Genomic DNA, 128114 nt, shown 5'->3' on the forward strand with positions numbered 1-128114 from the left:
TCAGCACCAAAAACTCCAGTCTGTGTGAAACACATGGATACAGACTCAACTCTGTGTCTTGGTCGAGTAATCCATCAGGTCCTTGGTTAGGTTTGAGACTTGCCCACTTTTTCCTTCCCTCTTCATGGCTCTCTAGACCCAAGGCTCTCAAGGCTTTAAGATTCATGGCCCATGGCCCTACTACCCAACAGCCATTTGGAAAGAATTCAAAATAATTTGAATTGCGATGAATGAAATGATAGGACCTGTATTAAAGATGGGTATTCTCCATTCCAAGTAAATTATTTAATGCGTTCCTCGACTGTCTGGTGTTGGGTGCCATGATCATATTGGGTTAATTATTTTTAGTCTGAGACATTGTGGCTTTGTGAGATGCCTTAAAGAAAAAGTGATCAATATTCTGAAAACATTTCCGGACAGGTTAGGAAACAAATGGCAGCTGAGAACCTGTAAAATGCAGACTAATGGAACCAAACACAGAAGCCACCAAAAATGATGAGAGCTCAACAAAGGCTGAGTTTTAAACCTGCAGAGAGCCACCACAGACGGTACCTGAGGATCTGGAATTTTTGATGAAAAAGAGCTTGAAGTTAGGACTACTCACCTGTATCAAAGAGGAAAAAAAAATTCAGTTAGACAACAGTACATCCAACTCTAAAAATGCAGTATGTAAAATTTTCTTCATTTTTCTCATCCCTGAAAACACTGGCAATACTTTACCTACTGTATTTTACCTAGAAAGGCTTTTGGGATCACCCTCTTTAATATATTTAAGAATAAAGATACAACTGAGATAAAATTATCTCATAGAATGAGAGTACTCAGGGCATCTCAATGCCTAAGGCCAACTCAGGTAACAACTAAGGGTAAGATTTATCTAATGAATCCTAGACTATTAAACCTAATCATTAATAAAGATCTAAAAAGCAGTCACATCAATTCTCTGTGAACTTTCACTAGCCAAAGCAAAATTTAAAAAAAAAAAAAAATCTTTAAGCAATGGCATCTAAGAACATCAGCAACATGAAAAAACTTAAGAACACCTACTTCTTAGTCATCAAGTGACAATTGCCTGAGGATGTCAAATTTTCTTTAAACTCTTGGCAACTTACCCTTCTATGCATAATAACATGGTGACACAAGGAGATCGGTGAGCACAAGCAGCTGGTCATCAGTGAATTGCTGTTTGTGTTCTTGCCAATTGTCATGGTGTGTCCTTCGAAAATTGGATAATGTCTTTTTTACAGTCATCTGTAGAATAGGTAATCCATAAACATTTTAACTTCTCTGAACAACCAGGGTTATATATCAGACAGCTTTAGCTAAGTAACAATCCATCTAATTTCAGATCTCACACATCATCAAGTGCTACAAAAGCAAAAGTTAACCTTATTTTGCAAAGCCACCAAACTCACTTCTTAGAATTAATTAGCTGTACTTTAGAACAAACTAATGTAACTTATACCACATTTGAAACCAGTTCAACAAATACTTAGACTTATGAATGTAAAAAAGGACAAAGTCAGTGATTTTATAAGTTGTTTCTTAGAAACACAGGCGTTCACTACTAAATAATACTATCACAATTTCATTTTTAATATTAGTTTTCAGTTAGGTACTTCCTAGTGTCTAATGTTACAGTTCTGATAAATTCTGACTACCATCTAAATTCTTTTACTACCATCTAAAATGGTAGTAAAAGAAAATTATAAAATTTATCCTGAAAACACTGGCAATACTTTACCTACAATGGACTGGGAGGTGCAGAAGCTATATTGATTTCTTTGCTACCAAAAGATATTAAATATACATGGAGCAAGATTTTTTTTTAACATTTTAAAAGGACAGATTTATTAGGAAAAGGAAAGAAGAGGATGCTCGCACAGACCTAAGGAGCAGGAAAATAAAAGCTGCGTCTGCAAGATTTTAATTATTGATAAGTAAATGGAGCCTTGGCCGAGGTAAATAATAGTAGTGTTTTTATCAAAACAGAAGGTTCAGGGAGTACTACCAGTACAAATGGTTTCCTACATAGTGTCACTGATTATATGCATGTAAAAGCTGATAAGGCAGAATTTTACCTCAATAGGCTGAGGATCATTCAGATGTGCACTGAGATTCATAAGGAGTTGGGGCATCCAGGTGGGAACATCATAAGGACTAGAAAGAACACACGCACCAAGTCCCAGCACCCCAGCATGGCGTTTGACCAACTCTGCAAAGAAAATATACACAAATATTTACAGGACTCTATACATTAATTATGGTGAAATAAAATTAGTTTTTGATTATGCTAATTATTTCCAGTGAGTGCATCTCTGTATTTTAAATGCAATTGCATGCACATGTATCAAAAACATGACTTTGAGGCATCCTATAGTTGTCCATTAATGAAGTGTAACTGTCAGAAATGTCATGTATTTTCTAAAACTAATAAAACAATGGCTTTTTAAATGAATGTATATCAAACACAAAAGTGTAATCCCTGATTCTAAAACAATCTCTGATTAAAATTATACCCACTATTCTGTGGTCTTCCCTGACCCCCACAGAAAGGTATCAATTCATTAAACACATCATCTATGAATAATGTTCAAAAATCTCAAAACAGAAAACTACAATGTGTTTTTATTCTAAAGGGTGTGCATTCTTTAGTGATAGAGTTTACCTTAAATTGTTTTCAAATTCTCATTGTTTTTCTAATAAAAGATACGTGTTTGTAAGTGTATTATATACGTATATGTGAAGTAGTGAATAGGGTGCTGGAATTAAAAAGGGAATTTGCAGCAGTCATAATATAAACAATGTCATTTGGAATAATGAAAATCTGAAAATACTTTGGCATTTGTAAATGCAGTTCTCAAGCAAAGAAACTAGAATATACAATGGTATTTTGTTGGATATTGTTATTAGGTAATTATATGACATAATTAAGGACTTATTATATATAATCATATTTCAGTTTCATATTCTAAACGCAACCTGCAAATGAAATAAACTTCCTGCTTGCTAATAATCCTATACATTTTCCATTTATCTTGTGACTGTTTATAGTTAGTGTTAGATCAGAGCTTCCTTATAAACAAGACATAATAATAAATCTTATTCACCTGTTTATTGTTAAACTCAGAGTGGAAGCTCATATAGAATAACTTCTCACCCTGTCACCAAATGCTTAATGAAACACCAAATATTCCCAATAAGCAAGGTTTTTTTACTTAGCCTTTCTTCTCTTAGTTCTACACAAAAGTTATAAGTTCTTTAAAAAATATCATTTAGAACTTCCAAAATAACTAATTTTGCATGTTTCTCTCTATAAGGTTATTTAAGGCAAATAGTCACACACTTCATTTATTTTATAATAGGTGGTATGCGGCAATATACAGGTTCTTTTATACATACTTAATTTTAGCTTCTTCATTCCTGATCTTGCCCTCTCTCTATAAAAACAAAGCTCTACAAAAGCAGGGGCAACTATTCCTAGTACACACATATGGGTAATCCTCGTTAATCCCGATAGGGATATTTGTGCTCTCTAGCAGCAAAGTTACCTGCGGAAGGAATGGTATCTCCTACAGAACCAGGATCTCTCTTTCTTTTTTTCGGTAGTTTTGTTTTGCAAAGTTGCTCAAAATGAATCTGCATAGGACTGTCCATGGTAAGGAAGTTACACTGTAACAGACCGCTTAAGGTGGTAGCAGCCATTTCTCGAACCTGTGGAGATAATCACTTCTATTAAAGCTGAGATCTTAAGTCAGGTGGAATAATGGTGGTAAGTGGGGTAGGAATAATGCTGGTAAGTGGGGTAAGTGTGCATCTGGGGTGGAAACTTTCCCTGATACCTATATTTTCATTGTATGAGTGCTCCTTTGTAGTTTCTTAATAGAGATTTCTTCAAATTCTCAAAGAATCTGTGATTTCAAAATGAATGACGGTCACTCTACTAATAATAGAGGTGAATGTTTTAACTTTTTTTTTTTTTTTAAAGATTTATTTATTTATTTATTTATGCAAGCACTGGGTACAGTCAGAAGCGCGGGAGGGTGAGAGAATTCACCAGAGCCAGAGCAGGGAGCAGCGCAGGCAGAAGGACCTAAGTACACTGCTGAGGGGAGCAGCGGGCGGCAGGACAGGTCTGTGCGCCCTGTGGGACCCTCCTCCGGTGGCCGGGGAGCAGGCAGGGCTCGAACAGGCGCTGCAGAGGCTGTGGGCAGCTTCGGAACCCAGCGCTCAACCACTGCGCCACCGGGGAGGCCCGAATGTTTTAACTTTTAATGCAAAATTAAATTTCCCTATAAATTAATTATTTTCCTACTGCGTGATAGTTCTCTTTATGGGCTCCACCTTTAAACACAGATCCAGCATCTGCCATTAGGGCCTTCCTGGTGGTGCAAGGGGTTAAGATGCAACCTATGAAGCAGTCTACAGCCTCTGCAGCAGGAGTTCGATCCCCAGCTGGCAAGGGAGCAACCCACATGGCGCAGCAGACCTCTCCTGACTTGCCCACTGCTCCCCTCAACAGTGTACTTCCATCAGTCTGCCTGTTCAGTTCCCCACTCTGCCTCTGGTGAATCCTCTCAGCCCCCATGCCTCTGGCCTATACCCCAAAGCTCTTGTATGCATAAATAAATCTTAAAAAAAAAAAAAAAAGCCTGCTGTTAAAACAATTTTTACCTAGACTCTACATGACCTAAAACCATTGCTGCTGTTGTTGACAGCAATAAGAACACAAGAGAACTCAGCTTTCATAATTGGCTTATATGGTAGAGGGTTTATATCCAATTTACTTCTAATGAATTTCAGAGGCTGTTGTCAGACTATAAACACAGATTACAGAAATAACTGTTTAACAATCTCTATCATAAATTACAAGAGAAGCAATCATAAATTACAAACATTTCTGCTAAATTTTCATATAAGCAGGCAATAGTAATTTGAAAAAACACCTGAATGATTTTTTTTTATGCTCCAATGTCTCTCTAGTTTGAAGCCTGCACTGTTTAAACTCATGAACTTCAAATGTTCTTAGTCACTTTTGTCCATTTTGGATTTGTAACATTATCAGCTTATAAGACAAATAGTTATCTTTGAATTTCACAGAAATATCCAAACTCACTCTCCCAGTTTCTCTAATATTAAAAAGTGTCATACATTTCTTGATTATATCTGTAATATATTTTAGTGTAAGATGATCTGATTGATTTTTATTTTTCTCCAACTTCTAACATATTACCCAAACACTTCCAAATTAATTATTCTCTTTCCCAGTAGCAGGGTCTACTTCTGCGATATTTTTGTTCTAAGGGTCAGTCTGTATATACTATAGTTAATTTATAAGAAAAAGTATTTGCTTTCTTATTAATAAACATACAATCTTGCATCACTTCTGAAAAATTTTCAGCCTAATAGTTTTCTTAAACATTTCGCATTTAGATCATGAAGTTTTCCCTAACTGCAAAGCCAGAAAAAAAAATATTCGATGCTTGTTTCCATATGTATTATAGCAAATCATGATTAGGGTATCAAAACCACTCAGGGCAATGTTAAAATTAGGGTTTTTTTTTTAATAATTTACATTTTTAATAAATCACATCAGTGTGTAATTACTTCAGGGAGGTGGGGTGGGCATGTGGTGCTTTCTTCAAATTTATTGAACTTTGATTTGTTCTAACTTCAATTTTACCTCTAGCTGTTCATCTTCCAAAAGACTTATGATCAGCCACCTGATGTCTCTGACTGCATCTTCATTGTTTAGGAAAATAAAGAGGTTGTAAAATACCATGGTTTGGAGGTAGGTCAGTACTGTATATCTGGCATGCCAAGAACTGCTTCTTGCTGTCTGTGAGAAGTGAAAACAGTATTGATAAGAACATGAGATGACAGCAAAGTTACACACATTTAATAGTCCAATGTATTTCTACTTCATATGCATGTAAGCTAATCTTCTATTTCTTTCTAAATAAAAGAGCTTCAGAGGTAGGTAAAGTTCATTTTTCAATGAGTGAGTGGCTGAGAGTAAAGGGGAGGGACATAGATAAAAATCAATTTTATAAATAAGAGCTATGCATAATTAATGTCTATAGCTCTACAAAGGGTTGCACATTATTTTACTTTCAATAATAGCAGGTAGGGCACTGAAAGAAAACAAGATTAGGAACTACTAAATTCCACTACTAAGAAAATAACCATTTTGGGCAGTTAAGAAACATTTTTTTTGCGTTAATCAGACTCAAAATTTGAAACTTATGAGACAATTCTTTTCCACTTTATGTAACATGTGTATGAGCTAGGTAAAGTGTACTAAAAATGCAGTCAAAATATACAAGTAAAAAGTAAAGGGACGGGCCTCCCCTGGTGGCGCAGCGGTTGAGCGCTGGGTTGAGAGGCTGCCCGCAGCCTCTGCAGCGCCAGTTCGATCCCCGGCCACCGGCGAGGGTCCCACAAAAAAAAAAAAAAAAAAAAAAAAGTAAAGGGAAAATGGTAAAAGGTAAAAGGGAAGGACCATCTTTTCTCTCATAAACACTTTATATCCAAGGTGCTTCATTAGTTAGCTCTTTCTGCATATATAACAAAGTTTGGGAATTGAGTGACTTGATCAAGATCACAGAAGTTGGTGGCAGAGTCATGTAGAGAACTGAAAATGTGTCTTTAGTATGACTTCTCTTAGAATGAAAGAAAAGTCAGATTGAAAGTAAGTATCAGGTGTTGTATATATTAGTCGATATTGTGAAATTCTTATAAAGGTAAACTAAAATTCTAACCAAAAAATGTAAATATTTTAGCTATACACGCTTACCTGTTTTAGCACCTGAAGTACCAAAGGCACTTGATGAGGGTAAAGCAACCCCTGAGACATTAATGATAAACATAACTTTGCATCTCTTTTCAGTTCATCATAGCTATTGTCATTTTCCACGGGGGCAATCTAGATAAAAAAATAAACCAAAGTCATGAAATGAAAAATAACTGCCTATAAGTATGCAAAAGCATCATTAGTTGAAGGCTACCACATATTTACTTGACTCCCCCGTCCTCAGCTAAATTATCTGCAGCAAATCCCAGACATATTTAACATATACATTTTGTGATGATGAACATTTTGATCTTTAGTTTATTATATATTGAATAAGAAACTCAGAAATAGTAATATTTGAAATTTTAAGTTTTTTTTTTTTCCTATTAGCTATGAGTATTTTCCTAAACTGTCACTGGCTATTAGTGATACAATGTTGTTGGCAAACTTCTCATCTATCTATCAAGATCTTATCTAGGGCCTCCCTGGTGGTGCAGCAGTTGAGCTTGAGCGCTGGATTGCAAAGCTGCCCACAGCCTCTGCAGCGCCGGTTCAATCCCTGGCTGCTCCCCGGCCACCGGAGGAGGGTCCCGGAGGGTCCCACATGGTGTGCAGACCTCTCCTGCCGCCCGCTGCTCCCCTCAGCAGTGTACTTTAGTCCTTCTGCCTGTTCTGCTCCCCACTCTAGCTCTGGTGAATTCTCTCACCCTCCCAGGCTTCTGACTGTACCCAGTGCTTGTATAAACAAACAAACAAAAAACAAACAAATAAATGAATGAATGAATAAATAAATAAACAAATCTTAAAAAAATCTTATCTAATAGTAAAAAGATTATTTCAATGAATATTAAGTCACTATCTACTCAATAATTTCCTATGGCTAATCTATACCATTTTTTAAAAAGATTTAATTATTTATGCATACAAGAACTTGTGTAAAGACCAGAGGTATAGGGGGGTGAGAGGATTCACCAGAGACAGAGTGGGGAACAGAACAGGCAGACTGACTGAAATACACTACTGAGAGGAGCAGAGGGTGAGACAGGAGAGGTCTGCTGCACCATGTGGGTCAGCTCCCTGGCTGGGGATCGAACTCCTGCTGCAAAGGCTGGTGATAGCTTGATAGCACTGAGACTTTAACCCCTCTGCCACCAGGGAGGCTCAGAAGGGGTGCATTTTTAATTTCAGTCATAACCTTACCTTAAAAAACAAAGGTAGAAGCTGAAGTTGTTCTGTGACTGCTGTAGAGAAGGACCTTCCTGCACTTGCCATCAACCACTTCAATACTATTTGGGAACAAACATGAAGAAAATCAGACTTTTGCCATCCAGTTAGACCACACAGTAGAATAATACTGTAATGCTAATGTCAGTGAGCCACTTTGATAGTTACTTAATGTTAAAAAAAGAGATCATCTATTTAACTTCACGTATTAGGCACCAACTGATCAGCAGTATGATAGGAACTATTGAAAAGAGTATGTATCAATCTAGGGTACTGAAGTCACTCTCAAGAAAGAATGAATTAACACATTATTAAGTCTACCAAATATCTACACCAAATACCAATTAAAACCAGCCTTCAATAATCATAATGAAGAAAAAAAAGATGACAAAGTTGGTCAAATCTAGAAAATTATCTAGATATTAAAAACAATAGAATATCCCCAATAACCAACAATTTTGAAAACACACACACACACACACACACAGAGTTGGAGGAACCATACTTCCACATTTAAAAACTTACTACAAAGTATAATAATCAAAATGGTGTGGTACTGACAGAAGCACAGATATATAAGCCTTCACACAGACGGGCAATAATTTTCAACATGCCAGTGCCAAAGCTATTCATTGAATAATGTCAGTCTTTTCAACAAATGATGCTGGGAAATTGGATATGCAGAAGCAAAGAATAAAGCTGGAACCTTATTTGTTTATACTACATACAGAAAAACTTTTGTGCCTAAAAGGACACTATCAAGAAAGTGAAAATGCAGAATGGGAAAAAGTATTTGCAAATCATAAATCAGATAAGGTACTGAGCTAGAAAATATAAGGAACTACAACTCAACAACAAATCAACCTAGCTCAAGAAAGTTCTTCACACCCATTAGAATAGCTACAGCCATAAAAACACAGAAAAAGTGTTGTCAAGAATGGGAAAAATTTGAACACTTCAGCTCTGCTAGTTGGATGGAAAATAGTATAGCTATTATGGAAGTAGTTGTTCAAAAGTTAAACATATAATTACCATATACTTTAGCAAATCCACCTTTACCATCCAAAAATAATAGAAAGCAAGGACTCAAACAGATTCTTCTATATTAATGATCATTGCAATATCATTCACAATAATCAAAAGGTATAAGCAACTTAAAAGTTCAACAGATGCATGGGCAAATATTGAAACCACTATGTAAATTAAAAAGAGCTAGATATAGACAAATATTTTATGAGTCAACTTATATGAGGTACCTAGGACTGGTAAATTCATAAGACAGAAAAGAGAATGGTGGTTTCCAGGGGCTGGGAGAAGGGAGTTATTATTTAATGCATACAGTTTCAGTTTTGCAAAATGAAAAGATCGGCAATGGTGATGGTTGCACAACAATGTAAATGTATTTAATGCCACTGAAATGTAAATGTTATGTAATGCACATTTTGCCACCAAAAAAGTAATAGGATAATATAAATGTTTTTAAGCAAGTTTCTACTAATTTTAGCGACTCACTAGTTTTTAAGAGTTTAATGCCCTGAGTTCGTTCATCTTCTTCACCAATTCCATTTTCTTCCATAACATGGTTTTGAATTTCTTCATCCACATCCATGAGGGGTTTTAATTTTTCCAGAATTCGAGCAGTAAACTCAGGGACACGAGGGGATGTTGTTGGTGCAGTGTTTGGCAAAGAAACATCTATCATGAATATGTAGGTCAGCACACTGTAATGTAAAAATATATGTAGTATGAGGAGATTTTCTTATTATTCAAAAAACCTGTGGTTTAAAAGTTAAGTCCCAGCCAAATAAAAATTTCCTGTGATATTTTCTTTTTTAAAGATTTATTTATTTATGCATATAAGAGCTGGGGTATAGGTCAGAGGTATGGGAGGGTGAGAAGATTCAGAGACAGAGTAGGGAGCAGAACAGGTGGATCCACTGAAATACACTGCTGAGGGGAACAGCAGGCAAGACAGGGGTGGTCTGCTGCACCATGTGGGTTAGCTCCCAGGCTGGGCATGGAACTCATGCTGCAGTGGCTGTGGATTGCTTCATAGTGCCAAGACTTAACACCTTTGCCACCAGGGAGGTCCTCCCATGATACATTTTGTAGAAAGTGTCTTATGTCTGACCTAAAAATCTTAGGTATTACAAAGTGGGATATGGCAACTGTTCAGTTCTGGCCTGTGAACAAACTGCTATGCTATTTTACATTCAGTGCCTCTTATCTAATAGGAAACATAATTTAAGGAAGAAGACACCTTGAAACTTAATGGCAACATAACTGATGTGTATTATTAGATATTAAAATTTAATACAACTTAAGAGGTATATACTATAACATAGAGGAAATAATACTTACCTCCCTATTCTTTCCCTGACATTTTTGTAAACCTGGGTGAGTTTGGGCTCCAGGTACTTCAGCAGTCTGTGCAATAGCTCAGGCACTCTCCATTCTTGCTGGGCAAGGCCACCTTGCAATACATAGAGTCGGCTAAAATTAAAGCACAGATACAACGTTAGAGCCTCTCTTTGCTTTTACACACTGACAACAGAGATTAATGATGTCTATGTATTTCACTTAAGTTTTTTTCTCACCTAATAATGTAATTGACAACTCAAAATAGTAATTTTATGAAATTTTATTATTTCTCCTACATCATTTCCCCTGTACTCTCATTTCATCTCCACAATTACACAATCAAAAAGAAATACTGACTTTAAAATACTCATTGCATTACTCTCTAAGCTCCAGAAGTTTCCTTACAAACAATAATAATGGTGTTCTTGTTAATAGGATTATACAGCTTATCTTTCCGTATCTACCAATTTTCCCCAGTTTCCCTTAAAATGATTACTCTCTTCTTTCCTTATAGGAAAGATGGAAAAAGTGAAGTCAGTATTGTTGTAGTACAAAAAGCAGCCCTGCGAAATATCTGACAGCAAAGAAGAATGAATCTAACTTATGTTTGGACTGTCCAGGTTGCCTCTATTCTTCCTACTTGTTCCCAAATCCTCAATTTGTTCAAGTATAAATAATTCTACTTAGTATCACATATGATCTAGCTTTGGATGTCATCATCTCCTAGAAGAAAGTAGTTATATTATCTAGTCTTCAGGAGTATAGCCAGTTCACTTTCATTTATGTATCAGTTAACAGAAAACTTTTTGTTAACCTTGTAAGTTTTCTTTTTATTTACCATGCATCTACAAAGGATCCTCCTTCACCACTCAGTGGTGATTCCAATAGCAGTTCAAAAAGCCAATGAAGTTTTCGGGGATCTCTGCTTTCCTGTGTTGAAAATACAAATTAACAATTGGAACAGTGTTTTGAATAAGATAGGCTGTATTGCTTTAGAAATATTTTAAATAAAGCCAAACTGAAACTCATAGAAAAAACAAATTCAAATATATTATCACAGTTCATGTTAGAAACTAACAATAAGAAAATGGTTGTTACGTCAATGGATTGTCTTTAAAGTATATAAGATAGGGACATATTAGTAGCAAAAATGATAACTATAACTTATCATCTGGCTTTTACTACACATAAGTTACATTTCCAGAAATATGATTTGACATGATATTCAATCTAAAGATACATTACCATGGCATGTAAGATGTAACTGCTCAATTACCACACAAAGCTTATTTGAAAGACTAAACAAAACCATCTCCAATCATCGAAGATGAGTAAATTATAAATAAATTTCAAGATATAAGAGGTATAATAAGATCCCACACATGAGGCAGGGTATAAAAAGTATGAACAGGTCAGAGACAAAAAAGATAGAACTTACACAGGATGTTGCTATACACGTTCCCCAGTCATTATATGTTTCTACTGTAATGTTGGACAATGCTGTTCTAAGCAGAGGGCACAGAAGCTCCCAAAGCTTCTCCACCTACTCAAAACAAAATATATGGGAAAAGAATGACACTCAGAACATTTTTCTTCAGCCATCTTTTCTTGGTAACATATACATACAAACAGATACTTCATTTAAATTATTTCTTAGAACACTCAAATAATTCAAGAAAGTAACTTCACTATGTTAGCATCATACATACCCAGGTATATAGTGAATATATTTTCCCAAATAAGTTATATTTTAAAAAGAGGCAACACCTTATATGTTCCTTATAAAATCTCATATACTGAAAAGTTCTCTTTAAAATATTTTTAATAACATAGTAGACTACTAACTGAAATAAACCCCAATCAATTTTAAGCTTTGCATGCTCACTGAGGTCACTTGATTGAATCCTAAAATATGAGGCAATGACATTTTCATACAATTTAGTAATAACCCTGAGTTATAATCTTCAAATTCCAAGCCGTAGCTTACTATAAATAGCCTTTAAAAAGTGTTGTTATACAGAAACTGCCAACATATGTGTATAGATGCTTCTCACATTTTAATGAGAATACAAATCACCTTGCGATCTTGATAAAATGCAGATTCTGATTCATTAGATCAGGGTGGGAACTGAGATCCTACTTTTCTAACAAGCTCCCAAGTGATGCCCATGCTGCAGGTCCTTGGACTGCACTTTAGTGAAAAAGACCTAAATAGGACAAATGAGGAGGGAGGGCTTGGGATAAAATTTCCAGTGGTAGATTAAAAATAAGAACCAAACAAAAAAACTATTATCTTAAACAACTTATAAGGAAAGGAGATATGCACTGGAAGTGGTAACTCAAAATGACAGAAATAGGATGACAAGGATTATATATGACATGTTTAAATGAAATTGTATAGTATGTGAGCGAGAAAAAGGGCAATATTATAAATTAACAAATATTTTTATACAGAAAGATGTGAATATTAATAAATTATGTTAAAATGTGTCCATGTTCCTCTAAAAGTATATGTAATTAAGTCGGCTAAAAACAGTGTTTGTGTCTTTTCTCTGAGGAAATGGCAGCCTACCTTATAGTTAGGTATTTTACCAGGTTATTTTCAGTCTGGTGCATTTTGCAAAGAAACTAACTTTACGGGAGGTAAGCAAAAAAAAAAATAAATCTTACAATTAAAAAGAGGGACACTTAAGAAAAAAAAAAAGTTGTCAAAGCCAACTGTCTATAAGACCAAGTATTTTTCAAGAGAAACTGAAATCTTCCTTTACATGACATATCCTGATTTTTTTCCCTATTGCTGACAAATATTTCAAAATTTAAAAAACAATGAATGTTCCCTTTAGGCCACTAAGTTTGTGGCCTATACTCAAAAGTTATACAGAATTAACATTTCACAACTTAAATATCAATCATCTACAGTGCTAAGAATTGCTACATAAAATGGATAATTTAACTTTAACAGGGTATGTGCTTATAAGTACCTCACCTTTTCAAATGTCCAATGCTTAGAACCTCTGATTAAACCAGCTATAATTTCTGCAACACATCGCTGGGTACTTTCATGTGAATCAGCAACCAAACGTTCTAAATGGGGCCGCAGAACTGGCAGAAAGGCATCATCAAAATTTCTGAAAATACCCTATATAAAAAAACCAAAGTTTTACAGTACTCAGAATTGAACTACTATTATAATATGTTTATATTTGTTTATTACATTATTACTATGTTTAAAAAATTCTCAAATGTTCTTCCCTTTAGAACTTAACCATTTTAACAATATATGAGCTAAGATGGCAGGAATACTGACATGTATTACATTAAAAATATAATCAATATATAATCAAAATCAAAATATAATCAAAATATTCTCTGACCTTAAAGATATCGCACCTCAAAAACAATCAAATGAGAATCAAAATGCCTAGAGTTTTGTGGTTGATTTTTTTAAGAGCCTGGATGCTAAGTCATGATCAATATGATTGGTGTAACTTCTGGAGCCATCTGAGGTGAAGATAACAGATGGCTAATATCAATCTCTGATACTTTAAAATTTGTGAACATAGGGCTTCCCTGGTGGCTCAGCAGGTTGAGCGCAGCGCTGTGACACTGTCTGCAGCCTTTGCAGCGCTGGTTCGATTCCCAGCCAGCCAGAGTCCCACATGGTGGGGCAGACCTCTCCAGTCTTGCCTGCTCATCCCCTCATCAGTGCTTTTGGTTCATCTGCCTGTTCTGCTCCCCGCTCTGTCTCTGGTGAATCCTCTCACCCTCACGTGCTTCTGGCCTGTACCTCAGCTCTTGTATAAAAATAAATAAATCTTTAAAAAAAAAAATTGTGAACATAAACCTACAAAACAACAGTCACTAAGTTTTATGAAGAAGAAATATAAATAGCATAGTTACCTTAAAGAGGCAAAAACGACGAGGGTTAAATTTATCTTTTCCTTTTCTGTCTTCTAAAGATAGAAAAGTAATTAACTGTTCAACAAACTTAGGATCAGAAAAATGATCAAATATAATCTGTTCTGCCTATAAAGTTAAAAAAAAAAAGAAAAACATTAAGGGTTTTAAAAACTGTTCAAAAACATAATGCTGAAAAGTTGATTCAACTGTACTATTTGGACACTCAAGAGCATGCTGTGATTTTTTCCTAATGAGTTTCTAGTTCTCATAGAAGATTTTCTAGAAGCAAAATATACCCTAAGTTAAAATGTAAGAAATAACTAAAGGTTTCTCTTCAGATCTTCAAATTTGGATTTCATTTCTTAAACTGCAAATCAAGACTAACAAATGTTCTGCTTGAGAAATGAAGACAATGTTATTGTGCCATCTTGTGTGGAATTCCGGAAAATCTCATGAATTGTAAGCCAATTCCAGTAAATCATTTCCTTATTTATAAAACACCAGAAATTAAAAGGTTAAACTTTATTCAGAATTAGGAAAATAAAAGCTATAATACCATTAACTTAATTGGGAAAACAAAAACTTGAAAGGTCTTCACTTTCAAAATGATAAAAGAATTAAGTTCTATGAAGACTTAGGAGTTTGAACTTAAAATTATAAATGTTTACTTAGTGAGTACCCATCATTTATATGCAATAAAAAACTAGAAGTCGTTATTTTTGCCTTCAGGGATTATTAGCAGACAGAACTGATAATATAAAAAACAAGATAACTACATAAAGCAGTATCCAAATGAGTACTAAGTGGCGTAGCATTAGATACAAAAGACTCATGCCAACTGGCCCTCTAGAATGGTGTGTGTGTGTGTGTGTGTGTGTGTACAATTACCAATATTTAACCCAGCACTACAATGAAATAAATGAACTGGTATGGGAGGAAGTCAAACCCAAACTGAGTTTGAACTAAATTAGTGCCCCAAAATGAATATGAACCAGGGTGTTTAGACACAGTGAAAATAGAATTCTTTCTTACCTCTGTCAAATCTTCCCTGCTTCTGCCAAGCTTAGGCTGCTCTTCTACACCAGCATAAACAACCATATTCCTACAATAAAAGTTTGTATTTGTAATATGTGTAATATACATATGAAAAAATATTAGAGCTTTCTGAATAGAAAGCACTTTTAATGAACTCTACTTAGAAGCCAAGTTTGGGATATGAGTACATCACTAACAGATTCAGTCTTAAAAATCTATCAGATCACTGTCTCTTAATGATAAATTATTGGAATCAATGAGAGATAAATAATTCTCTGGGCTGGATATGTCCTTAGACATATTATGATGGGACTAAGGAAGTCTAAGGGTTTCATGGAAAAACAAAGAAAGAGGCAAGACTGAGGCACAGCATTGACAGAACAAAAAAAGAGGAAAAGCATCGTATGTCTTTGGTGGTAAAGTATCTCTAGCCACTTCAAAATGCCTCTGAACCTCCCCAGAAATACAAAAATGATATCCCAAATCTTATCAAAGACAGACTGTTTAACACTAAGGTGCATGGCAAGTTGCAACTTACTGTGGCCAGATATAGTATCCCCAATGAGTTTTTTCCACAAAGCAACTTGATTCCCATTCTTTTTTAGTTCTTGGTATACTTTTACTATCATAATGCAACCAATGATTATCAGGTCTATCACCAGCAAGAATTTGGGTGGGTTTAGGATGTCCACCTAAGGAAAAGACAATTACATATGATAAATTTTTAAAAAACCCATGCAATAATTATTTTCGATTTTAAGATTCTTAAATTTCATTTAAGGTGCATACAGATCTATTTATATTTATGTATATATATATATGTAGATATATATCAGCATTTCAAATCACAGGAAGGGATTATCCATGAACTGTTTGTGTTGGTATAGTTATTTGGGGAGAGAAAGTCAAGTATGATCTATATTTCATTTCTCTCACCAAAATTAAAAAGACTTTGTTAAAATGTTTAGGGTTTGAATTACAAACTTACAGAACTCAAAGTTTCCATGTCTTCACCTAAGTGGTCCAAATTCTTGCATTCTACCACGTGTATTTTGACATTCTCTTCACACACTAACACATCCACACTTGGCTGAGTGTGAATTACAGACATAAAACTCTTTCATCCCCACACATTTCAGTGTACACTTCTTCCAAACAAAAACATTCTTACAAAACCAAAATATAATTCTCAAAATAAAAAAATTAACAGATACTATATTACCATCTCACAAACAGATCATATTCAAATTCTGTCAAATGTTCCACTAACATCGTTTATAGCAAAAAACTTTTAAAAGAAAATAAAAAAAAATTAGTTTAAATGAAAGCAAAAACATTTTTTCATGGTCTGTGATCCAATCCAGAAACAAATATTGCATTTAGTTGTATGTCTATTTAGTCTCCTTAAATCTGGAACAGCTCTTTAGTCTTTGTCTTTCATAACTTGGAAAAGTATAAAAGTATAGGTTATCACTGAATAAAAGTATAGGCCAGTTATTGTCCCTCAAGCTGGCTTTGTCTGCTTTCTTCTTCATTATTAGATTCAGATTATGAACTTTCAGCAGAAATACCAAGAAGTGATACTGTATCTGTCACCCATTAAGAGGCACACCATGTTAAATTGTCCCATTTCTAATTATTATTATAATAGGTCTCAAGTGGTAACTTTATTATTTTGTCGTTCCCTCTACACTGTTACTCTACTGTAAAAACAAAGCAAGCAAACAAAAACCATTTTCCCTTCTTTCTCATGTTTTTATTCATTATTCATTTATATCAACACAAGAGTAATTTGTGATTTCTTTTTTCATTGTAAGGGTTTTTTTACTAAGGAGTCCTAGATTTCCTTAGAACAGAAACTAGTGTTTAGAAAAAAATGATTAGGTACTCAGTTATCCAGGATAAAGGTTTTGAATATAAAAATCATACAGATATGATGAAAACTACTAGTAAAATTGTCTTATAATATCAGGGAGGGAGACATGTTTTTAAATAAGAAACTGAGAAGGGCCAAATTAAAAAAAAAATTATTCTTGCTACATAATTTACTTTTTTTTTTTTGATAAACACACACACAGCCCATATTAAGACAAACAGGGGAAAAAATAAAGAAAAAAGAGCTACACATATGATTACTGAAAAGCATATGTAAACACATTAAAAGTCTTTACAACTCAATAACAAAAAGACTAAAAACCTCTAAGAAATTAAAAATGTGGCACATTTGTGAAAAAAAGTTTAATTCTCACACTTATAATTAGAAAAATAAATTATCATTTTTTACTTGTAACCTAAGCAAATAATATCTATGTAAAAAATTTACTGTAAAAAAGCCAGTACAGCCCACAAAATCTGGACGATAAAGAGGAAAACGAAGGGATTCCTCTGCATTGCTACAAATAACCCGTAATACTGACTAGTTTAGGCATCAGTTATACTTTCCATATCAAGATACAGCATATTAGTTTGATGCACACTAATGTTTTAAAAATATGCACACTTGGCACCTTTATTTCCAAGTTACTAAATATTAAAAATTAATATTAATTTAACGTTGGAACAACTAGCATGTATTTCAAGTGAGGATAATACAAAATTAGGGAATATAATGAAATACCCCACATTTAATTGACACTATTTGATAGTGCTCCAAAATAAAGAGAGTGGTACACAGTTATACTCCCCTTCCAAAGGTTAGGTGTGGGACTAGAGACAGCTGTTTGAGCATCATGGGAATCAAAGACAAAAAATTTGGCAGCCAACAGAATAAGAATTTTTTCTACAAAGTCATGACTTTTATTTTTTCTGATTAAAAGTTATATGCAAATACAGTGACATCATTATAGAGAAAGAAGAAAATCTCTGAAGAAAATTAACCTTTACGCTAAACCTATAGGCCATAGAGAAACACAATATTGTTGTATTACTGGTAATGGTATTTTGAATCTTTGAAATATCAATAGTTAACTAGTATATGACTTCTTTGGTGAGATAAGATGACATGCTTGCTTAGAGTGTACAAAAAATACATAAATTATACAGATATAAGTCAATCTATTTTTAGATTATACTAAGTCTGTTTTCCCTTTATAAAATTATTTCATACTTTCTATTAAAATCCATAGACCAGTATTTGGCATCAAGTACTGTAATTAATATATTTCAAAGAAACTTTTTTAAAGTTAGCTGGGAGACACTGTTAAGTGCATTTGGTAGTACTTACTGATATCATAGGGGTTGATAGTCAGCTTTTTGTGGGTTCTTTTTAGTTGCTTAAGAATACCAGCAACAGCTGAGATTGCCATCTAGAAAAGAAGTAGGGATGGTATATGTATAAAAAACTTAAAATCCTTTAAATGGTGGTTTGCCTTGATTAAGCAAGGAAATACCTACCCCTGACATCTGGTGACAATTCCTGAGATAGATAGCTGATATTTGACTTAGATAAGTGATTCACAGTTCACATTTTCTTTACCTTCATCCTTCCTAGTCTGTGCAAAGGAAACTTTGATCCTTTCTTTATTAAACCGATATAGATATATTTGTTTAATTTTCAAATCTCAACCTAACTATATTTTCTTAAGTTTCTTTTTCTAATGCACCAGGATAGGTCAGCCCATCCTGCACCCCACCTCTAATACTCTACATTTTCAAAAATAGTCTTTCCCATTGCCCTATAAGCTTTGTTATCTGCTATATCCTGCTTTACATTTAAAAGCACAGTGCCTAAACATGCTCCCACCATGTATTTGCTGGATGAATTATTATCATCCTTTAACCAACGAAGGTAGATTTCAAGCCAACACATGTCAAGGTATTCATTGTGTCTTATTTGTGAGGAATCTTTTTAAAAATAATTATTCCTTTATTGAAAATTTTTATTTTATTTATTTTTGCATAGAGGAATTGGGGTATAGGCAAGAGGTGCAGGATTGAGAGGATTCATCAGTGACAGAGTAGGGAACAGAACAGGCAGATCCACTGAAAAACACTGCTAATGGGAGGAGTGGGCAAAACAGCAGAGGTCTGCTGCGCCATATGTGGGTTAGCTTCCTGGCCGGGAAGCGAACTCAGGCTGCTTTGCTATGGGAGGGCTGTCACGGTGGCAGCGCCGATACTTAACCCGTAGGCCACCAGGGAGGCCATATTTGTGAGGAATTGTAAGGCTTTAGATGATGTAAAAAAGTTCTCAAACCTGAAGTCATAGCAAAACTATAAGTATTTACCTTACGAACTACAATTGCATCATGGTTGAGATTCTCGACAAAAAATCGTATGGCACGATGAGGCAACACCCGGTCATCTCTCAAGAGTAGAGACAAAAGCCCAATGCCTATATGTTCAAATTTCCAGGGCCTTAAAAAGGAGGTGGGGGAAAGAATCACAAAACACGCCATTATAAAAATCACTTAAATGTCTTTGAAACATAATCTTAGGTTTCCCAAGAATTAAAATAGCTATACTGAAGAACATTGGTTATTAATTATAATCCTAAACTTCCCTTTTAGTCCTCTAAAATTGTGACTTAGACTACAGTTTTTTGTGAAAAATTTTATTCATGGTTTTTAGGTTAGGAAATTACTATAATATTTTAAGATTGAAGCTTTGAGAACTAAAAAAGAATTTTTGTACTTACAGATTTCTCTGTTCCACACCATCTAGCAAAGTATTCACCAAATTTTCATAGTTCCTTAAAAAAAATATAATTCAGATTATTCAGCAATCAAAAAAGATAAACTCATGCCATTCGCAGCAACGTGGATGGAGCTAGAAGGAATTCTGCTCAGTGAAATAAGTCAGAAGGAAAAAGAAAAATATCGGATGGTTTCACTTATAACAGGAATATAGAGGAACCAAATAAGACATCAGTGTAAAAAAAAATAATAACAACAGTACAAAACACAACAAAGCAAAAACAGACAAAATTATAAACCAGAGACATACTGCAGCACATGAGGAGGGAGAGGGGTGAGAGGGAGGGAGGGAGGAGCACAGGGGACTGAGGTGATGGTGCACGGGTGCTGTAGGGAAGGAAATTCTATGGGGACTCAATCTGAGGGGGGGTGGGAGGAAGCAAATATTGTCTAAAAAATGTAAAAACTGATAAATATTAAAATAAAAAAAGAAAAAATAATTCAGGAGAGGTACTTTTTTGATGTAATATTAAGGCAAGCATTAAATAATATAAATCCACATTTACCCTCCTGTTACTTTATATCAACAGACTATAAAGGTGTGTTGAGAAGCAAGTCAGAGTGCATACAGGTATGTGAACAGGGACATTGGAAAAAGAACATTCATGAAGTGCTAGGTATACTGATCAACTCCACTGCTCATGAGTGGATATTCACAAGTAGATTTGTTAGTAGTAACCAATTAGCTGAGTAGTCTAACTACATGGCACTCCAGGTATACCTGAGGCAGTGAGAATTTACTGTTTATATAAATATGCCTTATATATTTGTAAGGCATATTATAAGCATATTTATAAAGCATATTTATAAGGCAAAACCAGAATGAAGTTAGGAAGGTTCCTGCTTGAGTGCTTTAGTTTCAAAAATCCAAAATAGATTAGTCATATCCTCATGCAAAATTTGTATAAATTTGATAAAAAAATAATTACTACAAGAACTATTAAGAAGTACATGAGTTGAATTTGAATTCATATTGCAAGAAATGTGGTATTAAGATTACTAACTTTAAGATGGTGTTTTCCACCTCCACAGCTAAAAATGACAATCAGAAATCTTCACAATAATTATCTACTGACATTTTTATATTTTTCAGAATCAATGTGTACATTTCATTAGCAGTTATAATTCATGTACATTTTAGTGATTTTTAAAGCATACCATTTATAATGCCATCTATGCTGATAGGTAGTCCATTTATAATTACCTCAGGGCATCAGCATTCTTTTCTTGTTGCCGTTTGAGTCCTTCTTTAATTTCTTCTGAGCTAAGCATTATCTGGTTGGTAGAAGGGTATTTTGATTGTTGAAGTAATTCTGCTATTCCAGTACATGACTTTGGAATCTTATTAAAAAGAAAAGCCAGGGGAAAAAAATGAAGTACACAACACACACACATACTACAACCTAGATAAATCTTGACATTATACTAAATGAAAAGAAGCCAAATACAAAAGGCCACATAGCATGAGATTCCATCCATGTATATTAAGTGTTCAGGAAAGGCAAATTCAGAGACCAAAAAAGTAAGCTAGTAGTTTCAGGACCTATGGGAATAGGGGAATGGGATATGACCAATACTGGTTATAACATTTCTGTGGATACAGTGTTTAACATTTCTGGAATCAGAAATATCTAGTTGTACAATTCTGCAAATATGCTTTTGTGAATAGATAAGCATTTGAAAATTCTGATATAATCTGCTACAACTTTCCATTTCAGCACCAGTGAAACTGATATTCTTTACTTTCATTTGAAAATCATACTTTTAATTTTCTTCACCATAAAGTATGAAACCTATGGTCAATCTTTTGTAAGTTTAGCTGGTAGGTGACTTCCTAAAATATAATCCACTCTTGGAAAAATGAGGGCATGGACATATAGGGAATAATGGTAAAAGCAATAATGTAATAACCCTCTGTGCCTCTTTTCAGAAAACCACCTCTCTCTCTCTCCTGACCATGCTTCAACTTCCTACTCCACTTTGTTAGCTGTAGCAATCATCGTTAAGTACAAAAAAACTGGAAAAAAAACAGCTTAAAAATGGTAGAATCAGATGTGAAGAATATATTGTTTAAAAAAGAAGAAAAATAAAAGGAACTTTATAAGGCAGTATTTCCTTGGGCATGTTGGGGGGGGGCGGTGAGGGGCAGTGAGGGTGGTATTGCTTACTGTGAAATCCAAACCAATTGTTTCATACTGCCGATGAATCTTTTCTGCAAGATCATCAAACAGTCTCACTATTGATGGTTTTTCCAAGGACATTGCTTTGCTAAGTCCTGAAGAAACAATTGCTGGCCATGTCTGTACAATACAGTCCCAGTCATGAAGGTTTGCCAAGCATACACCACTGTGATTTCCAAGGAGACAATATAAGGCGCCCTAAAGAAAAGAAAGATTAATATAGGAAATAAGATGCATTGTTTAACTGTAGTCAATTCACCTGCATACTGCTTTTTTTTTTTAAATTTACTAAATAAGGATTATTTAAATGCTTGACTCTGGTTAGTAAAATATGTATACATGTTTACCATACTTTTAGAAACTTCAATTTGACATTTGTTATCCAGTAATATTTTCTGTAAGTTATTTACTAGTTCAAAGAACAGTTATTAATAAGGTAATATGGACATGCAAGAGTAGTGCTTCTCAGAACATAGCTTCCATTCCAATTCTCTTCTATGACAATTATATCATAAAGACCGTGAAATGTGCTGGTCTTGTAGGTCATAACATTTAGAATGATTTCTAAAATAGTAGTTATCATCCTGTTGCTGAGTATTTTCCTGAGTCTATAAAAATTAGCTTAATTATACTGCATAGTTTTTATCAATAAAGGTATCATTAATCAGAATAATTCTGACGACAGTAGATATCCCTTCTACAGTACCCCTTTTACCGAAAACAAAAACATGAAAAAACCCACAAAAAGCATTACCAAAACATTTTGTTATTTTTATGAACACTCACCCTAATGCTATTCCACTCAGGCTTCTTATCCATCCTGCACTCTACTCTTCTTTACAGGTTGCTCTTAAGATCACTGGTAACCTTCATTTTATTGGTCTCATTGACTTTTTTTAAAACAATTTTGAGAGGTTCTTTCATTTTCCTAAATGTCTTTGTATATTATTACACTGTACACAGGGTATTTAATTTGGGGTCAGGCAAAGAGCTAGACCACTTTCATGGACTACTCACATGTGAGCCTACTCTTCTTCGAGGAACATCACACTAAGGCAATAGACGATACCAAAGCGTGACTCAAACCTTGCCTGATTTTTTTTTTTAAAGATTTATTTTTATTTATTTTATTTATTTATACAAGCACTGGGTACAGTCAGAAGCACGGGAAGGTGAGAGAATTCACCAGAGCCAGAGCGGGGAGCAGAGCAGGCAGAAGGACCGAAGCACACTGCTGAGGGGAGCAGCGGGCAGCAGGAGAGGTCTGTCGCGCCATGCGGGACCCTCCTCCAGTGACTGGGGAGCAGCCAGGGATCAAACCGGCACTGCAGAGGCTGAGGGCAGCTTCGCAACCCAGCGCTCAACCGCTGCGTCACCGGGGAGGCCCCGCCTGATTTTTTTTTAAAAAGATTTATTTATTTATGCATTCAAGAACTGGGGTACAGGCCAGATGTGTGGGGGGTAAGAGGATTAACCAGAGACAGACTGGGGAACAGAACAGGCAGATTGACTGAAATGCACTGCTGAGGGGAGCAGCGGGAGAGACAGGAGAGGTCTGCCGTGCCATGTGGGTATCTCCCTGTCCGGGGATCAAACTCATGCTGCAGGGGCTGTGGACAGCCTCATAGGCTGTGTCTCAACCCCTTGCGCCACCAGAGAGGCCCTGATATTTTTTTAATATTGATCTTATTTACTTGACTTTGTCCATTTAAACTGCCCTCAACAAGGTCAATAATATACCACCCAATGAGTTAGACTTTCTACAAGACTCCTAAATTAATGTGTACACTGGAGGTCAGCACGCTTTTTCTGTGAAAGATCAGAGAGTAAATAAATAGTTTGCCAAGCCTCCTGTTATGACTTATTACCTCTGCCACTGTAGCATTAAAGCAGCTGCAGACAAATCATAAAGAAATGACATGGCTATATTCCAATAATGCTTTACTTAACAAAACCAAGCAACTGAGCCTGGACTATAACTTGCTGACTTATCTTACAAGCTTATGTCAAGGAACATGCTGAATTCTCATCTTAACTCTCTAGAAAGCAACTGATGCTACTGATCAATTAAGTCTTCCTTAAGAAGGAAGATGGTTTGTTGGCTTCTGTGAGTCATCCTCATTCTTGCTATCTTTCTGACCTTTCTCTTCTCAGTGAGTTCTTAGGCTTCCAATGGAATTTTTCTCAACCTTTCCCAACTGGTCCTTTTCAAATTATCCTCCCAGGATCTTGCAGCTCAAAACTTTCTCTGAAATGGTGTACGTAAGCTACAAATTCTAGATATGGAGATGTCTGCAACATCTTTAGGTAAATGTTAACATCCCTACTTGATAAGTGGGTCCTTTAGTTTACAGGACCCACTTCAATTTACTTCAACATAAAAACAAAAAAGTAAAATGGAAAAAAATAGTAAAAATAAAAACAACAAAAAATTAAACTTGTTTAAAGTTGTTCACCATCCATTGTCCCTGCTTTCTTTCTTTTTTTTTTTTTTAAAGATTTATTTATTTATTTATATAAGCACTGGGTATAGTCAGAAGCACGGGAGGGTGAGAGAATTCACAAGAGTCAGAGCGGAGAGCAGAACAGGCAGACTGACGAAGTACACTGCTGAGGGGAGCAGTGGGCGGCAGGAGAGGTCTGCGCGCCATGTGGGACCCTCACCTGGCAGCTGGGGATCGAACCAGCGCCGCAGAGGCTGTGGGCAGCTTCACAGCCCAGCGCTCAACTGCTGTGCTACCGGGGAGGCCTGTCCCTGTTTTCTTTCTGTGTGATATAACCAACACCAGCTAAATAATCTAGAACTTAAATTATTTTGATGCCCCCTCTTTTCAGTTCCCTCATACTCAACCACCAAGTCTTAACAATTCACCTTCCTAAGTCACTTTCAATCAGCCCATTTCTCTCTATTTGATGACATAAGCAATCACCTATTTTCTAGTTCATTTCCGAGGAATGTAGCATTTTCCTGATCTTATGCCATTCCCTTCCTTCTCTGCACTAATCACACAAGTTTTCACTCAGTTGTTCAAACTTACATGATTCTTCCTTCACATTAGTTAGCCTCTCTAAAATTTTTGGTAGTTCATTTCTCTCCCCATAGGTCAGCCAGGCTATTATCCATGGACATTCAACTCAAACTGCATCCTATATTTTAACCATCATAACACCAATAACAACACAGATAAAAATGTAAGTAATTAAGGAGAGAAAAGGCCTATCCTTATTTAAAGGAGAAACATACAAGTCTTCAACTTCCCTCAATATATACATAAAAAGCCAAGATGGATGGAGAGAGGGATAGATATGTGATAAAGCAAACATAGCAAAATGTTAAATACAGAATCTGAATTGTGCACATACACATTATTTAGTGTAGAGTTTTTTAGTAAAACTAAAAACTCCTATACCTTGAACTGCTGCTGTGTGACATCTTGTCTATCGGGGCGGAGAAACTCCAAAACCAAGGGAATAATATCTCTGCAACAGAAGTTATATGCTCCCAAGGCAGTAAAAAATGTTTGCTGAGCTTTATTTCTGACCTGGAGAACATATTATTAACAATACTTTCATTAAATGGCAAAAAAGTAGAATGACTTCTAATGAATTATCAAATGTATCAAAAACAAAGTTATCATTCAAATGTCATAATAACAGAAAAAATATATCAAAGCATGTATATACCAAAAATGAGTAAAGTAAATGATCATCTTTTTATCAAAAGGAAAACATATTACCACCAACCACACCATGGTTATATTGGTTCAAATAATTTTGATAAATGAGGTATTACAGAGGAACAACTAGCATTTTGTTCAGTAACAATCAGCAAACTATTGAACTTTTCACTCTAGTTACTCTTAAATTAGAAGAGTCAGTTTTCTCTTAGTCAAAACAAGGAGAATCAAAGACTTTCAAATTTTCTTTTCAATGCAAACTTTAAATATAGCCCAGATATTTTGAAACCCAAAAAGATATTCTATATAATTCATTATATATAATTCAGAACTGATGGGCTAGTCAAGTAGTAACAGATAATATACTAATGATAAGAAAAAGCAATTCACATAGTGCATTTCAAACTTTTAGTTTTCTTTTATACATTTTTTTAAATAATTTTTCATTTTTGCACAATGTATGCATTTTAAACATTAAAAATCTCTGGGTTAGAAACTAGTTTCCTTGTTCATTATTTTATAAAAATGGAATAATTGGTTATACATGAATCTCTTACTTTTTCCAGTTCTGTGCTTGGTGATACTCTCTTGGACCTATGCTATCTTAAAGGATGGAGCCCACGATTCAAATGGCAGCAGCTTCCTGACGCCCAAGCATAACACCTATGAGGAATTATATGGTTTTCCTAGACTGGTTGTTAAACGTGATTTAATTAAGTGGCAGCAACATCACACTAGCACTATCTATCAACTTTCAATAATTTGTTTTAAATTTGACAGCTAATTAAAAATCACAAAGTAAACATAAAAAGACTAGTAAAGTTAGCTTGCATATATTTACAATTTGAAAGATGTTTTCTATGCTAATAATTTATACTCTCTTGTTTAAATAGTGGTATTTAGATTGTAGGTTAATAAATTGGGACAGTAGGAGAGGGCGGTGTTTGGACTAGCCTTACCTGACTGTATGAACTTGTAGATAAACGAAGAAGATCTCTGATCATATCTTGATGTACCTTTTTGTATTCACAACCTTCAACAGTTAGTGTTCTTAGCTATGAAAAGAAGACAATAAATCAAATCTCAATAAAAGCTAATTTAATTATGAAGTAACACAAATACTAAAATATTCACCTGGAAAAAATGCGATTTACAGAAGTCATTGTGATTTTAAAAAGATATTTACCTCGTGCTGCAACATTACTCGGTCAATCAATAGTGCTCTAATATGTTGTTTTTTCCCATGGAGCTGAAAAATAAAAGTAGCAAATACTTCAGCATTTCCCTATAAATAACCTCAACCATGAATTCCCCTGAAACTCTTAATGAAAAATTAGTTCATGTGAGCTGCTGGGTAATGGAGGTATTTCATTTATTCTAAAGCCATCAGACTTATATCAAAATATACTATTTCAATTGATTGTATGGCTAATAGTAGAGGTATTCCCTTTAAAAGGCACATCTAAAACTCATTCTCTGTTAGCTTATCAATGGATCTGCACTATATTAAATAGCCTTTCTAAGTAATTGTGTATATTTATCACAGGCTATCTTATCTTTTCTTTTTGTGAAAATTATGTTTAGTGTTCCCTGACCATAAATCTTCCACTCAGTTACTATAGGCAAATATCTGTAATTCAAAGACTGTCCCTCTTTTACATGTTTATCTCATTAGTCCTTGAGTTCCTCCTTTTTCAAGTCACCTATCTCCATCCCAATGACAGCAACTGATTCAAGTTATGTTTTCTATCTGGACTACTATAATAGTTTAACTACTTTCCCCTGCTTTTCAGTCTTAACCTCCTATACTTATTTTTAACATTGGTGGCAGTTCTTTTCAAAATGTACTGAATTAAATATTGATCTTTCCAATAATCAAATTAGATTGAGATAAGAACCTTTAATGATTTCCCATTGCACAACATACAAATGAAATACTTTCTCATGACAAAACAACAAAGGACCTGCAAAAGAGTGCTATTTAAAACCAAACCACGCTTCTACATGTTCCTGCCATTTTATGTGGCAACCCTGTTTAAAATATACAGTACCCCTTTCTTAAACAATTAACTCAAACAACCTTTTTTTTAAAAGATTTATTTATTTATTTATACAGGCACTGGGAACAGTCAGAAGCGTGGGAGGGTGAGAGAATTCACCAGAGCCAGAGTGGGATCAGAACAGGCAGACTGATGAAGTACACTGCTGAGGGGAGCAACGGGCACGGTAGGAGAGGTCTGCGTGCCATGTGGGACCCTTGCCGGTGGCCAGTGATAGAACTGGCGGTGCAGAGGCTGCAGGCAGCTTTGCAGCCCAGCGCTCAACCACTGCGCCACCGGGGAGGCCCTCAAACAACCTTTTTTAAACTCAGTTTCAGCCAAAGTTTCCTATAGAACACTGCTATGATTATGTCCTGGCTGACTAAGATACTCTTTTTTCCCCAAGCTCCCAGATAAATTTGTTAACTTTTCCTGGAGCAAAAATACAACATGAGATATATTTTTTTCAGGTCTGCATAAAGTACAAGGCTTCAAATGTATGCCTGCAAACAATTTCTCTTTTACCACGTCAAGTTCTTACAAGGCAACCTGTATGCTGTTGCCCAAACATTTTCATCATTATTATACTTCAAATTCCCATAGTTCAGAAACTATCATGGAAACTGACAGAAGAGTTTATATAAGGAAAAACATTTTTTGCAAGGATCCTTTTGATTATATTTAATATAGTATTTGAAAACCTACCACTTTTATTTATAAGAAAACTTTCTCTGTAAGCTGAACAACTCCTAAATCAGGTGACTATATATCAGTATTAACCATCTTTAAAAATATTAATTCAGAGTGTTAGGTAAGATACTGACCCGATTTTCCATTGACTTCTTTACTAGATTAAAGCTTTTCCAACGGGAGTCAAATTCATGTTTGTGTGATCCTTGAAACTGCAAAAGGTCTCCAATAATCTGCGTCAAAGAATTTCAAATTTTTTATTTCTAAGTCAGGACATAAAAGTCAGTCGTGTTAATAATTATGCAGTTATTAAATGACAATTATACCTTTATGATGAGAAATAATGACTTGGTATCATCTTCTGAATTATCAAGTATGTGGTCTATAATAGAAGAAAAAGGATTTTGATTAAAATATTTTGAATTGTAATAAAACCCCTGATGTATTAATTTATAATCTATTAGTTAAAGGGGGAAAAAAACTGCCTTATATACTCACCAATTAGAATTTACAATGTTAAATAAAAGCGTATAAGGTACAGACTAAAATTATTAACAAACAAGTTAAACGCATATATGTACTTACTAAGAAGTTTTCTTATGACCCTAGCAATTGCTTCTCGGTGGTTTTCTCTGGATAGATCTATTTTTAAAAAATGAGATAAGGCATTTTAGACATGCTGATGGCTTCTTAGATTGCTGAAGTTTATGTCAAGAAGGGACAGAGTATCAGGAAAAAAAAAAAAACAATGGATCTGCCTCAGTCATATTTAGATTACTAGTCAGGCATGATACAGGATAACTTTTAACCTTTTATCTACATGACCTGCTTATACAACTTTACTGGTCAGAGGGAAGGAGGGAAAAACCATCACTGCCAAATATTTCAAAGGTTCTATTCACTAATTAGAGATTACAAATTGCATAGGATTCTCTAATTAGTCATGGGTGATCTAAAACAATCAAAAAAAAGTATACCCCAGCAATTAATGTCCATAACTAACTCCAGAATTAATCTGCCAGAATTAATCTCCAGAATTAATTTAAGTTTGTTAAATTTCTATTAACATTTGATTCAAAACATTCAACAGTATTTTACATAAGTATTTATATAAAATTTACCTTGCTATGATAAAAACATACAAAGATAGTTAAAATACATAAGGACTGTAATATTGCCATTTATATCAAGTAAGATGTAACAATTCTAAACTTAAATGAATGCTATAGTATATGAAAATCTGCCCATGTACATAAACAGCATCCTAATATTTATTTACTGACCCTATTCATATCTTTTACTGGCTCTTCTTTATATAATTTTTCAGTTTCTCCAGGAAAAGGAAAGATAACTACTGTGTATTTCACAATCATTTATATATAAAAAGGAAACTTATCTGGTCTGTATCATGAAAACTAAAAACAGTGAGTGTTGGTGAGGGTACAGAGAAAAAAAGAACCCTTATACACCACAGGTAGAAATGTAGACTGACTCTGCCCCTATGGAAAACATTATTAATGTTTCTCAAAATATTAAAATCGATCTACCATATTATTTAGCAATTCCACTTGTAGGTATCTACTCAAAGAATGCAAAAACACTAACTTGAAGGAATGAATGCACTATTTATAACAGCCAAGTTATTGTGCACAACCTAAGTACCCAATGACAGGTGAATGGATAAAGAAGATCACACACACACACACAATGGAATGCCACTCAGTTATTTGAAAAAATAAGATGAAATCAAAACTTGCCATTTGCAAAAATATGCATGAAACTAGAGGGGATTAAACTATGAGAAATATGTCAGAAGAAATATAAATGCTGGAATGATTTCACTCATATGTGGAGTATAATAAAACAAGGAACAGACAGAAAAAAACACAGAACTCTGATTGCAAAAGTGAGGTTACCAGAGGTGGGGAACAAAGAGGGTAGGGGGCCAATGGACTATGGTGGAGGATCATGGTAATCTGGGTGTGTGTGTGTAAATGGTAAACTTCTGAATGCGCCAACCTATACCTCTAAATCATATACAGTGTTGGAAACTGTCACCTCAATAAATAATACAACTAAAAAGAGAGACTGGGAATATTGTAACAATAAAAGATTATTTGTAGAATAACTGACAATAACTACACAATTTACTAAAGATTAGGATTCACATACCATATTCAAGTCCAGTATACAACTTGGTCTCTTCCAAGGACACCATACTTGGTACCCTGCATAAAACAAGAATGCTTGTACTTATTATTAATACCAAAAAGAAGGATTAAAGAGGAAATTTTCATTGCTAGAGTGTATAAATCAAAACAAAGATGATGCTTTTTTAACAAACATATTACTCAAACTTTATTACTTCAATTTTTTTATTCTATCCTTGTGAAGATTAATACTAATTCAGTAAGGATAATATTACTATCTTAAAATGTTAATTAAACTTAATGAATTTAGGGGAGAAAATTCACCACCCAAATGAATCTAATACTAATGTACACTATTTAAAAGCTTAAATTTGGTGATAAATATGTACACAGTTATACAAAGAAAAGTCAACCTTACCATGTTATGTTATGGTAAAGGTTAAATATAGACAACAAAATTCATAGTCAAATTTTACAGTAACCAGTTTCCTTAGATAATCATCACACTTCCTCTTAAAATTAGCCACATAGATCACTCTCAACATCTACAGTGATATACCACTACTTTTATGAAGATGTTTGGATATAAAAACACTCCATTTCCTAATTCAAGATCTGTCATAAGAATTGTTTTACCAGAACCAGACTCAACTAGCTTAATTCATTGAATTCACTTTTGGGGTATGCAAGAATAGATTTTTATAGGGAATATGAACCTTGATATCTGAAATCTACATTTTCTTCAATGATAAATATTTATTAATTTTTAACATTTTATTTCAAAATATGAGATTCAATTCAACAATTTTTTATGAACAAAAATAAAGTATTTTTGAAGAGGAGGAACATGGACGTGAATGCCAAGGAAACATGAAGCAAGCATATCCAACACAGGTTAGTTAGTAGTAGAAATTGCATACTTATTCTTCATTACTCATGAACAACACAACATATGTAATAAATAACACTTTCAAAATCAACATACTTCCATCTATATTGCATTTATTTAAGTGGAATTGTAATCTCTACCTTACTATGTGATTAGTTATGAACTCTGGGATTTATCTAAACAGTAGGTAATAATACAACATTAGTAAAATGCCACAGTTATGTAACTATGTTCATTCCCCACCATAATTTAGTACCTAGAATGGCAACAATACCTTTTTAGGTTGCAAAAGCAAGCATACAGAGTATAAACAAAGAATGGCTTTTTACACATAACTTATTTCTAAGATCATTTATATCTTATAATATAAAATTCTAATTTGCTTTTCAGAGATTTTCAAGTTCAAATTCATCTAAAACCTGATTTGTATTCTATAAAAGGTCCAATCTTTGGCAACAGCTGGGAAACTTGAGCATCCTGTAAAATTGTGTATGTGTGGAAAATATATAAGCATCCAGAATCTAGTCAATAAAAAATAATTTAGATTCCTGTTACAATGAGCTTCAACAGGGAATCCAACATCTCTATTAAACATAAGATTTCATCACAGAAAAGGAAAAGACTATGCTCTAATAGCAAACAAAACATTATAATGCATAAGACTGTTACCCATCCATGTACCCACTTCCCACTTCCCAGGTAAAGCACAGGAAAGTGATTGTCATGAGCCACAACAGGAGGGTACATGTCTTTCCTCGCTGCTACTAAACACATAAATAGTTTTCTAAAGCAAGGAAAGAGTTGTACAATACCCAGTCCCTACCTAGTAATAAATAATATTTAACTAAGCATGCACTTTAATTAGTTACAAAATTATTCTTAAAAACAACATTAAAAAAAGCAACCTCTATTATGAACAATTTTACCATATTAAAAGAACACCAAATGAAAAAGGAGTATTAAGTAGGGAATTTGAATGTTTTTCTGGTAAGCATTTCTGACACTAATAATGGCAATCACACATGTGATTAAATGTGGCAACCACATTTAAAAAAACTAGTCTCATCAAAAGCACTGGTGCTAATTTAAAAAACCCATTTCCCTAACAGAAAATGTGAAGAACACTTACACTTATTACAATAATTTAAAAATGTATCAACCTGTATGGAATTTAAAAATATTTAGTACGTTTAAATAAAAATGGTTCTTTTACTTTTAAATCTTAAATTAAAACAGATCTTCCAGATCTCAAGTACATAGATAGCATATAATTAGATATGTATTTCAGATGTATTTGTTCTTACCTATCATAAATGCCTTTTATGCTGATTTTTCTAATATTTAGTTTTAATTGATCCCTTTGTTATCTAACAAATTAAACTTTGATTGTGTCTTGATGTGATTTACACTAAAATGTCCTAGCAAATGTAAATATATATTTAAACTAAATATTTCTTATGACCTTTAAAAGAATGATTTTCTGAAACAAATTTCTATTACTCAAGTAAGACTTAATGATTTTATCTTTTTGTAGCCACGTTTTATGTCTATATGTCACCAGATGGAGGTTTGAGGCACCAACCTTGACTCACCACCTCATCCCACCCCAGATCCTAGCAGTAGGAAATCTGCCAGTTCTACATCCACCAGTGACTGAATCTATGAATGCAGAACCACAGATAGAAAAAAAAAAATCTGTCTGTTAAGTGGACCTGCTCAGTTCAAACTGGTTGCTTAAAGGTCAACTGCATATAATTTAAAATCAAATACCATTACTCTTTTTTTAATGTTCATAGCAGTTTTATTCATAATAGTTCCAAACTGAAAAGAACCCAAATGTACATCAATAAAAGAACGGATAAAGAACTTGAGATAAATTCATTCACTAGAGTATCACCTAGCAATAAAGAGGAATAAAACAATTATATATGCAATAACATTGATGAATCTCAAAAAGATACTAAGGGAAATAAGCCAGGCACAAAATACACGTATTATTCCAAGAGCAGGCAAAATCCACCTATAGTAGAACAAATATCATTACTCTTACCCCACATCAAATTCATTGAGCTCATTCCCTGGTTCATTATACAAACAGTATTGTCTTTTGACATAAGGAACTAAATAAAATTCTGACAAAGAAGTAATAAGGCATATTATAAATAATACCACCTATACAATAATAGTTAAATCTGTTTCATACCAATTAGAAATTAGACAGTACCCAGTCACTGAGTTTATAGCAAAACATGTTTAGTATTTGCGCTGCCAAAATAAAAAAGACCTAGGAGATTTCCACAATTATTTTAGTTATACCACTAAAGGGGAATCTATTTTTTTTTTTTTTTTTTTTGTGGGACCCTTGCCGGCGGCCGGGGAACGAACCTGCGCTGCGGAGGCTGCGGGCAGCCTTGCAGCCCAGCGCTCAACTGCTGCGCCATCAGGGGAGGCCCCACTAAAGGGTAATCTTAAGGTTTGCTTAGAGGATGAAATAATTACTGGTTGGAAAGAAAGCACAGTAAAAGAGGAAGCAATGACCAATAACATAAAACAAAATATATAATACAAACCAAATATACAAATGAAGGCTAGGTGAATTGTCATGAAATAGCTGCAATGATTTTTCCTGTCTAAATGAAAGGACATCCTGCTTTTCCCAATAATCCCTCCCTTCCCAAATTAAAAAAAAAAAGGTATAAAAATCAAGCTGTTAACAGACTTTTCCATTCAAGGTTACAAGTGTTTCACCAGAGACATTAGGCCTACTTCTGTGTTACATTACTTAATTCAATCCTGGTCATCAGTAATAGCCACAAACACAAATGAAAAGCTGGCTCAAACTCTACTATGTGAGCAAAGGATTGCTAAGTAAAGAGAAATGTTATGTACCGCTAAGTTTAAAATTAACTCTGAGCATAAGAACTATTTCCATGTCTGACACACAAGCTTTTAAAAAATAAAATCAATGAAAACAGAAGGCGAAATAAGGAGAAAACAGGGTTACTCACCGTGGAGTAGTAACTGTTTCCTTTTCTGTGTGCAGCTTCCCCAGCAGAGCTGGGTAGTTTCCTGGAGGTGCCAAGAGAGGTTAGCTAGCCCTGCCCCTCATCGCATAACAACACATCCTTTTCATATATCAATGAAATGGTCTGAATTCTTAGACCTTAAAAGTATGAATTTTTTTGAGTGAAAAGTTAGTAAAAGCTGAGATCCTAAGAATGATTTAACTAAGAATGACTTAACAGATCTACCAGAGGAAAAGGGGCACAAAGTAAAGAAGAAATATTTGAGATGAAAAATGATGACTCCTCTACCTTGAGTAACCCTGTTTTTTTTTTTTTAAGATGTTAGTTTTTTGCATACTGTAAAAGCTGGTTAGACCTAAAAGATTAAGAGTGGGCTGCAAAAGGAGAAATTAATGACAATTTGAGGATTAAAGGCAAGTATCAAAATTCCTGTGTGACCCTGAAGAGACATATTCCAACTTCCACATCTACAAACGAAGAATCATGACTATCCAACTACACCACAAATATTCCTCTTAAATCATTACCTACAGGTTCCAAGAGCGAAACAGAAAGGTTCTATTTTAAGGTTAATTTAGCAACCTTGGTATCTGACAACTGCTAAAGAACATATTTTTCTAAATTATACTAAACTAAAAAAAGATCACCCTTAATTATACTCAAGAGACATTATTTTACCCATCCTTTCAAGCATTAAAATTTACATTAAGTACAAGATAACTAGTAAATGAATTTATTAAAGGCCAAAGAATACAGTGTAAATACCTTTAGGCATATCCTTCACTTTTATAGTTAGGACAATCAATTCATATAATTGCCTCATTTTTTGGTCAGTCTCTAATCACATAGTATAGAAAATTAATTTTTACATTTTGTAGGCATTTCCCTGAACAATGGAATTTTAAGACTATTCCATACACTCTACTAGCAACGCTGTTAAATTTACTCATAGGAAAACTCAACTAGATTAAGCGTCCAGTTTCTTATTTACTGCAATTTTCCAGAAGACAAAATACTAATACATGCAATAAGGCAAACTTTATGAATGATTTGACAAAAAAAATTAAATTAAAGCAGTTATATTTTATCTAATTGAGATTTATATGAGAGAAAAAGAGAATTGTTTGATAACCTATGTACTAACAAAAATTGGTCTGGTATTTCAGAAAATGCAGACTCTCCCATAAGGGAGACTTGCTTGGAGTACATCTGGATTACACTTAAGCATATGTCACATTTATGTGTTTTCCTTTGTCCCTTACCTAGTAATTTTACTGTTTCCTATGGAATAACCAATTCACAAAGTCAAGTCAAATTGACCTGCTAATGATATTCTCCAAGCATGATGCCACCAATATTCTTTCTTCATAGTAAGCTTTATGATTTAAGATTACAGAACAATGGCACTAACAACTGAAATTATTTGATTCATTTTACAAATCTATATTTAAAAAAAATTTTAACAAATGATCTATATTAGAATAAACAGTTTTGAATTTAAAATGCTAACTTTACTGTATAATGCTCTGGTAAATAGTAATTTACTGACTGCAAAAAAAAAATTCAAAATGTTATATAAAGAAAATAAATGTAGAAAGTCACACATTGCTGAAATGAGTTTAAATTTCAGATGAAGATGATACCAGTTAGAAATCGGCTTTTAAAAGAAAGGAATGTGTTAAGAATTATTTAAAACCCCAAAGACAATACAAGTTTCTTTCTCTAGCAATTTAAAGGCAAAGAACTGCTCACTCATTCATCTTTATTTCTACTTTATAAAGTCATTATCCTGCATTGTTGTATGTAACTAGGAAGAACCCTAAAAATATTCACTGGAGTGATTAAAATGATTGAAGTTTTCATGTTTTATATTTATTATATATTATTAAACATAAGCAAACATGTTTATGTTAATATTTTAAATATATTAAAATAAAGATGTATTAAAAGTAATTTTGATTTCTCCACTAAATTTTATTATATTTTCACTCCAAAAGTTACATTTCCAAAACACAAAAGCTTTCTGTATCTAAACTATCTTTTCTTTTTGACTTTCTGGGAAAAGCCAAGAAAGAATTCTCAGGATCAATTATATGGCTTATAATCAACATTAATGTAGGCTAATAATCTACTTATTTATATCCCATGGCATTCATCAAATTTCCATAACATTGTATTTCTTTTCCTTTTTGAAAATGCAGTTCATTATATAAAACCTGATTGGCTTTATACTGGCCAAATATGTAGAAGTTCTGTCCTGATGCACATTTATTTCAAAAGATAAAGATACTGTTTCAATTCTCTATTGTGGTGCACTTGGCACAAGTATGGCTATCTGCTGACATGAACTGTAATGGAAAACCCTAAGCCTCCCTACGCTGACCTGGACAGTACAGCCTAAAGATTACTTAATACTAAAAATTTTCTAATGACATAAATGCAAGACACATACTTCCACTCTTAGATATATCATTGGTTTAAATGACCACATTTCTCGTCAACACTGTCAAGCAGAACAAAATTTACTGATGACTAAGTTTGTTGTGTATGCAATAGCTTTGTAGCGTGCCATAAAATAGTTCTTACTGTAGTACATAATCTGAAGATCATCAGGAAAATCAAAACTATTTCCATAGGTCCTCATTTTAAAATATTATTTAAAATTGATTTCTCTTAATTTTGATGAAAGCTCTTACATCAAAAATAAAATAGATGAAAAACAAAAGTGCTTAAAAAAAAATTCTGTAAATGCCTAGGCAAATATAAAACAGATTTCCTTACCTGAAATGACCCTACTTCTCTCTTGTAAGTATAAAAAGCAACCTAAAGTTCCATGCCTAGAAATAGTTTTTTAGAGTGAAACAAGTGGGAATAATGAAAAAGTATGATTCCAAGCGGTAGTTATGCAAAATATGGGAAAGATTGCAAGCAAGTCACGCTTTAAAACCACTCATTGCAGCTAAATATTTCTGTTGCAAAATCAACAAAAAAGAATTCTTCTGGTTCTGGTTTTTGAGAGGGCCAATACTTAAGTTATTTTCATTAACCTGTTCAGCAATGAAATGTTGATGTTAAAAGAAAATGATCTAAGATGACATACTGAACTAGCATCTACCTACTTCGTAACTTAAAGTTACATACTATTTGATTTCAATTGAACTCAATTTTTCAACTTAAAATGGTAACGCTAACAATGGATTAAATGAAAGTCATTCAAAATAATATTCTGAAAATTCATGAACGCAACTTGGTAGATCTAAAAGTTCAAAATCATAACGTATAACAATGAACAGCTTTTTGTTACACACCCACTTTTTTTGCTACAAAATTCTTAATCAACATTGATGGCAAACAAAAAAGTATTTTTCTTTTTAAAAGAATATGTTAATTAACTCAGTAAACTAACAGATGAACTCAATATCTCCAAGTTAATGTTATAAAACTGATTAACATTTGAATTTACTCTATTCTGGTACCATAACAAATTCTGAATAAAGCCTTGAAGTTAATAAAGACATAAATTGTGCCTCAGGTATTTTTTTGCTTAATAACAAAAAGGTTAATGAGATAAACAACGCCAATAACAAAACCAGTGACTCTTTAAAAGTAACTAAAACTTAAAGTCTATGCCAAATGACAAAACAGTAAAATATGTAAAGTAGATATTTTTACTTACAAGTTAGTAACTGGCTCTCCTTTCAAGGGAGGTAGGAGGTTTCCTGAGCCAATTAAACAGTTGTGCACTATAGTCAGACTCTGTAGAACATCATCTCTAGAAAGGAAAAAACAAAACAAAACATAGTGTCATATTTTAGAAGATTCAAAACACCTGTTTTAAAATTCTTCTATCACAGATGTGCTGGAAGCCTTTGTTTTTATGTAGTATGTGCTCTCACTACTTTTCTAGATTGTTTTCTACCATTCAGTTATATTTCTGAACACCATTTTACACTAATTTCCTTTTTAGAAGGCAGAATTATTTTGAAAGTTATATGGGTGATATGTAGGAGGGTTCTCTCAGAGGCCTTTTTTATATTCACAGGCTAAAAGTAGCCTGACCAACTTTGTCCCAGGTGGATGGTTGGCACCTCAGGGGTTAGCAAGTGACTCTGGAGATCTAGCTGGGTCAGTGTTCCCTGTATGGTATATGTAAGTTGGTGGTGATTCGCTCAGGTATAGCCTTGGCCACAGCCTGGCAAACCAGAGCAGCTGTCACGAGCCCCCGTGCAGCACTGACCTCAAGACTGGTATGTGTGGGCTTTCTAATCCCTGGGATTCAGATACTCCACAAGACTGGTCACTTCAGATGAATGAGGAAAATGCTTGACACTCTAGTGCTTTCCTTCTTATAAATGCTACCTGAAATGGGGGTACCTGCTAGTTGTGGGTGGGCGCAGTGGGTTAACATTTTACATTGTGCGTGAAAGCTGTTTTCCTCAACAAGTCTTGAGGGAAAAAAAAAAAGCTAGACTCTAGGACAAAGTACAAAATCTTTATCAAGTAGGGAACATAAAAAATTAAGACTAAGAAATAGCAAACATCTTTAGTTTAGCCATTTACAAGATACCTACTGGTATAACACATGCTTAACTTAAATAGAAGCTAACTGTTCACAAGTAACACCTTTGCCCTTTGTGCAACAATTCTGAATTTAATCACTTTTTTTTAAATCACCTATTTATTGAAGATCATTTAACAGAAAAAGGAAACTAGTGTTACAGAAGACCACGCAGCATATTTCATCTCTAAAATGGACTTACAAAATACTCCAAAAAGCTGTTCAGAGTACTATACATACAGCTGACCTAAATCAATCATACTTCTTCCCCTGAGCCCTTTTATTGAACTTGCATTTCCTTCCAAACGGAGCAGTTCTACACATGTCCAACCTAGACATGTATAGTCCTAGAGATGTACATGTGAAACTGCTAAGGAGGAGACACTAAAAATTAGAAAAAATCCTTTTCAATTAAAAATTTAAAATTTTTCAATTTAAAATTTTTAAGTATTATGACAAAATTTCTGCTATACAACATTGTATTTGAAGGCTTTCTAATCACATATAGAACAGATATTTAAAACACATATTGAATATGGATACACTGATTATGGATATGCCAGAGAGATGGCATAAATTTTTTTTAACCACATAACACTAATTGATTATAAAAAAAGAGAACTACCTAGACATTTCAAGTTCTCCATCTCCACAGTGCTGTAGTTTGATGAGCTCAGGCTGAAGGAAAGAGTCCAACAGATAAAAGGCAAAAGCCACTTCTTCTGAAGAAGGAACATGCCACTGGATTCCCAGATTCCACAAATCCCCTGGTTTACCCCAGTCCTAGAAAAGAGCATTTGTTCAGCAAGAAGTTAAAAAATGAACACACACACACACACACACACACACAATTTAAAAGGTTTAAAAGAAAATGTATAAGTACTCCAAACCTAAGGAAGCAAATAATATTCCTAAAGTTGGATTTAAAATATTACCCTTCATTATTACCCCTGAAAAAAGTTCTTCATTAAGAGTTACTCATATTTATTAAGAGTCACTCAAGTATGAGTTTGCTGTAAGAGTAACAGTAAGTTTATTTGAGAAAACTGCAATTCCCAATAAAATTACATGGAATTATGGATGTTAACTGTGGCATATCAAAGTCATTCCATATAGAAACAGAGCAGAAAAAAACTAGACTTTTAGCTCCAATGATATGATGCACAGTCCAACAACAATTTTAATTATTACTTTTAAAAAGAATTAGTGAAATCTTTAAACTGAAAAAACCAAAAACTCCACACTTTGAAAATCTTCCCTAGGAAAAATAACCCAATGTACCCTTGAATTTTAAGTTATTAAAAAATGCTTGCCTTGATAGGAAAGTACTCAGAAGGAGGTTTGTCAAAGCCACCTGGCACACTGCAGTATTCAGTAGGGTAGATCAGCGTAGTAGAACGAAGAAGGTGATGCAAAAGGTTACAAGACAGAGTATAACCCTGCTTACAGGTTAAATGTAGAGTTCTTTGGAGAATCTTTACAAGCTGCTCCTTATAAAGAAGCAACTTCTTCCCATCCACTCGAGTTATCTAAAAAGAGGAAGAAAATAGTTGAAGGTATTTTGGTTAAAAGATCAAGAATCAATAATTAACATAAAAGTCAATGTTTGGCTACTCAAGCTAACCTAAATTAGTAACAATTTCTTAAAATGACTTTAATTCACTGTAAGACTGCCATTTCAATTACAGTCTAATAATGGAATACTTTTTAAAATCAACACACATTTTTTGAGTTTAGGCTCACATATACCATAGTAACATTCTTTTCAAAAGAATCTATTTAAAGAGACAAAACTTAACTGTATTTCCCTATGTTCCTGAACTAACCCACAAAGGAAACTAAAGTTTGATTAATGGCCAAATATAGAATATAAATAGGAAAAAAGAAATTGGCAAATTGAATGAACCTGGATTCTTAAGTGATCCCTATTAGAATTAATTGGTAAAAAGACCAGAAGAGTGTTGAGGATGAAATTATCAGTAATTATCAAATTCCTCTGACATCAGCCATATCAAGAAATATTCAAAACTTGGGAGTTCTCATAAATTTAAAGTAAATTTTCATAAAAAGGATAAATCCTAAAAGTAAGGCAACATTTTCACAGTAATTTTTCTTATTCCAAAGATTTACAATACCTCTGACAAAAGTTGAAGATTCCATAGTAACTCCTTGTCTAACTCTTCTTCATTTAATACATCATCATCTAAAAATGGCAAAATAGTATCAGGGGAAAAACTATGTATCCAACTAAATCAATCACTTAAAAATATTTATATTTAATATTTCTAATAGTTGAGAAGTCTCTTTTGGGGAGAGACTTTGTATTTGTATTTCATCTTCATGAAGCTATACTTGCTCCAGAAAAGGTGGAAACTCAATTTTCAAGAAAATAAACACACCAACAAGTAAAATATTGCTTAGCTTAAAGAAGCTGTTTGATCAGTAGAGTTTTAGAAACCAAGAAAAAATGTTATTTAAAATTGTAAAGGCAGAATAATAACCCAATGACTTACTCATTGTAAGCTGAGTTATAACACTGCAGCAATGGGGAACAAATAGCTTCAAAGATTCCTCTGGGCAGCACTGAAAACATATTTATATAAATAAGTTTGTGAAAACTACAAATTTTTCAGTCACAAAGTATACACTATACTATTTTCAGTGGCTATAAGCAGTTTACTGAAAAAATTATGCATTTTAAATATAACAAGCATTTCTAAAATAATTAACCACATAAACTTGTTGGTTACCAATTAATTCATGAGTCCAGAAAAAAGCCCAAACTCACCTTTACAGCAGCACGACACATGTCTGCTACCATGCGGCCTGCTACTCTTGTTTCAAATATATGTGAAACAGAAAAATTAAAAACTTTCTGAAGAGCCACCTATTAAGATGAGGAATAAAAATGTCAAATTGGCATTTTAAAGAAAGTTAAACATCTTATGAATCATAAAAGGAAATGGCCACATAAAAATTAACTGAGTAGAGACTGTAACCATCTTAATTGATAAGGGTTTGCTTAATAATGTTTCATCCAAGTCTATAAACAATCTTTGCACAACAACCTAATGTAAACAAAACATTTAAATCACAAAACTTTTGTTATAGAAACACTAAATATAAAATTACAGCTGCTTGAAGTAAACACAAGTTAATTATCTTGTTGGTTAATCCAATATTAGAAAGGGAATATTATGGAATAGCTAATATTTATAGTTTGCCATTCTGACCACCACAAACTATAAACTATGTGTATTTTGAAAGACTTGAAGCACTCTTTTTAATTTTATAAGCATGTCACAGGATTTTAACTTAATTGCTCAAAAATGAGCTCTAGATGGAGGATGCTGAAAATTAAAAACAACTTCCAAATCAAATCTTTTTTTAATTTTGGTAAAAAAGAATATTTACGATAATTTCTAGATACTAAAATAATTTTAGTAAATATTTCATTCAGCTACAAGGCAGCTTAGCTTTTAATCAGGATAAACATATTGAACAATGATCATCTCAGAAGAGAGAAGAAACAGAAATGGAAATACAGTGTGGTCTTAAAGATCATAATGTCTATAAAAAATACCAACTAATAGCAAATGTGTTCACAGAATGAGTTCACAGAATGCCTAATAATGACAAATTATTTCTTATCTAATACAGTCAGAATGTTTATTTAAGATTTAATTTCTATCATATTCTAGCATAAACACTTCTCAAAGCTTTTCTCCCAAATATTTAATTGTAAATTTACAAAATATAATTGATGCTTGCTATTTGTAGCAGTTATGTTCTATAAAGCTACTATGAACACTAAATTATCAAATAATGAATGGTTTTTCTAGGAAATATAAAGGATTAAGTTTCTTTTTTATTTTATTTTATATATTTTTTACATCATTTTTCATTTTTTGCACAATGTATGCATTTTTATCTTGGTTATAGCCCCCAGACAAACTGCACCACCCTTATTTTGATCCTACTCCCCGCCCCCCAACCCATACATAGTGTGTCTATGGTTTATAGTTGCTTGTTGAGTTTGATTTTTATTTTATTATAATTAGACCTTTTCCTGGTCCCTTATTTAGGATTTCTAAATCCTTGCTGTGAGTGAGACCATCTGGTATTTTTCTTTTTCTTTCTGGCTTATTTTGCTGAGCATGATCCCTTCCAGCTCCATCCATGTTGCTGCAAATTGCATGAGTTTATCTTTTTTGATTGCTCAGTAATATTCTATTGTGTGTATGTACCACATCTTCTTGAAGGAATTAAGTTTCTACGAGCCTCAATTGATGAATATATAAGCTTGTTTTATGTTTCTGTTTAAAGAAACCTTATTTAATTCTTTAACATTGAACTCATGGCCAACAGCACTGTAAGGAATACCTGAATGAAACATATCTAAGACAATTATCATTACAAACACCACAACACTCTTATGCTTAGATATTATAGCACTTCCCCCTTCAGGGCCACTTCAAACAGCAGAATAACCTGCAGAAAGCATAAAAATGTGCAAAATCTCAACCTAAATGGGCACAAAAAAAGACACTTATTTAAAGTATGAACTGAAACAAGAAGCAGAGTCATGTTGTTTGACCTCAGGTAGAACATGAGCAGCTCAACAAGAGCAACTTCTGCATCTTTTACACATCTGCAGAAAATGTTTGTGTTACAAATACATTTTAGAAGCACTGAAATTAAAATTTAGAAGGTGAACTGGCAAATCTGGAAACTGCAAATAATAATGATCAGATGTATAACTTTTCAAATCTTAATTATGGAGAGGATAAACTGGCATACACACACACACACACACACACACCTTAAAGTAACCTGAACCTTAATTCTAAAACATCAAATAAAAACACAAGATCGAAAGCTAATTTTTGGCAGAAATGCACTCTTACCATAAATATTTCTTTGGAACATTGTGTGAGGATTGTACTAAATGTAGAAGACAGGCCTAATTCAACCAAACTCTCCAAGTGAGTCATTTTCTCAGTTTCTGTCTCCTCTCTTGTTTGCTCCAATGTGCTACTTTCTATAAGTCCAAAGCATCTAAATGATCCAAATAAAGTATAATTTTAGCAACTACAAACTGGATTAACATTTTTGTGATGATCAGATAATCTCTACTGTTATGGCTATTTAAGTAATAACTACTTAATTCATACATATTTCACAAATCAAATGTCCTTTTGTAACTTCAGCAGCCAACCTCCCCTCCGCCCACCCTTTTAGGTAGCAGTAAAATACAGGTTGTCTTCCAGAAAAGAATTTGCTGTTACAGAGCAGTCACTTTTTTGAACATTAGATAATGGGTAGATCTGGGGCACATGCTCACCTGTCCATAAACTGTAAGACAAAATCCTCAAATTCAGCTGTGGCTGAACAAAGTTCTCGTTCCACCTATAATATGTCAATGTTAAATTAAGAATAGCTTTTGCTTTTTTCCTCTGAACTAACAAAACTCAACTATTGGCCTACAAATTAGATCTAGGATTACATTATTATAATCACATATCAAGAGAAAGAGTAGCATTATCATATTGAGAATCCTGATCTATTTATTTTCCAGGAAGCAAAATAAGATGTAATTAAACCAATTTTATAAGGGCCCAAAAGAGAAGTCAAGCAGTCATTTTTATTATCAATTAGTTTTCAAACTGTTGGTGTATGTGTGTAAAGAATGACCTCTCACTACTGAACAGTCAGATGGATATCAAATAGTAACAAACTTGCAACAAAGAAAATAATTATAAAAGAAAAGACGATGATGAAGAAAATTTCTCTTCATTGGATGCCTATCCTCCCAACAAATTTATTCCTACCATAAGAAGTTGGGAAAACAAAACACAATCACCACTGATTAATAAAACATTAAAAAGTAGCAAAAAAAAAAAAAAGAAATACACACTGGAGGAAGACCTGGTCTTCCATTTATACCTTTCTAGGCACAAAATGACAATTTTACATTGTTAGCATCTATTCAAAATTGCTTTTTAAACTAACAAATATTACACATAAAATAAGAATTAGAACTTAGTTAACCAATCCTCTCACAACGAGAAAGCATCCTTACTTCTGTGAGGTCGTTTCTTTCTTGTAGTACAGATGAACAATCTACTAAAGGCACCAGAGTGGAAAATGTTGCTATAAACTGGAATGTAATCTGTGTGAAGATACAAAAGATTTAATATTAACAACATAATGCTAATTCAAAACTGTAAGTGTACCATATGTTATCATATAGCAACAAAAGAAGCTGTCTTGAGGAAATCCCACAACAATCCTCTGGAAATTTTTTAATTAGAATTAAACATTTTAAAGTTCCTCACAATTACATGTTGCTTTAGTTATAAAGTAATAATATATTTCTACATAGTTACTAAGTTTAAGTAACAAGTTTTCCAATTTTTTACAACCAAGAAGTTCCTTTGCCTCCTCCCTAAAAAGTGATGTTAATTAAGGGTAAATAGAATACACTAATGCAAAAGGATCAAGACTGGGGAAGAGGGAAGATAGCAATGTTGTAAGTCAGAAGAAAAAGTGTGTTCAAGCGAGATGTAGATTTTATATATAGTAACTTTGTAAATGAAGAGAGAGATAAATGATATATGCTAAGATTTCTAACATCTCTGCTTAAGGAAAGTAAGCTTTAGAACATCATATGACTGGTAAATGCACACAGTTTAAGGCAAATTACTTAAGAAGGAAGACATTATATAGATCAACTAACTGTCCACAGATCTAAAATTAGACACCAACAGATATAACTCTGCTACCTTTTATATACTCTGCACTGAACTATGTTCTAAAGAGCATTTTAAGAAATATTAACATGACGTCCATTTATACAAGTACAATATTTTAAGAAAAATTAACAGGATGTCCATTTATACAAGTATAATTTAGATGCAGAATCATAAATGCTCACCATGCATTTACTAAAGTCATTTGGATCCACCCCAGGCAAAGCTCTCATCAACAGAGGTAGCATGTGTGTTGGACCTTCAGGAAACCATTTGCCCCCTGATACCAAACTGCGGGCTACTCCAATTACACAACTTAAAGTGGCTGTGAGCTGGTGAGGTTCTGTCAAAGTCTCTAGTGCAGGATATGTTCTATAGTTTGAAAATAGAATTTTAAAAAATTTCCATCACAGGTAAATAAACATGACACATTAAATATACTGAACTCATAAATTGCATTTTGGCTTAAAGGTTTGTCGCTATTGGGATATTTTGGGTGAATATTTTTCTTAAAGTTACAGAATCACACACACAAAAGGAAAGGCACAGAGACTATTGCATGTTTCCCCAACTCCCTGCCACCTTACACCTATCTCCATGCAAATTCCACAAAACATAAACTGGTAAGTTTTGTACTATTTCATTTATCTTAATAGACCTTGTATACCCCAATAGGAATGTATCAAATCTAATCTAATGATCAGTTATTATTAGAATTCAAGAATGACAAGTCAGAATGACACCACTTTTCCCTTTTAAAGGAAAATCATAAAAACGTTTCAATTTCTACTATTTTATACTTTTTACAAGACAGATATTTAATAATTGGAAATCAGTTATTGGAAACATGAGAAAATTCCTAACAACAGAGTAATTAAATGGGGACGGGGGAGAGAAGATATGAGGGTTATGATAAATTCAATATTGAATCACTAAGCATTTAAGAGCCAAGAGCATTCACTCATTCATTGACTCGCTGGGGAAAAAAATCTAAAATGTAGTCTTACACAAAAAAGATAAATAATAAGGGAAATAATAAGTGAACAGAAGGAAGGATTTACAAAATCCAAACCTATTTTTATTTTTAAAAGATGGAAAAAATACACCAAACTTTAATAGAGGTTGTCTTTAGGAGATGAAAAAAATTTTAAATTCTTTCCACATTTTTATTTTTAAAAAGACTTTCATAAAAGGGAAAAAAATCTTATCCCAAAAGACTGTCATGCCACTTAGAAACAGAAAATTAAAATTTTCAAAGAGTCATTGTATTGCCAATTTTGACAATAAACATGTATCACTCAACATGCTGTTATGTAATTTTATAAAAATTGAGAACTAAGTAAAAATGGGATCTGTAAATGTCCTTTCATTTATCAGCTTTGTTCCTATATTAAAAATTTATTTCACTAATGATAATTAATCAGCTGGAAAACACTGAAATAAAGAAAAACAAAGGGGAAGTAAAGAAATTAAAAAACACCATCAAATTTTAACTATAAAATAGCAGAAGTCACACTCAGAAGCCAGTCTCTCCTCTCCAAGCAGCATCAAGGGACTTGTCACTGACTGTTAGCTTTTGCTACCACAAGGAGTCAAAGAGCAAAGAATACTGGAGTTGCAAGCAGAGTTGCAAGCAGAGTGGCAACTGCCTGACTTTCCCATTCCATCCCCTAAATAAGTTCTATATGCTGGAAATACTGCAGTGCCCCAAGGTATGCCCACAAGAATAGAAGCATTTGGGAAAGGTATTTAATTGACTTCAATATTAATGGCAATGAGGGCAGGTGAGATAGCAAAAACAACCCAAATTTATAGGTAAAAGAGTCACAATTAGGTAAAGATCTTTACCTAATTTTGGAGATAGGGTACCCTATCTCCAAGTGTATGTGAGCCATTATCATCTCTCAACAGTGAGCAGAAAATAGGTTGTTGTCTGCATTCTGCCACCATGAACCTTGGACAAAGCTGAGTTTTATAGAACGCAAATTGCTAGTTTAGGCTTTAAAAGCTCATATTCTTCTCCTCTTGACAAAGACACATTTAGAGAATCAAAAGGCTCTTGTTCAAGAAGCAAAGAAGTAAGAGAAAGCTCAAGTCATTTTGCTCCTGAACACTAAAAACAAGTAAGAGTAGCTCCCACTTGGGAACCATACCAGACCAACAGTAATAGTGACTAGGTAAATGGAGAACTATTTTCTTATTGTTTAAACAGACAAAATTAATAAATGCAATAAAATCTACGTTGTGGAAAACAATAAACCTGTTTATACAATATAAGAAAGTAATAAATTTAACTAAATTTCTTCTAAATCACTGATTCTAAGAAACAACAGAAATCTAAAACCACTTTCAATGACATGTTCTAAATAGTGATACTCATCTTTTGATGATAAAACAGCCAGTTTAACTAATGAGCATAAAACTTGAGTGACTAAAATGTACATAGTCCAAAATACTGATCTATTTCAACTTTCTTTTTTCTCTAGTAAACCCTATCAAGTCAAACAAACAAAAAAACCCAAATCAAGGTGTCGATCATTAGGTTAACATGTCCTGCTTCTTCTCTAGGAAAGGGAATGAGCACCAACATAGCTACACAAAGAAAAGAGAACCAAGCAGAACAGAAGAGTAAAGAGTTCATCAGGAGACACAGCTAGGCTTCAACAAAACATTGAAAACTATACACTTACCTTTCAAGTACAGGGGGTATGACTAACTCGGGTCTCATGAGTGCAAGATTTTGCAGAGCCTGGGCTGCTTCTAAACTACCAGTTTTGCTAAACATAGCCAAGAGGACAGGCTGAATAATGCATTGTACAAAGTCTGTAACATCTTGATCAGTAAGCTTATGGCTATCAGGCACAGGCGTTAACCAAGAAGGCTTCTTGTATCTTTCACGATGCAATCTTCTAACAACGCTGTTTGGCAACCGCTGAAGTAGTTTCATTAACTTGTTCTGGGGACACAGAAGCAGAAAGTCCCAGGTAGATTCTATTTCCCACATAGATATCATGGTTCCTCCCTACCCTCCCAAATAGATTTAAAAAAAAAACCCAATTTATCTTATTGTAAAGACCTACACAGAATAACAAGATGGACTAACATACTCTTACCAATTTTTTATATTAATAAAACTTTATTTAAAATTTGTTTTAATTTGTAGAATTATGTGAAGCTTCCATTACATGAAAAGTCATTTAAACCAGGAAGCTTAAAATACCAACACAATAAACTGAAAAGATCATTCCATACTTTGCAACTTTTGTTATGATTTTGTTGCAGAATATGGCATTTTGTCATCAGTTCCCATACCAGCATTATCTTATTTTGTATATATTCTATGAACATAGTAACTTAATTAGAATTTAATCATATACAACCAAATTAAATGAAGGACAGAAACTGTATCAGAGATTGCTTAATAGGCAATAGTTAAGTGTGACCACATCTTAAAAACTCCAAACCCTAGAATGAAAAATGAACATACTCACCAGCCAGCGCCCATTATTTGAAGGATGGTAAAAAGATGTGATGCTGTTAAACAAACCAGCCAAGTGTTTTTGCACTAGCTTACTTGGTCCACCCTGTTCAGATAAAAAGTGTAAAAATTTCAGCACTCACATTTTACTATGAAATTGAAGGGGACACCAGGGCCAAGTCTACACATATACCTCTAACATGGTTCATATTCATCCCACTGACAAAAATCAACTCTACCTTTAAATAAGAGTCAAAAACAATTTCCCAATGAACTTCATACAACTCAAGTCAAAGATTTCTGCTAAAAATAAGGTCAAATTAATGAAACCAAATTAGAAAATTCATAAGGAGTCTTTCAGTTAGGGCAGCAGTATCTTTTATGCTTCTATAGTCAAATCGTTTGTCACTAACACTGTCACCCTAAAATAACCAAGAGTGGTAACATTAGGCATAAAAAGCATTCCTTAAATGATCTAAGAAGCAAATTTCTCGAGGTATAAAAGGAAGAGGTAAGAGCTTACATAAATGCATTCAAATATTTTATTCTTGTGTCTAAATAATTAAACTTCTATATTTGACCAGGCTTTGACTCAAAAGAAAAACATTTTTATTTCTTCTATTACCAAACAAACATATAAAACCACCAATCAAACAATAAGGTAACCTAGAGAAAATAAGGGGCAAGTTAACATACAACTTATCAAGTTGAAAGGCTCTGGGAATAAAGAACTACAATTTGGCCTTGAACCTCTTGTCAAGATTATCTTTTATGAAACAGCACAAACCTAGTATAGAATGCTGAGTTATATTAGGAACATTATCTTCCTCATGAACTAAAATTCATGTTCGTTTCCCAATCTGGAATAGGGCAACCATTAAAGAGACCATGATAATTCCATACCAAATACCATCAAAATTTTCAAAATTCTAACATAATTATTATCATCATTAAAATTTTATTATAGTCAACAGTACATTAAAAATATGTTAAATATTTAACAGAAAATGAAGTTGCCAATGAGAACAGCAACACTGACTAAAATCAGGTTGATACTAATCACTACCTAATTCTGTGGCTCCTAGAAAACAAGTTGCAACTCATTGCTTATGTCAGATAGTAAACATATGTTTTTACTCTTATTGAATTTTAGAAAGAAATTGGGTTTTCTTCTGTTTAATAATGAACTAGCAAAATCAGGGGGAGCTTGTATTTTATTTCCCTTTTAGTCTTACAGTAAAATTTAAGAACTAAACTTCTCAACCACTTAGCATTTTTCACAGAAACAACCAACCAATTAAACAACATAACCTGGGAAAAAACAATCAAACACAGAGTGATAATTCAAGGAGACAGAAGTGGAATCAATACAACTGACAATGCAGAAAATTGTAGTATGTTCAATGTAATGTATAATGTTAACAGTAGTGAGCATATGCAGAACCTTTATCATTATCAATCTAACCTTGGAAAAGTCCTTTGGTCTATGGATCTGATTCCTAGCCTGTAAAAATGTGACATTCTGAATCTCAAACTTTTGACTCTATTTTTAAAGTCTATTGGTTAGAGAGATTTATAAATGGCACATTATGACTACATTCTGAGTATAATAAACATAAGCTTACTACATTAGAAAATACAAGACTCATGTGACCAACTAAGTCCCTAGTAATACAGACTCTTGATTACACAGAGTTTTTGTATGGTTAACACAAAATTTACATGAGTCATATAAAACAAATATATTACAAACCATCATAGCAGTGATCCATATTACAGCATGTCCTATATCATAAGCATTTGTTAAAAATCTTGGGACTAACACTTGACTGCTTCCCACTGGGAGGTTCAAGCTTCTCAGAATTCTTGTAAATATCTTTAAAGAGAGAAATAGAATCAAAAATAAATATTTACAAAAGTTAAAACTCTTAAATAACTTAAGTGCTATATATTAGTATATTTGGATGTAATCTTACTTAACCAATTTTTTTTTAAAGTCACATTATTGGTAATCTGCTTTATTATTCAAATTACCTATTAACATCTAGAGATTTTTTTTAATGAAACTGAGGTTGCAGTCATGTAGATATGAAGCAACCATATTCATACAACCAAAAGCACAAAAAATGAGCCATACATGTAAAAAGGTAAACCATAGATAACTGCAGTTAAACATGAAATATTTTGACTCCTTTCTACCTTGTTAAATGCACATAAAGCTTTTTTTCCTATGTTTTCATTATATACCAAGGAGGCACAAAATGCAAATATCATCTACAGGTTTACTTTCCCTCTCAAAATTGTATTTTTAAACTCTTCCCTCCCCCATTTTAATGCTGTTTTGATGTTTTTCTAAGAATTTGCAGTTTAGTCTGTAATTTTATTGAATTTTAATATGATTAAATTTGTATTTTGTAATTCTGTCATTACTAATAGAGGGCCCTAACGTGTAGGGAACTCCTCCTCCTCCTTAGTTTCTAATAGCCAGCAACAGAAATAAATTGTGCAAGCAAAGAAAGAGCGATTTGCCTTCTGTTGCTCCTCAGAATGATCTGGATGTCCCACACCAGCCCTCTTGAAGAGTCATAGGTGATTCTATACAGGCAAAACAATACCAAAGGCACAATATTAAGAATACTGCGCCTGGAAACATTTGGGAAATAAATAATATGATCTAAAAAGTGGAGAACATTCCAGAGCAGATATAATACACAAAATTTGCTAGAAGATATGAATGCAGGAAAGCCTGAATAATAAATATACTTGATGCACTCTAAAATTCACTGTGAAATTTAAAGTTCATGTCCTACATAGGTAAAACAAAAATCACATATTTATGATTCCTGGATATGATGCAATTACTGTTTGAAAATAAATGATCCATCCCTATAAACCATGTTTTTACTAATAGTAAAAATACATATTTTACATGGAGTAAGGACTTAACAGACGAAACACTCCTCACAGACACAAATGATATCAATGCTTGTGGTATGCTATATGATCAAATATTCTTAATTACCTTTGGTACATATGGATCCCAATCTATGTACCCTATATTATCTGTAGCCAATCGAGCAAAGAGATTTACTAGTTGCTAAAAGCAAAAAAAAAAAAAACAAAAAACCATTAATATATTTGTTCTCGATTAAGAGTCAAATTCATAGTCCTTACCCTTTTCCCCCACAAATCATTATCAAAACAATTTAATGTATTGACTCAGTTTTATAAAAATCTCCATTTTAAAAAATTGTTTCTTTTAACTTGTTTAAATCAACTACAAATTGAAAAGCTTGTAAAAAGGGAAATGACAAAGCATTATCGACAATACAAACCATAAAAGAAATTTTAATTCAACAAGCTTGTAAAAAATATCCTCCAAGTGTCAAGCACAATGTTAGTGAGAGTACAAAAGGAAGCAAACGGCCTTACATTTCATGCATTTCACAATATATATCCATATGCTTCTAGATATTAGTAAAGCCAAAATTTTAAAATGTCAGAATACAGCAAATTAAAAAAATTAATTACAACACTACTAACAGTTAATTCTAAGAAACTGAAGCTACTTATTCAATGATCTTATACACTTATTTCCAAACTAAAATGTATAGGAGAAAAAAAAATGGAATACTTACCCCCTCCCACTGTGGGAGATTTTGCACTGAAACCCAGAGGCCAATTAATTCATCAAACCAAAGTCTGAAGAAGAAAAATGTTATGAATACTAAGTGATTTATACAAAGTGGTTCAAAGCCAGATATCTTCTGTGTTTTTTAAATCTATTATCCTTACTGATAACTACACAACCTAGAAAAAGTACTGAAAGGTACAAACTAAATGAAACAAAGGACTATTTTTGTCTCAATATTTCCCTTTCAATTCATTTATGTTACTAAGAGTAATCTCATCAAACTTCTAATTCACTATTAAATAATTGTTGCCACTCCTATCTAACAACTGTTTACATGTTTCTCCTTCCTCTCTTTGCTCTTTTAATGTTTTCCTACCTGTTCTTATAACTCTCCCCTATTTTCTTAAAGTCAATTTAGTAACTATGCCATTAAATTAGAACTAGAGTAAAAGTTTCACAAAAGAAATGAATCACAAAGTTTAAGGCACAAATAAATTATAGTGGGGGAAACTATCTTAAAGAAATAGAAGGAAATCTAGGCAGTGCATGAAAATGGTTTAAGTATTATTAACCAATATTTACCAATGTCAAAAAATTTTGTAACTTTTTAAAATTTCATAAATATACGGCTATATAAAATGTTTCTGATTTGGCATCTCACTATAGAAAACATGGGGTAGAAACAAAGGTAGAACTCATAACACAGAGAAAATTACTATTCAATCTTTTTTCATAAAAAGTCTAAATTTAATTTTTCATTTATAGGGTTTTTTTAAACCTACAGTATCCCAGTAAAAAATCAGTTATTAAATGTGATGCAAAGACTACAGTAACAAAAAAAAATGTTATTTAAAAAAATGCTAGAAAAAATGATAAGGGTTTAAATCAAGTTTTAGGAGAAAACCTTTCCTTTCCCTAAAAACTCTATGCAATTTAATATTTCTATCCCTGGCTGTTTATATTTCCATTCCTTCTTATATTTATTATTCTTTTTTTTAAAAGATTTATTTATTTATACAAGCACTGGGTACAGTCAGAAGCACGGGAGGGTGAGAGAATTCACCAGAGCCAGAGTGGGGAACAGTACAGGCAGACTGACGAAGTACACTGCTGAGGGGAGCAGCGGATGCGGCAGGAGAGGTCTGTCGGCCATGTGGGACCCTCTACGGCGGCCGGGGATCGAACCAGTGCTGCAGAGGCTGTGGGCAGCTTCACAGCCCAGCGCTCAACCGCTGCGCCACCAGGGGAGGCCCTACATTTATTATTCTATATATTATTTCTTCAACGTCCTCATCTTATTTTGCTTGACATACAAATGTTTTCTCTCTTCACTCACAATCTTATGTTTAACTGTTTTATCCTTTATATACTTAAAGTGTAATAAAATTAGTATAGATGAGTTAGTAAATCTTTTTCTCCCCACTTATTATTTGCTTTCTACTTTGCCTATATACCTGTATTTCCTGCTGTACTCTAGAACTAGTCAAGATACGTAATACTTACTTAAAACCTTTATGATGAAGTTCTGGAGGGAGGGAGGTAGGAAGAAATATTTCAAAATAAGTGATGGCCTTTTGCATTGTCACATCAAAAGGGCACATTAAAGGCCTCCATTCTTCTAGCATCTCAGCTGTGGCATCTGCTGGAAAATATCTAATAAAGAAGGAGGTTTTCATATACCTGATCATTGACTAAAAGTTCCACAACTCAATATACGACTAACCAAAAAAAGAGAATGGATTTTATAAAATATGCATATACTACAAGTTAGCCTACAAAATACATACATTTTTACAACTCCAAAATAAATACCTTATCATAAATTTCCTTGTGTATGTGACTTAGAAAAATACTTTAACGATGATAAAACACATAAAATACAGAAGTCCATTAAATCCTTTAAACATGGTGGTTGTAGTTTTCCTTCCTATGTGCTATGTAATATGTGTCATATAAAATCCAGGCTATAGAATGAACTAGATAATTAGTTAAGCAAGAAAGAGAACATCAGTCTAGTTATCTCTAGGCACTTTTATACAATCATTTTATCCTCTGGACCACAGAATCCTCCTTTATATGAGAGGATTACACTAGAGGATCTAGACCTAAGGTTCTAATATTCTATAATTATATGAAATGAGCAGGAGTGTCCCAAGATAGAGAAGATTTAGAAAAATTAAAATCTGAAGTATGGAAAACAAAGGTAAATGAATAAAGAGGATCCATGTACAATTACCAAGTACACATTAAAGGGTTCAAAATAAAAAGTATATTCAGTAAGTCAGAGAAATTCTGACTTGGTTCTGATCAAAAATGTTAGGAAACTGTTTTAAATATACTTGATGGTTTGGCCTATACATGATGTCATTAATACTATTATATCTATACATTTGTGTCCATTAGAATCACACTTCATTCCTTTATGCAAAAAAATAAAATTAGATATCCAAATATTTCTGTTGAGTTCATTAAGCACTTATTTGTCAAGTCATTGTGCAATAGGTTGGAATTTTAAAAAAAGCAGAATATATTGTGCCTTCAAAGATTTCATACATCAATACTCCTCCCTAGTTTTCCAATTAACTGTTAATCTAGTAATTCAAAATTAAAGATCGGTATTTCTATGAATTACTTAAAAACCTGAAATCAAGTCAATATTTTAGTGATGATCAAGTTTCTGGTGAAGAAAAAGAGCCTAACTGCCTAGTACAGTTAGGCATTGGTAGCTTGTGACTCAGATTAGATCTTAGGCCTCTTATCACAGACACATTTGCATAAGACTAAGTAGTAGAATAGGTCAGTAACAAATACTTGATTTATAAAATAATTTCAACTCATATTACCAAGCATATGATTATATAGGGATTTCCATTAAAAAGAATCCACTGTATACACAGCAGATAAGCAGTCTTAGAATAGCCTGCTAACGCTAACAAGAAAACAGCTGAAGTACATAGAACTAGACTTTCATTAGCTAAAACTAAATTCTATACATATTCATCTGTAAGCATTAGAACATGGGATTTTAAAGTCAAATACTCCTATGGTGGAGGACTATTATAGGTGTGTGGTGATGGGTATGGTGTGGTGATATGCATCTAAGGAGGTTTGATCCCATGCATCTGGATTCCATACTATATTGTGAACCAAAGTTATCTCAATTAAAATAATAATAAAGTCAAATATTCTACTGAAAGGGAACAAACTAGTGGAAAAGTATGGCCCCTATCTAACTACTCATATTTTAATGCAATACCTACAATGCTCATTCTGGAAAATATTTTTGATGTGAATAATAAAACTATAGGGAAATCTTCAAATAAAGATGATTAAACACAAATTATAGTGTTCCTACTTTATAAAGGATGACTGACACCCACATCACTTAAAACCTTCTAAATTTATAAATGAAATCCAAAAAATTTTAGATTTGAAAATCTGTTGTGTTCAGTGACTGATACCACAATGTCAGAAACTATATATACCACCTTAATTTCCTCATCTAAGCACACTAAAGATGAAAAACCCCAAAGAAACAAAGAGAAAAGCTTCATAAATTGAGAAGCTACTTACGGTCGGCAGCTTTTCACGAGTGTTTTGAGAACATTTTCTACAGAACTGGGGGGAAAAGTCATTTGACAAATTAGGTTGGTGTATTAAGAACACTTCAAATTCAATTGATAAATATCTCTAAGATATGGTCATGCTTTTAATCTCTGCACATGCAATTACTAATATTTCTCTTTCAGACAGATAGAATTTTAAGAATTAACTGCACAAACTCCTTAATCTACTCTTCCTTTGCCCTCATTTTGTTTATTCTCTGCTGTGAGCTAAAAGAAGGAAAACTGGGAAAAGGATAAATCACTTTTGATCGTTACAAAACAGGAAGCAATGATCATACTTATCAACACTAAGAAGTACGCCCAGTGGCTTAAAAATTCACATACTGATTTTTAATTTTTGTTTTCTAATTTTACATAAAACACAAATAGAAAATATAGCAGAATCTGGTATGCTCTATCAGAACTGCCAGACACTAGTTTTCTGTGACCTACTGTTAAGAGTTCTATAACCCTCCAAGGTACTTTATTGCCAGCAACAATTATCAAAGAGTAATAGCCATCTTTTTGACCACCTACCATTAAAGTTGGTTAACTTTAAAAGTTAGAACTTATTTTCCAACTTTTATGTGGCTTAAGTGATTACAGGAAAACAACATATTTGTACAGTGAATTTATAATAAGTATTCTTGTGTTAATGAACAGGCCAAAGTGTACTGATTTAAACACATATGACCATAATGCATACTTAAGTTTTTTAAATGGGACCATAGTCAAAAAAGGTCAGATGCAAATAGGCAAAACAAAGGAGGGCAGTAGATAATTTTGAACTGGAATTTTAAAATAAATGTGTGACTACTTATACTATGATATGTACAAATAAAAATTAAAAAGTCCCCAAATCTCAAGAAATAAATTGGGGAAAGGGATAATTTCCAGGCAGTGCTTCCACCTGACACTTTCTCAATAAGCTGCTTGAAATTCTTAAGTCCAAAAACCCATTCAACTTGTCTGAAAAGTTAAGAATTGATCTGCAAAGAAATTCCAAGGAATAACACAAATCAAACTCAGCACAAGTAATAAATACATTATAAAATTGAGAAAACTGTAATTTCATTGCTTGGAGCAACAGGAATCCTCTTTAATTCCATTGAATCCTCTTTAATTTCATTGCTTTCATTGCTAGTCAAGAGAAAAATTAATTGAAGAGGAAACCAGGATACAATTCATGAAATAATTCTAAAATAAAAAAGAGGAAAACATGGCCAGAAAGCCCTCATTGAGCATTTTCTCTGTTTATCAAAGAGAGGTTTCATTTTTTTTTCTTACAAAAAATGTAGGCAATTAAGAAACACAGAATTGAGTTTACAGAATATCTAAGTTTTCCTAGTGAAAAAAAAAGGGGGGGAGGGCAAACTTCTTTCCAACTACATTTAAAATTCTCTGAAGACCATAACAATGATTATTACTTCTGGGGATTTCCAAAGTGCTTGTAATAGCTTATGTGTTCATATATGTTGACCTTTATCTATTTAATCTATTTGTAATACTGAAAAAAAAATTTTTTTAGTGTAATAGAGGACACAGATCTTTGGATGTGCTTTTAGTTTGGACTGAAGAACTCTATTCAGAAACAAATTATAGAATTAATAGGTAAGGTTTAAAGAGCCATCTAGTTTGCAAACTAAATATTGAATAGATCAACTTAAATGCAGATTTTAAGAAGATAATTCTAAAATGGTGAACTTTCTGCCCACAGAAATAAGGAGAAAAATCTATAATTCTCCCAGTTCCTAAAGTTTGTGATCATGTTAATTTTACATTTAATTTTTTAGTTTCTGTGGCAATTCATTTGAGAGCACAACACAGAAAACCTGCTATTCACAGAGTAACTTCTGTATTTTATCAACATACTTTGATATAGTAAAAAATGATGCTAAAAAAGCAAGTAATAAAATGTTGCATAGCTGCAAGTTTTCTTGGTTCCCTTCATTCTTCAGAATAGGAAGGTTGATAGTTGTCACTTCACTCGTTAGTGGAATAGGGTATGTGGGAATGTGATTGAGTTCATCTCAATAAAGCCAATTTCAACAACTCCTTATATATAAGGCCTGTGCCATTGGATTTATGCTCTTTATCCAGAAAAGGGTACAATCTCTCTAACCTGTGATATCTGTATAGTGACCTTTTGTGATTCTTGTAATCTCTCAAGATGAAGGGAACAATGTTTCTGTTTAAAAATAAAATAAAAGGTTAAGGCTAGATGCTACCAGACTACATTTCACTAATTTTTAGAGGGAGTGAATAATCACTACATACTTTTCCAATTAATGGAAATTTATAACACTAAATTGATAACAATTCAATACATTTTTTTTGTTTGTTTTAATCAAAAGCGATCTACAGAGGGACTAAGCTTTGGATGGGTTTTCCCATACCCTATTTCCTCTTAAGCAAAGGCATTTTAGTTGAAAAGAAAGCCATAGTATATCTTGAAATGGTTCATAACTTGGGCTTAGAGCAAGATCTAAATTTGAATACCAGTTCTGTTCATTACTGGTAGTATAGCATTATAAGAGCTTTAGTTTTTCCACCTAAGAGCAATAATACCTATCCCTCATAAGACAGTTTACAAAAATTAAATGAGGTATTATAAAGAAAGTAGTTATCTGGCCCAGAACTAAGCACAATAAATGCTAACTACAATTACTATTTCATACTTAGCCAAAAGAAATTTTACTTTCATTCTCTGTAAGAACTAAAATATTGTGCTCATTTTGCTTTTACATTAATTTTATTGCCTCTGAGTAGCTATTAACTCATGATTTAGGAAATCAATCAAAATAGGGAATTCCTCCCCCAATTTATTTATTAGGGCAGAAAGTAAGTTCTTGTCCCAGTTCTTGAGCTTTTGTCTCAGTTTCAACAAATGACCGTGTATTTTCCACTCTGGGCTACAATTCCCTTTAGACAACATTCCTTATGATTCCTCTGATAACATTAATAAAATAAATGCCAAACATGTAGCAGAGAAGTCTGAAGAAAAACAAAAGCCTTAACTTCCGGTTACTGACATGGTAGACACTACATACACCTAGAGGTTTATGCTTCCTTGGCCTTACCTAACTCCCAAGTCAAGATTCACTTTTAAACCAGCAAATGCAATCATGTGAGGATAGGGTGGACTGCCTACTCAGAAGTACTTTCACCTTCACTTGACATTTCTTAAACTAAAATTTAACTTCAGAATAATCATATATGCTTTTCCAAAAATGAACTGGGAAGCTAAAGCATTGGCATATTGCATCCATCTCTGCTTTAACCTTTTTTACTTTAATGGCAATGGCATATAAAGTATTTTTTATAAGAATTGTACCATTATCTAAAAGAATTCAGTTTTACCTGCTTTGTCTAAATCTATAAACAAATTCTCCGTAAGTCAAACATTATCCATATGAATATCTAACCTTTAAAAATCTAATGTTGCTTACTTATATTAGTAAATAGTCATTTTTTATAGTCATTCCACACAAAATTAGGATATAGTTAATTTCACCATAAGACAGGTATAAAGTAAAAGGTCTTGGGAGTGATGCTACATTAACACTGTGTTTTCATTATAATTAAACGAAAATGTATGCCTGCATAGCAAGTTTTAAGTAATTGTAATAATACCAGTCACACACCCTCAAGAAAACCATTATTGCTTTAAGTGATGACAAATCAGCTCAACCTGAACTAAGTATTTTTCAACTGCTTTAAAAGAGCAATTTCCAGAAAAAGATCATTATAGAACTGAGACAACTTTTGGAAGAAACACTCTTAAAGACATTAATCAAAATCAACCACATAACCTCTAATTTCCAAATAAGGTAGAATTTTTTAAAAAGCTTCTTTTATGAGTAAATAATAAGCAATTCTTATGTTGCTAATATCAAGCTCACAACTGCCTAGAACTCCTTTCCAATTCTGATTTCCCTACTGAGGAAGATAAGGGGCAAAAAAGGAAGAGAAATGGAAAGAAAAGTTTAATTACCCATGCTCCAAACAATAAAAAGCAGCCTTTAAAATCAAATTGAAATGCATGGAACTTTAAGCAGCGTTTTCAGCAAGGACAAACACATAAAGCACAAGAGTTTATGACTTCCAAGACAAACGGTTAACAAATGAAGTAACCTCTCACTTTTGATTATAAAAATAGTATTCTAAAAATAGTATGAACACATGTAGTCGGCTGACAAAACTATTTCAAAATGTGTCAGAATATATCTAAGATGAAAATACTCAAAACAAAATACCAACTTCAAAAGCATGGCTAAATAAAGGGTTTTTGAAATAAAGTGTCTTTAAGAAGTCCTAATTTTACCCTGACAATTTAAGCTTAAAACACATGCTTTATCAGTGCCCTAAATACAATCTTAAGTAGAAAAGTAAAATTAAAACTGTTTTAAATTATTTCCTTTTAGAAATCCAGTGGAGAGAGAACAGTTTTGAGGAACAAGGAAGTGAAAGTAGTGCTGTATGATTCTCCAGCTGGTTTCTCTAACATTTCTGCATAAAAAACAAAGTGACTAGATTCCTGCAATGATGTATGTTAAACAAAGTCCAAAAACCATTAAGTTGAAACCCTTTAAAATATGAATTTTTATAACTATATAGTGTAATCTCAATGGAAATAAGGCAACAGGCACTTCTTTCAAAAGAGGTCAATCTATAATAGCTAAAAGGTTACCAAAAAGAAAATGAATAAAGAATAAATGAGAAATGTCTTACAGCTTTTTCTACCTTTATAGACATTAAGTTTCTAATTTTGTCCCTTAGTGCCGCCTATCACCAAGTAAGAGCCCCGTCAAAATAGTTCCAGACTCCCAGTATTTTTTCTCATTCCTTCAAATGGGAACACATTAGCATTTTAAAAAAGAGGTTGCATCACCAGAGCAGCACTTCACAATAGGTACTTCACATGGTGGCAGTATAGAGCCCATGAGTGATTACTCCAGGCTACTGCACCAGTACACTTCATCTTCCTAGAACATTAATTTTAGTAGGTATATAAGAAATGTGTAACTTATGAAAACATCACTAAATTACTATTACACATATGAATCTTTAAGATAAATTCTGAAACTTCTAAGAATTTCAGAACACCAGATCCTTCCCAGGAAACACCTTCCTTGAGGAAAGAAAGAACTATTTATTAAGTGGACATAATTAGAGAAGCACTGGTACAAGAAAAAGAGTATTAGCATGGAAGCTAGAAACCTGGGTCTTACAGAATTAAAAACAGGAAATACGAATGCAGAGTGCTGGTCCAGTGATAAGAAATCATGAGGAACTGACTGAGACAGAAAACCTTGGGCTGTATAAATGCAAGGTAAGAAGTGGCTAATCCATGGGTCCCTAAACCACATATGCACAGCATTTTGGAAAAGTCTGGGTCACTTTTAATTATCATGCTTAATGGGGAGAACTCAAGGAATTGTTAGTGGTCAGAAGTCAGTATATTAATACTTTGCAATTCATGGAAATAACCTATAGAACCAAAAAAATATTACACTAACTTTTAAACATTCCATTGAATAATTATGCAAGATAAAAGATGTTGAACCTAAAACTGGCCTAACTAAGGATTTGTTTTTATTTTTTTTTTTACAGTTTTCTTGGATAGTGAATCTTCTAGGAATACAATTAATGTGTAAATTGAAGGACTGCACTTCATTTTGTTGAAAATTTTACCTAAGAGTTATTATTCCCCCCAAAAGACATCTTTCCTGAAGATAGTTAGCACAAAGCTAGGGAGCACTGCACTGTGGCCTGCCTTAAGGGAATCCCAAGAAACCAAAGGCACTACAGCTTTACGTGTCTTCTTTGTGCAGATGTACAGAGGAACATAAGAAAAAAACAGAGGTCCCTATCAATTTTGTGAAATTTTCCAAGAAGTGCACTGAGATGTAGAGGGCAATGTCTGAGAAAGAGAAGTTTAAATTTGAAGAAATAGCAAGGACAGATAAAGTATGCTGTGATCAGGAAATGAAAGCTCATGGATTAGCTAACGGAGACAAAGAGGATCTGAATGCCCCCAGAGACCACTATCTGGACTGTTCCTGTCCTGGTCAGAATTCTGCCCCAAGATCAACTCTACAAACCCTGGCAGCTCTATCAGAGGTATGGCAAAGAAGCTGGGAAGGAAGAAGAATAATTTAAGTGACAGTGAAAAGCAACCTCATAAAATAAGGTGTCACAGATAAAGAAGTATGAGAAGGACATTCCTGACCATAAATCAAAAGGAAAGTTTGATAGTGAAAAGGTAGAAAAGGAAGCAACACAGTTGAAGTCGGAGCTGTGTACACTACATGTGGGTAAACATTTAGCTTCAGGTTGTCTTGTTTTTCTGCGTATTGACAGATTCTGCTGTCTTTCTTTGTTATGGAAAAGTGGTGGGGGATCGGCTGGCATAAGAGGTATTAGGAATTTTTTAGTTCAATGCAGCAGTGTTAAACTTTTTAAAGAATCTGTAGAAACCTTCTTTGTCAACAAAGAGCCACTGCATCAATGAAAGTTCAAGAACTTTCTGTCAAAGTATAATTTGCAACATTCTGATTTGTTTTGGTATGTTTACAATGCAGGAATTTTTTTTTTAAAGATTTATTTATTTATTTATACATACATACATACAAGCAGTCAGAAGCACGGGTACAGTCAGAAGCGCGGGAGGGTGAGAGAATTCACTAGAGCCAGAGCTGGGAGCAGAGCAGGCAGGAGGACCGAAGTACACTGCTGAGGGAAGCAGCGGGCGGCAGGAGAGGTCTGCGCGCCATGTGGGACCCTCCTCCAGTGGTGGCCAGGGAGCAGCTGGGGATCGAACCAGCACTGCAGAGGCTGCGGGCAGCTTCGCAACCCAGCGCTCAACCGCTGCGCCACTGGGAAGGCCCTGTAGGAATGTTTTTAAAGTACTATGTATCTATCTATATATTTAAAGTTATACCATCCTGGCAGTTGTAATTGGGAACACTTGATTTGCCAATACGGTACAGTATTTTGTGTCTAAGTAGTTGCAGGCAAATGTTTAAATGAAAACCAAGTCTTTGAACAAGCTATCAGTGAATTGACAATTAGCAAAGACACAAAACATGAAGATGTCACAGAATTGCATTAATATTTTTGTTAAAATGCTTCACATTGTTATTCTTTTTTGGTGGCAAGAGGGCAAAATATATTGTGAAATTATACACTCACATTATTGATTTTGGTACTGCTTGTTAATTTTCAATCTTCCTCTGATATTCTTCCCAGAAGTCTATTACACAAATTTTATATGGTTTCATGTATTGTTTCTTTTCCCATTAACCTTGTGCTTCAATTTCTTTTTTCTTTTTTTTTAAGATTTATTTGTTTATTTATACAAGCACTGGGTACAGTCAGAAGCATGGGAGGGTGAGAGAATTCACCAGAGCGGGGAACAGAGCAGGCAGAAGGACGGAAGTACACTGCTGAGGGGAGCAGTGGGCGCAGCAGGAGAGGTCTGTTGTGCCATGTGGAACCCTTGCCGGTGGCCGGGGATTGAACTGGTGCTGCAGAGGCTGCAGGCAGCTTCGCAGCCCAGCGCTCAACCACTGCGCCACCCGGGAAGGCCCTGTGCTTCAATTTCTTTCATGTGTAATAACGTTCGAAAAAATGTTCTGTGGTACCTAGTAACTACATTATCCTTCTCAATTACATAAAGAATTATTGCTGTAAAGAAGATTATCATACTGTCTGTTTACCAATTTGGCAGTCTGATAAGGCATTTCCCTTTGTTCTGTCATAGTTAAATAAGTCTGGTTTGTTATTCTTATCATGACCCTAACTTATATTAATGTCCACTAATAATGTTGCACTTTCAGTTTCTTGTACTTACACAAAATGTGTTTTGATCTTTTTTCTTTTAAATCTAAACATACACAATATAAGTAGATGCAAAATTAGAATACCATCTTTCAGCATGATTCCTGCACATTTGAAATATATGTTGTTTATTATAAGTAACTACTTTCCCATTATTTCTCTTCTATGGTTAAGGCATTAATTGTGTTTACACTGGTCAACAAGTGTAGGTAATGAGTAATGTATTCATTTCATTTTAGAATAGTTAACAACAGAATACAGAATGAGATATTGTCATGTTAGGATTCGAGAGATACTGCTTTTAACCAAGCAAAGATTTTAGCAAAGACAATGTTTCTTTAAAGGCCCCAGAACAGCTGTGCTGCAACTTTTAAGGAAAAGGGTTCCCTAAGAGCAGGGATAACATGAAGCTTCAGGTAGAAATTTGGTAATAAGCAGTATTTTCAAGGTGCAGGGAAGAAAGATAAACCTAACAACTTATTCAGGAAAATAGTTATCATGGAAAAGGAAAGCCATAGGTATTTATTTAATGACCACACAGGACTTGAAAGAATGCAGCTGTCTTTGCAAAGGCGCACCTGTCAATGCAGGAAGTACAATGCTCGGTTATGAAGTAAAAAGCTTATTGAGTAAGAAATTGTGGAAGAAATTGCCTACTGAATGCTCCCACAATTACCAAAGACTTTTAGAGACAACCAAAATATCAGCCAGGAAACTTTCAGAAGGATAAGTGAACACAGTTCATGGGTCCTTGAAACTTATAAAATGGTAATCCTGGTCAAAAACGTAAAGGAGCTATTCATATATTAAGGAGTCCCAGTCTGGGAAAGGGAAAAAGGGCAGGGGACGTTTGGATAAAAAACAGAAGAGAGAACATGGACTATGGCAGAGGACTTTGGTGATGGGAAAATTATGGTGATCACACCTGAGGGGAGAAAACCCATTATTGTAAAAAAACAAACAAGGATTTAAATAAAGGCATGTCATTAATTAAATAAAAAAGAGGGCCCAGTCAATCCAGTCCATGCTATGCCCCCCTCCAGTAAAAACAAAATGCAAAGGAAATCTTTACAATATGTTTACATTAAATTCAGAGATTTTCATAATAAATATTTATAAACATATATCTGTACATTTGTTATTTAATATCACTGAGTTTTGCTTCTTTTATGTGTGAAATAGATTTTCTTGTTTGAACAAATGAAATTTTCAGGAAATGACTTTTGACCAGTATACTTGTGACCACTGTCCAAAGCCAATTAGAGCCTAAGTTCAGGATCACTTATGTTCATTTTTAAAAATTCTTTCCATTTACATCATTTCATTGTTCACCTATGACCTGAAAATCCTTTAAAGTTTGCCAACTGCAGTCAATCTTATAAACTTCTATGCTAAGTGTATTAACAGACTGTTGCCTTAAGTAAAGTCTGAGGGATTAATTATGAATTAAATGAAGTGAATAGGAGAGTACAAGAAAAAACGAAATAATATAAATATGTCTAGAACTGAGAGAGAAACCACAGAAATAAACCATTAAGATTTAACTTATAACTTATAAACCATTAAGATTTAACTTACACAGGTGTTCTTCAGAAAATGATTACTTATGTATGACAAAAAACTATAGATAATGAGAGGAAACAACTATTAGAAATTGAAGGGAAAAATCTTCTAAAAATAAACCTCAATCACAAATAATGAGTATTTTAAGCCAAACATGCTAAGATTGAGAAAATGAAGTCGATTACAACTAGAAAACTTTTGATAATAGGGAGAAAGGCAGTCAAATCTGAAATCACTAATAACCAAAAAAGGGAAGATGATTATATTTTACTCTGCAATTTTAGAATAAAATACAAAACATAACAAAGTTAAAGATCTGGGAAAGTCTGGATATATGTACAAGAAACCACAATCATCAAGAGATTTATAGTCTAAACATAGTAGGAAATAGGAAATGAAGGACTGCTCATTTGAATAGTTTGTGCTTGGAAGAACAATCACAGAAATCTGTATGTCCTTAACTGGGAGTATGTATACTCTTGGACACAGGAATCCCTAGAATATATGCAGAGCTCCTCTTCTTGAAGTTTTCATTTAACTTGAAGAATTAAAACTCAAGGATATATTATGAAGAATGTTACAAGTTCATTACCTTTAATGACAAAAATATCCGATTTCAAACAAAAATCTCTTGCTTTCTTTTGGCCAGTATGGTGATGTTAGCTGGTAGAGATAGCTTGGTTGAAATTCTTAAGTGCAACTTCAGATGTATTTTAAATAGGGCAAAAAATGTTTTAGGAATCAAGTTACACAGAAATGTGCATATTAAAATGTGTATGTACTAGATTATCTCTAATAATCCAATATCTTTCAATTATGGTCAACCCTTTGAAAGTCCCCAAGTGCTCCCAGATAATTACCTCAAATGTAAGTACTTACTTAGGAAACCAATTTAATCCTAGGTGTTCTGTCTTAGAATATAATATTCTTTCCACCATGTCATAAAGTGGTCTCCAAGGTAACTCCAAATCACCTCTTGAAAGAAGTTCCTTTTTCCTAATTAAAACAAAACAAAACCGATAAATACATATGCATGTATGCATCCATAAGTGTGTGCATGCTACACATTCTACATAGGGAGGACAGTTATTAAATGTTGTTGTCACCACTGTGGGTTCTGCATTTCCTTACCCAGTTATTCACTTGCAGAACAAGGTATAAAGAACAATGCATCAGATTCTTGCTGCTGCTCTAACCCTAGAGCAAAGTTAGAAGAGGGCATTGAAATATGTGCTACCATTATTTTTGATCAATTTTTTATTTTCTCACACAAGCTATGGAGTACACAATGTTCCCTGCATGCAGTGTGTTTGGGGATAAGCAAAAGAATAAAAGACCCCCATCTTCTCAATGGTGGTAAGTTTAATGGGTGTGAGAAAAGGGAAGGTTTCACGAAAATTGATTTTTAACTAAAAGATTCACATATATACCTAAAGTTATAAATCTGTAATCTTTTTCAAAACTGGCAATTCAGGAATTACCTAAAATCTTTAAGAAACAAAAAAATTTAGCAGAAACCCACAGGAAATTAACTTACTTTAACAAGTTGATCAAGAGACGAGCAAATCCCTGCATCATACTGATTTCCAGTTTGGGAATTGATACCAGCTCATACAATAACTTGATAAAAAGAACATGATCTTCTTTGCTAAATTTTCTCCCATAAAGTCGAATATATCTACAAGAGAAAAATCAATAATCTTTTAAAACAGATATGGTGACACACCCATGTTCACTTAGCATTATTCACCATATCCCAGGTATGGAAGTGTCCATCAACAGATGAATGGTTAAAGAAAATGTGGTACACATATTAAAAAACTAGCAACAACAAATGTTGGCGAGGGTGTGGAGAAAAAGGAACTCTTCTGCACTGTTGGTGGGAGTGCAAACTGGTCCAACCACTGTGGAGAGCTATGTGGAGATTTCTGGACCTACTAAACATAGAGCTTCCATATGATCCAGCAATTCCACTCCTAGGTATTTACCCAAAGGACACAGAAACATCAATTCCAAAGAACACCTGCACCCCTATGTTTATAGCAGCACTGTTTACAATAGCTAAGCTTTGGAAACAACCCAAATGCCCAAAAATAGATGACTGGATCAAGAAGATGTGGTACATATATACCATGGAATATTACTCAGCATTCAAAAAAGATAAACACATGCAATTTGCAGCAACATGGATGGCGCTGGAAGGGATCATGCTCAGTGAAATAAGCCAGAAAGAAAAAGAAAAATACCGGATGGTCTCACTCATAGCAGGAATCTAGAAAACTTAAATAAGGGACCAGGAAAATGAATAACTATAAGAAAGTGAAAATCAAAATCAACAAAAAACTATGAACCAGAGACACTTTTAGGGGGGCGGGGGCGGGAGTGGAGGGATTGGGGTCAGAATGGGGGGGGGGGCTGCAATTGTATGGGGAATATAAAAATAAAATTTATTATTTAAAAAAAAGAAAATATTGACAATGAAGACAATAATTAAAAAATAAATTGCCTGAATATATTTGCAAAAAAAAAAAAAAAGAAAATGTGGTACATACATTCAATGGAATATTATTCAGTTTTTAGAAACTTATATAACATAAACACTGAGTACATTATGTTAAGCGAAATGTCAATATAAAAACACAACTACTGTATTATTCTACTTATATGAGGTATTTAAAATAGTCAAAACTCACTGAAAGTAGAATGGTGTCTGCCAGAGGAGGGGGAAACTGGAAATTGATGCTAAATGGGTACAGTTTCAGTGATGTGAGATGAAAAAGTTCTACAGAGCTGTTGAACAACAATTTACATATGGCAATAATATTGTACACTTTAAAATTAAGTGTAAATCTATGGTTTTTTGCCACACACACAAAAAAATGTATTGTGACATACAGTTTAATTTCAAGTATCCTTTATGTTAATCATTTTATACACATTCATCATTATGCAAGAAAGAATTACCCTGATCTTATTTAAGAGATTATGGCAAAGAATCACTGTATTAAAAAAAGTCTCTGGAACTGAGCTCTCATCAATATTTAATAATGCCTTTTTGTTGAATGGTCTTATTTAACTAGGCTTTTGGTCAGAAAAAACCTGAAAAGAGTTTTCTTTTATCACTAACTAAATGTTCATGCAAGCTTGAGCTCTATTTAAAACTTCCTGAAACTACTTTAAAAGGCATGTCACAAAATAATTAATGATAAACAGACCAAAAAAGGGTAGACATGAAAGTTTACTGTTTTAACTGTAAAAATCTTTGAACAATGTATATGGTTTACTTAGGAGTTCTGAAACAATATAGCAAGTTATATAACTTGTGCTGATTCTAAGAATTAACTCAAAATAAAATTAAACTTCTACCAAAAAAATAGTATTTTATCTCAAAAGGATATATTTTCAATTTTTTTAATTTTAGAAAATGAATGTAATTGAAAGTACCAACTAAAATCAAATTTAAAGAAAAGGTGTCCCAAAAATCAAGAATGACTAATGACAGCATATAAGGATTCAGAAGTATCAGCACTCACTTAGAACAAATTGCTGGATACTACACTTTAAGGAAGACCATTTGATAGATAATTAAATACATAAATCAACAGAAAAGACAGCATTAATATTCCTTACATGATCTTTAGCACTTCCTCAATAGTTAAGATCATATTACCCGTATATGCAACTTCTGAAGTTGGGATACCTAATAATGCTCTCCTTTTCTGGAAATTCCTGGTCCATTAAGCATACTTTCTCATTACCTCAGGATATTGCATCTTTATACAGTTCTATTCTATTGTTTCAAGGTAAAGGAAAGATTTCACCTTTAGTACCATGCAACCAGGCATAAAGGGGGCCAAACAATAAGACCCAAGATACTGTTTTGTCTCTGCCAGTAGATACTGCAAATGTTTCTTAACCACTCTGGATTGCACAGCAAATGAACTGGTGAAGACAAAACATACAGATCATAGGCTCTGGGCTGCCAAAGCTACTTTAAGCTGCTGAATTTAGTAACATGGGACAAGCTTCTTGACTTCCCTCTAAATTTAGAAGAAGCTACAATCACTTAAATGTTTTCAAATGAAAAACTATGCCTTTTAAGAAAACACATATTTTAAAGATAAATTAGAAGAGTGCAAAGATGCATTCTTTGCTTTCAGTGGCTACTGTAGGAGTTTCCAGAACTACTGAGTTTATGCACTCACTCTCCACTGTGGCTCAGATACTTCTATAGAAAAATTGCATGAACACGGCCCTAAGTAATTGAATTAATTTAGAGGCTTATAGCCTATTGCCTTTACTGCAGCAGAAAGAAACTATGTGTTTAATAGTAGGGACATAAAATTCACAAAGCACCAAATTTAATACAATAATGAAGAGATCAAAAGGAGGATTTTAGACAAGCTAGAACTGCTAATAAAAACAGAGAATTTAGGGGGATTATTAAGGAACTTTCTGTTTCCCTCTGTCAACCAGTAAATAATTCTTGACAAAAAGAAAGTGGTTGTTGTCTCAGCATTACTCAAAATGCAGGCCAAGATTTCAAGAGCACAAACAGTACTAAAAGGAGGGGAAAAGTCTTTATTAAAATTAACTTCTATTTGCAATGAGACACCATTAAGAGTAAAAATCCAGTCAGATATTTGGAATACATGACAAAAAAACATATCCAAATTACATACACACTTCTTCAATCAGTTGGGAAAAAAAAAAAAAGACACAATCCAAGGAAGAGCATACAAATGAATCAGGCATTTCTCAAAAGACAATAACCGTATCACCAATAAATTTATCAAAAGATGGGCCTCCCCTGGTGGCGCAAGCAGTTGAGCACAGCACTGTGAAGCTGTCCGCAGCCTCTGCAGTGCGGGTTCAATTCCCAGCCAGCCAGGGAGATTCCCACATGGAGGAGCAGACCTCTCCTGCCTCACCTGCTGCTCTCCTTTGGTCCGTTTGCCTGTTCTACTTCCCACTCTGTCTATGGTGAATCCTTTCACCCTCCTGCACCTCTGGCCTGTACCCCAGCTCTTTTAAAATAAATCTTAAAAAAAAAAAACAATAAAAAACAATAAATCACCACAATTTCACACCACCAGACAGAAGTTAAAAAGCCTAACAATACTCAGTTTTGATGAGACTGTAGAGCAAGTACACTTTATTGATGAGAGTGTAAAGTGGTGCAGCCTCTCTGGAATAACCCTTTGACATTATCTAGGAAAGCTAAACAAAAGCCTACTCTATGATCCAGTGATCCCAAACTAAGTATATAAGCAATGAGTGCACATGTCATCCAAAAACACGTACAAAAATGTGTGTAAATCACACAATCATCACAATGAGAAAAAAGGCAAAACATGAAAGAATGCATATTATGATTCCATTTTAAAGAATGAGCAATACTAATCAATGGTGTCAAAGTGAGCAGTGGTTATCTCTGGAGAGAGTATTAACTGGGAAATAGAACCTTTCCTTGGTGCTTAAAATATTCTACATCTTAATCAGAGTGGGGTTCCATGAGTGTATACTCATGGAAAATGAGTATACATATAAAAATTCATAGAATTGTTAGAGTAAAATTAATGTATTCAATATTCTTGAATGAGTGAATGCTAGGCATCAATATTTTAAAGATGTGTATGTGCAATTATATATGCATACATAAACAGAAGGGGGTAAATGAAATATTATTAAGGTTTGTGATTTCTTTTAAAATCAAAGTTTCATCATACAAAAGATTAGAAAACTAACTTAAAGTAGAGAATATCTTATGTTTCCATGCTGGCTTGCTTTGCAATTCCCAACATTATAAGTACTCTGAGGCAGACAGAATACTTACTGATTTCAACACAGTAGTCAAGCAAGCAGAAGCACCAAGGTTCTCTAAGTTTGCTGGAAACTCAAACTATTCTGCCAATCCCCTGGGAAAGTCATTTATCCTTCTGAGTATTTGTAAAAATCTGGGTTTCCTCACAAGGTGGGGCTATTCAATTGATCCACATACATGAAAGTCATTCTGATTTAAACTTTTGTGGAGTTGGGCCCTGGACACCAGTTGTTTTTCTTAAGTTCCCCAGATATCTCAATATAGTGAGAATCACTATACCCTAGCAGACTGATGGGAGCACAATATATGGCTTTAAAAATTCACTGAGGGCCTCCCTGGTGGCGCAGAGTGTTGAGCACAGAACTGTGACGCTGTCTGCAGCCTCTGCAGTGTGGGTTCGATTCCCGGTCAGCCGGGGAGATACCCACATGGCACGGCATACCTCTCCTGTCTTGCCTGCTGCTCCCCTCAGCAGTGTATTTCAGTAGATCTGCCTGTTCTGCTCCCCACTCTGTCTCTGGTGAATCCTCTCACCTTCCTGTGCCTCTGGCCTGTACCTCAGTTCTTGTATAAATAAATAAATCTTTTAAAAAATTATTGAAATCATTAAAAATATAATAATATTTCAACTTATATTTTCTAATTAGTTCTGAGGCTAAATATATTTTGCTTACTACATACTATAATTATTGGCTTACAAATATAAAAATAAAATTTATTAAAAAAATACGTAAGATTGTTTAAAAAAAAATAAATACGGATAGGAATTAAAAAAAAAATTATCTGCTTATATCCTTGGAAGCCTATCTACCCTTTAAGACTTTCTCCTTCATGAAATCTTATTTCCAACTAATAGTTCTCTATCCTTTCTACCTCTGGAGAGCTTATATCAAACTTGACAACTGTTTTCATTCTATCTCATACTATACTTATGGATGCATACTTTACTGTATTTTGTTAGATGACTGAAAGTTACTTGGTGGCAGGAAACATGCCTCTATACCTATTCAAACCTCATTTAAAAAAAAAAAAATTATTTATTTATTTATACAAGCACTGGGTACAGTCAGAAGCATGGGAGGGTGAGTGAATTCACCAGAGCCAGAGCAGGGAGCAGAACAGGCAGACTGAAGAAATACACTGCTGAGGGGAGCAGTGGGCACGGCAGAAGAGGTCTGTCGCGCCATGTGGGACCCTCACCGGCGGCCGGGGATCGAACCAGTGCTGCAGAGGCTGCAGGCAGCTTCACAGCCCAGCGCTCAACCACTGTGCCACCAGGGGAGGCCCTCAGTTTTAACCAGAAGAAACAAAGTGAGAAATATTTTCTGAGAAGTATTTTTTTATCTAATGGAATGTACAAGTACATCTTGAAAAACCTATGTGGCTTATATAATAACAAACAGATCATCGGGGCTAATTCTATATATTTTTAAAAAAAATTAAAAAACCCTTTAAACTAACATTACATCTGACCAAGTTCACCAAATTGGCTTGAAAACATGAGTGGTTTCTAAAACACTAAAAAGCAGGCCTATAATTTTTACCAAGGATTTCTGACACAAAGGCTCTACATGAACAAGGACATCTGAGCTATAAACTTTTTATGCCCATCTATTACAGGTGGACACACACTGGAGTTTCAGCATATTGTATTTCAGAGACATTCCTTATGACATTCAATCTGACATGACAATTTTTAGAATAATAAAGTCATTCACTATTAACACCTAGTAATGATGCCACTATTCTCCCAGTTGCTTCTCTTTTGAAGCATGGATAACAGCATCCATTTCTTGAAATGCTTTACAGGGTATCATTTAAGAATCAGTCATGGCAACAGGCAAAGAAAATATAAAAATAGATAATAGCCCTGGAGCATACAGCCTAGAGAGGAAAAGAGGTTTTCTGTACGCTGCACTGAGTACAGACTTCAACAGTTTCAAGGTCAATTTGCTCATATCTATCTCTGGTCCCCCACAATAAATGGCTCCTAGCTATTTAAATGGCTTACCTAGCCAAATAATCCTACCTCAAGACTCAGCTGTGTTTTTCCTTTCCCTGGGTAGTTTTCCCAGGATATACCATTCAGGGAGACTTTCTTCCTTTAGACACAGACACAGGCACAGACACATGGCTAAGAACAAGAGCATGCAAATCAGCTATTTCATAACTTCACTTAAGTCTCATTTCTTCCATGGTAAAACTGGATAATAAATATACCTAGTAAATACACCTAGAGTTCATAGGGTTGTTGGTGAAAATTAAATGAAATAATGAACGTAATTCCCTCAACAAAGTGCTAGCACATTCTGAGCCCTCATCATACAGTAGGTAGAATTTGTATCACTCTTCTCATAATCTCTTGTTAAATGAGTGTAACGCTCTCTTGAAAGATATCACAGGGCCTCCCTGGTAGCACAGGCGGTTGAGCACAGCGCTGTGAAGCTGTCCACAGCCTCTGCAGTGCCGGTTCGATCCCCGCTGGCCGTGGAGATACCCACATGGCACGGCAGACCTCTCCTGTCTTGCCCGCTGCTCCCCTCAGCAGTGTATTTCACTTAGTCTGCCTGTTCTGTTCCCCACTCTCTCTGGTGAATCCTCTCACCTCTCGCACAACTGGTCTGCATATTTATACTGTTTCTTGTATAAATAAATCAATCTTTAAAAAAAAAAAAGTTACCCCAAGTTACTGGTATTTTTAAATTATTGTAACTTCATTTTTCATCCCTTGTATATTTACATATCTCAGTAAGTATAAATGATCCAAAGTACAGAAACTTGTTAAATCAATGGCTTTCAAAATTTTTGGCTACAACCCACATTAATAAATACATAATCACACACTGAAGCAAAGGTCATACACATTCACCCTTACAACTTCCAAATTTAGTGAATTGAGACTATTTCATAGACAACCCCCCTTAAACAGAAACCATTCAAAACCTACACTGAATTAGGTTGTTTTCACTACCTGTTGGTTATGTACCATAACATGGAAAATTCTAACACTTATCTGTGAGCATACAGATTAAAAAAAAAAAAAGTGAAAACAAAACTAAAAGCAAACTGAAAACATTTTACTCTATTAAATTGTGATGTAAGAAAATCACATTTCTAAATCATCCCTCAATTTGTTAAATGTTAACTTTCCTCCTGCCTGACACAAAATAGGGACCTTTATTCGAGATATGCTCACAGAAATTTGACATTCTATTTATTGGGTTATTTGGAGGTGATCTATCTTCCCTTCAAAATACAAACTATCCCAACTAAACTCTTTGGAATCTGTCCAAAATATAAACACGTGCAAAAAATTGTGTTCATGAAATTTCTTGCTCTAAAAAATTCTACTTCATCCTTGGCTTAAAAAAGAAAATCATCACAAAATGAAATGAACCACCCACACTTAACATAGCCCAATGATTATTAATACATTTCCATTTAGACTTTCTATCATTAAAAGACTATAAAACATTTTAAATAATTCTTAAGCAATCTCTAATTTGTTTGAAGTACAATACTATTCACAAACCCAGTTCTTAAGTACAATGGAGTTAGCTTTTACTTAGGAAGGGAAAAAAACCTTTACTTTTAAACCCTAAAATTTAGGTTCGAGGTATTATGAAAAAGTCACATTAGAAATTAACATTAAAAAGTCTTGACCAGTATGAAAATTTTATGGCCTATCTATCAAAAATTACAATAACTGTATTCTGAATTGCATAACATCAAGTATTTAACCACACAATTATTACAGACTTATTTTTAAATCAAAGTGTTGGTCAAATTCCCTTATGCAACCACGTAATCTACTTTCTTCTCCATGACTTTGTTAAACCCCACTCCCCCATACTCTTTCTCTCTTTGGATTATGAAACACCATTTTCTTCCTTATCCAAAATGCTCCTTCCCTCCACATTTTGGTTAAATATATACTTTCTTTTGAACCCGGTATTAAAATAGATCTTATCCTAGATTTTCTCAATTTTTTGACTGTAAAAGTAACGATTCCTTAAAACTGCATAATACTTTAGTTTATTAACAAAAAAGCTAATTATAATATTACTGAATACCTATAAATGTATATGCCACTGTACTAAGAGGTAGAGAGGAGAGCTAAGACAGACACGGACCTCAAGAAAGCTTATACTAGAGAAGATGTGCACACAATGAATACAAAAGCATGAACAAGGGATCTGAACAAGGGATACAAAAAGGGCTCTAAAGGGAAGAAATGCTAAGCATAAGCCAAATATGGAAGTAGCCAACCTCAAGATTCCAAATGGAAATATTTATATTATGTGCTGCTTTTAACATTCCCGGGGCAGCCTAAAAGAATACAGAGGTTTTCTGTTGTTGTTTTCTTGTGGTTGCTTTCATTGCCATGTTCTCAGTTTGTTGTTCATCATATGAATCAGATTTTCATCTACTTTTCTACATGGAGGGTTAGAAGGGAAAAAGATTTGGATTTTGTATTTAAAAAGGGACAGGGGATATTCTCCAGAACCTAAATAAATGAAAACAGTTAACTACCAGGTTCCACAATGAGAACAACTGGCTTAGAAGCCATATGCTTATTTACTAATAACTATGCACCTCTTAAAAAAACAATAATCAGTTTTCATTTCACTTCAAATAAAAACAAACATTTCTAACGCAACTTTACTATACTTCACCAGACACTTGAGAAAATTGTTTTTAAATAATACATCCAGATTTCAGAACTAATAGTATGTATAATCTTTCACTATTTTTTTTCCTGCTTATCTCAGTGTCTCACCATAGGCATTAAATAAAACATGGTCAAAATGAGAATTTTTTTGAAGTAGCACACTAAGAATTCATATATTTTTTCCCCAAAATTTCTTGATGAAGCTACACCTTGTGTAGCGTGTTCTAAATAAACAAAAATGTGTACAGAGAGGAAGAGCAAATTAGAACTTCCCTGGAGAGCAGGACTCTTTCACTGACATATCCCAAGGTGCCAAAAGAGGAAATAATTTGTTCCAAGATGACTTCTGCCTCTAGTACTTTGTATCAAACTATGTATTAAACTAAAGTGGAAATAATTCAAGGGCATCCTTGTTGCCTTAGGATTGATCCCATGTCTCTAAAAATAAGAGGGAGAAAAGATATTTTACTATGCAAATATTCACAATGAAATATTTCTTGGATCTTTGTCCAAGGAAGACTGTAGTAAACAATACAAAATAAAGCAAATGAAACCTCAGAAGTAAAATCACAAATTTTATAAATTAGCAGAACTTCCAGAGGTTGATGAAAGTGACAATGGATTAATTATTTTAGGTTTGAATGGTATTGGTATTGACTTGTTTCATTCCTTTCCCCTTTGAGATACATATGGGAAACATTTATAAATGACATAGTATGCTTCAAAAGTAATGACTAAAGGGGATGCTGGAAGGAACATGATTGGCCATGAGCTAGTAAATATTAAAGATGGGTTTGGGCATAAAGAAATTCATTATATTATTGTATTATTGTCTTTTGTATGTTTGCTATTTTCCATAATAAAAAAGAAAAATGTCAGAAAACCGTAGAACTCAGAATCACACATTTAGCTACTGATAAATGAGATTCTGGCAGAAACAGTTAGCTAGTGAAGAGAAAACCAGCAAAGCATTTTGAAAAGAATGGTTGAAAGTCACCACTGGAACACAGGCAGCGTCTCAATTTTTTAAAATAATATATTTGACATTACTATTAAAAAAATCAAATGTGGGGGCGGGGAACTGAGGTTTATGGAGCCTTGTACTTTTTATTCAATTTTTCTCTGAATCTAAAAGTACTCTAAACAATAAAGCTTGTAAATTTAAAAAAAAATTATAAAGCATAACTTAATTGTACTATTTATAATACTTTGTCAGAAAAATTCATGTCACCAAAATCACTTAACTCATTTTTCTGGTAAGAAAAATCAGCTTGACAAATTCTGGTTCCCACTTTGAATGGTCATTTAGTAAGACTACTTTCTATCATTGGTTCTTACTGATTAATGTGGTAATTTGTGAAGGATGAAAGATTCTTTTAAAAATAAAAAGCACTTGTATTTATTGTACACTTCACAGGTTTTTTAAGATCTACTCTCTTCACAATTTCAATACTTAAATAAGTTCATCATGTTAATAAAGAATTGAGATTCTGGGCCTCCCTGGTGGCGCAGCGGTTGAGCGCTGGGTTTTGAAGCTGCCTGCAGTCTCTGCAGCGCCAGTTCGATCCCCGGCCGCTGGGAAAGGGTCCCACATGGTGCGCAGACCTCTTCTGCAGCCCACTGCTCCCCTCAGCAGTGTACTTCGTCAGTCTACCTGCTCTGCTCTCCCCTCTGACTCTGGTGAATTCTCTCACCCTCCCACGCTTCTGACTGTACCCAGTGCTTGTATAAATAAATAAATAAATCTTAAAAAAAAAAAAAAAAGAATTGAGATTCTACTTTCTTCCCCAACACAGATAATATGAATTTAGTGCTGCTGTAGTCACATATTTCCACAAGAGGAGGTCAATGTACTCTATAACTCATATTCTGACTAAACTTAAGTTTCCAGTATATATGATATGGCTCCATCTGGAACAATCTACTTCCCATACAAAAAGGCTACATGTTTATAATAATAATTAAACAAGGGAGCTACAGTCTAATTATAATTAGTAAATGAAATGATTCCTCAATACAGTCATTTTGTTATAAAATAAAAAAATACCATACTTCAGTGTAACAAATAAGGCATCAAATTTGCTTCATAAAACATCAAACCCACAATTCACTTCAATCAAAATTCTGTGCAAAAAAGAAACGGAGGTAAGCATGGAGGAAACAGACACCCATTCACTTGTTCTTCCTCCTTTCCCCTTCTTCCAGACCAATTCAATGGCACAAAGTGCTACAAAGTCCCCTATGAACTAGCTCAGTGATTTTTCAAACAGAATCTTGAGGAGCCCTGAGCAGCCTTCAGAAATTCTACTTATCAGAGAAGTATTTAAAAGGAAAAACAAAACCAAAAGTGTGGTTTTAGTCTACCTGAGGAATCCAATTTTGTGCCTTAAATTTTGCTTATGAAACAGTCTACTTCTAAGTTTGAGAAGCCATTAATAACTTTTGCTTTCCAAAAGTAGTCTCAAATAGCTTTAAAAAAAAAAAAAAAAAGACCAAATGATGCATTGGCAGCAAAGCCAAGTATAGATAAACTGAGGTCTTCAGAATAGATCTATTTCCCTTTATGAAAAAGCAAGGGAGAAAGAAGTTTCAAGAACACCTTTCTTCAACTCCCTCCATTATCTATACAGGCCACATGAGTTACATACAGATGACTTTTACTTACAAAGTCCATGAGGTCTTTATTGGTGTTTTTCCCAAAGACTACTAGTTTGCCTCTTCTCTCCAATGAGGCAGTTTTAATATTTTAAACTGTTTGTACAAATGAGCTGTATTCTATGATAAGAATCTTTCTTTTTAAATATATAACAACTGCCTTCACAAAGATGCTAAAGCAACAGACCTTTGAGTCTCAGTATTAATTGAAACAAATATAGTAACTACTAAAATGTGGCAAAGTTAACTACTAAAATAAGGCAAAAAGTCAAAAGGGGAAACCAAAGGTAGAGCCTTCGTTACCTCCCAATCTAGACTCAACCTCACAAAATACCTGTGACACCTCAGATTAGGAATACACTAGTATTATGGAAGAGTGGAGAATCCAGCCCTACTGTCTCTGATCAGCATTTATACCCTGATCTTCTTTAGAAGTGTACTTATCTATGCAACTATTTTCAGTACTTCAGAAACTGGCCATTCCTTCTAAAAAAGACACACATTGGCTTATGTGTGGCTGTACAAGATTTTAAAAAATACAATCAAAACCAGAGCAAATCATTCTCAGGAATTACTTAGTCCAACCCCCTCTTTTCACACACAGTACTGAAAAAAGTTTACTTAAGCAGAGCCAGTGACAGAAATTAGATTTTATTTTCATTAATATTTTTAATTCTTCTACAAAGTACTAAATATAATCACTAATCAGTTAATTCACAGCTATTGTCAGCATGTGTTGGCATCATTTAGATGTAACCTTGTGCAATACACACAAGGCTTAAAAACAAGCACAACTATAAACAGGTCACCTTAACATGACTAAGGAAAAAAAATACACTCAGGATCAAAACATGCCCCACCAAGTGCAAAATATTTCACACTGCAATCCCAAGAATAGGTTTATAGTATTTAGCCACTGTTCCAAAATAAAATTCTACTTGGTAGCATTTTTTTTCTAGTTATTTAGATACATATTTTGGGGTTCATAGATTATCAAGCCATCTAACTTCAGACTTGCCTTAGAAACTATATTGATCTCCACTGTATTTTTAGCTCCCTCAAGGTAAAAGTTACTAATGCCTAATAACCCAAATAACAAAACTTCAGTGCTACTTTGCTAAGTTTGGTAACAATAAATATGTCAGAAAACAATGCTTAACTATGCCTGTGCTTAGATTCTAGATTCACAAATTCCAGTCAAATGTATAGTCACATAATGGTATGTTTATATTTTGTGCACCTAAAAAGAACTGTTTGTGTCTCCAAAAATGGTTATTCTCTGGCAAATGTGATCCAAGTGATTAATATGGGATATTACTGGAATTGACAAAATAACTAATTTTATTGTGACTAAGTAGCACTTGGGAGGTTTTCTTGAAAAATCACTTGAATTTTAAATTATTCATAAAATATTCTTCCATTTTGACTAAAGTGAGTCTTTTTGTTGCATTTCTTCCTTCGCCCACTCTCATCTAAGTTTTCTTATGGATCCTAACACCACAACAAACTTTTTTCTACCCTTACCATAAGGAGCTGTTAACCTTGGCATTTTATGGTCACTGTGAAAAGGGCAAAACTTTAGTTTTGCTTATTTTTAAACAAAATAAAAAGGTAATTATTCCCACCATCACTCCCCAAGTGGAGATGAGAAATTTGTCAAAGGCTCCCTAATAATTGACAGATAATTATGATTAAGAATTATCCAATGAGGAAATGTAGAGAAGACTATTATTGCATTACAAAACCCTGAGTCATCACCCAGTTCACTCAGCAGATTTGGATAAACATTGGGTAAGTGACTTATATCTTGCGTGCTCACCCAGCCACACTTGCATGCATAAACATACAATGTTGCCAGATTCTGTACACAATTAAGCAAACAAGACACGGTAAAATTCTTTTTTAAAAAGTTGTTCTGACACAGTGAAGATACCCACCTACTATATTATCTCAACCTCCCCTCCCCATTCTGTATTTTCATGGTCCTTTTCTCCCTAATTTAAGTGATACTAGAGTTTGCAACTAGTGTATGCAAAATAATAAATGAACAGAGCCGGTGAAACGATTTAGGTAATCTAAAGTCATCTGAGAGACACGGAAATTAACACAAACGTGATACTAATAACACGCAGAGCAGCCTGACAGCTTCTCTTCTTTATTTTCCTTAGTATCGTAAATTCTCAAAGGAAATGTTACAAGGAGCAACATAACACTTTCTCGAGGTTCCAAGACTCGACATTCTCAACATTAACGTGTAGTGCACGGCCCAACGAATGCGCTGAAGGCTGATTTTAAAGCACTTTTCAATCAAATCCACAAAGACTAAGCAGGCCCCAAAGATGCCAAATCTATTAGTCCCCCGCGACCTCACAGCAATTCAGAAAGTTACCAGAAGCGAATTGAAGGATACGAAGAGGCGGGGACCGCAGGGAAATAAAAGTGCCGAGGGAAGCACCAGAAGTCGAGCTGCTTCCCCAAAGACGAATCCTATCTGCCCCCTCTGTCCTACCAGCAAAGGTCCACGAAGGACCCTTGAGCCCGGATCATCTCTCCTCCTGAGGGCCGGTGGCCTCGGTTCTCAGGGGCCCCGCAGGTCACAAGAAAACAACCTGAGCCCTAGAGAGGAAGCAGCTGGGGACGACGTAGAGGGCTGTTGAGGGCCGGGAAGATCCCATAAGAATGGAGAAAGGAGGTGGTAGGAATGCTCCTTGGGTTTCCATAGGGGCCTGGGGAGCACCCCGAGGGGTACGGCTCGAGCAGGGGCAAAGTTGAGGGTTCAGTCCTCCAGCGTGGACAAAGAGCAGCCCCCCCCCACCCTCCACCCCCGACGCCTTCCCACTGAGCCTCTGCCCGCGGCCGGTCCAGCGCGCCCGACACACTTACGTGGAGAGTTTCCTGGTCCAGAAGAGGCCCCCGGGCCACAGCTCTTGGAGCTGCACGGCTCGGCCCAGGTTGCTTTTGATCTGGGCCAGCTGCAAGTCGGACTCCGCGTCCAACCGCTCCGCGTAGGGCAGCAGCTTGTTGTAGACGATCTCCTTCTGCGGGACGAAGCCCCAAGGGTGCGTCCCCGGACGCCCGCCCGGCTCCGGGGGATCCCCGCCGTCCGCCCGCTCGGCAGGCTCCATGAGTCCAGTGACACCCCCCCACCCCCTCCCACCCTAGCCCGCCCCGGCCCCCAGCCCTGTCCGGGCTCCGCCTCCTTAGCGTCGTCGTCGCCCCGCGGCCGCCCGCGGCCCGTCGCTCTCGGCCGACCGCTGGGCCCCCTCCCCTGGCCGGCACGCTGCTGGCCCCCGCGCGGTCCCCGGTTCGTTGGCGGCGGCAGCGGCCACTCCGCCCGCCCCGCACCGGCTCGGCTGGTGACGCTGCAGCCGCCGGGGCCGGAGGTTCCGGACCGGCCTCAAGTCACTTCCGGGGCGGGGCGGGGCGGGGCGGGGCGGCTGCGTCGCAGGGGCTGGTGGCGGCCGCCGCGCCGGGAGCCCAGGGGCCGCGCCTTCCTCGCCGCGGGTCGGGCTCGGAGCCCCCACCCTGGGCCTCAGCGCCCGAGCGAAGCTGGCCCACCGGAAACACGAGGCCGAATTCCAAACTATTGTCCCGCCTCGCCTGGGGTCGCGCTCTCTAGAACCGGTAGTCGCCGTCGCCGCCGGCTCGGGGCGGGGGGGCGGCCCGGTCCCCTCGGCGAGGCTGTCTGGAAAAACAGACGGGCGCGGTGCTCGTCCCACTTGTTCCTGGAGAGACTGGCTCTGCCTCCCCCAAACCCTCACCTTTCTGGGGTTATTTCCGCCCTCGTTGCGAAGAAGGGAATAGTTCCTCACACACCAAGAAAGGATTGAACCGTTATGTTATTGTCAGAAGCTCTTTTTTAGGCGCTTGAGATGGAAAGTTTAAAAACACTTGGCTGCTTCTGCCCTTCAGGAATTTACGGCTGTTGACGGGGGAAGAAGCAATTACCAGACAATACTGTTAATTGCTAGATGAGTATATAGGATGCCTTGGGAATACCTGAAGAGTTCAAAGTGGAGAGATGTTGCTTTCCTGGAGGGGACACTTAAGGTTAAACTTCAAAGTTTAGGGCAGGCTGGTTAGAAAAAAGAAGGGAGCAATATATATATTTTGCGGTTGAGGGAACAGGTCAGACTGCAAGCATGCTGTCTAGGAATCAAAGAAGTTCAGATTGGCTAAAGAATGCTTGCGAGAGGAAAACAAAGAATTGAGACTGAAAAGGAAATGTTAGGGAATTTTTAGAGCTTTGTCTTAAAGGCAACAAGAAACTGAAAGACTTTAAGCATAGGAGTGGCATGATATAATTTACATTTTTGAAGAGTCACTCTGGCTTGTATGGAGAATGGATTAGAACAGCTAAGATTGGAAACAGAGGACCCCTTAAGAAAATGTGACATGATGGCCTGCATGTCAACTGAAATGATGTGGGAGCTATTTCAGCAAATAGAACGGACTGAACTTGGTAGTTGATGGAGTGTGATGAGTGTAAGAAGAGGAAGAAAAAGGATGGTGTCAGATTTCTGGCTTCAGGAAGCTGGGTAGATAGTGAAACCCTAAGATAAATAACACAGCAAAAGACAATTTGGGAGGCAGATGCCTAAGTAATTTTGATAAATCAATCAGGAGGGTGAGCTAAACTGAATCATTATTATAGGATCAGAGTATAGGTGGGTTGGAGGAAATAAGATACAAAGTATTGTTTATAGATAAACTAAACATCCTAAAATTTGTAAGAGTGTATCTGAGCAAGGATCCGTTGGAACTGTGCAGTGCTAAACCAGAAGCTGGTAGCAGCACAGGAGCCAGGAGAAAGAGTTAAAGTGCTGAAGCAAAAAAAAAAAAAAAAAAGGAAATTATTTATTTGGCTATAGCTTAAAACCTAGCAGACTGTCATTGTCCTTAGTATTTACATTTGGTAATCTTGGGGCATTTACAGGTTAAGAATTTGCTTTGCTTTTGCAGACTGCATGGCAATGGAGTCACCCCAGACTAATAACAATATGATAAAAACAGGGCATTTGAACTCTAAGGAACCCTGTTCTTAAAGAATGGGCAGAGAAAGAGGAGGCTCTCCCCAAAAGCAGTTACAGAGGTCTAGGAAAACTGGCATACTTAGAAGCAGTATGTTTCAAATGGAGAAAGTGATTGATATTTACCCAAGGTGACTGACAGGTCAAATGAAACCAATACCTGAGAAAGGTTTACTGGACTTGTTGATAAAGCTGATAAGGATAATTTCAATGGCATGTGGAAATGGAAACAAGGTCATAGTGCCAAGGAGCAATGGGAAGTAAATAAATAGAGGCAACAAATGTGGAAAACATTTTTTTAAGATGTTGGATGGGATGCACAGGAGAGAAATAACAGAGGTAGCTGGAGTAATGAGAGAAAATTTTAAAGATGGAATATATTTAAATACTGAGGAGAAGGAGCCAGTGGAGATAAGCTGAAGATATGTGGGTGAGGATGACAGAGAGTGGGAGAGAATGTGGTCACTGGCCCTTAGCAGTTAGCCAGACTACTGCTGTTGTCAAAGGAGAAAAGCAGGGGAGGATAGTTGCAAATGCAGGTAGTTGCAAATGCAGAAAGGTTTTCAGATTTGGTGTTTTTGTTTTTGTAAAATGAGGAAATGCAAATGTTGGGAGGAAGAGTTGGACAGAAGATTGGAAATTAGAGATTTAAAGTAGTCTCAGAATTTGGAAAACTAATTAGAGAAACAGTAGACTTGCTTTGGCAATTAAGACCAAAATATGAACTTACTCTATGCAAAATTTAGTGATTTTTTTCCTCCAGTAATGGGTAAGCAGCCCAGAATTGTATGACATACAGGTTGGTATGACAGAATGACAAGAGAGCAAGAGGATATTTATACATGTGTATACACACGCACACACACACATACGTGTGTAATATAGTGGTATTACCTACTATTTATTAAGCACTTCTCTCAGCCAGTTCTTTACTTGCATTACTCAATGAATTCTTTCCTCTTAATAGAGATAATTGGGTTGGGAATATTTGAAAACAGAGTGGCTTAAGTCTAAATTGGTTCAAGTCTAAGTGAAAGTGGCAAGAGCTGAGAGGCAACTGTAGAGAAGTCAAGGAACTCAGATCCTGAGGAGGGAGGTACAGAAGCAATATGCAAACATTAACCAGAGCAAGGATATAGGAGAACAGGAATGTTTGGATTTTAGATTTCAAAGAAGAAAGTTTCCTGTATGTGGATGTCTGCCCTGGAAAAGTCAAGGAATTATTGGGGCAAATCAATAAAGTCTTTTTCTGTTTTTCTAGGCAAAGATTAATAGAAAACTCAATTGAAAGTCCTTTCAGGTGAGAAAATTGGAAGACCTTAAGTTGCTTAGGAGGGTATAGTCTGTTATTATTGGAGATAGTAACCCAAAGTCCGGTGTCAATTTTCTCTGCTAGATCAATTCTTAAGAGCTCTAGAAACTCTACCAAAGTGTTCAGCCCATTATCTCAGACCCTGAGAGACACAGTGACTTCTTATCAGACCCCCAGGAAGATGACTATAAACCCTCTTCTTGCAAAACCCAGAAAGTACACTAGCCCTTCTTAGAAAATATTCTGATGAAAAGAGGTTTCTCCTCAAACTGTAGAAATTGGCAGTGATACTTTGCAATCAAATATTTATGTCTTTGAGATACTTATTGGCCCAAAACATGATAATAAACTTATTAGCAGTGAACAAAAATGACAGATTGTTAGTTTCGTGCCTTCCCCGTCTTAGTTTTTTCTGTATAAGATGTATTTGAGGCTAGAGATATATTGGCAAGTAAATGAATTTATGTTGCCAGAGCATAATATTTTGAAGTATTTGAATTATATTAGACTGACTTGTTCTTATATAACCAATATCTAGTCTCGTATGTTGCAGTTATTACAGATACAAGAATATTGAATCTGAGAAATTATTTTTCTAGTTGCTAGGTTTTTTAAAAACTAGTGGCTAGTTTTTAAATTTTCATCCCCAAGCCCTTCTCATCCAGCCATAGTACCCCCTTAAGTTTATTTGAACTAGAGTATATTTTGAGTTCAATTTTTAGCAAGGAGAAAATTAAGACTGAAAATGAATTTTTCTATGATTATTTTACTGTTTATAAGACATTTCATCATTTCTCTGCAATGTAGCTAGATTTGGGGTTCTTTTTATTTATCTTGCAAAGGATTTATGTGGTTTTTTTGTTTTGTTTTGTTTAAAGGCTTATTTATTTATGCATATAAGAGCTGGGGTGTAGGCCAGAGATGTGGGTGGTGAGAGGATTCACCAGAGAGAGAATGGGGAGCAGAACAGGCAGATTGACTGAAATACACTGCTGAGGGAGCAGCAGGTGAGACAGAAGAGGTTTGCTGTGCCATATGGGTCACCTCCCTGGCTGGGGGTTGAACTCATGCTGTAGTAGTTGTGGATTGCTTCATAGTGCTGACTCTTAACCCCTTGCACCACCAGGGAGGCCCAGATTTATGTTTTTGAATAAAAAATTTTGTATCACTCATCAATCATTCAAAACTTCCAACTATTATCTTTTCACAATTTTTTGTTTCCCTTTCCTCCTTGTAGAATTCCCATTAGACATATGTTGTACCTTATTCTAATCTCCATATCTTTTATGTTGCTAGTCTTTGTCTTTCTACCTCATTCTAAATAACTTTATGAGATCAGTTTCTGTTTCTTAGAATTCTTTGTTCATCTGTGTCTGATCTGCTGTTTAACTTGTCCACTGAGCTTCTAATTCCAATGATTATAGTTTTAATTTTAAAAATTCTATTTAGTTCTTTTCTAAAACTGCCTATTCTATTTTTCATTGAGTTTTACTCTTTATGGTTCAAATGAACTCTTTAATTAGTTTAGATGTATTTTATTATTTCAGACAATCATATGGACATTCTGTTATCTCATATTGCTGGAGTTGTCATGTGTTTCTTGACTTTTGTTCATAGTGGATAATTTGCTTGTATTTTATATTTTTTTATTTTATTAGATTATCTTCAGATCACTTTTTCTTTTTCTGTGGGAATCCTGTGTGACTCAGAGTCATTCTTCTGGTTTGATTCACTAGATCCACAAAAATATCATGGGCCCATAACAACCAACATTTATGTTCACTTTTCAACTAGTTTAAATTTGGGTGTTGAGTCAATGCCAGTTAAACCCTTGGAGAGTTTTGTTTTTATGCAGTATTTTACTTCCAACCTCATTAGATCTAATATTTCAACTTCTTTTCCTGCATAGATGTGCAAACCCAACTCATTTGCTGTTTCCAAATCCAATAACTTGACCCTAAAGTTGGTGCAGAGTTAACCCACACATTTATCACTCCTGCTTTCCTTTCCTTCTACTTTCCTTTCCTCTTTGTGGTATCTGGAGATTTTCCTTTTCTATGTGTGAGCTCATCCATGCTTATCACTTGTATTTAATGTGGTCTTCCTACATTAGAGGTTTTGTACTTTAACTCAAGTAACCATGCCACTGGAACTAGAAGATGCTTAAGGAATGAGCTTCTAACTCTAAAATATTAAACATCATTGGGAGTAAAAAGAGGCAATTATAGGCAAACAAGAACTTTTTTAGAATTCTCATGTAGTCCATTGGTGATGCCTATCCACCAAGCTATATTTATTTAATGATTAAAAAATAACATATTGTTTTTAAAAACACCTATTTGATACTTAAATGTTAAAAGAGTTTTTCAGCACCACTGAAGCTCTTTATGTATCTTTTTTTGACAAGCTATGAATAATGTAGGAGGCCACAGCTTCCTTCATAATCAAATATAGTAAAGAGATGTATTGTATTTTTTAATGGTAGTTGAAGAAATTAACAATAGAGTCAGTGGAGAGATAATAACTAATGCATAAAGAAGATAAACACTTTTTCCACCTACTCCCATTTTTATATGTATAAATAGAATATGCCTTACTCATAGACAGAGAATGGAATTGTCTGCATGAATAATTTCAATAGCCAGAAAAACACTCATACTTTATCTGACATTTGAAATGCTACTCTGCAATCTGTTTCTTTGTACTAAGCAGAATCTCTCAAAATTTAGACTCATGGGTTGGTGGGGTAATAGATCAAATTCCCAGTTCTCCAGAGTGAATTATGTTAATGTAATAAACATTTATTGAGTGCCTCCTGAGTACCAAGTTTAATATTTTAAGATGAATGACAGAACTTGTTCTCAAGGAGTTCAGTGCATAGTGAATTGACAGATAGACAGATATTTTAACAAACAGATAAATTAAAATTATAACCAAATGTCAGTTGGGATCTGCCTGCCTCTTAAGATCTTTAGATAAAACAAATTCAAGCTTCTTCCATAAAATTTTAAATATTCAGTGTCTCATCCAGTAGTTCTATCAGTTTGGGAGGAAGGTGGCTTATATTTTCATCGTTGCTCCCAGTTCTAAACTTCTGCTTTTGCTAAACTATTGTGTCACGTGATCATCTCACTGTCAACGCCTGTTGTCCCTGCTCCAGTACTACTTTAACCCAAACATGGGACCGGGCTTTGCCCCTTAATTTCTATATAACAAACAATTCATGTGTGTGTTAATAAAAGGTAAACAGGTTCATGAGAAAGGGATTTACATGCTAGAAATAGAAACAACTTAAAATTTAATGTAAAAAGATTTTATTTCCGGGCCTCCCCGGTGGGCAGCGGTTGAGCGCTGGGCTCGAGGCTGCCGGCAGCTTCTGCAGCATTGGTTCAATCCCCGGCCGCTGGTGAGGGTCCCACATGGTGCGCAGACCTCTCCTGCCATGCCCGCTGCTCCCCTCAGCAGTGTATTTCATCAGTCTGCCTGTTCTGCTCCCCACCCTGGCTCTGGTGAATTCTCTCACCCTCCCACGCTTCTGACTGTACCCAGTGCTTGTATAAATAAATAAACAAATCTTTAAAAAAAAAAGATTTTATTTCCTAAATGAAATCTTTCCTTTTCTAAAATATCCATATTTGTGTGGTTCCTGACATGGACTTCACTGTCTAGTGGGGCAAACAGACATCAAACAAGTCATCCTACATGTATTTAATTATAATTTTGTTAAATATTTTACTAACTTAATGGTGTTTTGACTGTGTAGAACAATCAGAATGCCCTAGACTGGCAAACCTAGAAAGATTTCTCTAAGAAGTAGCATTTAATGAATGAAGAGTTGGGGAGATTGATAAATAGAGATAATCTGGCTAGCAAAACAGTGTGTAGGCTTATGTTGAAAATTGAGCTTGCTTGCAAAACTCCAAAAAGGCCATGTGTTCAGGTAGAGAGAGTGATAGTGGCCAATAAGCAAAAAAACTAAACAGAGTTAAATTATGTGAGACCTTGTAATTTGGGTTCAGAATCTGGGATTTTATCATAAAAGTTATTTCAAGCATATGAATACAGTGCTGTGGGCAGTAACCATATTCTTGGGGGAAGCTTAGTGATGGCACTGGCATGGTGAGGTTTTATTTTTTTTTTTTATTATTTTTTTTTAATAATTCATCTACTTTACTTTTTTTTTTTTAAAGATTTATTTTTTATTTATTTATGCAAGCACTGGGTACAGTCAGAAGCACAGGAGGGTGAGAGAATTCACCAGAGCCAGAGCGGGGAGCAGAGTAGGCAGAAGGACCGAAGTACACTGCTGAGGGGAGCAGCGGGCGGCAGGAGAGGGCTGCGCGCCATGTGGGACCCTCCTCCGGTGGCGGGGGAGCAGCCGGGGATCGAACCGGCGTTGCAGAGGCAGCGGGCAGCTTCGCAACCCAGCGCTCAACCGCTGCGCCACCGGGGAGGCCCCATGGTGAGGTTTTAAAATCAACTGGATAAGTATATACAAAGTAGAGGCATTATTATGCACAATGGCCTGAAGTTTTCTGGTGGGCCCTAGTTAGGCCAGGGAGCAATGAAATCAGTGTGGACCACAGAAAGTATGGGTAATAGCAAGAGAAGAGACAAGAAGGTAAGCTGAGGCCAGATTACAAATAGTCAAATATGCCTTTCTAAGGTGTTTGGGGTTTATCCTGTAAGCACTGAGGCAGAGACATGACATGAAAAGCCTAATAGTTTAGGTAGAGAGCTATACATTATTATCTGTGTCATAACAACAACAACAAAAACAATACATTGAAGGAGCAACCAGTGACGAATAATAGTAAGGTGCCTAAGAGGTAAAATGATGGAAGGATAAAAAATATCTTAGTAATTGGCAATTAGGAACTTGATCCCAATACTGAGTCAGGAAATTAACAATTTAGAAAAAATTAACAAATTTAATCTGGTATACATTAATAAATAATACATTGAAATTGAATAGGGCTTATCCCTAATAGGGATACAAAGCTAGTTCAGTGTTAGAAAACTGACCAATAAAAATCATCATATAAATGCAGAAAAACTGACATCTTGACAAATGTTGCAGAATAAATGCAGAAAAACACTCTATGCAATGTACTTATTCGTGATAGAAATTCTTATAAAATTAGAAAGCAAAAGGGTAATTCTTTAAACCTGATAAAAATATTCTCTATCTATACTTACACAGTGAAATTTTGGAAGCCAACCCATTAAAATCCGAAGAAAACAAGGATGCTAGTTATATCAGTAAATTGAGGAGGGTTATACACTATTAATAAACATTCCCAAAATCTCAGTGACTATATTTTTATAGTTTACTATATTTTCTTTCAAGTCAAGAGGGAATCCTGCTCAACTTGTCTTCACTCTAGGATCCAAGCTGATAGAACAGCAGCTATGTGGAAAACAGCAGAAATGTATACATATAGTCACCAAAAGACATCCACTTCAATATTTATACCAGTATTCAGTGTTTTTTTTTTAAGGATTTATTTATTTATTTATACAAGCTCTGGGTACAGTCAGAAGCGCGGGAGGGTGAGAGAATCCACCAGAGCCAGAGCGGGGAGCAGAGCAGGCATAAGGACCGAAGTACACTGCTGAGGGGAGCAGCGGCAGGAGAGGTCTGTGCACCATGTGGGACCCTCCTCCAGTGGTCAGGGAGCAGCCAGGGATCGAGGCTGCGGGCAGCTTCGCAACCCAGTGCTCAACTGCTACACTACTGGGGAGGCCCAGTGTTCAGTGTTTAAATGTAACTATCCAAATGCCTGTCAACTGTAGAATGGATAAATTGTGATATATTTGCACAATGAACTACAACATAGCAGTGAGAATGAAAAATGAACAAATACATTCAATAATATGGATGAATCTCAGAAATACAATTTTGGAGCAATAAAATAGACACACAAGCGCATGTTTCATATGGCTCTGTTAAGTTGTAACAGGTCAAACTAATCTGCGGTATTAGAAGTTAGAATGGTAGTACCTTTGAGGATCAGGCACAGAATAAAAGGGTATATAAAAGAAGCTTCTGGGGTTGCTGTTTATATTCTGTTTTTTCATGTGGGACCTCATTACATGGATGTGATCAGTAAGTTAAATTTCATTGGTCTGTATATTTGTGGTATATGCTCTTTTATTTATATGTAGTAGGCTTTTATATATGTACATGAAATTAAAAAGAGTCAACTCCAGGTTTCTTTATGAAATGTAGGCTCCTCATTCCCATTTAGCCTAGAAAACAAGCTAAGTCTTTCCTTTACCTGTTTAAAATGGGCATTTTATTTTAAACTTATATAGTCTTTGATGGATACAAACATTTACTGTGGGAAAAACTGTCATCCCTACCCAAAGAAGATAGCCTGTCTTTCTGGACTCAGAACCTGAAAATTTCAATTTTCAATTTTTTTTAAATCTTTTTATTGTGAGATATTTGTAAATTCACATGTAGTTGTAGAAATAATATACGGAGATTCCTTTACTCAGATTCCTGAAGTTGCTATCACTGTGCATATTGGTACCATCACTGTGATATTGGTATCATCTGTAATCCAATATCATAATTAGGAGATATATATGTATATATTAGGATATATATATATACAGTCAAGAACAGTTCCATCAAAACAAGGATCCCTTCTGTTGCCCTTTATTAGCGTTATTTATTTACCCGATTCCTCTCTTATCCCTAACCCCTGGAAATCACTATTCTATTCTTTTTTTCTACAATTTTATCCTTTCAAAACTGTTATATAAATGGAATAACATGGGATGTCAATTTTTGGGATTGGATATTTTCACTTCGTTTAATTCCTTGAGAATCATTCAAGATGTTGCATATACTAATAGCTTCTTTTTCTTGCTGAATAGCATTCTGTGGTATGGAAGTACTGTAGTTTGTTTCACCATTTGTTGAAAGACATCTGAGTTATTTTTGTCTATTCCAAATAAAGCTGCTATGACATTCGACTACAGGGCTTCATGTGAACATGTTTTAATTTCTCTGGGATAAATGCCCAGGATTGTAATTGCTGGGTCATGCTGGGTTGCAAGTTCTGTAAATAATAAACTGCCAAAAAGTTGTCCATTTACATTCTCACCAGCAGTGTATGTGCAATCTAGTTTCTCTGCAGCCTTGCCAACATTTTGTGTTGTCACTGCTGTTTATTTTAACCATTTTAATGTATATAGTATATTTTGTTGTGAATTTATTTGCATTTCCCTAATGGCCTATGGTGTTGACCAAGTTTTATTTGCCACCTACATTTCTTCATTGGTGAACTGTCTGCTCAGGTTTTTCCCCCTGCTTTCTAATTGCATTACTTAGCTTTTTACTGTTGAATTTTGAGGGTCCTCTATACAGTATATTTAAGATATTTTTCCTTTGTTATATGTGTGGCTTTTAAATATTTTCTCCTTGTTTGTACCTTGTCTTTATTTCCTCTTTATAAGGTCATTTGCAGGATAATAGTTTTTAATTTTGATGAAGTCCTACTTCTTTTTTTAAAATTTTTATTGTTTATTTATTTATTTAATTTAAATTTTATTTTTATATTCCCCATACAATTACAACCCCCTTATTTTGACCCCAATCCCTCCTTTCCCCGCCCCCCTGAAGTCCTACTTCTTAATTTGACCTTTTGTGTACCAAACTTTTGGTGTCAAATCTAATCTCCCTAATCCTAAATTCAAAGATTATTTTTAAAGCTTTATAGTTTATGTTTTACATTTGGGCCCATGATCCATTTTGAGTTAATTTTTGTACAAGTTGTTATATTTTAGTCAACATTATATTTTTGCCTATTATTGCCCAATTAATTCAGTTTTACATAACACCACTTGAAGGTGATCCTGAAACCAAAGTAACAATGTAGATATTTTGAGTCCTTCTTTTCCTTAAACATGTAGCGGAAAAGCACATGCTGACACCATCCACTCTGTGATGTTCTGTGAGCCAATATTTTAATGAAAAGACATAGCTCAAGAATATAGAGTAAGTTTTATGAATCTTAAATTCATAATTGCAATACAAAGAGTGTTTGCCTCAATCTGCTAGAATATGGTTCTGTTAAAAATACTCCTAATTTACTTTATTCAGAACACTTAAAATAGTGTGCATCTTTAATTGTTTTTCACTTGCTAGATTTTGGGAAACCCCTAATATCTAGGTTTTGACAATGAGTAGGCTCCTATTTCTAACTTCAGATGCCTAAATGGTGAGTTCACTCTCTATTCTCTTCCCTTGGAAAACCTGTAACTCAAATCTGGCTACTATGTATTTTGAGTCTTGAGCAAGTGTTGCCAAAATGAAGGAATGATGAATGGTCCTGGATCTATGGTAACTGAGGTCTAGGCAGTCTGGCATCCTTGACTCTGTTATGAGCTGCAGCTGCCTACAGTGATCTGTCAAATAGCAGAGATGGCAGACATTGGTGGTGACAGCAGCATCTTAATAGGTCATTTCCACAACTGATTGTTTTGGTTCTGGTCTATTATCTAAGACTGTTTCTTCTTTCTCCTCAATTCTCTGAGTTACCTGATACTTTCCAATAAATTCATCTTTAGCCAGTGTAGGTTACTGATAAAAAAGATAGCACTGACATGTCAAGAACCTTTATTGATACTTTTAGCAAATCACTCTAAAGTAGTTGTTTAGAGAACTCCCACTTCCCGAGTTTCTGATTCAGTGGGGCTAGAGAGGGACCTGACCACCTGAATTTTAATAAGTTCCCAGTGAAGTTGATACTGCTCACTGAAGTGACCATACTTGATCTTAATCAAGGTTCATGTGATTTTATAGTTATCTCTCAATCAATTGCTGATTAGAGTTCCATAGTATGAGTATACTGCAGTTTGCTTATTCATCTATATGATGGGCATTTTCATTATTTCCAGTTTTTTTTTTTTAAAGATTTATTTATTTATTTATACAAGCACTGGGTATAGTCAGAAGCGCGGGAGGGTGAGAGAATTCACCAGAGCCAGAGTGGGGAGCAGAGCAGGGAGAAGGACCGAAGTACACTGCTGAGGGGAGCAGCGGGCGGCAGGAGAGGTCTGTGCACCATGTGGGACCCTCCTCCGGTGGCCGGGGAGCAGCCGGGGATCGAACCGGCGCTGCAGAGGCTGCAGGCAGCTTCGCAAGCCAGCGCTCAACCGCTGCGCCACCGGGGAGGCGTATTTCCAGTTTTTTTGCTATTAAAAATAAAACTTCTATGAATAATTCATTGTGTGTATAAATGTATACATACAATATATACAATGTACATACATTGTATACAATGTATACAATATATACATATGATTGTATGCATACAACTCTATGTATAATTCATTGTATGGACATATATTTCCTTTTTTCCTGGGTTAATAAATGGGAGAAGAATGCCTGGATCATATAATACTTGATATACAACTTCTTAAGAAACTACAAGCTGTTTTTCACAGTGGTGATACCATTTTTTTTAAAGATTTGTTTATTTTTATACAAGAGCTGGGGTACAGGCCAGAGGCGCCGGAGGGTGAGAGGATTCACCAGAGACAGAGCGAGTGGGATACAGAACGGGCAGATGACTGAAATACACTGCTGAGGGGAGCAGCGGGTGTGACAGGAGAGGTCTGCCACACATTGTGGGAATCTACCTGGCCGGCTGGGAATTGAACCCGTTCTGCAAAGACTGCAGACAGCTTCACAGTGCTGTGCTGAACACCCTGTGCCACCAGGGAGGCCCAGTGGTTATACCATTTTACCTTTTATGAACAATGAATGAGAATTCCAGTTGCTCTATATCCTTACCTACATGATATAGTCAATCTCCATTGTTTTAAAGATTTATTTTTATTTATTTGTTTGTTTATTTATTTATTTATTTATTTATTTATTTATTTATTTATTTATACAAGCACTAGGTACAGTCAGAAGCAAGGAAGGGTGAGAGAATTCACCAGAGCCAGAGCAGAGAGCAGAGCAGGCAGACTGAAGTACACTGCTGAGAGGAGCAACGGGTGGCAGGAGAGGTCTGCGCACCATGTGGGACCCTCCTCCGAGGGCCGGGGAGCAGCCAGGGATCGAACTGGCGCTGCAGAGGCTGCAGGCAGCTTCGCAACCCAGCGCTCAACCACTGAGCCACGGGGGAGGCCCTCACTCTCCATTTTTTGCTATTCTAGGGAAGAGTATAACAGCAGTATTGTGATTTCAATTTGCATTTTCATAATTACTAATTATAATGAGCATCTTGCTTGTCATTTAAAATCTTTGTTTTCTTTTGGGGTCTTATTTATTTTCTTATTCTTTAGTTTTAAGAGCTCTTTATGTTCTCTGAGGATAAGTCATTCTACTATAACTTCCCCTATCAAGCAAAACAGGAAGAGTGGTTATGTTTAGCTGATAGTGCTAGATAGGCTGTCGTGTAAAGTTTCCGTCACATTCTGAATATGAAATTTGTGTATCATGTGACAGGTCTTTGTATATACATATGTTTGTTTGTTTGTGTGTGTGTGTGTGTGTGTGTTTATAATTTCAACACTGCCATGACAGGAAAGTCTCTCCAGAAGTGTCTCATGAACACAAGACCAAGTATATTTTTAAAAAAGCATTATGAATCTTTGCTACCCAGTGGACATATTTTTATTGCATGTTCTGACTCTCACATTCGCTGAATCCCAGTTGCAATCCTTGTCTCAGAGTATTACTGTACTTCTTCCATTTATTCTACTATTACTTTCAGTGGTGACACTTCTCTCTTTCAGAAAATTTGCTGCTCTAAATGGAATGTCCAGAAGCTCCTTTATTCACTTAATATCAAGTCAGATAAAAGATTTTACCATGTAGAAAACTCAAACCTTGATGTTTTTCTCAGTACGTAAATCTTTATTATATTTCTTCATTTTCTAGTGCATAAAATGATGAAACTTAGAATCTACCTTTCCTAGACACAGTTAATTCTGTGTTATCAATTTAACTTTTATTTGTATGAATTTATACAAATAAAAATTATACTATGGAACTTTGCATGTATTTCCAAAGTATTTTTATATGGCTTGGGGAGTATAATATTACACCTTATGAGATCTAAAGGGGCAGTAAGGAGAAATCAGTGGGGAAAACCTTCAGACCTGGATGTTGATTTTACCCATGAAAAGAAAGGAATAGGGTTGGACAGTGGGAACCTCCCTTGTTGATGTAGATTTAGCAAAATCTCAGCCAACCCAAAGGGGCATTACAAAGCAAAAAATTGCCTGTTAGAGAAATCCTGCATTGGGTCCAAATGACTGGATCCTAGTAATGCTCTCATGCTCATTCATTAGTGAGGGCTACATGGGAAGATGATGACCTCAGCTTGAACATTTCTTTGTGAGGTCTCACAGATGTTGCAAATAGCAACTGTTATCGAGCTTCATTCTTTCAGCTGGAGAGCCAAGCAATGCATCTTCATGCCTGCTACATCAGTTGTGCCCTGTGCTGATATTGCTCTCCTCCAGTTATTCAGGTCTATAGTTTACAAGTTCAGATCATGGCTTGTTACACAGTCTCTTAATTCTAGCCTTTTGGCCTGTGCTTCCTCTCTCTATCAAATACTCTTAGCAAGTAAACCTTCCTAAAAGATCACCTTTATCCTGTCAGTTCTTTGCTCATAGATATTCAGTGTCTTCCTCTTGCCCACAAAACAAAACCCAGATTCTTCAACCTAGTGCTCAATTCTAACACAAGATAAGCCCCAAGCTATCATTCTTTTTTTTTATCTTACTGTGCTCATTCTGGTCAATTCATGTAGGGCCAACTTGTGATCTCCCCAGCATTTCATTTATATTTGCATATTTCTTGTTAATCACCTACTACCTTCTATTCTACTTAACATATGATTCTCCCTTTTGTCTGTCTATCTGCCCCTCTTCAAGTTCAGTTTACATTTCACCTTTTATAGAAAGCAGTATCTGACTCTCCTTACAAATATTACATTATGTGTCCCACTTATACATTTTCTCCCTTACTTTATTACTCAAGTTGTATTATGAACACATCTCTTCCCCAGCAATACTGTTATTCCTTTAGAAAAGAGGAACATAATGTTTTTTACTCTGCAATTATTCCATAATTGAATGAAGAGAGAGGTGAATGAAAGAATAAAGAGTAAGAAGCCCTTACAAAAATGCAAAGAATAGAAGAGATACAAAACTTCAGCCTAACCTAGAATAATTTATGTGACTCATTTGTGGGAAGGGATGACCCTCTTCAATCTGTTTCTTTCTTACATCAAGGCAGAATTCCTTACTCAAGATGTTTCAACTATCTATGGATGGGATTTGGGATTGTGTGTTGATCCAATACTCTTTGAAATTTATAAAAAAAAGTATAAAAAGGTGTATGTGATTTTTCTGGAAATAAGATCCATAGCTTTTATCTGATTTTCAAAGAAGTCTGTAATCATAAAAAGATTTAAAGCTACCTTACTAGGATTTGGGGCCTTGTAGAAGAGTTGTTGAGTAGGATTGATTGTGATTTAGCAAGTAGGTCACTGGTAATCTTAAAAGAAAAAAAAGCGTCTGAAGAACAAAGAAAGCAGAAATTAGATCCCTGGGAATTAAGGAGTGAGTGGGTGGTGAGGAAGTGAAGATAGCAAGTATAGATTTTTCTTCCAGAAATGTATCGGTGAATGAGGAGGGAGCAACATGCTAATTTGGGGAACATTAGGATCCAGGGAAGGTTTTTTTTTGGGATAGAATGAACTTGAGCATATTTACAGATGAATAGGTGAAAAAAAGGATAATTAATAGAGAAAGTAGGTGGAAACGTGTCTGGGTAATCTTGGTTTATGATGTAGGAGCAACCCCAAAAGAACATTGACTTAAAAGATAAAAGTTCATTTCGTACAAATGTATACTTTACTTTAGATTGCTGTCTTCCATGCTGAGACCCATTGATCCAGGCTGCTTCAGTCTTTGGGCTGTATGCTCATGACTCAAGGAGAAGGGAGAGATGAGGGAATAATGCAAAAGGTCAAACCACCACAACTGTGAACTGATACCCATTACTTCCATTTATAGTTCACTAGCCAGAACTAATCACACAGTCTTGCTTAATTTAGGGAAGTAGGTAATTTAGAAGAAAAATGACAAGGGGTCAGATGAGTATATTATAATCTTTGCTACGTGAGGGGATCAAGAAAAAAGTAAGGGGGCCTCCCTGGTGACGCAGCGGTTGAGCGCTGGTTTGCGAAGCTGCCCGCAGCATCTGCAGCACCCCGGTTCGATCCCCGGCTGCTCCCCGGCCACTGCAGGAGGGTCCCACATGGTGCACAGACCTCTCCTGCCGCCTGCTGCTCCCCTCAGCAGTGTCCTCCGTCCTTCTGCCTGCTCTGCTCCCCATTCTGGCTCTGGTGAATTCTCTCACCCTCCTGCGCTTCTGACTATGACCAGTGCTTGTATAAATCAATCAATCAATCAATCAATCAATCAATCTTTAAAAAAAGAAAAAAAGAAAAAAGCAAGGGCCTCCCCTAGTGGCACAGGCGGTTGAGCTCCGCACTGTGGAGCTGTCCGAAACCTCTGCAGCACCAGTTGGATCCCGGCCTGCTGGTGAGGGTCCCACATGGCACGGCAGACCTCTCCTGTTCTCCACTCTGTTTCTGGTGAATCCTCTCACCCTCCCGTGAATCTGGCCTGTACCCCGGTTCTTGTATAAATAAATAAATAAATCTTAAAAAAAAGGCAAAAGAAGGGCCTCCCTGGTGGCACAAAGGGTTAAGCACTGCACTATGAAGCAATTCACAGCCTCTGCAGCATGAGCTGCAGCACAAGTTCGATCCCCGGCTGGCCAGGGAGAAACCCACATGGCACAGCAGACCTCTCCTGTCTCTCCCACTGCTCTCCTCAGTAGTGTATTTCAGTCAGTCTGCCTGTTCTGTTCCCCACTCTGTCTCTGGTGAATCCTCTCACCCCCACATCTCTGGCCTGTACCCCCAGCTCTTGTATGCATAAATAAATAAATCTTTAAAAAAAAAACAGCAAAGGAAATTTTGGGAAGTTGGAAATGGCATAAATATTTTGAATTTCCTTATATATACCTACAAAAACAGGTAGAGAAAGTTGGATACAAAACCTAAAACCCATGAACAACATCAGTAATAAATGGAGGTACAAGGTATGTGCTTCCAAATATGTTCACATGGAACCTAAATAGTCTAGACCTTATGGGATAATGCTGGAGTAGTTTAGGCTCAACGCACAGCAGTCCTTTCCTGACTCGCCCGCTACTCCCTCAGCAGGGTATTTCGGTCAATCTGCCTATTCTGTTCCCCACTCTGTCTCTGGTGAATCCTCTACCCCCAACCCCCAAAAACGCATCTCTGGTCTGTACCCTAGCTCTTGTATGCATAAATAGATAAAAAAAATCTTAAATCATAAATCTTTAAAAAAAAAGTTTTTAAAAAAGGAGAGCTTGAATTACATTATATGGCACCATTAAAATACTTCAATAAGAAATACAGTCAACACAGAGACCCTCCAGATTTAACTATAACCTTTTGCCCATCATCAGTCCCCGGGGAAAATAACAGTTTAAAGATTAAAATCCCTTACAAATTGAAGTCCAAAGAAATTAATGTCCAGAATATCTTCTCCATTTTATATTTCCTCAGTCTTGGTTAGAGGGATTCTTAAAGTTAAATAGGGGTAGAATTTTTTTTAACAATTGTAGCTTGGACACAAATTTTATTTGCTTAATATCATGTCTCATTGAGTTTTTATTACAGCACTCTTCCCACACTCATCAAATTTAGAAAATTGATTACCCAGTCTCTATTATTGTTATTCCAGGCAAATCACGTTCTCAGTATCCATTAGTTGGGCCTCCCTGTGGCACAGAGGTTGAGCGCTGGCCTGTGAAGCTGCCAGCAGCCTCTGCAGAGCCAGTTCGATCCCCGCCCGCCTGTGAGGGTCCCACATGGTGCGCAGACCTCTCCTGCCATGCACGCTGCTCCCCTCAGCAGTGTACTTCGTCAGTCTGCCTGTTCTGTTTCCGACTCTGGCTCTGGTGAATTCTCTCACCCTCCCATGCTTCTGACTGTACCCAGTGCTTGTATAAATAAATAAATAAATCTTTAAAAAAATAATATCCATTAGTTGGTGTCAAAAAATACAGTACCCAAATCAGACTATTGATGGGAGATAGAGAATTTCTTTTTTCTTTTTTTAAGATTTATTTATTTATACAAGAATGGGGGTACAGGCCAGAGGTGGCAGGAGGGTGAGAGGATTCACCAGAGACAGAGCGGGAGCAGAACAGGCAGACTGATTGAAATACACTGCTGAGGGGAGCAGCGGTCAAGACATGAGAGGTCTGCTGCGCTATGTGGGTTGCTCCCTGGCTGGCCAGCGATCAAACTCATGCTGCAGAGGCTGTGGATAGCTTCATAGGTTACATCTTAACCCCTTGCGCCACCAGGGAGGCCCAGGAGGTAGAGAATTTCTAAGTTTCAGCTTCAGCAAGGTGGCTGATCTGATATAAACTTCTGGAATCCATATCCAGTGAACATAAACTTAATTAGGGGATGTTAAATTAGTTGCTTTGAATTTTCCACTTTTAGGAGGATAATTTACTATCCATATTAATTTGTCTCCCAGAGGGTAGAATTTGAGATATGAGCATATTCTTGTAAAGTATAGAAATTGTTGAGCTTGAAGATTGTCAGGATAGGGCTGTGTTATGCTATAATAACGAAGAACTTCAAAGTCACAGTAATTTGAAATAACAGCAGTTTATTTGTAAACTGTTACTATACATCTGTCACATATTGGCATGTGGAGTTCTGTGTACATTATATTATTCGCTTAAGGAACTAGGTTGATACATTCTCCATAAGTTTTTTTATGATTACCACAATAGCAACAAGGGAAATTGACAAGTTGTCCTGTAGCTTTTAAAATTTCTACCTAGAAGTAGCGTCTCTTCTATCCACATCACTTTTATCTACATTCCATTGACCAGAGCATGTATTGTAGCCTAACTTCAAAGGGAACATGGAAGGACAATTTTGCCTTTGAGTTCCTAGTTCTGGACGCTGAGAGCTACATTTAGAGTGAACTCTGTCTACTAATACTACTTAGATAATATTTTCTAAGTCAACAATTCTAGTCCTTAGTCATTTAGTTGCCATGACTGCTTTTAGCTATGGGATAGCTTAACCAATTTTCACCAAACTTGTCAAAATACTCCCCTGAGTTCTTATTAAAAATGTGGATTCCCTTGCCCTATTCAAGCAGGAATGACTCAGTAGGAGGCTGATGAATCTGTATTTCTTAAAATACCCTCTACTAGGCAAGGAAACCTCCCACCTGGCATAGGGTGTGTTTCTTTTCTTAACTAATTGTTTTTTTAGAATCCACACATGCATAACCTACCCCACCAACAATATCCCATACCAGAAAGCTACATTGTTACAAGAGAAAAACTCCATTGATACATCATAATCCTACCAAGTCTGTACTTTACTTTAAGATTCATTCTTTGTATGTATTTATGGGTTTGGACAAATGTATAATGACATGTTATCTACCATTATAGTATCATGAAGTTTTACTGATCTAAAACTACTTTTTTTTCTCTGTTTTTACATCTCTCCCATTATCCTACTCCTTGGAAATTACTTATCTTTTTCTGTATCCATAAATAATATGTAACTTTTTTAGTGGCTTCTTTCACTTAATAATACATATTTAAAAGACATTTAATATACAATAAATATACATAAAAAAGGACATTTTCCTTGTCTTTATTGTGCTGAGTCATAATAGTCCATTGTCTAGATATACACAGGTTTGTTTATCCATGTACCTACTGAAGGACATCTTGCTTATTTCCAGGTTTTGGTAATTATGAATAAGGCTGCTATCTGTGTACAGGTTGTTTGTGTGGACATACGTTTTTATCTCCTTTGGCTAAATATTAATACCAAGTGCAATCACTAGATCATATGGTTTTATAAGAAACTCCTAAATTGTCTTCCTAATGACCATGTCATTTGCATTTTCATCAGCAATGAATGAGAGTTCCTGTTGCACAGCCTATTTACCAGCCTTTGTGTTATTAGTGTTATGGATTTTGACCATACTAATAGGTATCTCATTGTTGTTTTAATTTGAAAATCTCTAATGTCATTATATTGAACATCTTTTCATAAGCTATTTACTATCTATATATCTTTGTGAGTGAGGTGTCTATTCAGGTTGTCCATCTTTAATCAGATTGTTCATTTTCTTACTGTTGAGTTTTAAGAGGTTTTAGAAATATATTTTAGAAAACAGTTCTTTATCAGAGATGTCTCTTGCAATTATTTTCTTCCAGTCTTTGGCTTGTCTTCTCATTCTCTTGATAGTGTCTTTCATAGAACAGAAGTTTTTAATTTTAATGAATTTCAGATTATTAATTATTTCTTAATATCTAAAAAATTATCACCATACCCAAAGTCATTAAGTTTCCTCATATATTGTCTTCTGAAAGTTATATAATTTTGCATTTTACATTTGGATTATAATCCATTTTGAGTTAGTTTTTGTGAAAAATATAACATCTATTTCTAAATTCACTTTTTTCCACATGTGTATATCTAGTTGTTTCAGCACCATTTATTGAAAGATTGACTTTCCACCACTGCATTGTCTTTGCTCCTTTGTCAAAGATCAGTTGACTATATTTATGAGTCTCTTTCTGCTTTCTCTGTTGTGCTCCATTAATCTACTTTTCTATCCTTTCACCAGTATCACACTGTCCTATTACTGTTGCTTTCTAGTAGTCTAGAAATTAGGTAATGTCAGCTCTCTGACTTTGCTCTTCAATAGTGTGCTGGCTATTCTGGATCTTTTCCTATCCATATAAACTTTAAAATCAGTTTTCTAATGTCTGAAAAATAGCTTGCTGGAACATGGATGGAACTAGAAGGAATTATGCTCAGTGAAACAAGCCAGAAGGAAAAAGAAAAATATCGGATGGTTTCATTTATAGCAGGAAAATAGGGGAACCAAATAAGACATCAGTGTGAAAAATAATAACAGTACAAAACACAGCAAAGCAAAAAAATGGACAATTATAAATCAGAGAAATCCTGCAGGGGAGGAGGAGAAAGAGGGATCAGAGGGAGGGAGGGAGGAGCACAGGGAACTGAGGTGATGGTGCACGGGTGCCTTGGGGAAGGAAACCCTGGGGACTACACCTGAGGGGGTTGGGGGAAGCAAATATTGTTTAAAAATGAACAATGATGTAAAAAATAAAAAAAGAAAAAGAAAAAAAGAAAAGAAAAGAAAAAGAAAAAAATAGCTTGCCGGGATATTATTATAATTGCATTGAATCTTTAGTTGGGAAGTTAGGAAGAATTGACATCTTGATAATATATATAGTGTGTCTCTCACTTATTTTGTTCTTGATTTCTCTCATCAGAATTTTTGTTTGAAAGATTTATTTATTTTTTATACAAGAACTGGGGTACAGGCCAGATGTGTGGGAGGGTGAGAGGATTCACCAGAGACAGAGCGGGGAACAGAACATGCAGACTGATGAAATACACTGCTGAGGGGAGCAGCAGGTGAGACAGAAGAGGTCTGCTTTACCATGTGGGATTCTCACTGGCCGGCCGGGATTGAACCCGTGCTTCAGAGGCTGTGGACAGCTTCACAGTATGGCGCTCAACTGCCTGCGCCACCAGAGAGGCCCCCCCAATTTTTTTTTAAGATTCATTTATGCATACAAGAACTGGGGTGTAGGCCAGACATGCAGGGAACAAAATTGGTAGATCTACTGAAATACACTGCTGAGGGGAGCAGAGGGTGAGACAGGAGTGGTCTGCTGCATCATATGTGGGTTAGCTCCCTGGCTGGGGATCAAACTTATGCCACAGTGGCTGGAAATAGCTTGATGGCACTGAGACTTTAACCCCTGCACCACCAGAGAGGCCCCTCTCTTAAGAATTTTTGTAGAGACTTTTGTATAGATTTTTTATATAATTTGTTAGATTTTTAGCTAAGTATTTTAATTATTTTGGATATTAATTAAACACTATTATGTTTTTATTTCAAATTCCACTTTTTAATTGCTGGTAAATAGGAAAGGAATTGGTTTTTGTTTATTAACCTTGCATATTATCCATTCCATTGTTCATATGAGTTCAACCATACCCTGTATCCTACAACCTTGCTATAATTGCTAACTAATTCCAGAATATTTTTGTTAATTCTTTTGGCTTTTCCTCATAAACAATTATGTCATCTGTGAATAAAGACAGTTTTGTTTCTTCCTTCCCAATATGTATTACTATTATTTCCTTTTGTGTGTGTGTGTCTTATGGCATTGTCTAGGGCTTTTAGTACAATTTGAAAAAGAGTTGTTAGAGGGCACAGAGTACTACAAGCAGAGACCTGAGAGAGTTGGCTCTGGTGGAAGATCTACTTCTGCCAGTTTTTCTAGGATCCCAGTTGTAGGCTCAAAGTAAGGTTTAAATTGCAGATGGGCTTTGTTTTATATCATGTAGTCTCTTCAAAATGGAAAAAAAAATTCAGACAGAGAATTAGTAAAACATGTGTTTTATAGGATAGGGAAGGACAGTGGAAGTCATGTCAGTCATATCATCTGTGGTATTAGATAGCTCCTATCTTTAAGTTCAACAAATCTTTCAATAATATGGAAACTCTTATTTTTAAGTGCACTTCTTAGATAAGCAATCTTGGCTGATTGGCATATTCACTGTAGTGGCCATTGTAATTCTAGGCTATTTTCAGCTAGTCCTTGCCATTTTTCTAGATAGCTGCAGTTTCATGGACTGTAGTTCTTAGCCATAGGTGTGCCCAACTCTTTAGACATAAGGATCCCATTTCTTTTAGTTAGAATTTTGATTTTTCTTGGGACCTAATTCTAAACTCTTGGACTTCCAAGATTTTCTTTGAACAGTTTCCTTTATGTCACATGCATATACTTCAACAGTATTTGAAGAAGGGAACTGTGGAACCCAGCAGTAACCAACTAGGGGGTGGCATAGGATTGAACCAGCTGACTACAAAGAATGCAGCTTACAGACTGATTCCAAACAAACCAAGAACTGCAGTTCTCACCCTCAGTTCTCAAACAGAATTGGGGAAATGTGGAAGGGACCTCTAATGTGGAACCCCATCACAATGAAGATAATTAAATTGGGAGAACAAAGATAAGAGCTGAGAAGAACTTATCCCCCACTCTTAGGAATAGCAAGGATGGAACACACCAGTATTTTTGACACCATGCCTATGCTATTTATTGTCTCCAAATATATCTGGAAGTTTGCTTTGGATCCCACCACTGTCACTAAACTGTTATAAAGCAAAATTTATAAATTTAAAGATCTAATTGGCTTTATTAAATGATTTGTGAATCAGGCAGCATCCCATTTATATGCTACAAGGAACTACACAAAATGGAGAGTATCTGTAGACAGAAAGAGGGTGGGGAAATATTATTAGCAGATGAAAATAATATTTCATATAAAGATCTTTCCTTGGAGTGGGGGGGTATCTTATCATGTGGATGACCTCACTGGTTGCTGATTGGGAAACACCCAATTGATTGGTTTAGGATTATACTTTTGGGTGAGGTGGAAACTGCAGTAGGTAGTAAGTCTAGGAAAGGACCTGGTGTGAAGGATTTCATTTTGGGTCAGTTTTTTCTACTTTTTAACGGCCCAAAAAATATCAAAGGGGAGTGTGTAATCTATTGTAATCTCTCTCTCTTCTCTCTCCTGGGAGAGCAACTCTTCTTTATTTTACTTAGGAGAAAGGTGAACAAAGACTAAAAGACAAATTACATTGCTCAATACCTAAGTAATCATTTGTAATGAGAATGTATACAGTACAATGCTTTTATTCCCAGAATAAAAATGTAACACTTTTATTTCCAGAAGTTGCTTTTCTCTTTTTCATTAAAAAATTTTGATGTAGCTGACACATGTTCCATTTAAATATAATTTTTATTTCCTTGGATATTCTTGAATAAAACATTCTCTCTCATGCTGTTCCTTGGCAGAAATTGTATTCATCAGCACTGTTTAATGACATTTCAAAAATGTCTCCTGCTTCCTCCATTCTTGGATTTGTATTATGTTATCTTTTATGAATACATAATACTATTTTTAATAGTTTCTCTCTCGCACACACATGCAGGTCTTAATTTCTTTTAAAGTCATGCACATTTAATGCTATAGTTTGCTTTTTTGAGATATTTTATTTCTAGTGATTGCTCTTTCCTCACTGGAAAATGATCTGTATCATTTAGCAATAGGTTTGATACTTTGGGCACAAGATCTTTATTGGAAACATTAGATGACAATCTAATATGTGATATCTAGGTGTATTTTCAGGTATTTCTATTTGCATCTGCTTTAGTGGGTTGAAAAAATCTAATTTCTGTTTTTTCCCCTTTGGGTTATTTGCTCCTTGAGTATGATAGCTTGTCAAATTCATTAATTCTTCACAGTATTTGACCCTTGTTTTAAATTTTTTTGAGTCTCTTCTATCAGAATTTGAAAGTTTTGTACTTGAAATACACAGTACCTAGGGTCTCCGGGGTAGTGCAAGGGGTTAAATCTCAGCACTATAAAGCTATCCGCAGCCTGTAGCACAAGTTTGATCCCCAGCCAACGAGCTGACCTACCTGGAGCAGCAGACCTTTCTCTCCTGTTGCTCCCCTCGGCAGTGTATTTCAGTCACTCTGCCTGTTCTGCTCCCCACTCTGTCTCTGGTGAATCCTCTCACACACACCCCCACCCTGCACCTCTAGCCTATACCCTAGTTCTTGTGTGCATAAATAATTAAAATAAATCTTTTTTTTTTAAAATACAGTACCTATAGACCTTATTGATTTAAAATACTTCCGAAACAGTCAAATTCCCTTGATAGTTTAGTTTGTTTTCTGTTTGCCTTTCTATTGTCCCTATACCAAATAAAAGCACAACCCTGCCTCTTGGTATGGCATTCAGGGAATTATTTATCTGAATCCGGTTACTATTCCTGTTCTCATTTCCTCTGCTGCCACCCTGCCTCCATCATCTCTGTCCTGGGCTGTTTGAGGAATCTCCCAGCTAGGTGTTTGTACCTGTCATTCCATTCCCTATCATCTTTCTCTACTATCAGTAGTAGCAAGAATGGTCTAATTGAAAAATAAGTCAGGTCATATCACTCTTAGGCTCTTGAATGGCTTTCCAGCTCATACAGAGTTAAAAAGTCAAAGTCCTCCTAGTAGTCTACAAGGTCCTATGTCCTCTTCTCTCTTTGACGTCACCTCTCATTCTCCATCTGCTCCCAAAATTCTCCTACAGTAAGACTTGTGCTCCTAGACTAAGACCCTTTGTCTGGAATGACATGGGCCTCACCTCCTTCATGTCTTTGCTCAAGATGTCACAGGAAGACTTTTCTGACCCCCTGTTTTACACTCTCACCTTCATGAAATGATCTCTACTCCTTTCCTCTTATATTTTTCTATTAGTACAACATTTAACATCATCTGATATATTTTAATGGATGTATTATTTATTAATTTCACTGTCTCATGTGCAAATGTAAGTTCCATGAGGAGCTTATAGTTCCAGACACAGAGAAGATTCTGCAAGAAAAAAAAAAAAAAACAACTGAATAAATTAACTTAGCAGTTAGCGTGAGAAATGGAGAAATATTTTACCAAACAAAGTAATGCACTGGGACACTGGATAAGAGTCTTTGGTTACAATGGCACCTTTGAAAAGTTTAGTGACTAGGTGGGTGGGGCAGGCTGGGGAATGCAACCTTTTAGATTGTGTGGTTGACTTCCCTCTTTAGCTTCTGGGATTCTGTGGTGATGGCAAGTGTGGGGCTGGGATCACGTTTTCATCACTTAGATTAGATAAACTAAAATGTGGCTGTGGAATTTTACCTGAGGATCTCAAAACACCCGATATTATTCTGCTAGCTTCTCCCTTCTTCAGTCTGTCAGAAATCTTATGAGGCTTGTAGAGAAGTGAGCAATCTTCCTTCCTTCCTTCCTTCCTTCCTTCCTTCCTTCCTTCCTTCCTTCCTTCCTTCCTTCCTTCCTTCCTTCCTTCCTTTTTTAGATTTATTTATTTATTTATTTATTTATTTATTTATTTATTTATACATACTAGAATTGGGATACAGTGCAGAGTTGTGGGGGCAGGGTGTGTGTGTGAGAGAGGATTCACCAGAGACAGAGTGGGGAACAGAACAGGTGGATTGACTGAAATACACTGCTGAGGGGAGCAGTGGGCAAGTCAGGAGAGGTCTGCTGTGCCATGTGAGTAGCTCCCTGGCCAGGGATTGAACTTGTGCTGCAGTGGCTGCTGATAGCTTCATAGATTGCCTCTTAACCCTTTGTGCCACCAGGGAGGCCCATGTCATTCTTTCTTGATTCACATGTCCCTTTCCTAATGATCAACTCTACTAGAGTTCCTAGGGAGCATTTTGTTGAGTTCTAAGTCCTGAATGGAGGACAGTTTTATCTCAAGAAAGAAACAGAAGTTGAAAAACTAACAAATATTTAATTCCAAGTTCTCTAGGCTACCAGACTGTTCCGTAATTAGTCAGGACCTGGAATTTACAACCACCATTGGGATGACATACTTTTGCATGCATAGCTGGTTTAAAGAACATGTTGGACTTATTATTAGGCTGCAGGAAGGACCCTCACTCCCATCCTACCCAATCTCTATTTAAACCAACTTGAAGAGTCACCCTTCCCTATACCTTGGATAAAATTGTGGGCAGGTCTTATACTTTTCAGATAATTCTTAGTAAACATATTAGTTCACTTTAGAGGTCCACATTTAAGATGGCATTGTTCTTCCAGCATACCTCTTGGCCAAGGGACCCTTTTAAGTTAGGTCATTTCCCTCTTGCAAGAATCCACTTAGTCCAAGTCTCATTTCTACCTCCTTATCGTTATGAAGGCAGCTTACTCTTGGGATAGCATCCCTTGTTCTTCCTGCCCTTCCTCTGTCATGCCATCTCTGATGCTATAGTTACAGCCTTTCACTTTCAGACTTTTCAAAGTGATAAAGTTAATTCCGGTGTTCCTCCAAATTCTAGGAGATGCAAATCTAGCTCTCCAAGTGGTACTCTTAGCCACACTGATCCCCACTCCCCCCACCATTTGAGGGATAAGAACTCTTCTTTCCATTTCATATTTGTGGAATGGGGGAGGGGAATGCATGGCAATGCTGGGATCAGATTTCACCATCTCCTTCTACCTCTCTGAATTTTTCATCTACTCATATAGTCTAGAGGTGGATGATAGCTTCAGGCTGATAGAACTGGTTTCTCAATGTTTCAACATGTTCAGAAAAGCACCTGCCTTTGGAGCATTGGAAGTACTTGACATTTATTGTGCAAATAATATTAGCTCAGCTGAACTTGAAAGCTGAACTTTAGCAATTTCTTTGGTCAATTTGCCTGCCACATCCAAATTTTCCTCATTTCACTCAAAGATCCTGAATTATTATATGAAAGACTCTCTATCCAGGTAACAGATAATTGAAACAGAAATGGATTTCTGAATCTGGAGACCAATCTAAAGGTGTAATCAGACTCGCTCCTAAAAATCTGAAATGAGACTTAAGATAGTAATGGATGCTTGAGCTAAAAGTTGTGTTGAGTCAGGACTCAGAGTACTAATGGTTAATCTAATGAATAAACAGGAGAAGGAAGCAGGGGAAAGGAAAGCATATGGCCAGAGAGATGGAGGGAAAGCAGTGTCTGGTGCCTTCCATTTCCAGGAGACATTCTATAATATTCTTTACATTTGTTTCTGTAAGATTCACCTATTTTTTTTTCATTATAGCCTCCCTTTTTGCTTCAACTGATCAAATGATAGATTTTTATTCCAAACAAATGAAGACTAGAATAATAAAATTGTGTAAAAGATTTTTTTAATGTCATGTTTCTCTTCCTAGTTCAATATTATGCCTCAGTGGATGTCTTGAATTTAGAACATTATCCTAACCTCTCACTATTCAAAGTGCTATCTGGGAACCAATTGTCTAGGCATCACTGGGGACATATTAGAAATGCAGAATCTCAGTCTGCACCCTAGATTCAGAATCTGCATTTTTAACAGGATTCCAGGTGATTTCAGCAAATTGACTTCATTAGAACTTGAATTTCTAATAGAGTCCCAGATGATATTAATGCTGCTGGTTTAAGGACCTTACTTGAGAATCACTGGTATAGTGGGGAGAAAATCATCAAAAGGGAAAAATTGTTTGGAATTCAGCTAAGCTCATTCATTTGGCTATTGTCTATGGCTGTGGAGTTAATGAGTTGTGATAGAATTCATAGGACCAACAGAGCCTAAAATGTTTACTGCTTGAACCTTTTCAGGAGAAGTTTGCCAAGCCTTGGCTTAAAATAGTTTTGGTCTATCTATCTATCTATATATCTATCTTTCTATCTACTCTAGAGACATGGAAATATTTTTTTGAACAACATTTTTTATAGAAATTTTTAATTTGTTAATATAGATATGACTTCTCAAAGATGTCTATAATCTATAATTTGAGTTAAAGGATGGTAAATAAGATGAATGCTGACACATTCTGATAGCATTTTGTCCAGAATAAAATATTGTCCTCTCTGAAAACAGACATCAGAGAAAACACATACGTAGTGGGAGACTTCAACACACCACTATCAACAATGGATAGATCAACAAGACAAAAAATAAGTAAAGAAACTAAAGCTCTAAATAAGGACCTAGAGCAATTGGGCTTAACAGACATCTATAGAACACTAAACCCCAAAAAAACGGAGTACACATTTTTCTCAAGCGCACACGGATCATTCTCCAGGATCGATCACATACTGGGGCACAAGACAAACATCAACAGATACACCAAGATTGAAATCATATCAACCATCTTTTCTGACCATGAAGGCATCAAACTAGAAATAAACCATAAAAAGAAGGCAAGGAACTTTCCTACCTCATGGAGATTAAAAACCACACTACTGGAAGACGATTGGACTAATGAGGAGATCAAAGAAGAAATTAAAAAATTTTTTGAATTGAACGACAAGGAGGACACCAATATCCTAAATGTATGGGATGCAGCAAAAGCAGTAATAAGAGGAAAATATATAGCAATAGAAGCTCACATCAAGAAACAAGAAAGAACGCAAAGAAACAACCTAATCTCGAAGCTCAAAGATCTAGAAAAAGAACAACAAAAAAACCCCAAAACCAGTAGAAGAAAAGAAATAATAAAAACCAAAGCAGAAATAAATGAAATTGAAACTAAAAAAACAATCCAAAAGATCAATGAAACCAAGAGCTGGTTCTTTGAAAAAATCAATAAAATAGACAAACCCCTAGCCAGGCTCACAAAGGAAAAAAGGGAGAAAGCACAAATAAACAGGATCATCAATGAAAGAGGAGAAATCACAACGGACACAGCAGAAATCAAAAGAATAATCAGTAACTACTATGAACAGTTATATGGAAACAAGTTTAACAATCTAGAGGAGATGGACAAATTCCTACAACTCTACAATCACCCAAAGCTAGATAAAGAAGAAATAGAACACCTAAACAGACCAATTACAATTAGCGAAATTGAAATGGTAATCAAAAACCTCCCCAAAAACAAAAGCCCAGGACCTGATGGATTTACAAATGAATTCTACCAAACATTCAGAGACGAATTAGTGCCTATCCTTCACAAACTCTTCCAAAAAATTGAGAAGGAAGGGACAATACCAAACACGTTTTATGAAGCCAACATTACACTAATACCAAAACCGAACAAGGACAACACAAAAAAGGAAAACTACAGGCCAATCTCCCTAATGAACACTGATGCAAAAATCCTCAATAAAATTTTAGCTATCAGAATCCAACAATGTATCCATAAGATAATTCACCACGACCAAGTTGGATTCATTCCAGGGGCACAAGGATGGTTTAACATCCGAAAATCAATCAACGTTATCCAACACATCAACAAAAAGAAATATAAAAACCATATGATAATATCAATAGATGCTGAGAAAGCTTTCGACAAAGTGCAACACCCATTCATGATAAAAGCCCTTGAAATTCTTGGGATACAAGGAACATACCTCAACATCATAAAGGCCATCTATGACAAGCCAACAGCCAGTATCATTCTCAATGGTGAAAAGCTGAAAGCAATTCCATTAAGATCTGGAACAAGACAAGGATGTCCACTCTCACCATTGCTTTTCAATATAATACTGGAAGTCCTAGCCAGGGCAATAAGACAAGAGAAAGACATCCAAGGAATCCAAATAGGAAAAGAAGAAGTCAAACTATCACTATTTGCAGACGATATGATATTATATATAGAGAACCCCAAAAACTCCACAGAAAAGCTAATTCAACTCATCAATCAGTTCAGTAAAGTGGCAGGATACAAAATCAACACGCAAAAGTCAGTAGCCTTCCTATACACAAACAATAAATCTGAAGAAGAAGAAATCAAAAAGACCATCCCTTTTGTTATTGAACAAAAAAAATCAAATATTTGGGAATAAATCTAACAAAAGAGGTAAAGGACCTATACAAAGAAAACTATAAAACACTGTTAAAAGAAATAGAAGAAGACACAAAGAAATGGAGAGACATCCCCTGCTCATGGATTGGAAGAATAAACATTATTAAAATGGCCATCCTTCCAAAAGCAATATACAGATTCAATGCTATTCCAATCAAAATTTCAATGTCATTCTTCAAAGAAATAGAACAATTATTGATGAAATTCATATGGAATCACAAAAAACCCCGAATAGCCAAAGCTCTCCTGAAAAAAAAAGAAGGGAATGGAGGCATCAGACTCCCAGACTTCAAACTATACTACAAAGCCATAATCATCAAAACTGCATGGTATTGGAACAAGAACAGACATACAGACCAATGGAATCGAATAGAAAATCCAGAAATAAACCCACAGATTTATGGTCAACTAATCTTTGACAAAGGAGCAAAGAATATGCATTGGAGCAAAGAAAGTTTGTTCAATAAATGGTGCTGGGAAAACTGGGTCGCTACATGCAAAAGAATGAAGCTTGACCACCACCTCACACCATACACAAAAATCAACTCAAAATGGATTAAAGAACTAGACATAAGACCTGAAACCATAAAATATATAGAAGGAAATATAGGCGAAACACTACGTGATTTGCACATCAAAGACATCTTTACAGACACATCACCCAAAGCAGTGATAGTGAAGGCAAAGATAAACAGCTGGGACTACATCAAATTAAAGAGCTTTTGCACAGCAAAAGAGACAATAACAAAAACAAAGAGAAACCCCACCAACTGGGAGAACATTTTTGCACCCAACACTAATGATAAAGGACTGATCACAAAAATCTGCAAAGAGCTGATGAGACTCAACAACAACAAAGAAAATAATCCAGTCAAAAAATGGGCAGAAGAGCTAAAAAGAAACTTCTCTGAAGAGGAAATGCAAATGGCCAACAGGCATATGAAAAAATGTTCAACATCACTTGTCATCAGGGAAATGCAAATCAAAACTACCATGAGATACCATCTTACACCAGTGAGAATGGCACATATTAAAAAAACTAGCAACAACAAATGTTGGCGAGGGTGTGGAGAAAAAGGAACTCTTCTGCACTGTTGGTGGGAGTGCAAACTGGTCCAACCACTGTGGAAAGCTGTGTGGAGATTTCTGGACCTACTAAACATAGAGCTTCCATATGATCCAGCAATTCCACTCCTAGGTATTTACCCAAAGGACACAGAAACATCAATTCCAAAGAACACCTGCACCCCTATGTTTATAGCAGCATTGTTTACAATAGCTAAGCTTTGGAAACAACCCAAATGCCCAAAAATAGATGACTGGATCAAGAAGATGTGGTCCATATATACCATGGAATATTACTCAGCATTCAAAAAAGATAAACACATGCAATTTGCAGCAACATGGATGGAGCTGGAAGGGATCATGCTCAGCGAAATAAGCCAAAAAGAAAAAGAAAAATACCGGATGGTCTCACTCATAGCAGGAATCTAGAAAACTTAAATAAGGGACCAGGAAAATGAATAACTATAAGATAGTGAAAATCAAAATCAACAAAAAACTATGAACCAGAGACACTTTTAGGGGGGCGGGAGGGGAGGGATTGGGGTCAGAATGGGGGGGCTGCAATTGTATGGGGAATATAACAATAAAATTTATTTAAAAATAAAATAAAATAAAATAAAATAAAATAAAATAATCACATTGATTTTAGTAGGTGTTACATAAACAAGCTCTAAACAACCAAAGTTGGATTCCCAGAACTGTTTGAGCAGCAATGGCAATTGATGGAATAAGCATATAGGGTCCCCCAAGGAGACCATTCTTTCAAATAAAAAAAAATTGACTTAGTTTTATTGCCAATTCTGCCTTCCCTTAAAATTGACACTGAAAAAAAAAACTGTATGATTCAAAAACAAAGAGTCATGGAGTATAAAAGAAATTGTTTGATGAAACTTTTTATTTTACAGCTGGGTTGTACTTCTGAATTTCGTTGAACCATCTGAGCAACTTTTACTAAACAGTTCACAGTTTAATAAACACTTCTCAGTTCATAGATTGTTCTGTGAAGAATCACATTTTAAGTGTTCAGGGTACATACTTTGGCTAATCATCGGCCAGTGAATGAATCAAAAAGTAATAATTGACCCCTCAGAAATTCCTATTATTTTATTAGTGATAAGGGTTTTCATGAATTTCTAAGGCATTAGGCTTTTTGTTGTTATTTTTGTGGTTTATGATATTTTACATTTTATATACCTATGGGTGCATGTAGATGAAAATATATTTTATTATTCTTTAGCAGCTACCTAGGAATGGATTGCTGGATCTTGCACAAGTGTATGTTTAACTATATAAGAAATTTCCACACTTTTTTAGAGTGATTATATCATTTTGCATTCCCATAATCAACAAGACTTTTAGTTGCTCTATATCCATAGGAATAGTTGATTTTGAAAGTCTTTTACATTTTTACTATTCTAGTGTGTCTGTAATGGTATTGCATTATGGCTTAATTTGCATTTTCCAAATGACTAAAGATGTTGAGCATATTTTCATGGATATATTACATTTACACGTTGCATCTATATGTTATTTTTTTTGGATGCAGTATCTGTTTTACGAATTTGAAAAATAAATCTTATTTTAGAATAAGTTTGAATTTACAGAAAAATTACAAAGATTGTACAGAGTTCTTATAAATCCTACTTCAATTTTTCTTATTAATATCTTATACTAACATGATATATATGTTACAAATAATGAATCAATATTGACACATTATTGCTAGTTAGGGTCCACTTTATTTTTCTGTTTCAGGGTCCCATCTAGGTTATCAGATTGAATTTGGTTGTTATGTGTCTTTACAGTCCTCTTGGCTATGACAGTTTCTCAGATATCTCTTGTTTTTTTTAATAATCTTGAGAGATTTGAAGAGTACTCAATAATATTTTGTAGAATGCCCCTCAATTGGGACTTGTCTGATTTTTTTCCTTTTGATTAGACTGGATTTATAGGTCTGAGGGGAGAAGAAGCACATTGGTAAAGTACTGTTTCCATCACATCATGCCAATGGTAAATACATATTATCAACATGACATTGCCATTGATGTTGACCTTAATAGCCTGGTTGAAGTAATGTTTGTCAGGTTTCTGACATTTTATTTTTTTCATAATTTTTTTTATTTTTTCATTTTTACACATTTCTAAAATGATTATTAAAAATTATAGTTCACCTTAATACTCCCAGTACTTTTATTATTTCTTTCCCAAAGTGTCCTTCAATAAAGACAAAGTAGCTCACTAAGCTAGTCTTTGATACTTTCCAATTTCTTTTAACAAGTCATTATGAATGCCAAGTCTGCCAGCCATTCTGTCTTTACCAGTGACCACAACATAGTCTACACCCTCAAGAAACTTATCCTGGGAGTGGCCGGAGAAGTAAAGAGTTTGTGCAATGCAGTATGACTGATGTGTAACTATAGTGGAGGAGATTTCAACATGCTGTGGAAAGATGCTGTTTCACTGGTGTGTGAGAAAAAGCTTCCTGGAGGAAATTACTTATAAGTGGAGACCTAAATGAGAAGAGATTAGCCTGTAGAGAGATTAAGGAAGAGTTTTGGGCAGAGGAATTGGCTTCATAAGACCAGTAAGTGAGAGTCATTCATAGGTACTGAGTATTCAGACAGTTTATGAGAAGTAAAGCCAAGACAGGTGGATCAGTGAGAATGTTGACTGGAGAAGAGGGGTCCAGAGCACAAAAAGTTTATAAGTCACATTAAAGAGTTTTAGACATGGTTATCTGGAGGAGGTAAGGAGATGGGGAAGGATAGCATTTTCTCTATTGTCCCAAAATTTATGGGATTTTTGCTTGTAATATAATCATTGTTAAGAATTCTTAATATTGAACTAATGTTGTTTATTGCTAATTATGTTTAATTCTCTTTTATATTAAAGTTAGGGTGCTATATTAAGATTATTTGCAAATGGTATGTATAGATAGGCTACAGTCTATGAATTTATTTTCAGGATAGTAAGGGGCAGGGATGATGAAAATTATTTTTAATATAAAATATTGCTAATGGGATGAAAACCACTGGTGTATACCATGCTGAAATCAACGGAGAATCCTTGAAAGGATTCAAGTAGAAGAGTGACATGATCAGATCTGCATTTTGGGAAGATTAGTCTGATCATTATGTGGAGAACAGATTGGAAGTAGTCATCCTGGGAGTGTGGAGATCAGCTGTATGGTTGTTGCAGTAATCCAGATGAGAAATGATAGTGACCTGAAGTAAGGTGTTGGTCAAAGAGATAGATAAAACTAGACAGTGCCTCTCTCCTCCAATTCCCTGAAGAGTTAATTTAATTTTTCCCACAAATATTGCTTTCAAGACCAAAAGAATGTTTGAAATTTCAGTCATAGTGTAGTGATTAAGAATCCTGACTCTGGCTAAGAGTTTTGAATCTTCATTTTGACATTTATGACCTTAACTTTGGACAAATTGTTTAATTTCTAGCCTCTTTCAGTAAAATGGAGTTATTAATTATACCTATCATGTTTTCATTCTATGAGCATAAATAGTTCACTTATTTGTTAGAGCACTGTTGCTTGCTAAAGAGCAAATTGAAGTTTTCAAAGGCAAATCGCAGTTATCTTTTAAGTAGAGTTAATGGATTTATATACTCAACCATCTACATGATCACATTTGATCCCAATTTAGATGAATTTCAGAGAGTTCTAAGAGTAGAATGGATAGCCATGACTGGCAGTGATAGAAGGTTAACTGAATGCCAGATGCTTCTCCTTTATATATAATTTGTAATCATCCTTTAGGCCATGAAGAGATCACTTCCAAGGATTTTGGAATGAGGAAATAAGACTGCCATCTGTGAATAAACTATAAGATTATGGCAGAAAAATGTATAATCACCTGGAAGAGACAGGCTGACTCTTGAGCCACCAAAAATGTCAATAACCTGATTGAGCATATATTAAAATGTCTAAAGATATCAGTTAAAAAGTATTGATAAGTCTAACATTTCTAGATTAAAAAAATAGGCAAAACTGGCAGTACTGATTCAAACTTAAGAGTAAAGGAAGTCTAAGCGATTAGCCTGATGTTTTTGGCTTTGAGAGAGATGGATGCAGGGGTAATAGCTAATGGGTTATTGAAGCCTTTGATTCTTTTCAAATGTAATCTTAACTGAGATTGATGCTATGGCAGGTTTTTAAGTCATCCCTATTATTCCCTCTTTATTTTTCCTGGGCACAAAGTTACCCAGAAAAAGGATTATACATCTATAGGATAAATAGATTAATCAGGCTTTTTACACCACTAACCTCTGTGGCTATCACCTCCAGCCTTGACCATAGACCGCACTAGAAAACACCAGAGATCCCAGAGAAAGAATGTGAAGATTCCCGGGGGGCCAGGAGACTTGGTTGCCTGCCTATCTCCCAGCACCCACTCCCCCACCCCACCTGACCCATGCCTGCCTCCTTGCATGCCAGCCTCCCTGCCTGGTTTGCCTTTGTAAGTGGTTCCCTGAGAGAGTGTTAAAGCCTGAAAAATCCACCGAGGGCTCTACTCCTTTATTCATCTGTCTGAATCGATAGTGATCTGCCCTGTGCATGTTGGCACAACATCCCAGCTTCCTTTGAAGCTAGGTCTAGTTACATGGCAAGTATTGGTCTGTGAAATGCAAATTGACATGGTATAGACATCTTTCAATATGTTTTTTTTTAAGATTTATTTATTTATTTATACAAGAACTGGGGTACAGGCCAGAGGCGCGGGAGGGTGAGAGGATTCACCTGAGATAGAGTGGGGAGCAGAACAGGCAGACTGACAAAATACACTGCTGAGGGGAGCAGCGGGCAAGACAGGAGAGGTCTGTCATGCCATATGGGACCCTTGCGGGCCCGCCGGGATCAAACTGGCGCTGCAGAGGCTGCGGACAGCTTCACCACCTATGCCACCAGGGGAGGCTCCTCAATAAGTTTTCTTGTGTAGGAAATGTACCCTTTATCTTTTCTTCTTTCTGCTGGTTAGGAGGTGTATGTGATAACTAGAGATTAAGTAGCTATCTTGAACAATGGGGTTCAAACAATGTGTTGAAGATGAAACAGCAATAAAATACAGGGAGTCTGGCTACTTGGTAATGGTGAATCTACTATAAATCAATCCTGGCATGTTTAATCTGTACTTTGGGGACTCTAGGACTCACAGCTGGATCTATTCCTAACTAATGCAGTTGCTTCAGAGTTGGTATCAACTTCTTTTTGTTGTTGTAATGAATCACCACAATTTTATTTTTTTTTTATGATGAAAGATTCCCTATTCACTATAATGTCATCACCATGCATAGCCACTGTTTATGAATCACACAGCAAGGATTTTATTTATTTTTAAATTTTTATTTATTTTCTTATATCGCTGTAGTTCCCATAGTTCTCCCACCACCATATATAACCAGCGAACTATCACTATATTCCCTTGTATTTTTCTCTCCCCTGTCTTGACCTTCTCCTTCCCCCTCTCTTACTGTATGCCTCAAATCTATGGTCACCTTGCTAGTTTTGTCTTTTTCTTGACCTTTTGTTTGGTTTCTCTATATTCTACCTATAAGTGAGACTATCCAAATTTTTTTTTTAAAGATTTATTTATTTATTTATTTATACAAGCACTGGGTACAGTCAGAAGCACGGGAGGATGAGAGAACTCATCAGCGCCAGAACGGGGAACAGAACAGGCAGACTGACAAAACACTGCTGAGAGGAGTAGCGGGCACGGCAGGAGAGGTCTGCGCACCATGTGGGATCCTCGTTGGAGGCCGGGGATCGAACTGGCGCTGCAGAGGCTGCGGGCAGCTTTGCAGCCCCACGCTCAACCACTGCGCCACTGGGGAGGCCTGAGACCATCCAAATATTTATCTTTTTCCTTCTGACTTATTTTACTTAGCATAGTTCCTTCCAGCTCTATTCATGTGCCACAAATGCCATGAGTTTGTCTTTTTTGATTAGAGTAGCATTCCATTGCGGATCACACAATTTTAATTGCTTAAAATAATACACATTTATTCTATTACAGTTCTGGAGATCAGGAGTCCAAAATGAATCTCACTGAGCTAAAATCAATGTGTTAACAGTGCTGCATTCTTTTTGAAAGCCCACTTTTAACTGCTAGAGACTGCCTGTATTCTTTGCTCATAGTCCCCTCCTGGAATCACATCAATCTCTTGCTTATGTTGTGACATCCTCTTCTCCTGCTTTGACTTTCTTATCTTCCCTCTTATAAAGATGCTTATGATTGTATTGAGCCCAATTCTGTAATTCAGGATAGTCTTACCATCTCAATATCCTTAATGTTTTATAGCAAAGTCCCTTTTGCTACCTAAGTAGCATATTCGTAGATTCTAGGTATTAATACATGAATTTTTTTTTATTTTTAAAGGGTCTTTATTCTGTCTACTCAGTTCCATTGTTTGGCTATCTCTCATTAATTGTATTATGTAGCAACATTCTGATTATGGTTTGACCTCCCATTAGGGAGAAAATGTGCAGAAATTGAGGTTTCTCTTCCCATGACAGATTTCTCATGCCAAATTGGTAGAGTATCTTCTGTGTAGGAATTGGCTTCTCTTTGCCTTGACTTCAAGGAGAAAATGCACTAATTATTCTAATTAGAGCATTTTGGTCCATGTGAGAGTTTAAATTCTCATAGTAAATGAATAAAGTGCCATTTGGATGCCTATCTCTCTCTCTCGTGCATGAATCAATCTCTTGGGGCCTGACCCAGGACACTGGCAGGAGTGAGTTTCTGGGCCAGATCCTGAAAGCAGACCAAATATGATTATGGTTTTACAGTGCATCCTGCCCAGTTCCCGCTGCCTTCCCTAGATGACCCCTTGACCACTTAGCTATAAGGTCCCTCTTCACATTTATAGATCACTCATTGAAAAGGATTTGTCAAGTTGTGGGGTGTAATGCTATCCCTGTATAGTAATTTTTTGTCTTGACAAAATTCTCTTGGATAATATTTTGATGGCGATTACAGTTTTTTGAAATAATTGTTGTTAGCTAATATTTCTGACAATGTAACAATAAATAAAACATACTTTTAGTTACCAAATGTAGTAACTGGAAAAAGCATATACAAAATTGAAATAAGGGTGCTTTTTAAACAAACAAATTCTAATGTATTACTTTTAAGCAAAATGATTGTCAATGATAATATCAATAGATAAGTTCCTGGAAATATCAATTAACTATTAAAAACTTAAAGATCCTCTCAAGATTTTTAAGGTGATTGGAGCTAACTGAGTCTTTTCACTAAGTGCATCAAATGAATTAGGATAAACAGTTCCTCGGGGTGTAACAATCTCCAAAAATTTCTCTCCTACACAGTGAAATGACTAATTTAATATGCAGTGTTACCAGTGCCTTTCTTTACATAATAAAGAAATTAAAGCATAAAGTAGGAAAAACAAGCTGGATTTATTGAGACAACTCTGGATCATCACTTCCTGGGAGGTGGGAGGACAGATTTATTCTTACCTCTGAGTCTCCTGATTCAAATATTTGTTCTGTCCTGGCCTGGTAAATAAATACCTTTTCATCTTCTCTGGTCCAACCACTATGGAGAGCTGTGTGGAGATTTCTTGACCTACTAAACATAGAGCTTCCATATGATCCAGCAATTCCACTCCTAGGTATTTACCCAAAGGACGCAGAAACATCAATTCCAAAGAGCACCTGCACCCCTATGTTTATAGCAGCACTATTTACAATAGCTAAGCTTTGGAAACAACCCAAATGCCCAAAAATAGATGACTGGATCAAGAAGATGTGGTACATATACACCATGGAATATTACTCAGCATTCAAAAAAGATAAACACATGAAATTTGCAGCAACACGGATGGAGCTGGAAGGGATCATGCTCAGCGAAATAAGCCAGAAAGAAAAAGAAAAATACCGGATGGTCTCACTCATAGCAGGAATCTAGAAAACTTAAATAAGGGACCAGGAAAATGAATAACTATAAGAAAGTGAAAATCAAAATCAACAAAAAACTATGAACCAGAGATACTCTATGGGGAGTGGGGGGCGGGGAGGGGAGGGATTGGGGTCAAAATAAGGGGATTGCAATTGTATGGGGAATATAAAAATAAAATTTATTAAAAAAATAAAATGGTACCTGAGACAAAATAAATAAATATCATCTTCTCTAAGAAGGGTTCTTTGAACCTAAGAGAAAATTTATTCCTTCCATCTTCTGTGATACCACTCTAACTCTGCAATTCTGTACTTTTAACTGATATGTTTTCCTCTCTTGCAAGCTTCTTGAGGGCAAGGATATAGATACATTTTAATTTAAAAAATATAGCACACACTATAGTACTATAGTAGGCACTATTCAAAGCACTGCATAACTATTCAATCATTTAATCCCTATGACAGCCTCATGGCATCTCTTACTACCCCCATTTTTAGCTGGGGAGACCAAAGTGCAGAGTATTAAGTAACCTATTATTCATTTCTGTTTTAGTGGTAGCTAAAGCTGATATTTTGCATATAGTAGGCATTCTTTCATTCAATAATATTTATGTAATACTTCATAGTCAGATACTCTTCTAACCAGGCTATAGCAATGAAAGAAATCGAAAAAAAACCCCTTTCTGTGGAGCTCACATTCTAGGTGACAGATATAGGTTAAAAAAAAAAGTGAACTAAATATATATCCCAATAGATGGCAATGCATTCTACAGAAAAAAAAAATCAAGGAATGAGAGAGAAGGTACTCAGGAGTTACAATTTTAGGTCATGTATTAGAGAATGAGAAACAGAGAATAAGAAACAATAGACTTTATTATAAGGACTTGGCTCATGTGAATGTTGAGCCTGGGAAATTTTGAGATCTGTAGATGGCAAGCTGGAGACCCAGCAATACCTATAGGATAGTTCTAGTCTAAATCTGAAGGCCTGGAAACCAAGGGGAGTCAATGGTGTAAGTTATAGTCGAAGAGTAGGATAAATTGACATCCCTGTTTGGTAGGCAGGTAGGCACATTTCCCTTTTTCTCCATCTTTTTGCCTATTCAGTATCTTTACAAATGTCTGGCAAATGGTATTTGTGTTGATCCTAATTAGGGTATGTGTCAAGGGGCATGTTAGTGAAGGGACTCTTATTCCTTGTGATTCCTTATTCGGTTTCCATTTCATATTCAGAAGGGAGAAAGAGAGGCAAATTTTAATACCTGTCCTTGGTCAGGAAAAAAATGTTTACAGAGCAGAGTCTTCTTTACCTAATCCAATGTGAGGGTCAGAGAGGACCAAGAAACAAGGTGCAAGGCCAACTAATCTTAGTAAACTGCCACATTGACACACCAGCATTTCTACCTTCTTAAATCTAAAATATAGTATATGAAATGGGCTCTTTCTACCTCACCCTACTTATCTATCAGTCCATGTAGGTCATGGCCACTACTTGACCAAAGACTTGTCACCTTGTCACTTATGAGCTCAGGGACCTTAGTGAATATAGTGGTGGTGGTGGGGGGGGTGTGTGTGTGCTAGTAGCCTAAAAATAGTTGTGTGCAAGTAGAAAATGAATGCTTGTTATAGTCAGGCTTGGACCTCTTAGCCCAGGTATATGCTATATATATATTGTCTTGTTACCTAGAAATACCTATCAAGGGAAAATCAAAAGGATTCCAATGCATAGGCACTCTAACTCAGACCACAGGGTTTCATCAGGGATAGTACCAAATTTAGGATGTGTTTGGGGAACTGCAGGTGTATTTTTGGTTATCACAATGATGGAAGGCATGCAAACTGGTGCTTGGTGACTGGGTCCAGGATAGACCCAGTGGCACACTTCCTTCAAACAAGGAAATTGTGCTGCCCAACATTTAATTGTGCTTCAGGAAATTGAAGGGGTGAAAAACCTATTTATAATTATTTGAAAATAGACCTTAATTCTAATTTCATTTCTCCTTTATATTGTATTTAGATCTTATGTTAATTTTTTTCTGTGTGTGTAGGTCATATCACATATGAATTTTAGGACAGTGTAGGTCATGTTTCATTTTAAAAAGGGGCATAGTAGCTTGCATATGATTGAGAAGTACTTTTTAGATACTTGCTTGTGACTGTCCTTTTCATAGCAAATTTACAAATTCTTTACAATCTCATTTGAGATTATAACTTTATCTGAGGAGTCTACACTTAAGTCCTAAAGTATGAAAAGAAAGTTGCCTGTGATTCCTCCCTTTTTACTCCATATTAGGAAGAAATTAAAAATAGGAGCAGTAAAAATTCATAGTAAATCACAAAAGTTATGTGAGGATGCATCATGTGAGGTGGGAATCCATCAGGGGCAGAGATCATGCCTTCTCTGTCTTCTAGTCCTCTACCTCCAAACTCTTCCCCCATCCCAGACACACACACACACAAAACCTATTCCTATCCCTTGAAATGTAAACTGCATGCCCCAATTACTCTGAACATACTGCAGACAAACTCCCTTTGTTCGAGGGATATGTGTTGGACCATAAACGTTTTATACTAAACACACCATCCACTAAAGCTCCAGACATTCCACTTGAATGAAGGTGCCAAGTAAAAGGTTTGGAAGATCTTCAAAAGCAGATCCAGAGAGGCAAAGCGTTCATTATTCAGGACCTTACAATTACAGGGATCTGAGGCCTTTTCCCATCATTAGGGTGAAGCAGCTGCAAATAATCACAGCAGGAAGGAGCAGAGCATGACACCATGATGTTATATGCTTCAAACTGCAATAGAAAATGGCTAAATGCTTTTGTCTTTAAGAGGGAAACAGACTAATTAAAAGGGAGATCTTAGGGACCAACCAAAGAGTGGCTTGATACTCAAAGCTCATAAAATTGTGGGATATTTTCTGCTATTGAGCGTGACGTGAAATCTCAGCAAGTGAAAGGGTCAACTGAGAGGCTGGCTGTTTCTGGACTGGATGTATGTCTCTTATGAATGGAGTTGTGACTTTGACCAAATATTTGTTGAACTAGGTTGAAGCATGATGGTGAAGGACATGATGAAAGAAAGTGATATGATTAAGGGCAGGGCCAGCTCCATGGATGTTCAACTTGTACAGTCACATAGGGAGGGCCTGTGCCTAGAAGAGTCCCATGCTTCGTTTAATGCCCTGCTCGCACTTATTAATAAATTTTTGAACAAGAGCTCCCACATTTTCATTTTGTGTTATGTTCTTCAAATTATGTGGCCTGTTCTCATCCAGAGGGTGAATATCCAGGTCTAAGAGACTGGGATTCAACCCCAGGCTTTACCATTGGCTGGTTGTATGATCACAGATAACTTATTTAACCTCACTTCATCTGTAAAACAGGAATCATAATCGTACCTAGCTCATGGCACTGTTGTGAAGACTAAAAGAAACAGTCATCAGTAGATAATAGTCATGTTATTATCAGTGACAAAGATTGAGGTGACATTGCGAAGGCAAGGAGACACCAAACAATGCTAGGATAGGACTGTTTTCTAAACTCATTTAGCTAACACATTTCTGCTCTGGATGTGTATATTGACGTCACCATCCTTGTGGCAAGACAGGCCAAGATAATTTTCTTAATTGCAGGCTTCACTGACACATTTTGTGCCAGAACCGAAGGAGAGTAGGTGTTATTTCAAATCTGTGAATCATCACACACACTCATGCATCACATATTTCTTATAGATTTAGAAGAGTGGAACTCTAACCAAGATAATGGAGACGTTATTTTAGAATGTAGAAATATGCCCATATAAAGGCAACTTGCTATTGAAAATACTTCGCTTTGCTGCGTGGGCCTGCCAAGTCATTTTATTTGCCCTACAGTTATGTAATGCAATATTCCCAGCCAAAGAAGGTGAAAAAAAAAAAAAAAAGTCACCAGATCCATTTTGCTAGCACTACTTACTAATTATCACCTTGTCATGAATAAATTGATCATATTGTACTAGAACATGGTTTTGGCTAAGTGAGGGATGAAATGTGGAAGTAAGGCCAAGTAGAAGCATTTTCTTCCATTTTGACTATCCCCTATTAGTTCCTTGCTTATTGCTATAATTAAAAGTAGTCTTTGGCAGCACTTGTCCTTTTAAAATTATTTCTAAAGTTGAGAACAATTTTTTAAAATGTGAAATGCGTTTTTAAAAGAAGTTTTAATATATTAAATATGTCACAGCTATTCTACTTGGAAACATGTCGGCTATCAGGTGATAAGGGGCTCCCCCTCCCCTACACCCCAGAGTTGAGTCATAGTTTTGGAAGAAAATTCTTCAACTTCTAGGAAGACAAAATTGGCCTTGTGATGTGGGAAGGAAGTTCTCCTTTTCAACCAAGGCTAGTTGCATAGTTGAATGTGAAGGTAAAATTGCTCTTTTGCCTCTCTCTAAACATTTTAACCTTGGGCTTCATTCCATCACTAAAGCCAATAAAGATAATATGATAAATGCAACATTATGAATTAGGGATGACTCTCCCTAATTTTATATCTTGATTTAATTTCTTTTGTTTGCATTAATGTAAAATGTATGATTTCAACCATTTTTAAGTGTAAAGTTGAGTGGCATTAAGTATATCCACACAACTTGCCCTTTTTTATTATTTAATATATTTTGTTTTATATAATTCTTACATCATTTTTCATTTTTGCACAATGTATGCATTTTCATTTTGGTTATATTCCCCATATAATTCCCCACCCCCCACAACTTGACCTTTTTAAAGAGGTCTTCAGTGCCTAAATCTGCAAACCTATATAGATAATTAGTGTAAACAGTGACAAAAGGAAGTGACAGGATTAACGCTGAGATACCCAGGATGGACCTTGAGGGTTTATGAGAGAGCCCCTCATAAGGTTGGTAGGTAGACCTCGTGGCTCAGCAACAAGCCAGGGGGACAAGGACAGAGATTTTCTGAGATTTGCATGTGTTAACTCTCTGTCTTGAGATAGGTTAGAAATAAGGAACTGACTCATGCTGTAAATCCTCCTACCCACACTGTTAATCACCTCACTTCCTCAATTACTTGTCTTTATAAGTTCTTTCTTTTTCTTCTCTATAGTTTTTACCTTTCTCTCTATAGGTTTCCTGTCCACATCCTGCATTCCAGACCTCACACCTGCACTCCCCCCTGACCCTGTCTGCACTTCTCTCCCTCTGTACACCCAACCTGCCTATCAATTCCCATTCACTTGCCCAGAGGGTTATTTCTGCTTTTTCTGGCAACTCTTTCATTTCTGGCAACTGGGAATGTCTCTGCCATTAAGCGGCCACTGTGACTGTACCTTTTTCTATGAACTTTGAAGTCTAACCTCCAAGATTGTTTTTTTCCCCTGCCTCAGTTCTTCAGCACCTTTTAGAGCTCTCATTCAACCTTAATAGTTACTTGCCTATCATTACTCAATAATTCTTTATATTAAACTTCCCTGTTTAAATTACTCTGTGGTTTCTACTCTCGATTTCACTATGATTAATTAAAATTTACTTTCACTGTGAGAGGACACAGGTGTTCTTGGTCTTTTGTTAAATCTTATTTCAAGAAGAAAGCAATTTCTTGACAAAATTACCTATACTACTCAACATATCTATTTCTCTTTAAAATTTTTGTTGTTGTTTTTGAGACTATGCAATTGAATTGTAGATAGCTAATTGGACATGGAATGGGACCTCATTGTATTCTTTGATTGAATGGCTTCCCTCCATGTGTTTGTGACCACAGACCTGTTTCAGTGACACATTCTGGATTGTCTGGAATTGATTTAAAATTATTCACTATTTTCCCCCCAAAGCATTTGCTTATCTGGGGCCAAGATTTTTTTTTTATTCTTAATGTGATTATTTACCTTTCTATTTATTTACCTTTCTATTTTGAGCTTAGTTGATTGTGTTTAGAATTTAAGTG

General features: G+C 35.5%; 1 protein-coding gene across 1 annotated transcript; it reads right to left on the bottom strand.

Annotated features, from left to right (window-relative positions):
- Window positions 1-1116: 1116 nt before the first annotated feature.
- On the bottom strand, window positions 1117-82366 carry PSME4 (proteasome activator subunit 4; the record flags this gene model as incomplete). Its single annotated transcript, XM_084235038.1, has 46 exons — window positions 1117-1251; window positions 2082-2215; window positions 3552-3714; window positions 5684-5839; window positions 6797-6925; window positions 7994-8079; window positions 9530-9738; window positions 10379-10510; window positions 11217-11308; window positions 11817-11921; window positions 13365-13517; window positions 14279-14404; window positions 15311-15380; window positions 15852-16005; window positions 18537-18618; window positions 19540-19669; window positions 19950-20003; window positions 21212-21348; window positions 22176-22385; window positions 25598-25729; window positions 26824-26919; window positions 27051-27113; window positions 28728-28826; window positions 28920-28975; window positions 29179-29235; window positions 30766-30821; window positions 38335-38430; window positions 39842-39999; window positions 40530-40745; window positions 41352-41419; window positions 41730-41799; window positions 42005-42103; window positions 44124-44274; window positions 44561-44625; window positions 45299-45388; window positions 46154-46340; window positions 48659-48924; window positions 49460-49552; window positions 51200-51322; window positions 52469-52543; window positions 53085-53148; window positions 54584-54733; window positions 56654-56698; window positions 66970-67086; window positions 67628-67768; window positions 82125-82366. 46 exons carry the CDS (start codon window positions 82364-82366, stop codon window positions 1117-1119), a joined length of 5532 nt encoding a protein of 1843 aa, XP_084091164.1.
- Window positions 82367-128114: the final 45748 nt, after the last annotated feature.

The sequence above is a fragment of the Talpa europaea genome (assembly GCF_964194135.1).
Source record: "Talpa europaea genome assembly, chromosome: 6".
NCBI classification, from domain to species: Eukaryota; Metazoa; Chordata; class Mammalia; order Eulipotyphla; family Talpidae; genus Talpa; species Talpa europaea.